This window comes from Apis laboriosa, unplaced genomic scaffold (genome assembly GCF_014066325.1).
Source record: "Apis laboriosa isolate Shangri-la unplaced genomic scaffold, ASM1406632v1 scaffold42_cov153, whole genome shotgun sequence".
In the NCBI taxonomy this organism is placed as follows: domain Eukaryota; kingdom Metazoa; phylum Arthropoda; class Insecta; order Hymenoptera; family Apidae; genus Apis; species Apis laboriosa.
In genome coordinates, this window is record NW_025223257.1 from 1,158,202 (window position 1) to 1,296,163 (window position 137,962).

The window sequence follows — 137,962 nt, forward strand, 5'->3', positions numbered from 1 at the left end:
TTTTTTTTTTTTTTTTTTTTTTTTTTTTTTAACTACATTCCTTATCGAAGTTACTCCGAGCTGAAGCGATACGCAAATTACTCAAGCGTTTGCACACCGTTCGACGCAATTTCTCGCTGCAACGATGGAAACGAGTTTGTTGTTTGCACGAGTAGCACGGCGAACGGTTACCAAACAGCATCGACGATTTAAAAAAGAGCAGGGGAAAGAGAATAGAAGAAGAAAAAAAAAAATAGGAGAGAAAGAGAGCAGAGGCAGCCCCGAAGGGTGGAAAAAAGAAAGGTTGATCGATGGTACTCAACCTAAAAATTCCGGGCGGGATACCATCGTTCGAAAATTCGAGCCGATGATTTATCATCGTCAATGGCAACGCGACCGCAAGAAGTATCACTTAATCTCGCAAATGTCAAATTCTCCTCTCCGCAACATTTTCAGATTCAATCTCTCAAGCTTACTGTCTGAATTCGCGCGGTGAAGAGGAGAGGAGAGGGAAGAGAAGGGGAGGGGAGGGGAAGAGAAAAAAAGAAAGATATATACAAAAGAGGAAGAGGACACCCGGATAATACGCTTACGACAAAGCACCATTACGTCATATTTCCCCAGATACCGGAGTAATCAATTTTCACCCGTCGCCGAAAAACAATCGACCGGTCCCCCGAAGTGTCTCTCGGCGTTGTTTCGGGGCGTTGAACATTCGACGCGCAGGTCTCAGGTACTCCAGGATTCGATACAATCACGATCCTGTCGAACCCCCGTCCCCGAATCGTCGAAGAAGAGAAAGAAAAAAAAAAAAGAAAAGGGAGGAGGGATGGTGGTGTTTGCGGGCTCGTGCCTCATCCCCCCTCCCAACTTCCCTTTCTTCGTTTCACCTTTTCCACGGTCCCTCGACGTTTTTCCACCCCCCGTAATCCCAGTCCCAGGAATTATCTTTTTTTTTTTTTTTCTACACCCTTTCAGCTACCCGTCTCTCACTTTCACCTTCTTTTGTTATAGATTACGGGCCGTTCGAGACTCGTTGTAGACTTACAGGAGGAAGGAAGAAATCGGCGACGATACGGATAAGTTGATCTTATTAATTATTAATAATAATAATAATAATGATAATAATAATAATTACGCGTGAAAAGGAGAATCCCGTTCTCCAGATTTTTATTTACAATTGTTGGAAAGCATTATCCGATTCGATCGTTAATTCTCGACGGACGAAAGTTGAAAACGATTCGTGTCCAGCTCGGAAGTCTCTGGTACCGGTGTTCGTTATCCATTGGTCCGACACGCGATGGAAGTCGGGACACGAGGTAATTTCCACGCGTGGAAACTCTCGACATTCGGGGATGGGTGAGGCGTGCACGCGCCAACTAAACAGGAGGATCGGACATCCGACGAAAAAAAAAAAAAAGGGAAAAAAAGAGAGAAAAAAAAGAAAAAAAGGAAGAGGAGAGGAAACGAGAAAAAAAAACGAAGAGAGAAATCGTTGAACACCGCGTGGAAGGATCAATTTTACACGGTGCGGTCAGAGAGAAACGTAGCTGAAATCGTACTTGTCGTCTTTCGATAGATCCACCACGATCACAACCTTTCGAACGATCGTTTCACCGATTTCGCATCCGTTTAATCTCCCTTGATTACGTTCGACGCAACGCATCCCTGTCCAATTTCATCCATTGAAAACCGTTCTCTCCTCGTCGAAAAAAAAAGAACAAGACGATTGCGTTGCGTACGTGGAACGATTTCGATTTCGATTTCGAATCGCATCTCTAGCGATCGATTTCTTCGAGAAGAGAAAGATCGGACACGTTAGAACCGATCGATATCTCGTTAAATATTTCGTAATAATCTAGTGGGGAAAGTTTTAAACGAAAGATGCGAACGACTGTGAATTACGAGTGATAAAATATCAGCCGCCCATCGAGCTCTGTTTGTCGATATTTTACCAGTTTAATTGTTTTTCGATAGTCGAGAGCAATTCCGGCTTTTCGCCGCGCGATTGGAGGACACAAGGGATGGCAGAGGTGCAAGCGTTTCGAATCTGGCTATTCGTTACACGGTAAAACGGAATCGCGAGTTAACGATCCAAGATGGCCTTATATACCCCTTTTATTGGCCAAATAATCTCTCGTTTTCTTCTCGAGGAATCGACGATGATTACAAATCGTTAAATTCTGTTACCGATTTAAAAAAGAAAAAAAGAGAGAGGGGGGGGGAGAATTTTGGAGTTTTAAAAATTTAAAATTGCGCTTGAAATTTATCATTGTTCTTTGAATAATAACCGACAAATTGTCTGGTTGACACGAATTTCAAGACAGACAATATTCCTGTCGATTTTTGATGGAAATATCGATACACGTACCACGGCAGATTACTTCGGTAAATTGAATTTTTATCGAAATCGCGTCACTTAACCAAATTTGGGAGTGCACCGCCAGTGGGGTTTAAATCGGCCCAGTTTTTCCTACCTATTCACGCGGATCCATCGAATTTCGGAAGAGTGGGAGAGAGATGGGAAAGAGAGCATTCGTTTGTCGCTGTTTATTCGTTACGGCGAAATTGAATCGTGCGTCAACACAGCAAGATTACAAACATTTTTTATAGGAAACACAATCCTCTCCCTCGTTCGTTTATCAGGTAACAAGGCAAATGACGGTGAAAATTAACTGTCATTTCTCCCTCCCGATTCACGCGAATTACACACATCGAAAATTTGCCCGCCCGTACGAAACGGAGAGAAAGAGAGAAAATTAATTACACGCGTTCCTTGTAATATTCTCATCCGCCGAACAATAACCTCAATTCGTCGAATATTTTATCCCCGTTTTATCGTTTATTTCGCGAAAAATTTCGAAAACATTGTCCGATCCAATTTTTTTTTTTTATATATATATATATATGAAAAAAGAAAAACGTACAGACCAACATCCCGTTGTTATTGCTGTATTTGCTTTGATCGGGATGATCTTTAATTTGAGCAAGAGTGAAAGACGGGAATGCGAAAGATACGCGAAATTTATCGCCGGTGGACGATGCCGCTAACGAATGTGTCCCGCAGGAGTGGAACGGCCGGACAATGCAGTTTTCCAATTTTCACCCAGCCACCCTCGCCGCTCTTCGAATCGCGCCGAGCCTTCGTTCCACCCTCTATGGTCTACCTACCACCTCCGCTCTCTCTCCCTTTATCATCCGCAAACCCGAACAATCATAAAGCATGTTGATTCACGACCCCCGCCGTAAATTTAACGTTATTTCATCCTTACCCTCGCGTCGTTTTAAAACGGATACTCTTCGAGTACTAATCGAGTAATTAAGAAAGAAAAATAATATTTTCGAAGAAATTCAACTTTCGTTCCCCGGACAATCATGATAACTCTCTACATAATTATCGAGTGGATTTCGTTTTTTTATCGGATGAAAGGCGACGCGAAACGAATTAATTCGAACGATTAAATCCCTAATATCGACGATCGGGTTCAATGCGTGAAAGATTAAACGGGACAGGTGATTATTATAGACCATTTATTTAACCTCTCTCGAAAGTTAAATCTCTCGAAAGAGATCTCGCTTCCCCTCGTTTGATTCATTCGAAAGAGCTCACCCCCGCCCCTTCTCTTCCATCTGTGCCCCCTCCCTGTGCCCGAAGCAATTTTACGTGAGATCCCGACTTGAAGTTTTCGGAATTTATAAATGAAAATTCGCCGGAAGCTGGGATCCACCCTTTCCGCCTCGAAATTGGCTGGTTCTCCGAGAAATTTTATATTCAGGACATTACTGCGTGCTGAATTATTTTTCAAGTTCTTCGGACAGCGTCGATGGTGGGTGTAGTTGAAGTAGTAGCCCACCACGCCGCTTGTGGCGGTGGTGGTGGTGGTGGTGGTGGTGGTAACTGTTTCCGGTCGTGAGCCTTGTCATCCAGGTTCTTCAACCCCAACTCTGTACCACCCCCGAATACCCCATTTCACCCTTCCCAGTGTCACTGGCCTGTGCAAGACGACCGAGCAAACTTTTTGCCTGACTTCAACAAATTCGGTTCCCTAACATCCCCCCAAGCAAACCGGTTTTATTGTTACTTCGTGCCGACTAAACTGGGATAGAGGAAGTTTGCGGTCGGTTGGAAGATACCTGTTCAAGAAAATTCTCGAAAAATACTCGAATACCCTAATTCAACGAAACTCGATAGAAAAATTTTCGTAAGATGATCAATGAATGAATGAAAAAACGGATGTGAAGAAAAATATCCGGCAATTTTTTCGTTATAACAATCGATAAAGAAGAAGAAGAGCATAAAGTGAATCGAATTTTTTCGATTCGCCGTCATTTTTGATATTTATGGAAATACGTAACGACATAATCTCGTCCTCCCGATCATCGCTACGCTTTACGAAGTTAAATTAACAATTTGTTCCTAAAATTACAACACTCGAAGAAAGAAATCTTCGTGATTAATGGAACAACTTTTTTTACAAATTAACATAAGAAGACACTTTCGTGACCAACTGTATTCGTACGTTTTTCAACTCCCCCTCCTCCAACGTTTCGTTTCATCGCCGTAAAATTTCACCGCAGAATATCCAAAAAGAAATTCCACGTGTTTTATACGCCCACTCGTTCGACTAATTAAACGCGATTTATTACCGTCCAAGTCGTTTATTCCAGGCATTCAGCTTTGACACGAGCGATCCATAATACTCGAGACGGCGCCACCGTTTTATTAGTATTCAGGGGCCGGCTCGCGTGTTGAAGAATGCGTGTTGAAACGTCACGGGGACATTGTTAAGTAGCAAGGGTGTCGTGAAAAGGACGAGGGGTGTAGCGAGGGAGTGTAAAACCAGGCACCGGACAGGGTTACACAACGTAGTCGACACGCGCGTATTTGACCGAGGGTAAAAAAAAAACGGACCGAGGGTGGTGGCGCGTTTCCCCCATCCCCCTCATCCCTTCGCCACTCCCGTTCGCAATTCACCCCGGACGATCAAATATTTAATCTGTTCGTCACCCCGCCGTTTGCGCGAACCACCCAGGTCCCAGGGTTATTTGTAATTCATAACGCATCAAAGTATTCGGGAACGGTGAAAATCCGTGAACCGTGAAACGATTTTTCAAGCTTTGAGCGGCGAGGATTCGAACGTCGAGATGTTGGTTCGTTTCGAATCGTTGGGGAGGAGAAGGGGGAGAACTTACTCACCTCTCGAATTTTTGCATCAAAGTTAATCTCTGCCTTCTCTTCGTCGGATTTATTTGGGTTCAAGGGAGGGGTGGGTTCGTTTAGGGATATGGTAATAAATAAAGAGCAGAATTGTGCGATTCGAAAAGATTTTATTTTTTTTAGAAATATCTCGTGCAAAGCTTGTTTAATAACGTTCCAAAGGTATAAATATTTTTTTTCTTTCTTTCTTTCTTTCTTTCTTTCTTTCTTTCTTTCTTGTCGTGGAAAATCATGAAAAAGCTTAGATAGACATATCCGATAAAGACGGATAGATTCATGACGATGATGACGATTGAACTTCTACTTAGGGTGTATCGTATTAACAATAAATAGTATCTTAATCGTGGCGCTAATTGTGCGTATTTAAGACCGTTTAATAGCATCGTTAAAGGTACGCTGATAAATTAATCTTAAGGAAGATTAAGGAAGGTAACGAGGTAGCGATCAACTTTCATCCAGATAAATCTATTTTCCGAAGGGATGAGCAAAAGTCGCGCACCCTCTATGGATTTCCGTAAAAAGAAAATTGAAGTTAATCGGTTTGACTGGCGAGTAGTAGATCCAATTATCCATGGCAAAGTATCGCGAACGGTTATTTTTGTCGTCGTGGAGAATCGAGTTACGAATGGAGGAAAAATTTTTCATTAACGCCGTTCCCTAGAAATGCCAGGGAGAGGGGAGGGCATCGACGAAGTCAAGATATATAGAATATCGAATTACTTGCACATCCTTTGACGTTACTCGGCCACTTTAATCCCATTGACTTGGAGAGAGAGACTCTCAAAGAAGCGTCATGAATTGTAAGAGCATGCGAAGAAGGCGTACCGTTTCGGGATCAAGCGCTCCATTGCGGCTGCTCGCTTTCTGAATTATTTACGTAAAAAATAAATTTACCAGTTCTTCCTCCATCTCGATACATCTCGTTTCTACTACCATTTTTCCGATGAATTATCCCCGGATTACTTTCTCGGATCCGTTTAATAATTCTCTTGAAGGGAAAGGTGCACAGAGATCTTGTGCAACATTTAAAAGAAGGTAGAAAAAGATTGGAAGATAGTTTCGAAAATATTATTATCCCTATTAAATCGTCCATCTTCGTTTCGCAAATTCAAATATTCGAATTTTATTTTTTGGATTAGAAATAAAGAAATATACGCGATTCATCGTAGTTTTAAAAAATATATATATACACACACACACAGAGTTCTGCTACTTCTGTGATATTTCAATAATTCTCTCGTTTCTATCGTTGAACTAGCGTAATCGATTCCATTCGGATATCTGCAAAACCACCGCTTCTATTCCATATACGCGATCTTGTCCCGGTTATTTGCTTGAACGCTTGAACAATGCGATGGAATAAGTATCGCGATAAAATATAAAATTTCTTTATCGATCTTTCCTTCGATATTTCCGCAAAGCACTTTGCGTGTATATATATGAAACATTCGCTCTGAAATTCAAATGAAAACTTCCGGTGTACCGGCATTCAGTTACGTGGGATGGCGCCTCGTTACCCTCTCCTATCGATAATTCCTATTAATATCTAACTTACGTATCTAATGGTCGTTGGTCGAATTTCTAGGTACTTTCTCCATCCGCCGTCGCTTTGGTGGAATATAGAGGGAGAATTTAGAAGAGATAGGGAGAAAGAGAGAGAGAGAGAGGAACACGCGTGAAATACTGTGTCGGAGTGTGCACTATTGCAGGAAAGTTTGGCTGTTTCGTGCGAGTATTAGAAACCACGAGAACGGAAGTAGGAGCCCGGCGGCCCAGTGGCTCACGTCACATCCGGAAGAGACGTATCCGGCGTCACGTTGCATGGCTTCCGTACGTTCCCCTGCAACAGAAATAAAACGTTCTTTCTCAGTTTAAATCCTTGGTCGGTTTTTTGCGCATATCACAGATAGATTTTTAGATTATGCTCTCTTCTTTCTTTCTCTAGGAAGGAGGAGAAGAGGAAAAAGAGAAAAAGGTACATAGACGGTATTAGCCGGCACGAAAGAGTAATGAAACTGGCCACTCGTAAATCAACGTCTCGCGGAGAGACTATCGGATTATTGGTTTTTTCTACGTCACCGAACCCCGTGGAATGAAGCTAACGTCTTCATTAATTACCGCGCTCTTTAGCCATCGGTTCGATTGCTTCTTTACCCTCGAATACGCGATGGAAATAACACGCGTTATATAATTATTCGTCGAGGTTGCTCGACCGTGTACGCTTTGCTCTCGAGGTAAAAAAAAAAAAAAAGGAAAATCTTTTTTATTTTTTTCGCGCGTACATTCGATCGAAGAAATCTCTCTCGAGTGTTGGAGCGGGGAAATTCGAAGATCTGTGACAGGCAATAAAGATGTTACGTACGTACGTACGTACGTATTCCGTAACGCAAATTCAAGGAACGTGCCGCGAGCAGATGGCGCGATGGTACGCGTGCTCAGCTGTGCTTACAAGAACGTAGCTTGACGTTGCCAAAATGTATTTCATAAGACGTCGAGTTCCATGTGCGATGAGGATTCCCGAGGTTTAACGTCGCGATATTAAATTATCACGAGAGGATATCTCGCCACCGCGAAACGATTTAGAAGGAAAATTGTCCTATTTGAATGTAAACGAACGAAGCGTGGGAGTTTCGGGAGTCGAAAGGAATAGGAGGAAAGGATGATTAAACGGGAAATTTTGCAACTCGACGAGAGAATCTTCGTTATTGGTATTTAGACGATCTGTTTAGACGAGGTTCGACTAAAGAAAGTTGGTTGGTTTCAACGACGTAGAAGAATTCGATTATGGCTGTTGGCTTGTTGGAGTTAAGGCAATGGTGGCCGTCTCTTAACAACGGCTCTTTACGATCGCGGGACAAGATGTTGATACTTTTTTCACTCGGGAACAGGGTACTCTTTTTTAATGGTTCTCTTACGATTATACGGATCCGATGTTGCAATGGTGGAAATAGAAGCATTTCGTGATGCTTGGAACGAGGTTACGTACATTGGAAACTAATAAATTTCGGTGTTCTTCCTCTCTTTTTCTCTTGAGTTCTTCAGTTTCGTGAACGAGATTCTCCGAAGTTCATTCGGATGTTGGAAATTTCTTGGATTCGATTTTCTTAGATGTTCTTAGTTCTTTTATGATGTTATTTTCGATATTTTTACGTCCTCCGTTGAATTATTTAACGGGACAGTTACAGAAGGAGTGTCTCCAGTCGATGAGGCGACTTTCGATCTTCCAATTATATTAGATTATCGTCAGAGGACAGCAATTCCTTTCCAAGATCGACCATGATTAATCGCGTATCGATCGCATAGTATCGGTGCTAATTCCTAAAGTCGTATTACATACCTCGTACACATAGCATCCGGCCATTCACTATTATAGATATCCGCATGAAATTCATATCGCTGGAGGGATGATTAATTCGGTCAATAGGGAGCCGGCTTTTGATATCGAATCGCTAAAATCTTCAAACCGATGTCCCATATTTCAATTTATATCGTCCAATCCGACGATTAAATTGTCTCTCTGAAGAGAAAGCATCGTAGGATAAAATAAAAATCGACAATTTTAGCAATCTTACCGTAAACCATTCGAGGATCGACACCCACGAATTATTGTGCACGCTCGAGTAACGAGTACAGCACAACTGAAAGAAATTCCTTCGTTGATCCAAAGATGGAAGAAGATTCAAGGGGGATAAGGAGGAAATACGATACAAATCTTTGTCAACGCGATTCGGTTCACGGTTCGATGGAAACGTCCCGAGTACAAGAGCCTATGGCTCGTGGTTTACGCAATTTCCTCGATATTCGAGCAGTCTGTTCTACTTGGCACCCCATGCCCAGAAGATCAGAACGGATTCCGGACATCAGCGTCCGATCCGCTCCTCGTCCTTTGTCGAGGATAGGTATCAAGGATGGTTAATTGGTTGGCCGGATAGGGTACAGGGCCAATTGACCGTTTAATTAGAGTAGCGCAGGGTATCGATGGGATTTTCGGTTGCTCGGCCATTAATCGATGATCTCCGTTCATTCGACACTGGCTCTCGTCGAATCTTGATCGTTGAGAATTTCTATTCGGGTCGAAGGAGAGAGAAAACTTGCATCTCTCTCTCTCTCTTTTTCGTGCATTCGCTCGAACACGAACAATTTCATTTCGAGCTAAATTCTCCCTTTTCCCCTTTTTCTTTCTCCTCGCAGTAAACGTAAACGTCTTTGCTCGTCTTTGTCAAAGTTGGCGTGCGATTTACAAAAGTAGTAAAGACAGTAGTAGTAATAAGTTTCAGTCGTTATTTTCTATCCCCCCTCCCCGTAGAGATCCCGATGCACCGATATGTGTCGTCTCGACATGAAGATTCATGGGCGACTTCGAGATTTTTTTAAATATATATATATATATAGCGCGCTTGGTGCAACATGGCGCTAAAGTTAGCAGGGAGTTTAATACCTAACGACTCCCCAAGCTACCGTTTATACGGCTCCAAATTTCATCTCTTCCTCTTTCTTTTCCTCTTTCCCTTATCCCCTCCTGTTCCTCACCTTTAACCTCGTCTTCCTACGATATTATTAAATTTCCTCGGTGAATTGAAGCAGGAAAATTCATTTTCTGTCCTTGTGTTATTAAAAAAAAAGGAAAAAAGTGGAGGAAAGGGAGGAAAAGCGCGTGCCAAGCCTATCTCTCGCGACAAGGAGGATCGGATTAAAAAAATCCAATCGAACGTATATTCGGGATTTCATTAATTGAGGTTGAAAGAAGTTTGAAATCGTTAATAAACGAAATGAATTATTTATATTCCCCGGAAATTTCTAGAGGCGGCAATTATCTTCTGGCTTCGAAATTTTCTCATTGGAGGAGAGGAAATGTAAATGTTGCGAAGCTGAAACAACCCTCCCCCTTCCCCATTTTGCGCGCTCTCGCAATCGCGAAAGTGTTCGCCTCCCAAGTTTGAATATCGATCGGTTTAATCACTTCTAAAACATTTCGAAAGTACGAAGGCGAGTATCGCTCGAAGAAGGGAGGGGATCGACTTCTGGAACGCGTAGGATACGGGACAATTTCCAAGAGTTTCTCCGACCTGTACCAGTCGGAGTGGCACTTGCTCAACTTTTCGCGCTTGTAGATCATTTGTGATTCTGTAGTCGTAACGCGAACTCCGCTGCTGACAATAGACAGCAGACTTTCGCATTAACAAATCGATTTTGCCGAGTTGAGGGAAAAGTTGAATCGGTTTGATCGGTTCTCTCTCTCTGAGAACACCGACTCTTTGAATCGACTCCGAGAAATCGATGGACGATTGAAAGAAGAAGAAGAAGAAAAGAGGTAGAAAAAAATTGGGAATATCGTTGAAGAGAAATTAACAGGGGATCGATGATATTTATTTCCACGCGGAAAACGATGAGTAAAATCGATGGACGAATTAGCGGTGTAATGGTCGCACGATAATTGGAAGCGATAAACCTTCCCCTTGTTCCCCGCGGAGGATCGTTGGAACAACTAGCACAGATTTGCTGCCCTTAATAATTTTCTTTAATCACTGCATTCTATATTTAATTCGTGGCGTCTGATAGCAGCGGCAGCGTGATCTACAGTTCTTTGGTAAGCTCGGTAGGCTAGCTTAGCGGACCACTTATGGCTGATTTATACGATCCATTACCACCAGCGACCCAATAAGCTCGTCCGCGCCAGCCTCTGGCGAACCGGATCGTCGACGCTCTTAAAGGCTCGCAAGGCCCTACGTCGTTGGCCTTAAACCGTCCTCGTGCGCGGATCTTATTAAGGTCAATGACGGTACTCCATCCCGTGACGTCAGGATCAATTATTAGAAATTATCGACGCGAGCGTTATCGAGCCTTGATTCCATCCGTGATTTTCCACGAGTAAAGTATCGAATGAACCTTGGACGCAACGCGAGTGTCTTATTGTCACTCGCTATATATGTCACGATCAACTATTTTAGTTCAGTACATTTTTTCTTCGTGTTAGACAGGGAGAAAAAGTATTCTCCTCGAATATATATAGCTTTCGATTACGATTTTTCAAGTGCAATTCGTTTTCATCGGAAACGAAACTGTTCGTAACCGTTAATAACGCGACAACGGTAAAAGCGCATCGGCTTGGCGAGTCGCGAGTATTTTAAAATCCCTTCTCGCGAGACAAGTTGAAAGCGGCGAAGAGATTCCGGAAGATTAGCCGAGAAAACGGGGGAAATTCGGTGGTTCCCCAAGATCGAAAATCAACAATCAAGATCGAACAAAGAGGGTCGGAAGGGGGTGGATAGTTCTCTTGGAGGATGGTACTCGAGGGCAGAAATGGAAGTCGTCGTGTCGCAAGAATGAAGTCGAAAAGCGGAAACGGGACGAGGGGAAAAAATGAGCGGAGGAACGACGAGTGGAAGAACGATGAAAAGTTTAGGGCGGACCTGGTTCGAGTGCCCTTCGAGCTAGATTACGTTACGAAGATATCGAGAATAGAGCTCGAGACGAAGGGGTGGACTCTGGATGATGTGCAATTAGGAAAATTGAATTCCGGCGTAATTAACTTTCTTAATTAATAGAATCGTGGAATTGTATCTTTAATCTGGCCGCTGGAAGTGGTTCTGGCAGCTTCTGTCATCGAACGAGAGAAAGAGAGAGGAGAGAGTGTGGCTTGGCTCCGACTTGGGATGAAACCAAGAACTGACGAGGAAGGAATGGAAGGAGATACACAAAGAGAGAGAGAGAGAGAGAGAGAGAGAAGGAAGATTGACGAATGAGAACGAAACGGTGGGAAGAGGAAGAAGCAAGATATAAGATAGGATTGTTGCAGAAGTGGCGACGATTGCGAGATACTCTGGGATGGGAAGTCGCTGTAAGTTTTGATATATGCGCGACGTTATTTACGATCGCATAAGAATTAGCCCAGACAGCAAGCCGGTCTTCCAGCAAAAACCGACTTTATGTCACTGACTGCCACTGCGATTTTTGCTCTCCTTTTTTCCCTTCCGGAAAAGTCGTTAAATCTCGCGTCCCGACGCATTCGACGAAATCAAATCAGCCAAATCAACTTTTTTCTTCTGTGTCCGAAATTGTATCGATGGGAATTCGACCAAAGCTAATCTCTTCTCCCCTGAATTATTCCGTCTTCCGATGGAAATATCCGTCTCTCGCACTTTTCCAACGAAGGAAACCGCGATAAAACGCTGTATTTCCCGTAAACATTCGTCTCGGTTCAGAGATTCGATTTGGAGATTGGACGGCGGCCGTGACTGGATTGTCAACGAATCGTTGCGATCGCGTGAAAAATTAACGGGGGATCGTTTCGGGGGGAACGTGGCGGGGCGGCTACGTTCGTTAGAAGGCCGATGGAAAGTCATTTTTCTCCCTCCATCCTTTACCGGAAACGGCAGATTAATTAATCACGTCAGCGCCGATTTCGCTCGACCACCGGATCGATTAATAAAACCGTGGCAACCGTTCGTTATTTAAGTTAACTTTGGCGGGCGGCGGTTAATTACGGCGGATCGTCGAATTCCGCATATTTTCAACGTCCACAGGAATATGGCGTGAATGCGCCCACCCGCAAGTTTGCACGCGCGGCGCAACGTTAAAATTCGTTTCGATGGCCGCCTTTAATCCCGATCGCCGATGGAGGATGGTCGGTCTGAATTCGCGATGAGACGCGTAAATTCATAATCTGTAAAATGATACAGCGATTCGGCCAACTTCTGATTTATGATCCCGACCCAGAATGCATTTTACCCTCCCACCGGAGGGGGAGGGTAATGATGATGCACCGTCGTCGATTCTGACAGTTGGAAAATATTATCGAAGATGTATCGCCCGTTCTCTGTTTATCGATCGAAAGGAAAACAATCAATTCTCGCCGTTCGTTTCCCGTTAACCTCTCGCGTTTAACCTCTCGTAGAATTATAAATAAAGCGTACGAGCGAAAGTCGTGTACCGTGTAATCAGTGTGTCGTGGAACGTCGAAGCGAGCGGAAAGTGGGAAAGTAAACACAGCGAGGAATGACGCTGCGTAGTAATATTCATAGAATTTTTTGGAATTTCGCAGCGAACGATAACAAATCCATCGTATTTTCGTATTGTTTTCGCATCGGTAAGTCCGTTTGCACGATTTTATAAATTAATCAAACGCTTTTGCGAATCGCGTAATAATTGTTTTCTTGCGAGTCGAGTGTTTACGTGTCTCGTTATCCGACCTCGAGCCGGAGAATTTTATTCGAGAATCGACGCAACGCGTCTCAAAACGCGCCGCGTTTCCGATTATTATTTATATCGGATGATATTTGCCTCGATGAGAGCTCGTAAAAATCATCTCGAAACACCGTGACCGTTTAATTCCACTCGGGCGGTAATTCTTTTCGAAAGCAGCTACCACTCGACCCATCGTATACCCATAAACCGTGTGAACTCTGGTTATTTGAAAAATATCGTGCATCGTGAATCGTCGAAATGCTGCTGATTTATCAACGCGTGATCGATAACGTGTGTGCAATTTGTACAAGAGGCGGGGAATATTGGCCGGTGTAATATGAACGGCGCGGAGATCTCGTTCGTTTTTCATTTAGTAACGAAACGAGTTATTATCTCCATATTTTGTACGGCAATTGACCGATTTGTTCCGCGCTTTTTTTTCTTTTTTTTCTTCCACCGAGTTTGAAAAGTAAACACGTTTCAACGAAAACTCTTAAACCCGTTCGACGCACGTCCATCCAGACGGTAAAAAACAGAGGGGACGAGGGGACGATGGAGAGGAAGAAGCCGGTGGAAACCTATAAACCGCGCAATAATATAAATTCGCAATCTGTGAAACTACGAAACGAGGCGGGCTAAAGTTGTGATTTACGACGCGTTCCGTCTCGTCCCCGGGAACACCGGGGACAAAGGGAAAGCAGCAGTAGCTCGGATTGTTACGTGTGTACGTGGCGTGGGAGCGTCGTGAGTGGTGGGCGTCGTCGGGGTCGGTCAGGAAAAATGCGACGTCGCGCGGGCCGCCGCTTCCTTGCAATAACTTCCGAAGGAAAATTCACGATAATAGAGACTACTGCCGCCTGTGTGAATTTCGCATGCAAGTGTGCTTACGCCACTCCTCCTCGACCGCCCTTCTTCTCGCCAAAACCCTCTTCTCCTCCACCCTTTATTCTTTTCCCTCCTCGTTTCTTTTTTCCTCTGCCAACGAGATCTCTCCTCCTTCTCTCCTCTCGTGCCAACCCCTCGTTTCCTTCTCCGTTTCTCACGGAGCCCCGTCTTCCTCCTGGATTTTCCCCTCTTCCTCTCCCTTCTCGCCCTCGTCGTAGACCCAAACGACGTCCGCGGCGGACCAAGAGAGGCTGAGCTAGACAAATAGTCGCACCGTGAAATACCGCCGCCTCCTTAAAACTTTAAAGTGTTTCGAGTAATCCTGAGGCGCGACTTTAGATCATGGGGGGATACTCCCATTCTCCCTCCTTTTCCTCCACGACCTTCTTCTTCCTTGCTGCCTTTTTCTTCTCTCTCCTCTCTTCTTCTCTTTACTTCTTTCTCTCCATGGCGTTATACATGGCGTGCACGAAGACGTTACCGCGAATATCGAATACAAATGGCCGCGTCCGTAATGCTCTCTCTCTCTCTCTCTCTCTCTCTCTCTCTCTCTCTCTCTCTCTCTCTCTCTCTCCCCCTCTTTCTCGATTCTCGATCCCTCTTTCTCAATGAGGAGGAGATCCGTTTAGGGAGGGGAAGGCTCTTGTTCCGCGGTTTGATCGCGGTTGGAACGACGATTTAGGGTTAGGTTTTATAGCTGCAATTTGCACTGAACGTTACCCATTACGTTTGTACGACTATATACACTTGGATCGTATTTTTCCGCCGCTCGTTTTTCCCGCACTCGGATGAGTCCTTCGTCGTCGTCGAGTCCGTTGAAAACGTATCATTCTCGCGTTGAAATCGCGGTGAAATCGAAGATTCGCGGTGGCGAAAATTAAAAATTTATACGCGAAGTTGTAATTGTAATTAGAATGGAGAGGGGAGAGGGAGAGGAATGGGTGAATATAAAAAGAGATGGAAGAGGGAGGAGGGGAGAAGGATGAAAAGGTTGGAAACGCTAGAAATATAAAAATTTTGGATTGGTTTTTTTTTTCTCTTTTTTTCTTTTTTTTTAAGAGTAAATTCAACGCTAACCTGGCTCGACGATCAACATCACTGTGTCCGTTCGCCCCTCGGTCGGTCTGCACGAATATTTCCCGACATCGTGCGGCGTGACCGCTGCCAGAGTCAATTCCGACACTGTTCGAGCCGCGCCTCTTTCGGTCTCCACGTTTATTCCCCCTCGTGCAGCCTGGAAACAGTGCAAACAGGGCAAATGCGACGTGAAATTCGGCGCATAAACGCAAAGAGAAACATTGGACGAAACGAATCTTTCTCTTTCCATTTTTTTTCCCTCCTCTCCTCTTTCTCCTTTTCCTCTCTCTCTCTCTCTCTCTCTCTCTCCCTATAGTAACACCTGGCGAAATAACCGGTTACCTGGTTACACCAACATTCGTGAATATATCCCCACATATGCCCGTATTTACGATTAATACCGTTTTATCTGTAAAAACACACATTATACAGCAAACACGGTATCCACTGGTTGTTGACCGTGCGAATATTATTACGATCGAAAAATACGGCGAATGCGGAAAATTAAATAAATCTCCTCCCACCGTTCGCTCGAACCCGGATTGTAATTTCGTATAATAAATCTGGCAAGATGAATCTGGCTCATGGCTTCTACGTATAAATTTTCAACAGTTCGTCTATCATTTCGTTCGCGATGCGATACCGCCCCCTCTTCAATTTTTCATCCCACGATCGATTTAAACGATCGATGGATCGCTTCCATCCGTAATTACATCCGTAAAAAAAAGATCTCGAATTTCATCGTAAACGAGAAACTCGCGTTCGCTGTTCTTCTATGCGATATTTTCCACGGTGAAAGGATTCGATTCTTTTTTCTTTTTTTTTTTTTTATTTTTATTCAAATAACGATTTTTTTCTCTTTCTTTTTTTTGATACCTCGATTTCATTAATACCTCTCCACAGGGCAGAAAGTGAAATTCGATACGCGCAAAGAAAAATCTTGGAAAGTATCTTGGGGAAGGGGGTTGAATACGACGAACGGTTGTCATCCCGGCATCGACACGATGATTTATGATCGTGTTTCTTTCGTTGGAGAGATTCTCGAGAGTTGGCGGTGGACGGGCGGAAGAGGGAGGAGGGCTCGGTGTAAAAAATTTCATTAGAGTCTGTCTCGCGAGAAGACGCCGAGCTGTGCATTACCTGGAATGTTAGGAGTTTGTTATCCCGGAGCCATTGCACGCCCCTGATGGGCCGAGTCTGATACGGGGACAATATGACGCACCTCAAGGTGATGGTCGACCCCGATGCCACACTCTGCTCCCGTGGACCCATTATCGCAGCCACTGGTGCCGTGCTCTCGTAACCTGAAATCCATGCACGAACGAAATATCGAATGTACTTGGGTAAGAATTCAATTGTCTTTAAAATGATAGGATGTGCGTATGTGGTTTCGAGATATGCAAGATTCGTTGAATTTATCACGCTATCTTCGAATACTCTTTATAGTTTATTTTTTCGTGAAAAAGAATTTCACGAAAAGAGTAAAAAAAAGATGGTGTAATAAAAAAATTGAAACGGTATAGAAGGCGGAATAATTCTTTCCCATCTGTCGTTAATTGTCTCTTAAAACTTAATAGAGATTACGTAGCGTGATATTTCAACGAATATTTTGTGGAATATAATTTTTAATCAGAGTCGTTAATCCTTCGAAGAATTTTTCTTATCAAAGTTAACCCGTTTCGCATATAGACCGATTAATGCGTTCTATATATATTTAAAAGTGCGCTTCTTGCGCGCGTTCGTTTGAATAAAGATACCGCACGTTTAAAACAATGTTAAACAGCTTATGGCCCCGGAGATCCGAGAAGAAAGTAATTACGCGAAGGGTCGGAACTTGTGGTAAAAAGGACGGAACGTGTTTTATGCCTGCCCGGCCTGCCTGGAAAAGTAGATTCATTAAAAACCGTGCGGTACGACGAAGCCAAGATTTACGGAAGTATGTGACCGACTATAAACCGAAAACTTTACCTAACAACCATTAATGACTCTCCCCAAGCCAAGCCTTTTTTTTATTTATCGATTAACGATCGTTCATCGAAAATAAATAAATACCGAAGATAATATTGCGAAATCATCGCGATATTCTTCGATAACTTTTTCGAATCGAATTAATCTCGTTTGTGCATCGATCCGTAATTCGTTCTTCGTTTCTCCATTGGGATTAAATCCAGCGCGTCAAAAAAAAGAATTCCTTGTCATTCCTCCTCTTTAATACGCGCCATTAAAGATTCGAGACGAATCTGTAGAACGATGATTTTAATTAATGCGAATAATGTTTTTTTTTCTTTTTCCTTTTTTTTTTTTTTTTTGTCTCTCGCATCTTGCATACGCGCCGCTTTACAAAGTAAAACTGCGCACGGTGAAAAAGAAAGGCGTAACACGCTTTTCCGTCCCGGACGCATGTACTGTCAAGTTTGTACATTTTAGAGAGTCGGCACAAGTGGCCGTTTAATATGCGTGCCACCGTGAAACGACGTGTTTTTCTCGCGCCATGCGAGCCTGTTCGCCCCAATTCCCGCTTAAAATCGAACCACGCGACCGACCCCGCCGCGAAAAATCGATTCGAAAAATAAACCGTGTATACGCGCCCTCTTCAAAACCGGTTTCGATTTAAAAATACAATTTTCAGAAGCTCCGTTCAATCTTTCTCTTTCGAGAATTCTCTTTCGAGAATTGTAGACTCAACATTATTATATTTCATTTCGAGTAATCTGCAAAAATTCTTCTTGTATTCGAGATTTAATTCCATATCAAAATCACTCTATCCCCTAGTATATTATAAAGTATATATATAAAAAGTATCTTTGGAGGATCGATTTTAAGAGGCCAAGAAACAAAAAATAAAGATACAGGTCGAAGGTTTATTTATTGCGAATAATTTAAATTAAACGATGCTATATTTTCCCTACCAACTTTCCTTCGTATTTATTTTCCCCTCCAGAATCGATGTTCCGAATGGGTATATCCCAACAAAGGGATATCCACCAACACGATTCGTAATAAGGTTTGAAGAATAAGGTAACGAGGTGTGGGGAAGAGGGGAAGATGGCGAAGAGGAGAGAGAGCGTTCGTTCTCGCCTTCGGGTAGCTGAATATCCTCAGTCCGGAAATTGGAGTTTGAAGTGTGAAGAAACAAGGGAGAGCCCGTCTAGTGCGCGGTACAACAGAGCCGGCCTAATAATTCATTACACGGGCGAAAGGGAAAAACAATGGGAGGCTCGTAAGGGGTTTGCCACCCATGGTGTGCACGATAATGTCCGGGACAAGCATACATTATTCAACGAAAGAGAAAGAGAGAGGGGTGGGGGGGAGAGAATCGCGATAGTTGAGACTCATTTAAACGCCACGTTCCCTTGCTGAGGAGTCCATGGAAGCGCGGTTATGGCCGCGCCAGGTGACGAGGAAAAAGACCCAGAGGAGAGGCAGAGGAGGTTTTCCACGACTACCAGGATTAAGGATAATCCTATTAGACTTGAATTAATCCCCTGGGAACTGCATTTCTCCTCGACGAAATATTAGGTTATGCAGTTATTACTGTACACGGCCGTGGCCAAAAGCCTGTTTTTCCTTGCCGCTTTCTCGTGCTTTCTTTGCGCCCCCATTCTTCGCCAAGGGGAATTACTTCGATTATAATTGTCACTGATCCTCGCGATCTTTATTTATCATTGGGCGGCTCGGTCGATGGACGCTCGAGAAAGATTTAAAGGGTTAAAGTTGTTGCTTAAACGTTGGATTTTGTTCTTTATGTAGAATTTGTAAGGGAAGTTTTCGATTCTTCGTTCCGAAGTGTGTCTTGGTTCGCGCAATTTTCAAAGAGGATTAATTGATTTTTCGAGGGAGGGAAGGGGATGTTGAAATCGATCCTCGTTTCCGACGCTTGTTTCTTTCGCTGCTCTTACACATTTGACCTCGAAGTCGATAGCAATTTCGCGATCCGAGAACGGATCGACGAGGATGAATTTCAGGCCGAGAGCAATAAAGAAAAAGATGCCAGAAATCTCGCGTCCCGGAGGATGAAATGATGGAACTTGGAAAGAATTATGAAGCGTCTAGGAGGATGGCGCAAGAAGAATCGACGACAGATCCCGGGCGTCAAAGCCAGCGAAGAAGCGCACTTATCTTTAAGTGATTGATGTCGACTGGATCCGTTCGAGGAATAAAAAGCGCCTGTCGGATGATTTTTTAACGGGCCAACGGGTGTATAAAGGTGTCACGACATTCCTCCTCGCGAGAAGAAGAATATATCAAGTTCATCGGCGCATTTAAGGGAGGAAAATGGACCGGTATTCGGAAAATTTATCAACTCTTATTCTAATTTATTAACTTTTATCTTGTGATAAAAAAAGAAATCTCGATTCGTCCATCTCCGTATCGATGTTAATCGATATAATAATGACGATGAAAATTGAGATTGAAGCATCGTATAAATGTAATTTTCAATGGGTGAAATGCGAAAATTATAGCGACAAAGTTTCATGCGATATATATTGGCGAGATTTTCGTGCGGATTATCGTGGAAACGGGCGAAATATCTACTAATTTTCTCGTTTAAAAGTTTGCAATCGCATAACTGTACGAGCGTACGTACATTCCTCTATTGCTCTCGAATACCTTCGTACAATTTGTACCTGAAAAATTCGCAAGCTTATTATGGGGATAGAGGACGGGGAACGCGATTTAAATATAAAGGGAATGAAAAGTCGAGTCTATTACCTCACGGGTGAAAGGGACACAATGAAGAGTAATTGTATCTGTAAGAAATTGAAAATCCTCTTTGGAAAGTTTCCGCTTGGTGAAAATTGTATTTTCTCAAATCCGAAGAGAGAGTGGGTGGATCGATCGAGGTAAAATTTACGAATTTCTATCGGAAAAATCTTTGCGTCGTCCAAAGACGAACGAGAATTTTTCCAACGGAATTTTATCCCGTTCTAATTCGACCGTTCGTGCTATTGATTCGAATTAAAAAAAAAAAAAAAATAAAATAAAAAAAAAAGAAAACGAGAGAACGCGGAGATTAATTTCGCACAAATGGATTGACACGGGGAAAACTTCCAATGAAGTTTTCATTGCATCGTCGACATATGTACATCTGTCATACCGAATCGGAGAAATATGCAATAAAAGCGCGCGCGCGACCCATGGCCGACGATTTATCGCCGGGATTTTGATTAAAAATATTTTTTAATCATCCCTGACGTTGATATAAAAACATGGAGTATTTATTCGCCCCTCGCCCGTGACATTGCTTTCCGGCTTCATTTAAATTTAATTTGACAAATGCCGATGTGAAATTAGACTGGCCGGCGGTCTTTAAATTTATCCACGTGTATTCTATTCGAATCCCTCGACACAATGCAGGGAGACGACACATCCCTGAGATGGAAACCCGTGGAACTAATGGTACGTGCACAAGCGTTGTAACTATCCGACCGAAAATAAACCTTCGTTTTCACGATGCTTCGCTTACTTATTCGCGTCTGCTGAGAATGCGGCTCGTCGTAGCCCTCCGGTTTGTCAGGATCTGGAAAAAGAAACAATGGATATATATATAAGTAGTATTTTGTCACACACACACACACACGGTCGAATTTCGTAACCGGATAAATAACGTCGAAAGCCGAGGATTTTATGCAATGCGTGCTCGTTCCTTTTTTCCCCCCCGTACTCTCGTTACATTCGTATTTCCAAGCATTACCATATAATTAAAAATCGCAGTCGGAGGGAGGGGAAGGAGGAGGAGGAGGAGGAGAAGGAGGATCGAGCACGGGAAAATATTCAACGAGGTTAGCGGTCGGTCAAGCTATTAAACGAAGCTCCGGTTTAAGGACAATTCAATTTAGCGGGTGGATTTAAATAAAGAAGAGAGAGAGAGAGAGAGAGAGAGAGAGAGAGAGAGAGAGAGAGAGAGAGAGAAAGAGAATGGGAGGAACTGCAATTACCTCGCACGGACAGCTGAACAGCATACATCATTTTGGGCTCGGTGTTCACCTGGCATTCGTACTTGCCCGAATCCGTCTTCCTCGCGTTGTCCAGCCTGAGCGTCCACGCGTCGCTACCCGGTGTGTGCAGAGGTCCGAATCTCGCGTCCGAGCTGAACAGGGTGTTTCCTGACGTGAGAATGTGAAGGTCCCTGCTTCTCATCCAGGACACCTGAAACAAGGCCAGCCAGCACGTTGAAATTACATCCTGATGGAATTACCGTCGCATTAAACGACGGAATTGCCTCGAGGATGATTCTTAATTACTTTGCGCCGGGAACATTTAAAAGGATTTATAAAATGATTTAAAATCAACTTCGAGCTGGTTTCGAAAATTATTATAAATTCATTTCTCTTTCTCTCTCTCTCTCTCTCGGCTTTTTCTTTCAAAGTCAAAGAGTTCATTTTCAAAAATACTTTTTTAATTGTTTTCGTTCGTAAGTACAATTTCAATGGAAACGCGACAAATTACGCGAGAATTTGTCAACGCGTCATTTGGGGTGGTTCGACGGGGTAAGCGGGTACGAGCGCGGTCTCTAAGCCCTTTTAAAACGGTAGCCCGAAGGAATGCACACTCGCGCTCGCGTAAATCAGCGCTCTCTTACGACTTATTTCCTTGCCGCCTAGCTACTTCACACCCGTGTTACGAGCGACGTAATACATAACATAGTAACGTGTTACGACGTCGTTACCTTATGGCCGAGATAAAGGATAGAGACTGTTAAAAGAAAGTTGGGAACGAAAGGGGGTGCGATATAAGGAGGAATTTAATGGAGCGACGCGTGAAAATTTCTTTCGTTTTGAAGGGGAGAAAGGAATTGGAATACATCCTCGTAACAAATTGTATCCTTGTATCAAAGAGGATTGCCCCGATTATCAAGTTTATGCGCGTATAATTTTATTAACCTCGTCCTGTTTTTAACTATTTTTATCGTGGCCAGCGACAATAACTCGGGAGGTAATTCAAACGCCAGTCCAACTTAATATACGATACGATTACTCTTTTCTTGCCGGTGGGAATAAAATGGCGATTTTCTTGTCGCTGGAAAAGTACCATTAATAAAACGCAGCAATGAACCGGTTCTCTGTTCCACGGCCATCTTTGACATATCTTATTGCTCCGGGCTAAATAATTAATCCTCGACCCCTTTCCACTCCACACACACACACACACATACACGATTCTGGTTGGGGAGGAAGGGGACGAGTAATGGGAGTTTACTGATTACTCAAATTCACGAGTTTCCTCGACTCGCGAACTATTTCCTACGCTTTCCATGGTTCATCAATTCTTATGATGAGTTTTCTTTCTACCATCGAATGCATGCAGGACGAACAATTTCATCCAAACGAGGATCTCGTTCTTCGTTTCCTTCCCCTTCTTTTCCAAAAATTGAAAGACTTCGATTTAATCCTCGAATCGTTAAAAAAAAAAAGAAAAGAACTAGACTAATTGACAAACAACAAACAATTCCTTAATAACAATGTATCCCATTGAAGCAAGACAACGACGTTTCGAAAAAAAAAGAAAAAGAAATAGAAGGAAGATAGAAGAGCAGAGGTATATGTAATTCCTTCTGATTATCCATTCTCTTTCGAAAGTCTGTCTCGTTCGTCTTGTTATGAGCAAAAGTTTGCAAAAGCGACCCTCTTGCTCGAGTGGCGGGCGTAACACCGGGAGGATGCTCGAGAAAGGGATGCGCCGCGCTTTTCCCCGTCGCGATTAATATTTTCTCGCGATCTTGAAGAGATGGAAGAACCATTTTGAAGAACGAACCGATGGGGAGCGAAGGACAACGACGACGTTGACGTCGAATATGGTCACTGAACACCGCCCTTATCCGATGCTCGTATTTTTCAACGTTCGACCCGTTCGCAAACGGGTGGGATATTAGATATCCGGTTATCGGGTTGCAGTCATTTCCGATCTGCATCCAGAGTTACCATTTTACCTATCGATCGGTACACGAGAGAGAGAGAGAGAGAGAAAGAGAGAGACACGAGTGGCAAAAAAACAAGGACGGGATGAACGATCGAATCGAATGATTTGTTTGGGACAAAAAGGGGGGGCGGCGGAGAAGAAGAATGAAATCGAAATGGCGGAAAAGACGAAGAATCTAAATTGCGATCGATTCCGCCCCCTCTCTCCCCCACCCCTTCCCGATTTTTAATAATGTCGTAGAATCGAGGGAGGGGGGAGGAAGCGAGATCGGGAAGTCGCTCGACGATGTTTTCGTTGCGAAACCGGAAAGGGGAGAGGGGGGATGCAATAATCCGGCAGTGACAAAAAGAGATACCAATCCCCTGCCTCGGATACCGATTCACCCATCCGTAGATTTATCGTTGTTATTAAAACAACCGTGGCGATACCGGCCATGCTCGCCGGACGGGAGTAGATATTATTCAGGGTGTGGAACAAAAGAAGCTTGGATTAATCGGTAATTAAATCGATGCCGGGCAAACCACCGATACACACGCTACCAATTTTTTTTTTTCCGCACTTTCTCCTCCCCTCCAGGATAATCCTATCCTGGATGATGGAATCGTTTTTCGTACATATTAAAATATATATACTTCTCCGCTATATATACTCCTCCGCTTTTGTTTCATCAATTTCAAGATCATGTTCGCACCTCCTCCGTTTAATTTCAATCTTGGCATAGAACGACCTCCCTCCAATCCCTTTTCGAGGAAAACAATCTTCGAAAAAATGAAAGTCGCGGGGAAGGAGGCAAGAAGAAATTTTGCTCGGCTCGGCTCGGCTCGGCTCGGCTCGAAGAGGAATCGATTGGAGGTGCGGCGAGGGGGGAGGGGGTCTGTGTGGAAATCGGGTTTGGACGTAACGAGAAGAAAATTCAGCGCCGTGTGCGGCTGATTTATACAATAATAACGTAAGCGGCACACGGGGGAGGTCGTAATGGTCCACACGGGTGGGATGCAGTTTAGCGGAGGGGGTGGGTCATAACGTTAGGGAGGGGTGGGAAGAATGTACGGCGTGGCAGGGGCCCCGGTGTATCACGGCATTTGGTCGTATGCCAGTTTACTCGAGTATACGATTCGCCGTGCGAGGATGGGGGCAGAAATAGAGAAGCGGGTTTGAGGTGGAAGGCGAGCGAAGAGGAGAGCAAAAGATGGAAAAACGGTGCGCAAGGGGGATGTGTTTGCCCGCGCGGGGAGACAAAAGGACGGGAGCAATATACGGGAGCCGACATAACCGCTTTCATCTGCTACGTCGACACCGGAACCGGATAAAAATGCAACCTCCTACCAAGTCGTTTCACCGCAACCTTACGAGCCTCGCTGCTCGTTCTACGCGCTCCTCTCTTCGAGGAGGAACTACCTTATGGCCGCCATTCGCCTCGCAACCCCCGTTTGGCCGGGGGATCGACCGTACGTACGCCACCGACACACCGATTCTTCCCTCCGCTCGAGCGTTTCTTAAATTAGACCACGTTTCCGCGTCGCCGCGAGGAAATTTCCCTCCTGCTCCCGGATCCCTTGTAAACGCCCCTTCTCTTCTCCGCGCGAAATGAATCTTTTTGAAACGAATCCGGGAGGAGGGGAAAATTCTTCTCTTCCAATTCCGGGAAGGAAGAAGAAGAAGAGGTCGAAGGAGGTTGACGCGGAAGAGAATGCGGAGATGGAGTGTTGGAGATTAACGGATTAAAGGATTGCCGGTTTTTGGGAGGAATAGTTGTGAAAAGTATCCATCGTTGTGAAATCCATCGAAAGAAGAGAAGGGTTTGGAGAGGAATGAAATCGGAAAGCGCGAGAGATTTTGCCTGTACAGGGTATATATTTGTAACAGGTGGTAGAGGAGGTAGATTCGGCCTCTGAATAGAATTTGTTGGCGGAAGACTGCTACCACGTTTTCAAGAAAGTTCGGTTTAGAGAGTTCGCCGAGTGTGAATGTAGTTAATAACCGAGTCTCTGACTTCGTCGAGAGATTGTTGACTTTGAAGTAATAATAATCTCGGAGTTCAATTCTGGCTGGCGAGACGCGAATCTGGGACAAAACGAATTTCTGCGCGCCCGATTCCGATTTATTTTCTTCGATTAAATTTCGCTCAGTCGTGTTTCGCTCTTCTCGAAACGGAAGAGGAGGGATGAGAGAAATTGAAAAAGTAACGAGGTGTTGTTAAACGCGATTCGTTTCGATGCTTTTCCACATTCTAACGCGTTCATCCCCCGATCCCTCTCCGTTGGAAACGGGCGTTGGAGGAAGGAAGTTCACGATGAATAATGTGTAACTTCCTTTTCACCCCTTGCCTAAGTGGGGAGAAACTGAAGTTGCGGATGGGGGAGGGGAAAAAAGTTGATGGGTTTCAACGATGAACCATCGAATCGTACAATCGAATCACTGTTCTTTGGCTAAATTATTTACTCTCTTTCCAACGGTGGTGAGAAGGATAAGAATTGCGCTTCCTTCCGGACCACGATACCATTATCCTCGCTTTTGAATCGAATCCGCTCGATTCCGTCACGGATTTTCGCTCTCGCCGGAACTTTTCGATGAATGGAGCTTGTCGGATGATTCTTCGAGCCGCGACTTTCCTCCGTCCGAAAACACGAACTCCGATTTTTCGTTCGTTAATTGTTCGCGATTGTCGAATAATTTTATGGAATTATTCCTCGCTTTTTACCCCTTGCCTGGATATCTCAACTTACTTTCAATCCTTTCATTCTCTCATCGAGGAATTTTATATTTCAGAACGAATTAGAATAACGATATATTTAATAATAACTTTCGAAACTCACGTACGCATAGTAATATAGCACATAGTAATATAACTGGGACACCATTTCCTCGCGTTTCCACTTTTTTTATATTTTTTTTTTATATGATCTTCTTTAAGATAAAATCAATGAGATTTATCGCGAAGCAAGACACTATTAATGTTCGAAGTACAGAGGGAGCGTAGAGAGGGAAGTCGATAATTTTTTGCGTCAACCGATACGAAAATGCTCGCCGTCCGTTTTTTAATCCGATTTCGTTTATCGAGAAAAGTCGAATATCGTTCGTGAAAAAAATTGCGTCGCCGACGCGAGAAACGACATACACAGGCCGTCTATCCGTCAAAGCGGATTACGCGGGCCGACCAGTGCTGCTCGTTCGTGATTTTTTTCCAGCTTTCGACAACCACGACGCTTTCGAAATCGTCGAAGATCGAATAATTAACTCGGCGTGTATCGATTCTATTCCCTCCGTGTTCATTCAAGTGTTGCAACAGTATACGCGTTCACGCCACTGCGTGAAAAAAAATCAATCGAGACTCTTTTTTGTTCTTTTATCCCCTCGATACGAAATTTTGTTTCCTCGCTTCATTTTTCAGAAATGAAGGGGGAAAAAAAGAAGAGGAAGGGAAAAAACGAATTGTTTATTTCGAAAACGAGCGGTATAAAAGTACATTGAAGACAGACACGATTCGATCCAAAGCTCGTTGTTATTCGATTATCGCCAATTTTTTTTAACGAGCATATCGACGCCGTCGATGATGAAATGTGGGCGCGGTCGCATAAACCTGACCCCGACTAACCTAAACTAATCGGTGACCAACAACGGTCCCGGGTCACTGAGCTTTTATCGATTACCTTTCTTGCGCTACACGTTGCTTTAGCCTAGACGGTAATACCGTTCGATTAACCATACCCTTCTAATGTCTTGCTTCGTGAATTCGAAAGGGTTTAAAAATAAAAAATAAAAAATCTCGAAAACGATCCAATCTCGCCACGATCCATGCCACGATATATTTAAACCGAATCTGCGAATTTGCATTGGAAAATTTAAACGTAATTCGAAGGAAGAATTCAAAGGAGGAAATTCAAAGCCAAGGCGAAGATTTCGACAAAGATTCGAAATCTCTTCTCTCTGCTTGTACAAGGATAAGATCCCGAGGAGTGGCTTTAAGTCAGTCGTAAAATCGAAGGTAGAAAGACGAACACCGTGTTCCTCGTTCCGTTCCATTGGAGAGAATTCGAAGACACAAGGGTCATAGAAATGGCGTTCTGGCTGTTTGCATGCACGCAACCAGAAACGATTGCCATTTTATTCCCCTTTGGATTTCAAGGCGATTTCCATCCAGTGATCGCGATCCCTCCGATTATTCTTTGCCCAAGTTACTTCATTTCGAATTTTTTCGCCTACTTTTTTTTTCTCTCCCTCTTATTTCACCATTTCAATCGTACGAAACTCACGGTCACAAGTTTCGTCGCGTACAACAATAGTGTCGATTCAATTAATTCTCTCTCTCTAAAAAAAAATCACATTTAAGACACATTAAGAGAATCAAATACGAATACTAAAAATTGTTCGAGGAATCTTCGCGACGAAGAGAAAAGAAAGAGGAGGAGGGAGATAACCGAAATCTTTCACTTGGGATCTCTCGGTTTCTCGTTCTTTTCACATCCTCCTTCGTTAATATTTTTCTCGAATATAAACGCGTAATATATCCTCCTTTTTCGCGCGATCGATTGAATTTCTCGTGTGGGTTTAACCGTGAGAAGGAGCGAGCGCGTATCGTGAAATTTACATTTCAAATTCGTGAAAAATAACCGAGGATTTCTCTTCTCCTCGGGAGTGGTATTCTCGGAGGTCGGAGGGGGACGTGGTTGTTCGCGATAAGTAACGTTCTCAGGGGGAGGAGAAGTCGCGCGAGAAGTTTGGAATCGGGTCGAATTATCGTCATCGTCATCGCTGACATTTCGTACGGAATCCGGCCACGGAAAGAGGGGAGCAGCGAGAATTATCCCGAGTTACGCTTCCATCTAGGCCATGAATTTATTATCATCATCGCGGCTCCACAATCTCGCAGCTCCTCCTCAAGGCGCGTATTAATTTTTCAAACGGCTTGTTGTGTGCACGCTCTTTTAAAAGATTTCAATAGTCTAAATAGAGAGGAAACTAATGCTACAAACGAGGAGGAGTTATATAAATGTTACGCAATTATATAATACCGATGGATGATCTTCCCCTCCCTTTCATCCTTCCATTTCGTTTTTCCATCATCTTTGCCTCGTAACAGCGCTTGAGAATGCGAGTAGATACGTAAGGCGAGACAGATAAAAAAAAAAGAGACCTCGCATCCATCGCCACGATTCGATCGCGAAAGAAGAAGCTAGAGACTCTCTCGTGAATGAGAATTAAAAAGAGTGATCTTTCTTCTCGCTTGGTGGATGATGCAGCTTTGATAAACGTGCAAGGAAAGCGAGAGGAGAAAGGGAGAAGGGGGGGAGGGAAGGAATCAAACTGTCGACGCAGTTTCTTAGCGAGGTAACTTCGTTAGGACATCAAAGATCTTGCGCGTCGCGAGGATTGTAGTATTATAAAGGGAGGGCAGCGAAGAGAAGAAAGGGCTGAAAGAAAAAGAAAGAGGAGGAGTATATCGTCCCCTTGATTCGCCTGAAGCGGATAGCGATGGAAAGTGAATAGAAGTGGATCGTAGTAGTGAGCCGAGCTGTGGCGATTACGTCACAGAGAAAGTGCGTGAAGTGAATTCTGCCGGGTAAATGTATTTTCTTTTTCCCTCTTTTTGCCCCCTTTCCTTTCTTCGCTCTGAGAAGACGCGAAATGTCGGACGGACGTGGTTTTTTTTTTTTTTTTTTTTATACTTTATATATCTATATAAGAGAGAAAAAGAGTGTGAACAGTGAATGAATGATAAAGATCGTTATAACAATCGTTAAACGCTTTCGTTTAGCGCAACTAGTACGTGAAAAAGGCGTGAAACATAAGGGAGGGATAAAGGTGATGGCAAGGGTGATGGCAAGGTTCTGAAAGGGTTAGGTGGTTGAATCCAGCATGGCTGCCTGTCGGATATAAATGGGGAGGGAGGGGGTGGGGAGGAGGAAGGCACAAGGGGCTACGCGTGCACCCCTCACGAGTCTTGCATTTTGCATACTGATGAGACCGCTTTCGAGCCACTTCACCTTCCATTTCCTTTCTTCAACTTCTTCAGTCTTCAACGTCTTAATAATTGGCGCGAGGAAGGAAATTCTTCTTCTTCTCGAAAAGTCATCGAGAATTTGATCGTCGCGTTCCATTCTGTTTTTTTTTCTTTCTTTTTTTTTTTTTCTCTCTCTCTCTACTCCCCTTCGGCTGTTTCAACCGTTCCTTTTCGAACAAACGAGATTGAATCTGTGTGAAGTGATGCGCATGAAATGCTTCGAATTCAATTACATAGGAGAATTTTACATTTGTTTTTTTGTTTTCGTGAGCGACTCTCGTGACCGAATTCTTTTATATGAGCGACATTTTGCGGTTTGAGTTTTCAAACCTGCGGGATCGAGAGATCGTTACGCGGTGCATTACGCGCGAATAACGCGATTATTCAAAAGCCCTGTATAGGGAAGATTTAGCGTCTCTCTCGCTATTCTCATTCTGTTATTATATAAATTATTTCGTCGATGGTATTTCGCGAGAAAATACCGATATAATAATTAGACGATCCGCGGCGAGATCGACAATCGGCATAACGTGACGGTAAGCTGTAGAAGGAATTGTTGTCCTTGGGCTTGTCTTTTACGCTTTATTGATAAAATATTTCTTGAGATTCGTCTTATTCGCGACGTTTTTAAATGATGATTTTAATTTAACCGATGATAATCAGCGGTAGAAAAAAATACTTTTACTTGTGTATTGTAAAAATACGCTTTATAGATTATAATGAGATTTTATGCATCCACGACGTCTCTGAATGGATAATGAATATTCATCTGTACAATTCGACACTAACAATAAGCGATTAACGTTAATAACTCGAGTAATTTCACCTCTATTTAATTCGAAATTACTCACGCCAAAATTATATTATTTTGTCATGCGAAAGTACCAACGATTGAAAATATTAATATGATTTCCAATAGAAATCGTATTAATAAATATCGGTCGTTGATTTTTTTTTTTCTTCGTTCAATTAGGACGATGAAAATACCCGATGAAAAACAGTAGTGTTCTCCTTCGAGTTTCTTATTCTTATTAATTATTTCCACCACGATAATTTTCCTTCGATGGATAACAAACGTCAGACAAACAAGAAATTCGCGATCGATTGGAAACTATCCAGGGAAACACGTGTGCAACGTGTCCCTACGCGTCCCTACGCGTCGTTTATTTTCCACAATTGTGCATCCCTTTATCGTAATTACTTACCGTAAACTTATCAACTTAATCTCGATTCGAAATGACGAATTTTCTTCGTTCCTTCGAGTAAAGTAAAGTAATTTTTTTCTAGCATATATAATAAAAGTTGTTGAAATTTTCAATTTCAATTTCCCAAGTGTTCAATAATGGTAAAGAAAGGAACGAGTAAAATTGTGTGTAAAAACAATTTTCGCGTTTTTATAATATCTCTCGTGTCCTGTACAAAATGCAGCTTTTCCCTCGAGGATCTTTGAACGGTGTTCAAAAGTGGAAAAAATAAGAAGGAAACGAAAAATACGCGAAACGAAAAATAGACAAAGGAAGGATGAAAAAGGGTTTACGAGGTGGAATGTCATTGGAGCGTTGTGTAACGTGTCCGGGCTTATTTTTCCGCGTTCCAAATTGCACGGTCTCGGGCAAAGAATGACGGTTGTCGCCTGATTGCTCGGTTGAACGAATGAAATCCACGAGGTGCGTGGGTGTCGAGTTTCGTCCAGCGTTGACCAACAGCTGGATGCACGCAATTGTCGTAAATTTGAAAAGTCATTTCTTTTTTTTTTTATTTTTTTTATTTTTCTTTCGTTTCGTTTTTGTTTTGCGTTAAAAATCCGCGAACAAAATAGAAAGAGAGAGAGAGAGAGAGGAGTTAGGATCGCCTGTTATCCCGGTTTTTCGGTAACAAGGGGATAAAATTGAGGCGAAACCGGGAAAAGGGAAATTTGTCTTGATAGAGAGAGATTCGTGTCATTAATCGAGTAAACGAAGCGGTTGAACGTTTGATACGGCTGATATTTTTGAGTAATGAGGACGACATTTATCGTTTCGTCCCGCGGGCAAGGCAGCCACGTTTTCCAGGACGGAACGCGGCATCGACACACGGATGGAGGACGAAAATTGCGTGTCAGAGCGGAGAGATAGAATATCCGCCGGCCCGCCTATGAATTTTTATTTTATACGCTTTCAACGTTTTCAAGCTGGGAATAGGCTACAATTTTTCTGTCCCGTCCGGTAAGTGGCTGTCCGGTCTACCGATGGCGTTTTCCACAATACTGAATATCTGATGGTTCCATCCATGGTGACATTGAAAAAGTCGAATAATCTGGACTCGAAATAACAGCCTCGATTTTCGCCTCTCTTCGCGCTTCTTTCTTTCTTTCTTTCTTTTTTTTTTTTTCACGCATCTCTCATATTCCCAACAATAATAACGAATAACTTCCATTTAATGAATTTCGCTCAATTAAAAATTGTTATCGCGTATCGGCGTCAATTACGACCAATCATCGATTCGTATGGTATATATATACGAAGAATGTTGTTGTAAACAGCGCATCGTTTTTCCGCTCTGTAACTTGTTGATTATTAATTTCGACGGCGTGCCGCCACAAACGAAATGAAATAAATATTTCGATATCGATGATTCCGTCGGAATCAATTCCATCTCAATTTCCGATAACTGTTCTCCGTAAAAATAACTAGTAATTAATAAAAAAAAAAAAAAGAGAGAGAGAGAGAGAGAGAAAGAGAGAAATAAAACGCTGTCGAAGAAGATTGCACAATTTCGAAAATATCGATTTACCGATAGAATCAAGCTCGAACAATTGGAGATGGAGATAAGAAAGCAGTGGAAGACGTTTGTCATTTTGGATCCACTTACAGATACATCTCCCCTTCTAAGATCCGCCGTTAATTATCGTCGACGAAATTCCTTGGCTAAGTCCAGTAAACCTGACTTAAGGCAAACTCTGTTCCACTTTCGTTTAAAATTTAAGCAGAGCTTCGAACTCGGCTTAGGGGCATCTTCTGTTTCGGCTACGTGTAATTCACCACCACCGATTCTCCGCCGTTACTTTAACGCCATCGTATCGAGAATTCTATCGAGATTAGACGATCGAGAGTGCACGATTACGTTGGTCTATCGTTATTATTTGTCCCACTTTCTGTACGAGCGCTCTACGATCAACTTTCGAACACGTTCGATCCTTCTTTCCTATTATTCGCAAAACTTTATCATTTTCTTTTTTTTCCTTCGGATGGAAGCTCGAAGATGAAACTTTTGGATCCGCAATTCTCTCGATTAGAAAATATTCTTTTAGGAAGAGGAGGAATAAACGAGGAATAAAGAAAAGGATTTATTATTTTTCGTAATTTCTCTTTCGAAGGTTAAACTGTTTGGTGGTGGGGAATTTTTTTCGATGATCGATACACGCGTTACGTTTCCCAGTCGGCTAACTCGACTGGAAAGTTGAGAAACCGTCTCCCGTTAAGTAGGATAAAGAACACCGTCGGAAGATTATGAAATATATCTGCCTCCCATCGTTTGTACTGTATTATTACGATGAAAGAGGATTACCCAATAATTTTCCGGAGACTGAATACCAGGATCATCTGCAAGAATCCGTTGACTCAGGTTATTTCTCGTCTATCCCTCGTCCTTCCCCTCGTAATTCTTCCTCCTCGTTCAACGTTGCCCCCTTAACAATCACGGCTAACAACAATTCCATTAAAGTCTCTCGAGTGCTCTTTCAATTTGCAAAGCTGCGCCTAAATTTTCAATTATGAATAAACTACTGCGCCGAGAAAACATTGAGAAACTGGAAAGGTTTTTCGGAGGAGAACAAAGTTTCTCCTCCGGCGAAAGGGGAAGGAAGAAGAATCTCGTAAAATTTTCGAACTAACCCGAGTCCCGAATCAAAAGAGGGGTGGGGAGGAAGGGCGAGGAAAAATGAATACGAAACTATTTCGCGGCAAGAGGCAACTTTTCTGCCATCCTTCCCCTATCCATCAGCGTTTCACCCTTTCCCCTCATCAAGCGCGAAAATCGCGAGCGAAGTTTCAATTTTGCATTCGACCAGCTCCACCAACGAGTTTTCCACCTTCGAACGCGTGGCCCCCGGATAACGCGCCGGTCGATGCGCTTTCACGCTGCCAGCGGAGCGGGAGTTAAATTTCAAAGGAAACTCATTCGAAACTTCGATGCCGGCCAAACGCGGCCGTGCCTTGGAAAAACTACTTTTGTGCCGAATACCCGCCTCGGCATACCTCTCTGCCCTCTGCCCACCTTCGGCAAACTCCTCATCCTTTCCTCGGCATCCGCGAGGAAGGATTGAAAGGAGAGGAGGATCCCGCTACTGCGTTGGATATTTCAAAACCAGATGCTTTCGAGGGGGGGAAGGAGGGGGCGAAGAAAGGATCCGAGGAAGAGGCAACAAAGGCGAAAGGGCTTGGAACGCGCCTCCGCGGTATGCCGTCCTGATACAACCCGCGAGAAAGATCGATGAACCACCCGACTTCCTTTCCAACCACCGGCGCAGCGACACCTGCTCCCCAATTGCACAACTTTTCCCGCCAACTTCACCCCGCTCTTTGTTCGTGGTCGCTCTGGACACTCGTGCACCCCGTGCTCCCCGTTCAGGATTGTACGCTGTGAATTTCTTTTTTGGGAAGCGCGATTTTTATTGGGAGAAATTTTTCACGATTCTTTTTTTTTTTTTTTTTTTTTTTTTTTTGTTTTAGTAAGCAAAAATTTGCGGAAGGGAAGAAAATCGGATTTAAATGAGATCAGTTGATATCAAGTTGTTCGAAACTTTGGGGAGAAATTCCATTTTCTCGAATCGACGTGAGGAAACCGCAGCATCCCCGAAACCCCCGCGATCCCGACGATGGCAAAGGGTAAACGAGAATCGATCGGCGTCGATAAGGGCGTTTCGATGGAAATTCGCATCGTTACCCGGAAAGAATTTCCCGAATTCTAAGCCCCTCCCTCGTTCGTTTAACCAGGCATTTCGGCCGAATGGAAGAAGAATCCAATCGCGACACGGAACGAGGTGAAGAAATAAAGAAAGGGTTTGGAGGGAGGATTATCAAATCTCGTTTCCCTTTAACAAATTTCCTTCTTAGCTTTCCTTTCGCTCGGAGCGGGAGCATCAACGGCATCCCCCGGCTCGGTCGAAAATCCATGGAACGAAGTTGAAACGGTCAAAGCACTTTCAACCTCTCTGCCTTCCTGATAACCAACCACCGAAAAAGATCGATCATCATCCGCGGCTACGATCCGCATTGAAATTCTCGTTCTCACGGGATTTTCCTTCCCCTCCTTCCACCTCCTTTCCCCTCTTCCACCTTGGCAGTTGATCTTTCTCGTTTTTCCTTTTCCCCCGTGTGATTCTCTCTTGATCTCGTCCAAAACGTATAAAACTGATCCGGCGGCAAAGCATCGTTCCTCTAGAAAACAGGAAGGAAACGAGAGAAGAATGGGCGAAGAAATGAGAGAAACAAGAAGAAGTAGTAGGGGAGAAGAAAGAAGGGCTGCCACGAAAAATTCATTTCACTTTCCCATGGAACGATCCCTCCTCCTTTTTTTATTCACCCCTGCAAATCCAGGATCATTTGAAATCAACCCACGGCCATGTCCACCCTCCCTTACACCAAAAGTCCTCATCTGTTCGAAAGCTACGATATCCACGCTGGCTGACTATAAATATATATATATATGTATACGTACGAGTGTATAGGAGAAGGGGGTGAGGGTGGAAGAAATCGCTGGACACTCTTCGTCCATCGAACGACGTTCCCCAGCCGTCCCTCTGTCCCCCATCCCCTCGGTAACACGGCAAACCCAAGACGCTGATCGAGTTTTCATCCCGGGTTTCCGCCGCGGGGGTCTCGTAACCACCTTCAACCCCTGATTTTTATTCGAGCCACACCGGCTTCATTTATAACTTGGTTCTCTTCGTCGAACCGTCTACTCGATACCTAAATTTTCTTCCCGACTGCCTCCACGAGATGTCTACGAGATTTTTTTCTCAGTCTCTATTTTTTTTTTTTGTTTTTTTCCTCCCTTTAACCTTTTAATTAGCCAATTAAAAGTTGTATCCTATCTCTCGTTACTACCTATCTGACTGTTGACGCGTTATTCGACAATTCGTTTCGGATTTTTCTTATGCTCGAGGAACTCGAGGTTGTTTATTAAAAATCTTGCAAACAATTCAAATTTCCGACGGATGAAACACAGGAACGTGCTCAAACAATAAATCGGTCTCGCGGATCGAATCGAGACTCGCAACTAGACCTCCTTTCCGTCGTTACCGACCAATTTTCCAGACGAGTTGCACCTTTTCGAGCCCGCGTAACGATCCCTATTATTATTATCCGGAAGTACTCGAGACGTTGTTATTCTCGCAAAGAAAAAAAAAAAAAGCCATCCTCCCCTCGAAGACTCAAACCTCGAAGAAAAGATCGAGACGTCGGAGAGAGGAGAAGTCGGACCCCTCTCGCATTGTGCCTCGCCCCTTTTGCAAAATTCGACCCTGTTCCCTCCTCCTTCGATGGAGGATCGCGGTATTAGCATAACGACATGCATGTATGTAGGAGAATCGTCGAAATCACGGCGAGAGATCCTCTCCCCCTTGCGAATTGCGAATTTCGACTGACCTTGGTATATATATATATACCTCCTCCAAACTCGAGAAAGGATTCCGCTTTTATAAATCATGCAAATCGTCCTCCATTTGAAAAGAAAGGAGACGAAGTTTCCCCGGGTAAACTATCCGCTAATTCTCGTTACCCTTGCCGCGCAAAAATTCTTCTCTCCCATCGTCGTAAAGCCATTTTTAATTTACATATCGCTCGTGGCGAGGGATTAATATATATGGGGAAGAAAAAGTTGGCTCCACGGTATTCGCAGAGTACAAGCTCGTTTCCGTTCGTGGTCGTGTAAAAAGTCAACGCGTATATAAGATGCGCCAAGTTGCACAAGTAAGTGTAACTTGCGTGTAATGCGCATTTTAGTGCCGCGTTTTACCACGTTGTTGAAAGGGGATTTGAAAATTTCTTTTTACCGCGTTGTCGAGGAACGCTTTCACAAACTCTTCGCGTACCCTGCTCGAGGGATTCGTGCTTTTTTTCCGTGTGTTCTCGACTTTTTTTTTCTTTTTTTAAATACGATGTTGCGAAAATACGCACGTTCGTCATCAACGATAGTTTATTATAGCCGCGATGTTCACGTGATAATTTACAATCACACGTTCGATAAGTCCAAACTTTGCTTCGAATGAAAAAATATATATATATAAAACGTTTTATCCGATCATCATCATCGATCCAGTATTCCAATGCGCGAAGGAGATACCGTCTCGTTCGACGTGAAAAGATGTCGTCTTGCCGATGGAACGAATTAATTCGAGAAACGTTCGTACAACGTTCGAATTCGAATCGGTTTCCAGACCGCGAGGAATTCTCCAAGGGTGGGATTACCACGTGCATACATATATGGAACAGCGGTCTGTATCCCCATGGATCCCTTTGCCGATTCTCATCGGGAATTTCTCGCGACCTTCGACCAGGGGGAGGGGGAGGGTGCGCGTCGGGATTACATCGGTATGGATTGCGCGTAATACCCTGTAAACCGCGCCAAGCTTTCTTTCTTCGTTTTTCTGCGCCGGCTTTCATCCCGCTGGAAAAGCGAGAACGATCCCTGTTAGTAGGGAATCATCAAAGCGTATCGTTTCTATCACGCCGCGTCACGTGATCGGGGAAACAACAGATCGAAACTACGATCTTTACGAGGCGGTCGGATCTCGTCACGCTCACGTGAAGCACGTGATTGGCAGGGCCGATCGTATCGCGGATTACACCGCGGATTTTCCGAATTTTCCGCCGAATTTTTCAATATCGCGTTATCCGGTGGAGGGGGAAGGAAGAGCGGGGTTCATTATTGTTTTATGGGTTTCGCGAGCAGGCTTAATTACGCGGATGATGCGGGGGGGAGAGGAGAAATCGCGCGGCGAGGGAATCGCAAACAATTCTCCGGCTAATTAGCCCGAATCCGGACGTAAATTGCCGATGAAATGGCTTTTAAAATCCATCGTGCTGGAGCGGTGGAAAAAAAAAGAAAAGAAAAGGAAAGGAAAGAAAAAAAAAAGAAACGAGGAGACAGAGCGGAGACGAGAAAGAACGTGGTAAAAAGGGGACGAAGAAAGCGTGGGAGGGTGGAGGAAAGGGTTGGAGATAAAACGTCCTTGAGGTCATTACTGTACCGCGGTTGGATCGTGGCAGCCTCGAAAGTTTCTTGGTCGGTTGCCAGAGATTGGCGCGAGCGAGCGCGTTCAAAAAATAGCGTTGAAAGAGGCGAGATACCCGATCGTCTCGTGGAATGAAAAAAAGGGAGCATAAGTCCAATGAGGGAGCGAGATTTCACGGGCCACTTAAAAACGATACTCGCGACGATTTCTTTTTCACCGAATTCTCTCGGTTCTTCTCGTGAGTTATGAAATATATATATATATATATATATATATATATGCTCGATCGGGCGTAGCTTTCATATTTCCTTCGTTGCCGCGGCGGTGCTTCGCTCCCTCGTTGTTTTCGCCGTGGAAACGTCCACGGTGATGTACTTTCCCGTCGGAAATACGAGTCCAATCGTTCATAAAGCTTCTCGGGTATTGCCTGGATGGCGCTTCACGATAGGTTCACCTACGCCCGACAATTTCTCCTTTTTCATCGCGTTCCACCGACATCCCCCTCCGCCACCCCTTGTCTTCCTCCGTTGCAAGGCCTTGCACCGCCAGAAACGTGATTCTCCATCATACGGATCGCCTCTGATGAAAATGGTGTTTGGAAATCTGATAAAGGGAACTACCATCGTAAATCGACCATTTCGACAAGCGTCCTCTTTATCTCGTGGAACCAGGATTACGATACTATATATATATATATATATATATATATATACGATACTATATATATATATATATATACAGCTAGATACGACGACATGAGTGATGTATAGATGAACCGACGCTCTTTCTTTCAGCGAAAAGAAAGGGCGATTCTCTTTTTTATACGTGGTCGAATTGGATCGACACACGTGAAACAGATATCGAGAGGGGCACGGAACAGATTCGTTCGAACGTCTTCTCTTGGCCGATTTGAAATTCAAAGGTCGGAATAAATTCCATCGCCGTTCTTTTGTCAGTTATATTAGATCTCCCCGAGGATTCCACGCGGCTTAAGTATAATTCCAGGGCACAATAACGTCTGGTAAAGTGCCATTCGGTAGCGCCACCCTGCAGATTATGGGCATTCCAGATGAACGCTAAACATTGTCGCTCATCCTCCTCGCGCGATCCGTGATAGTTGGGCGGGGAATCGAGCAAATGATATAAAACTGGAAACCTCGAATCTCCCTCGGGGTTCCCCGCTCTCGTAAAAATCTTCAATCGCGTATCTTTCCATACCGGCGATAAAAATTTTTATTCCTCGATCGCGAAGAGTAGGACCGCGAAACTTTTCTCTTTCTTTTTCTTTTTCTTTTTCTTTTTCTTTTTCCAAAAAAAATCGTCGAATTCGCGGATGTCACGGTCCGACGATGTTCCAGGGACAAGGGATTGACGTTGTATTTAAGTCGGGATCGACTGCTAGTTGGAATAATCTGTGCACGTCAACGAGAACGGTGTCATCAGTTTGACCCTGTTTTCACTTCGGTTCGATATTGCGATCCACGCCCCCGCGTCTAGATATTCGCTGATCGTGGTATCCACAGTAGCAATAACCGGTACACAGTCGATAGACCCTCTTACGGCCCGATTTTATCCTCCCTTTCTCCTCCTTTTCTTTCGCCTTCTCTCTTATTTTATACGAGAATATCCTCCCTCTCCCCACAGTTTTACCGCGCGTTCGCATGCGAGTATCGATATATCGTCGGCCAACGTAAGTCGAATTTCTTTTCCTTTCCACCGAGTGTATAATATTAATCGTACACTCACGAACGTAGCCTACGTAGCCCACGATAACGAGAATAAAAAATACTAGTGGCGGGAAATGGCGGAAGGAACAAAGCGTTTTTTAACGATAAAATTCGAGTCACGAAAAAGACAGCGGGGTGGGAGAGGGTATAGGATGCCTTACAGTTGCACGTTTTCCGAATCGGGGCTTTGGATCGAGAGGGGGGAATCTTCGTGGGAAAGCTCGCAACCGGCACGATTTTTTCGCCCCCGTGGAAATTCGTAAAGGACGAACCCCGGTCCTTCGATTATTCTCTACGCTCTTTCTCTCTTTCTTTCTTTCTACATTTTTCGTAAAGGATATATATATATATGTACGAGCTTTGCGAGTTGAAAATATCCGGATTTCGAAATATTCCACGTCCAAAATGTATAAACGAGTTCCATGAAAATTTCCCTCTTCCCTTCCGAATTTCTCCGTAATTTCTCGGATCTAGAGCGCGAGATAGAGGAGGAGGATGGGTTGAAATCAATGGGCGACAGATTCGAAATATGGCGGGCAGGTATCCCGGAAGTTGGAGCTAGTTTCCCAGCTACGATTCTCCGGGAACGACTGATCAGCGGAGTTTCCACAGTGTTTATTAACCGCAAGACAAGGAGAATCGCGAATCGTTCTCGAATGCAACGCCCGGGGCCATTCGACGAACTGTCTAGAATTATACCCACGAAGATTAGGAACGGGGAGAGAGAGAGAGAGAGAGAGATTGGCCAACCCAGCATGGACAGCTTTGGTATAGAATCCAGGAGTCCAAGATCACGACGTCTACTTGGAACGGTAACTCTGCATTGTCATGGTGATCGCGGCTGATAATGGACGATGGATTTGCGGGAATATCGACGGATAACCGTGCAGTTGCTTTGAAACGTTTCCAGTATTTGATGGAACGGTCTGGGAACGGATGGTGAGTATTTTTCCATCGATAATTCTATATATAAAATTTTTGATCTCTCTCGATGTTTGCGCTTCCATAATTGTAATTTAATATTTTTTTTCTTTCTTTTTTTTTTTTTTTTTGTATTATTTTCGCGAGTTATCGAATACCGTCAGTATTATATATATACATGCATACGGTATGCGTGATAGGACGGTATACGATGAAAAGAAAAAAAATAATAAAGGGGAAGAGTTAAAAAAAATAGTAGGATGGATATGAACATCATGACGATGGCCTCGATTTTTTTTACGAGCATTGTTATGCTGATAGAGTTCGAGAATGGAAAAAAAAGGGGGAGAAGGGGAATAAAAAGAGGGGTGAAACGCGGGAATGAATGGCAATACGCTTGTACAAACGCATTTGTTAACAATCGAGTTTTGATATCGTTTAATTTGTTTCGATTTTGGCCAAATTCGTCATGAATCAACAGAGAAAAACCTTCGATTTCCATTTAACCCATTCAAACTCGTTTTCGCGTGTTTCTTTAACCATCCGAAATGAGAAATATCGCGTTGTCCCGGTTTGTTCAATATTTAACCGCCTATTTTTTTTCTTTTTTTTTATTTCCTTTTTTTTCACAATTTTGTTTTTATTCGGGCCAATCGGATGTTAAAAATAGCGATTGGAAACGATAATCGAGGGGGAAACAAGCGCAGTTTCCATCCTGGATCTCGAAAACAATAAATCTTAAATCTCCGATAGAAATTTTTAATTTAAAATATATATTTCTACGTTCGTAATTTCTCCGCCGGAATTAAATGGGAGAGGGGATACGAATACGCTTCGAACGCCGGCATTCGTCTTTCGGCGTTCGAAGCGTTAATATCAACAAAGCGTCGTGTCGTGCTCGCTATTTACGTTTCGTCGCAATTTTACGTCGCAAAAAGGATTTTTTCCAATTTTTGATGAAATCTGCATACGAAGTTACGAAGAGGACCACTCCACGAAAACTGCATCGGGTATGTACGTTTATATTTTTATTTATACGCTTGCATGCTTTCGTAAACGTTTCTTTATCGACGATTATTGCAATAATTTTAATAATAGCATTAAATATATTACTATTATCGATTATTGCAATAAGTTTAATGCAGTGGTCCTATGTTTTAATACCATACTGTTTAATTCTTTTTTTTCTTTTGTAGTATTTTAATTTTTATACGCATATTATATATATGATAAGTTTATAACTTATAATTTTAATATACGATATACTTATAACGTTATTGTTTAAATAATATTATTATAAAAATATGTGGTATATAATATTATTTTCGATAACATATAATTTATAACTTTAATATATTATATACATTTGACTTTATTCTATAGATGTTATTGAAAATAATTTGAATTTTTTAATATTTAAAAAATTATTATTATCAATGATAATATTTAAACGATAAAATTATAAATATATCATATATTAAAGTTATAAGGTATTACTTATTGAAAATAACATTACATATTATGCAAGAAAAGAAATTTATCGTTTATTAATGTTATATTATTATTGAGAATAATATTTGTATAATAATATTCTAAATATTATTATTAAAATATTATTATTTTTAATAATTTATAACTTATAACTTTAATATGTAATATGTTTCCAACCTTATCATCTAAATATTATTATTAAAAATTTATTTTCAATATATTTATAACTTTATTGTCTAAATAAAATATAAAATAGTAATTTTCAGAATTAATATTTCGAAAATTATTATTTTTAATAATATTTAAATAAAGATAAAGTTGTAAGTATGTTATATATTAATGTTATAAGATATAAATTATTGAAAATAGAATCATTATAATAATTTTCTAAATATTATTATTGAAAATATCATACTAATATAACGTTAATGTATAATATATTTATAACTTTCGTTTAAATATTATTATTGGAAATCATTTTCAAAAATAATATTTAAACGATAATGTTATAATATATATATATTTTCAATAATAATATTGTATATTATTACAAAAAACAATTCATAAAATCGGTAATTGAATATTTTAATTCGATATCGTTAATATTTTTCTTATGATTACATAGTTTACAAAAATTTCTGTTAATTCTATTGTATTTTATCGTTCGAACGTTATATATTTACGTTTTTAAAAAGAGAGGAATAAGAGAGGGGGAGAGGGGAGAAAAGAGAAACTCATAAACTCCTAACAACGGCGATCACGTTACACTTTGAACGCACGTCTCGAAGCTTTTGTTGTTCACAAACAAACTCTCTGTTTCCTCTTCCCTAGTTCGCTTTAATCCGAAGTCAACCGTTGTTTTCACCGAGTAAACGTTGTTTTTCCCGAAAAACGAAACGTAACAGGATAATAGAATTCGAAATATAAAATAAAAGGGGAAAAAGTTAGCAATATTTATTAGAGATTTATTAGAATTACTCTTGAAAAAAAAAGGATCGTTAAAGGGTTAATATTTAATATTATATCTTCGAATGTTTTTTTTTTTTTACGCGAAATGCGCGCATCTACGCGAAGAGGAGAATGAAAAAAATATATATATACGTAACAAATAGAATTATTCTCCACATAGCGAAGTGTTACGCCCGTTGGATTTCGAGCTGTAAATACCATGGTATAAAAGTGAGACGAATAATGAAAATGGTTTTGGCCACTAGTGCGCCGCGTGTTTGGTGTTTTGAATTTGCCAGTGGGCGTGCATCGGGATTATGAAAAATCCGTGTTCACCGTTAGAGAAATTTAATGAAAATTTTTAATCCATTTCGTCCATTTTTTTTTTTTTTTTTTTTTTGCCCGGATTTTTAATCATTTCCCCAATGATCAAAGGCGAAACGCGTTCATCCCACGGTCGGGGCAAACGGTTAGTCGAGATTAAATCGATTGAAACGATGTGCTGCCGATTGATTAAATAATATTCTTCGCGTTCAAATTTAGACATTGTCCCGTTTAATCAAGGTATCATATACCACGTTCGTGAAAATATCGGACGAAGCACGAACGATAGAACGAAACGACGAAGGGGAGGTATATGTGATACGTACGAATAGCAAATATATCGTACGCGAAGAGAAGAATTGAGATACAATTTTGTACGATGGATATATATGTATATATACGGATAACCGATCAACGTAGATTACGTTTTACCCCTTCCCCCCCCCCCCATAAATACCGAAAGTATCGAAAGTGTAACGAGATAACTGTCGGTGGTTGATTTGTAGTCGGATCGAATATGCGGAATTTGATGTTATCGGCGTGTTTGCTTAAAAGGTACCTCGCGAATCCGCGAAACCACTTTGGCCAAACGCGTGGAATATCGTCGTCCTCGCCACCCTGTGGAAAAGTGGATCAAACTTTTCACCCGTGTTTTCTATGAAAATATCAATTCATACATTCGACATCGTGACGAATATTTGATATTCGCTCGATCGTATAATTGACTTTCCATTTCCGTGAATTTTTTTCTTTTCGACCTCTTTTCGAAACAAAATTACCAAATCGGAATACAATTCTTCTTTTCACTTCGAAACAACATTTCCCTACAAACTTTCTCTCCGATAATTTTCGTATCATCCTCCTCCTCCTCCTCCTCCTCCTCCTCAAGATAGATAAATGGATTCAAATAGATTTTGAGATGAATTTGAAACGCGCCTCGGTCAAATCGACGTCGTTTTCCCCCTTCTCCCCTCCCCGGTTATTTCGATCATATCGAGACAAGACGTCCGAATGTGAACAACGAGGGGAAGAGAGGGAGGGAGGGGGCGAGTTGCAATTTCAAGAACTCGTAACGTTGCTCCGGGAGCGAACGGGAATCCGATAATGTTGGAAAGGCCGGAAGTCAATTAAGACGATCATGCAATAAACATATCGAGCGTATCGCGAATAACCAAGCTTCCATCCGCTCGATCGAACACACTCCGCCCGATCGGGGATAGAGCTTTTGCAATTATCGGCTACATCGATTCCGCCCATGTGTTTCGCCCCCGAAGCGGAATGCTTCAAGTTGGAGGATCAGCTTTCAAGCGTATTCTCTTTACGGGGCAAGTTGCCGAGGGTCGTCTCGTTGCTCGTCCATGTTACGGCGGGTTGTTACGTAGCCGCGAAACACGGTTTCGGTGGAATAGCTATAGAGCATATATATATATATATATATATATATATATATATGTATATATATGTACCCCGTTCGACATCATGAATATTAACCGTATCGGGGAAACAATTCGTACTTTCCTTGCCAGAGTTCGAAAATTTAAAATTAAAATTACACGCTCGATTTTGGGAAGAGTGAAACGACGATAGTGGATACGGAAAATGCGGATATAATATTCATTCGACGGGAACGAGCAAAGTTTTCTATTTTAAAACTAACTATTTCAAAATCGTCACCTATATATATATATATATATATATATATATATATATATATAGAGGAACAATAATCCTCTCCATGTGAGCACGCGTAATCGAGTTCGGCAATTATTTATTTCATCGTCTCGTTATCCCGGTTATTTCGTTCATGTCAGAAAACAATAACGAAGTTCTCGACGCCCCCATCCCCGTTTATTACCCCGATCGCGAGTTTCGAACTGGTTTCCACCGTATATCGGATCCGTACAAAGCAGCGTAATTACCGGTTTGATAACCGGTATTACGGGCCAAGGAAAAAATTCCTCGGGGAAGGGAGGGTGGTGGAGCGTTTGAAATCGTCGACGAGCAGCGGGAGCTCGTTTTCAACGCATCATTTTCAATTTCCTGGGGTTATTCAGCGCGATGAATCAACGCCCATCGATCGTTGCCATCCGCGAACCAATCAGTTTTTGCACCATCTCGGTAAGGAATCTTCGTGACGTTCAAAAGATTGTAACTCTCTTTCCGCGCGTCGAGAAAAAGAGAGAGAGAGAGAGAGAGAGAGAGAGAGAGAGAGAGAGAGAGGGAGGGAGGGAGGGAGGGAGGGAGGGAGGGAGAGAGGAGAAGAAGAAAGCTGGGATAGGAAACGGCAGCGACGAAGGGAAAGCATCGTTTTTTGCGACGACACTCAGCTATGGCTTATCGTCGAGAGGATAAACGAACGTCATACAGTCGGATCATCCGGATTTGGATGGTTCGCGAATCGATCCTTCAATCGAACCGATACCAGTTCCTTCCTCTTTATTTCATTCCTTTCCTTTTTCTGTTCTCCGAAGCAAGGGAAATTCGGACGATTTTTCGATAATGGACAAAATTTTAAATGATTTTTTTTCACTTTTCGAAACGTTCGTATAAGATAATTCCGATATTTTCACCCAAATATCGAAATTATCTTTTGAAATTCGAGAAAGTAATTAATTAGAGGGTTGTAAAATCTGTAGAAACGTTGTAAAGCGTTATCCATTTTTGAAACGCGTGATATCCTGTCAATCGTAGCGTTGTTAGTTCGTATCTCGATTCGATCGTATCTCTATAATTCGTTCCAAAAAATCCATCGATTAAATAGTATTTTTCCAATCTTGAATCATTCTATTCATCCTCCCTGAGTCGGTACGATGGTATTCGTCGAACATCCCTACAACCCATTACCGTTTAGACGGATTCGTTCGAATGTAAAACGAAGAAATATCCCCGAAATTCCCCTTCGTCGAGAATTTTTCCTGGCCTCCTCCCTATTTGAGAACAACAGGGAAGCTGCCAACGTGCACAGGTCCATTTCAGGAGGAAGCTACTACCAGTTTCCTTTCCTATAAACCCCCTACAGTAAACCGACGATAATAACGCGAGGTTAAAGATTTTCGAATCGATGTCATATCGCCGCCACGTTTCGTCAATTACCGAAAAATTGGAGTGCCTTACCCCAATCCAGCGTAGGGAGAAACTCGATATAACTTTTGTCCCCGATTTGCTTTCCACGATCTCGCCGGAAATAGCGTAGGAAAGATCGTGCGAGGAGGATTTTCGAATGGAGGGAATCGAGAAAAAGGGCCGAGCGGGGGGAGGGGGGATATTCGAACAACGGAACAATACGGGTACTAAGGGTTTGAACAGAGGGATCAGTTTTCTCCGTTCGACGAACCGGATTCTCTGTTTGACATTCGATTCGTGCATCCATCCGAATCGAGTGCGTGCCGCGAAAAGAACGCGGACACGTTGTCGCCCAGTCCTTTCAATATGTATCCCCTTTCTGTACGATTTTTATTTGGGGAGGGAAATCGCAGAACCCTTTAATTTAATTACAACCGTGTATCCGTGACGATGCAACGGGAATCCTGATGCTTGGACGAGCCAGCGATTCGATCGTGTTCGTTTGCCAGGTTTTCGTTCGTGAAATTTGATAGGTGCGAAGTAATGGAATTTCTGTGGAATACGACGGGGTGTCTTTCGGAAACAAACAAGTCAGCTTCGTGGATTTTGATCCATTTGATCCGTTTTTTCTTGATTTTCCATTCTTAAGAATAGTTTAGCGATAGTTTATTCGTTTCTTCCATCCTCTTTCGAATCCTTTTTTTTTAATCAGAAATATAAGCTTTATTTTTAAAATAGCGTTAAGAAAAAGGGAAGTGAACGATACTCTTAATTATTTGAATTAGTTTCCGCGAAAATAATAGAACGGGATGCGCTTTATAACTTGCTTTCGAATAAATTTCGAGACGCTCGATACGCGGAGCGTTTGCATTTCAAAACTCGTGGCCGCGATCAAAATTCTATGGCTCATCGCGGCAATACGTGAAATAAACGAAGCTTGTTTGCCTGTGACCCACTTTCCATTCTCGATTCGTACACACTCGGGAATCAAACGGAAGGGATCAGGATCGGAGAGAAAGAAGAAGATATTCGAGGGAAACGTATATATCGATATCGTCGAGATCGTACTTCCTTTTGCCGGATTTCCACGGAGCGCAGAGCGTAGCGAATCAAAACTAAATTCCGTCAAATCTCGTCATTTCCGATTGTACCATCTATACGCGTACCTCCTGGGGGAGGGGAGAAGAAATCGATAGCCGATCGAGAAGATGTTGGGAGAAAATTGTCGTGCGCGGAAAAATTACAAGTTCGATTCGAAGAGATGGTGTATAATTCGAGAAAGAGAGAGTTAAATTTAATCGCGTAATAATGATACGACGTGAAAATAAAAAAAAAAAAGAAGGATTGCGATTAATGTATCGGAATAAAGTGTATTACGGGTTAGAAGTCGGTTTGACAAAATGGTAATCGCATTTTACCCGCAGAAGTACTTTAATAATGGAAATAAAGGAAATGCATTCGCATTCATCTTCCTTGCCGGACGACGTTTAAATTAAGATGCATCGCACGAGTGTTCACGGTATAAATGTAACGAAACCGACTGGAATAATATTTAAATTATCGTGGAATATTTTCCATCCCTTAAAGAAATATACGATAGGATATTTTCCTACTGCTTTCATTTATTCTACAACTGTACTCTCGAAAAAAGAAAAAAAAAAAGAAAGGAAACAATTAATATCTCGTCTCGCTCGAGGAAGACGAAACGAATTTAATTCAACTTTTCCTACTCATTTTCATCTTGTCTCTTGGCAACCTCGCCTCAAATTGATCCCTTTCTTTCAAAAATCTCTTTCAAATCTCTTCAACTCAAGGCATAAACGATACGGAATGCGCGCAACGAAAGAGAAAAAAGCTATCTCTCGAGAAAGAATTTTAATCTCGCGGCCGTTTATTCTAACTATGATCGAGCTCTCGTTTCCTACATAATTACGCTCGATCGAGATTGCCCCCGAAATCCTCCGGATATCGTGGCAACTTGAGAAGTTTCACGTCGTTTCAGCCTCGATCCCCCTCGTTAAGGCTCGTGTCGAGATCTCGTTGGCTCGTTCCCCGGCCAGTTGCTGCAGATGTTGGAAAACTCGAAACGATCGCGGGGCTGACGGGCCGGGGATGGTTTCTCATCGAAGTTCCTCGATCATCGTAATTACAACCCGCCTATGAAACGGGCTTTCTATATCGATGAATTACCACCACATGTGGCCCGTTCCGGCCAACTTCCTCCCCGATGAGAGTTAATCCGTGAAATCAATGGCCACGGAAATGATCCTCTTATCGGTCTCGAAATTTTAGAATTACTTTGTCTCGTGCATTGCGATCGAGTTTGAGGGAAAAGTTCGGAGGAGAACTCTATTCCTGATCTTGTAGCGCGACTTCGAGTGCGATTTTTAATCAAATTTATGCATTATTTTCGCACGATTGGCGCATCCAGGAGGAATTCCATTGCGTGCGCAAGGCGAAACGATTTTTGGTTGAGATTTGAACAAGCCCTTTTTCGCGATAATTATAGACTTAGCGTTTCTTTTCGAAACGATGCTAAGATTCGTTCGATCGTCGATATTCGTTTATATTCTACGTTTATATTCGACGAAAATTCACCGAAATTTCAATGCTTGGATGCTTGGACCGTAAAATTATGGAAGATCCTTCTCGAGTGGAACGAGATCGATGGATAAAATTCTACCCGATCGTTTCACCGCGTAATTGCGGCCGTTAAAGCTTGAATTTATGCCGCGACGATGTCGTAGCGTCGACCGGACATAATTCCACGTCTCAGCGGGCGAAACTGCTTGTTTTATAGCCGTGTATACTCGACTGATTCCCCCGTTATTTTTACAATACTTTTCCACCCTCTTCCTCCTCCTCCTCCTCCTCCTCCTCTTCATTCGCGCGAAATTACCCAGAAGAGAAGATGCTCGTCGAGAAAAAAAATTCGACGTATTAATTCGAGTATAGCATTAAGGTAGCATTGCAACGTTCGAAAAAATTGAAAGAGACTCGACGAACGAAAAGAAAGTGGAGAAAAATGGAACGCGTTTAAAGAAGGATTTCAAGGGTGCGTGGATTTCTCGATGGCGAGAAAATAAAAATAATTTCTTTACGTTCGAACACTCGTCCAGTTTCGTTACGATCGCGTTTCGTCTCGAGTTTTTTGAAAGCTCGAGGATGATCGACCCGAGAAAAAATGACGATGGGAGGATGGCGTTTTCCACGGTTGGATTAAGGGTTGAAATCTTGCACGGAATGGAGGAATGGCGCTATTTAACTCGTTAAAACTCCGGTTCTGCGGTTTCGCGATGCGTCGCGTGGGAATTCTCGTTGTCGAAGGGTGGAAAAAGGGGCGAGGGGGGAAGGAAAAGGGCCGTGTTCGAGGATAACGACGTTCGCCACGCGAAGAAATTTTACTTCCACCGTGGGTAAAATGAGATGACAGGCCCTTGTGCGCTGCAACGACAAGTGAATCTGACACGGGAAGGTAGTCGCGACACACTGGATAGAGGAGATACGCGGAGAAATCGATGGCCGAGGAGGGAGAGAGGAAGAAAAGCCCGGAACGAAAATTATAAAAGGGAAAAGAGAAAGGAAAAGGGGGAAGGACGTTGTAGTAAATTGAGTCAGAGATAAGAAAACGGGGGAGGAAAGAAATTTGGGAGGAAAAAGAAAAATATTTGTACGAATTCGATCGGACGGAAGAATGATCGGATTGAAAGGGTTATTGCTATAATTTTAAATTAATTTGTAGGTAATTGGAATTGGATGGTAGATACTTTGGGATTGATGTAACAATATTAATTAGTTTAATGAGAAGTTTATGAACCAAATATGTATTAACATATTATTTCGAAGTATGAAATATAAATGAAATGTAATATATGAAATCTGTGCGTGTGTGTGTGTGTATGAAGAGTTGGAATGTATTTTCAAGTATAATAATTAATTGACATATGGATTGACGAACATCGATTAATAATAATTATGAATATCTTTTTCGACGTGCACGTTATGGACTGTATCGAATACATATAATTTACGAGGTTGAAGGGACGAGTGAAGAAGAAAAGTGAATAAGGGTGGGAAGCGAAGGAAGGAAAGAAGAGATTTATTCGTGACGTTTTCTCGTAAGAAAAGACGGTGAAAGATGACTTGATTCGTGGCAATTGATCCTTTGAATTCTGCGTCGCGAATTAAGACAGTTCGTGAAACACGGTATCAAATCTCTAATCAAAATGTTTCGAGGAAGGGGGAAAAAGAAAGTTTTTCAAAGAGGGATGATGAGAAGAGAGGCGAAACGAAAAAAAAAAAAAAAAAAAAGAAAGAAATGGAATATATCATAAACGAAATATTCCAAGACTTATTCAAATTAAATAGCAAATGAATATCTTCTTCTTTCGAAACTTTTTAATATTCCCCGTGGATATTAAAAACGAAAGAAAATAAATATCGGATAAGGAACGTTTATTTGAATTCACCGGGAGAAATTTATAGAAATCGTTTTAACGGGGCAAACATGGCACGATACCCGAGGAAATTTCCATAAAATTTGTATGCCAGAGCGTTCGACATTTACCCGAGGAATCTCTCTTCAAACTAATAAATATTCCCTTACGGACAGTTTTAAAGTCGATCGAACAGGAAGCTTCCGATATCGGAAGCAGCGAAAAATCCTTCCGCGAGAAATTATTTTCCCTTCGGTTGAAACGCTCTCGCCTTCCCGCAGATAATTAGATTTATTAAGTCGGCCCTGTTTACACGCCGTTGGAGAACGTGATTTATCGAAGAGGGCCCTTCACGTGTTAGACCGACGGTGAAGGGGGAGTGAAAAGGGACCAAGATTCCGTTCCCTCCTCCTTTCGTTTATCCTTGCCCTCCTCGTCGCAACTCCCTCGTCCTTTGTACATTTCATCCCGAGTACTCTTTTAATCAACCTCGATAAGCATATTTCTTTAAACGAATTAATTAGCTTCGAGAGTAGTGACAAGAGAGGAGAGGGGGGTGGACTGTTGTGAAATCTTCTCGATCTCTTGCACCGGTTCAAAAGGAGGATTGGTACCTCGACCCTCGATGCCATTGTCAAAGCATTGGTAACCAATTGGAGCGGATAACAAATTCGTTCGATGGACGTTCGCAAGAGTGATGGAATATCCTGTTTACGATGAATCGGATTAAAACGGGAAGTAGAGAAGTTGGAAATCGACTCGAGAGAAGATTCGGGATATGGTTAGAAAATGGAAAGAATTTTTTTTTCTTTTTCTTTTTTTTTTTTTTTTTTCGATTCAACGAACGTCAGCGTGAAAAATAAACGATCGCGCGTGGTTCAACTCGAAATATCAATTACCGAAATATTCGAAAACGTAGCTGGCTACCCGGCCTCGGTTCAAGCGGACACGGTTCATTTTCATCCCCCTGGCACTTTCGTCGACGAGTGGCGAGAGGTTGTTGAAAAAAAAAAAAACGCGCAGAGTAAAAGAGAGAGAGAGAGAGAGAATAGCGAAAACGGAAAGACAGACAGAGAGAGAATCGTTATTTCTCGCGGCACGTGTAGCGCTTTCATTACGCACACGTTAGTCCTGGAACGGTGACCGATGCCGTTCGATGAAATTTTTATGCATTCGACGGGTTGGGAGGCCGAGGCGGTGGTGGCGTTAAAGTTAATCGGGGATGAGAATTGTTGGATAGGGAAGTCGCGTATAGGCGTTTTTAGCCCGGATCCGGAACACCGGCCGGCCCACATTCGGCCATTGATACGCTTAAATGAAACCTATCCTCTCTCGCTTCGGCCACCCACCCCCTCCTTCGACGATCAGCCCTTCTAAAAAAACTAGCCTCGTTTTGTGCCACGCTCTGTACGATTCGATATACGCGTACCAGAAAAAGAGAGAAGGGGAGGGAAAAAAAAAAAGGAAAATCGATACCGTTTCATTGTCTAAAATGCTATCGGGGTGTCGATGAATAAATTAAAGCCTCCGTCCCTTTTCATCTTTTTTATCCGCGCTGCCGTCAATCCGTCTGCGTCTGTTTTCCGTCTCTTTGTTACGCGTATTTTTATCCTCTCTCCTCTTCTATTCTTTTCTTTCGTTACGCCGTATGATTCTTCCTTTTACGCCTTCTACCTTTGTCGTCACGTCACGTTTCGAAACGGATCCCTTCGGTAACGAGTTTACGGGCGCCGAGTTCGAAGAGTATTTATTACGATGTAATTAACAAGCTGCATACCCGAGTGGAACGTTTGATTCGTCGCGTTTGATCGGAAACGAGTGTCTTCTCGTTCGCGTCGAAAACGACCGAGGATCTTTTCGAATCGAATTATCTATCTAAAGATTATCGTAATATTATACGTTTCAAATTTCGAGTAATTTAAAAAAAAAAAAAAAAACTTNAAAAAAAAGACTTTCGAACGCTCTTCTCCTCTCATTAAATTATTCTAAAAGGAAAGATATCGAAAATCCTTCCCTAAATCTTTCCACTTACCTCTCGATTCGTACCACCTCTTGGTTCGTGGTATGTAAATTATGCCGGGGCGGGGGAAAAAAAGTACAATCGTTCGAATAGATAGAAACCATTGTGTCAGGTTCATTGAAAAATCTCCGGCTTAATGGAACCATATATATTCGACGTTATCACTGGCACAGGTCGCATAAAGCAGAGATGGCCGCGATTAAAAGCTCAACATTGAGCACGAGTTATGACGCTCGTCAGATTTAGAAACTCGCGTCATCAGATATATCCTATCTCTCTCTCTCTCTCTCTCTCTCTCTACACATATATATGTGTGTAGAAAATTATCGAGCGTTTATGGTCGCGATTTTCCTTGAATTTCCATATTCCCCTCTCTTGATGGTTCTTGGTGAGAAAAATAGGAAAGGGAAGGCCGTCGCTCGTAAACAGTGCAGGTTGAACCCGAAATGGCCCGTTACACTTGATCCCGAAATCACTTGATTCCAAAGGGGAGGGTGCGGGGATCACGAACGAATAGGATGGAGGGAGGGAGGGAGGGTTAAAATTGTGCGGCGAAAAAGGGTTGGTAGGCGGTTGGTGCGGAGAAAGAGGGTATGGCGACCGATTAAGCGACGAGCGCTAGCCAAGTTATCTGCCCGGCCAAGCTCGAAATCTCCCTCATAAAAGTGGTAACAACCCCTGTTTGGGAAACAATGGTGGCGATGCCAGACTCGAGAGGGTTCGTAAAAGTTTGGGACGCTTTGTGGAAAGGGTGAAAGGTGGAGGCGTAACGAGGGAGAACCGGGGGAGAAAGTGTCGGGGGGAGTGGGTGGATGGGCGAAGGCGGAACACAGCGCACGGATTTCGACTTTAACTCCTCTAAAGCTGTCCAATAAATATCGGGCGCGTTGGTTATTAGCGTTTTAATTCGGCCGGCCGACGGTAATTTAATCCGTGGCTGCTCGCAATCGAAAAAGCGTCCAGCTTGACGATAAAAGTAGATTCATAAATAATGAAATAATGTCCCGGTTTTCCAGCGGTGTGGAATATAAAGGGGAAAGGAAAATCGATCGATTATTGACCGATTAAAAGGAAGGATATTTTCCCTTAACGATCGTAATCTCTTTATAAAAGATGGTTCGCAAGGATGCGAAGAGTTACAATTAATTTCTTTTTTTTTTTTTTTTTGCTCTGTTTTTTCTTGAGAGCTTTTGAGAGTTTTTTCTTTTTTTTTTTTTTTTTTTTTAATATCGTAAGGAGGTTAGAATTGCACAGTTTCTATTAAAAGCGCGTATAAATTTCTTTCTTACTACCGTCATATTAGAAACGCATTAAGGAAGAACGAAGAAGAATATTTCTCTCTCGTTTCTTTCTTTTTCCTCTTTTTGTTAACTCGAATTCTCGCCATGAGAGAGTTGGTACGGCGCGCCTCTACCGAGGCCAAGCTTGAAATTTTTAATTCTAATTCTACCGTCCTAATTGTTCAATTTCTGTCCCGTCCCATTTTCAAAAATATTCTAATTGCGAGCGCTTCTCTTGGAAACTACGTCGCGTCTTTTCGAAATGGAGAAGCGATTTCGATGACTACAAAAAGAAAAAAAAAAAAACAGTAACTTACTAAAATAAAATACCAAGAAGAAAGGGACAAAAGGTGGAGAAATAAAAATTATATAGCCTAGTTTTTCGCTCAAGGAAAGGACTTTTCCGCAGAAATAATCGAATGACTGATAGGGAGAGACATCGTTTGTCACGACATCGGGACACTCTTTCTGAAAGTTGTTGAAGAAAACAATTAGATGACCCGTCGTATGATTTTATCGACATCCTTCAAGGGAAGAAAAAAGACTTGCAGACGGAGGTAAAAAAGTATGAAACCAGATGGCATCGACGTTTCGCCGAGTTCTAAAATTTAATTGGCACGGCTCACGATTTCTCTTCATCTCTCGTTGGTAATTCTTCACCAATCAGAAAGTCTCCTCTTCCTCGATAAATTTTTATCTATCCCTTAGTTCGACTGTCGCGAAATTCTCTCGAAAGCTTCGAAAATTTTCTGGCCGACGAAATCTTCGAGCGAAATCTGTTACGAATTCGACATTCGAATTATCTCAACGAGATAATCTCTTTCGTAAAATAAAAGAATTATCGTTGTACGATTCGACCATTTCTCCGCGTAAAAAAAAAAAAAAAAAAAAAAAAAAAGAAAAAAGAAAGTAAAGAGATTTGTGCGCTTCGTCAAAACGAGCAGCAACGAGAATTGAAAATCAGGAGGAACATGGAGGAAATTGGGAAGCACCGTTGGGAAGCTGAAAAGGGTCATTTTGTCGGGTGGGAAAATTTTGGTTCGCTAATAAACGCGGCAAACCAAATAACTGAGCTTCATCTCTGGGAATCGAAAGGTTAACTTGCTTTGCATATTTACATTACGGTATAATTTGAAATTTCGCGTAATTTGCCGTCCCGAGTTACCTATCAACAACTTTTTAATATAATACACGCGTGTTTGATATCCGATGAGAGCAAAAATAGAAGGAAATTATTAATGCGCGCGATTAATTGGTCGGATAATCGTCGAAAAACGGGATTCGTCCCCGTTTCGAAGGATAATTTGTAATTTGTAAATCGATGCCCGAAAATATCATGTCCGCGTTTCGCGAAAGAAGAAACCTCGGCGAAGCGAAATTGCTTAATTAAATCGAGAAAATGTTGTCTCTCATATCGGATCGACTTATGGATCACGGGTTGTAATTAAAATGGTATTCACCGCGATAATATACGACTACTAGCTCGGCTTCCAATAATACTATCCCCCTCCTCCCTCTCAATTCGTTCCTTCCTCCAACCTACCTCATCGAATGCAATGCCGCCATTTTTCCATTTTACTATCTTTTTACATTCTATCAGCGTACATCCACCTTTTCCGATGTGGTTCTGTCCACTCTATTGGTTTCGATCTTATTTTCTTTTCCATCCTTTTTCTCCTCGTTTCACATCCTCTCTCGGATCACGTTATAACATCAGCCTCTATTCTCTCTCTCTCTCTCTCTCTGGTACGGCTTCAAACATTGGAACCCGTTCCCCCGTGCAACTATCCGCGTACATCCATAATTTTTCGATAAAAGAAAGAAAAAGAAAAAAAAAATAATCTCTGATTGTCAAATGATGAAAAAGATAACCGAGGAATTTATCTGACTGCGGGCAAGTAAAATAGATCTCGCGCGAAACATATTCGATTCGATATTTTTGTTATCTAGTTCTGTTTCTCTTTCTTTTTGTTTTTTCACTACGTCCCACCTCCTCCTCCCCCCATTTTTTCCCCTCCCCGCGATTCCTTCCACCACGGGATATAACCATCGGTCCTGACAATTGACTAAGGCTTTGTTTTATAGCTTGCTCATCGTTGTTCACTCGCCTGACCGCGTTTATCTTTCATTCGTTTTTCGTCTATCGAATAGAATTTTACGGTCGCTTCGATCTACACGCTGCAATAACTCGATACCATTGCTATTCCGCCATTTTCTTTAGTTTTTACAACGATCTATTAACCATTTTTTCTTTTTCTTTTTTTCTTTTTTTTTTTTTTTTTCGTGAAACGTTTTTGGTTGTTTCCAGGTTTAAATTGAAATATAAAAGAACGAACCTTTTAAGTGAATTAAACGATGAAATTTTTATCTGTCGTTTCCGTTTTCTTATATTTTTTTATTTCTTTGTTTTCTCCTTCTTTTGGATACAAATGTTTTTTTCTTTTTTTTTTTTACAACTACAACGATTCACGATTAAATTCATTTCGTTAAAGAAAGAAGAGCGACTTTGCTTCTTCGGCTGCTCTAATTCGTATCGTTTGTTTTACATCCTTTCGATGCGAGTTGATTATTAAAAAAAGACTGTTATTAAGACGTTAAAAAATTTCGGAATACCTAGCTTCGACGTTTAAAGAGAACGTCGAAACAAAGGCAATTTAACTACGCTTCTTCGTTCCAACCATTGTCCACGTTATTTTCAACAAGCTTCCCATTCAACCCCATTTTTCCGTATCCATATTCCGTGGTTAAAGGAGCGAGAAAACAATATCCTCCCCCAATTACAACGTTTAAAACGTTCAAATTTAAATTAGAAAATTTTTAAATTGAAAATTTCACGATTTCACCTCGCATATCAAATTTTTATGACTTGAATAATACGTGAGACGATATGGACCGTAATAAAATCGAGAAGGATTTCTGCCGGCGGTTTAATCGAGATCCAAAGTCAATTCCTGTCGCCGGACTCTCTTATCTCGAAACCATTTCGATATCTCGTTCCTTCAGGCCCGACCTGACGAGCAATCGAATCGATTCATACTTTCGGCCTCTCCTGTTCCCCGCAAATTTATCCTCAAATGTATTTCCTCTCAACTTCTCTTTACCCTTTGGAAGATTTTTCTTGGCAACCGGACAACGAAACAATCGTTCGATTCGAAACGATTCCGACGTTACGTTTACGCAAGGGAAAGTAATCTTTCGTAAAAAAAAAAAAAAAAAAGAAAGAAAGGAAAAAGATAGAATTTCTTCGAGTAGAAGAAACACTCGAAGTAAGAAAGAAAGTCGAAATCTTAGTTTCAAAGCCTTGAAATCTCATCTTCCAATGGTTGCGAGCAACGTAAAACAGTCTCTCTCTCTCTCTCTTTCTTTTCGATGCTTTTCAGCTTTTCCAACCAGTCGAGTTTATCTCCTCCACCTGCGACATGTTGGAGAAAAGAGCTTGTAGGGACTAACTTGTTTCTCGAAGAAATGCCACGTCTTCGCGAACATCATCCGCATGATGGAATTCGTTGAAAATATCTCTTCTCGCCTCTCGCGTTAAACTTCGATCTCGAATTATTCCATATCATCCGGCATCAGTAGATTCAGAATCATAATCATTCCTCTTCTCTTTTTACATTCCATTACATTACATTATTATTCGAGAGATAATACAAGTTGGCAGCAATAAGATAAATTCAGCCATAAATTTTCCGATATAAACGATTTCGCGCTAAACAATTTCAACTTATAACCGGCTCTATTTTTCCCCCTGGTTTCCCAACCGAGTGCGACCCGTTTCAGAATGTTAATTACCGAATTATATGGGCCGGTGCTAATTTAATTACGCAATTTCGCGGTCAAACGGTCCACACCGGCGGCACACCGGCTCGTAAATTTTGCGGAGGGATAAAGTGTTGAATCGTCCCTGGTTTCGGAGCAACCGAAACTGTTTCCCCGCCTTATTTTCCTTTTTCTCGTCTCTCTCTCTCTCTCTCTTTTCCCCCCTCTCTTTCTGTCTCTTTACCTTAACCCGGATGGCTGTTCTTCCTTCTTCGGAGCATACCTCGCACATTTACTAAGCTGTGAAAGTAAAGCAGTTCCTTCTAAGCGCAAAGTGGTCTCTCATCTTTGAAATACCAAGCTACTTTCCATTTATTTTCTTTTTTTTCTTCTTCTTTTTCTTCTCTTCTCCTTTACGCGTACATTCTCTCCGCTTCTTTCTCTTTTTTTTTTTTCGAAGCTGCCTTCCTTCCTTTCTTTTCTCCTTCATTTTTTTTTTTATCCCTCCTTCTTCTCTCGCCTCGGTGTATCGTGTTCCGTTCGCTACTCTACCTATGTGTTCACGTCTCTTACTCGCGTCTTGACGGTGTAACAGGAAAACGAACATTTTGTTTAGAGAGCAACGTGCATACATGGTCGAGTGTAATCTTGTAATGAAAAAAAAAAAAAGGAAAAGGTTTTCTCCTTCGAGTCTTTTTCTCTCGAAACTTGCGCTACCTCACGTAATTAAAATTCTTGTAAAATCTCTCTCTCTCTCTCTCTCTCTCTGTGTCTTTTTTCTTGCTTCTTCTCTTTCTATATTTGCTCTTCGTAGTTTCCTGTTTCCTCGGCTATTGTTTGGAATTAAAACTCTCATCGACCGCTCTCTCGTCTCTTTTCGAAAATTTTTCAAAGAAACGAATGGCGCGCTGATAAAAATTATCATTAAATATTTAATTTTCAATTACAACTCGGTTTTTTCTTTAAATCCTTCTTGGCCTCGCACGCAAGTTTTCGAGAACGCGACAATGAAATTATCCGAAAGATCGCGCGAGGGGGGGAAAAAAGAAGGAAATTTTGTATACATATTCATGAAATTTCGTATTCACAAAAGATAAGCTTTCCACGGTGTTCCGCCAAAATTATTCGAAAATTTGCCAGACCAGAAATAGCGAGGATTCCACGAGGATCGCGTTACGAACACGTTCGTCTACGTGTTCCTCAAGAAAGCCCACTCACAAGCTCCGGAAGCTTTTCGAGTAATTTTCGAGTTTGAAACGTGACAAATGATTCACGGCCTCTGTGCAGCTGCAAGAATTCCCAGCCCTCGCGTATACGTACGTTCGAACCGACGTTCGAAAACGAAAACGATTTCTTGATTTCACGAATTCGTTCGTTTCAACGTTCGCGAATCGTTCGATATATTTTTCGTTCGCTTCTTTTTTTTTCCCCCCCTGTTAATTTAATTCTTTTTATCGTTTATTTCCCTCCCCCCAAAGTATTTTCGTTAGCGCGCTATGGAATGGAGAAGAGAGAGGGGGGGAGGCAATTGAACGAGATTCGGTAACTTTTTCGATACGCGGTGGAAAATTTTGAAAATTGCGCTCGATTGGCCGCTTCAAAGCCGTTTAAGCCCGGGTGACGTCAACCTGTGGCCGTATTACCCCACCTCGGAACGAAATTGCGGAAATAACGCACGGGAAACGGTCGACCCTCGAATATCTTGCTAACCAATCGCGCAGCTATGCTTCTGTTATCACTCTACCGTGAAATGGAATTGTATCAATCGAGATTTTCACGTCGATCGTCATTCTACGTTTCTCTTTCTTCCTTTTTTTTTCTTTTTTTTTTTTTTTTTTTCATATCGTAAGATTCGAAAATTGAAACTTTTCTAGAAAGAATACAATTTTGGAAAAGTTCATGTACGTATGATCGTATATATATATGGGATATGATTCATGGAAAGTCTTTACGAAGTTAATACGATAAATCGAAAAGGGAATTATTTATTGAACATTCCTTCGAACATATTTTTTGGCGTTTAATTCGTGGCGGTGACAGTGAATAAACGATAGAAGCCAGGTGACTCCATTGATGAAAAATTCAAAGATATTCGTTTCCAATGGGATTGGCATTTTATTCCAATCGTATAAATATATGTATATGTATTGGCGGTTTGTCCAGAGGGAAAATAGTGGACACGGAGGACGTCGAAAATATAGGCAATTTTCAAGTTTTCAATTCCGTCCAGTTTCGGAGTGAAACTTTCCCATGTCCAATTTCATTTGGAAAACTGGAAATTCGAACTGGTCCAATAGTAGTCTCCTCTAGTCGAGTCGTTGGACGTTTTAACGAAACGTGCTTGTATCAAAAACCGGTTAATTTGAGAAAACAACGTATGAACGAAAATGAACGGGGAAAAAAAGGAAGGAGGGAGGGAGGGAGGAGAAAAAAAGCAGAAAAATCTGCAACGATATTACAAAAATTCCCACAAAAATTCTAAAAACTTTCTTTCTCTCTTTCTCTTTCTCTCTTTCTCTTTCTCTTTCTCTTTCTCTCTCTCTCTCTCTCTCTCTCTCTCTCTCTCTCCCTCTCTCTCTCTCTCTCCCTCTCTCTCTCTCTCTCTCTTTCCACTTCCACTGTCCACGATCGTTGAAATTTTTTCCCACGTTAAATTATCCGAAAACAAAATTAAAAACACACAACGTAATTACATCGGGTGCCGCGTTGAATTCGTTCGTTCGTTCGCTCGTTCGTTCGTTGGAGAGAAGAAAATGGGATAAAATTCGAGGGGAATGGAGGAGAAGCCGTCGATAACGGCCGTTCGTGACGAGCATTCAATTGCGTCCAACATATTTCGCGCAGAAACGAGGTGTATATCCGTTAGCTGATTATCTCCCGTGGTGCAGCTGGTTTTTCGAACGAGGAACGAAAATTAATCATATTTACGAGTGTACTCTCCCCTCTTTCTCTCTCTCTCTCTTCATAAATAACCGCGGAACCGGCAGGAATTCGCGCGGTTGTTCAATTTATGCGGCGGAAAGCGAAGCGGAAAAAGGGAATGAGAGAGAGGAACAGGTAGAGCAGATCCTTGTGCTAGGCGTAATCGATCTGACCGACCGATAAGGCTCCCTTTTTCACGCCGATCCATCATGACACCGTTGTTTGGCCTGTCTGCCAGGTCAACAAATCACAAGTCAAGTTTCGGCTCGAGGTAGGCGCGTGTTCGACCGTGTCGGATTCGTTTCTCCTCTCCTCTTCTTCTTCTTCTTCTTCTTCCTCCTCCTATTCTTTCTTTCTCGTTTCGAGTACATTAGCGTGGCTCCAAGGGGGATTTAGGGTTCGAGAAGGGGGATGAAGACAGTGACAGATCAGGGATAAGGAACGATATATAGCGGTTTGTCCGTGGAACTGAATCGATCGTGCAGCTTTAATCCTTGGAACGGAGAAGGAATTTACGATAGATCGATATCGGTGCAAAGAGGTGACAAAAATGGGATTCATCGAAAAGATAGGCACAAACTTTATCGTATCATCTTATTCCGTTCCGCCACGAATTGAAATTGTTTTTTAATTCCCCGCGCGTAGGGAATGGATTTCTAAAATTGCAAAGAGTATCCCCCCAAGTTATTCGCGAATATATATAAAACGCGTCCGACTATCGATCGATCAACTCGCGCCTGTCTCCTTCGATTGTTGACTCCCCCGTTCCGTCCTCCGGAATGGAAATGAACACGTAAAGTCGAAAACACGCGGATCGTGAAATAAGTTGGCGGAAATATACGGACGGTATCGTGATTTTCTAGCGTGGAAGCTACTAGAGTGTTTGCTCGCATTCGCATTCGATATTTCGAATATAGGACGAGTCGAGGTTCGATCACGACCTGGTTAAAACCTGATACTGTCTTTTTGAATTCCAGGCGAACGCGTTCTCGCCAAGGGGAGAAGGGAGGATGCGATAGGGCGGCTCTCGAGGCAGGAAACTCGTTGGCGGGTTTTTGGCAATAAACAGGGGAACAAGGGCCGATTTCCTCCTGGTCATCCATCCAGGAACGCAAGATCAACAAATCGAGGGAACCATTTCGAGGGAGCTTCTTTACCTTTGAAATTTCGCGACCGAACATGGGTAAATATTGATCGAGAATAACTCGAAGAAGGGTGGAAGGGGGATGCAGTAATGAAAGTAACTACTTGCAGCGATCGTGAACACTCGTCCCGCGGTTCAAGTGAGTTTTTGCCAGCCTCAATTTTCGAACGACTCTCGACTTTTTATCCGACTTGCCATCGGGGTAATTCAATTTGACGTTCGATTAAAAATAAATCAATGGGAAAGAGATGGTAGATATGTCAACGAGAGTGAACAAAAAAAAAAAACAGAGTGAATAGGGACCGTGAATCCGATTAACTTTGGAAAGCGCAAATTATCCCAAAAGCGTGTCTAAAAATGCTTTCAATCTCCGTTTAAACGAGAGAGAGAGAGAGAGAGAGAGAGAGAGAGAGAGAGAGAGAGAGAAAGATAGAGGAGGGAAAAAACGTAGCCGCGATATTCGAATTGGTGAAAAATTCATGGTCGAGCACAGGTGCGATAGGATAGCGTTTTAGAGGGGGAAAAAAAAAAGGAAAAAGCGTTCGAAATAGACGACCAACTACGACTTTATTGAAGCATCGATATAATACCAATCAAGATTGGGATTTCATCAAACATCGACGCTTTCGTAACTTAGAATGACCACTCGTTCCGTTCCTCTTCCACCTACATACTTTATTTCCCGATACTTTATTTAAAAAAAAACATTGCGACTTGCATTCGATATCAGATGTCGATTTTCATCCGCGAAATGGGTATCTGAACCGAGGTTTTCGACGAGGGAAAAAACAACTCCTTGATTAACTTTCCCATCCTTTCGTGCTAATCTAGAAACAGTTGGATATCGACTGTGACTTTTCCATTATACACTTTTGCCCGATCTTTGATCAAACAGTCTATCACCCTCTTTAAAAAAAAAAAAAAAGAAAAAAAAAGAAAGAAAAAGAGAGAGAGAGATGAAAAAGAAAACGAGGGAACATGTGGTAGGGAAAAAAAATCAAAGCGCTTGGATGAACGAAAAACGCTGGTCGAAAAACCGATGGCTGTGAAGAGGTTCCGTACCGAGGCTTTGATACCGGTTTCCAAAGAGAAGGTTTCGAAATAACGGATCGGTATTCGAATGAAGCGGAATGATATCGACGACGAGCGCGAGGGGCGCCAAACGACCCTTAATCCTAACGATTGTCTACGGGCGAAACGAATCAAGATGGAATTATAGCCGTCGAGCGACCATCTCCCGATGAAATGATCATCGGTTGCCATAAATTTCCTGCTTCCTTTCTATACTCGATTCCTCTCCTCTCCTCGGCTCGCTCGCGATCATCCCTCGCTGCACGTTGTCACCTAACCGCACACACTTCGTATCGATCTTGCAAACTTCTACAACCACCTCCGTCGCCCCGATTCCCCGTTTCGGGACGAAGAAGATTTTTATCTTCTCTGGCGAAACTGCTGACCATCGTGGAATCGTTGATTACCGCTTTCAGCAGTTTCGCGACTTACCGCGCGGCTAATCGACCGATCAAATTGAAGAAAAATTGGCGCGGAATTATGGGCGAAATAGGAGGGAAGGAAAATTCTGTGTTGGTGGATACGGAAATCGTCGCTTCGTTGTAATTAATCGTTGGGAAGGGGGAAGAGCGAGACGAGTTGCACGAGCGAAATGGAAAATTGAGATAACAACCGGCTTCCCGTCCAGACGAGAATCCAGGTGGCACGAACGATCCAACCGGCGACGTGTACGGATACGAAATCGCGTAGATATTAGCCACGAAGGAAACACACCGTCCGTGTCTTTGTGACCCCTCTCTCCCTCCGTCTCCCATTTTGATCGATTGTCACGAGCACGCCAATGTAATACACGGGGGTCCGCCACCACGGCGTCTACGTCTACGTTTTCGTGCTTGCCAGCTCTCCTAATCGCGACCGCTATATTTATCGGTTGGCCGTTATTGCGGAAACGACTATTTGTCATGGTCTGGTGTATTAATTACGCCACACCGGTTAAGGGAGAGGGAGGAGGGGGAGAAAAGAGGGGGAGCAGGTCTTTGCTCGCGTAAATCGTCGCGGCAAAGGGGCCGCCGGTTGGACAACCTGTTTGAATCGAAATTGGCCTACGAAATCGAGCGACTTTCGAAAATTGATCGTTACAGCTCCGTCGTGTTGCGCGCGTGCCTTCTTCCACGTGGAGCACGTGGTCGACGAGGACCTGATCGAAATTTATATTGGGTTCCCTTAACTGTTGAATTGCACGATTCCCTTTTGCACGGGATTGTTTCATAATTCAACGGAGAAAGGGAAGGTTGGATCTGCTCGGTTGTTTCTCATCGTTTATCCATGTGTTTTTTCGCCGGGATCGGTTGAGGTTAGTAGTTTCGGCTTCGTGGCGAAGACGAGAATTGAAGAAGAGAATTGGGGTTGGATAAAATTTCTTTGTGGCACGAAACAGAGGCAGGATACTGTTGGATTATACGATGTTGTTATCGCGAATATTCTCGGTATTGCAAATAAGAAAAATCGTATATTAGTTGAGATTATTCAAGAAAAAGTTTAGAGAACGTTTGGAGATATTGACGAGTGGAAAATTTACGACGAGAGATAAAAGATTGGTAGTTTAGAATTTCGAAAAGTGGCGAGAATCTTTACTGTTGGTTAACGGAACCAACTGGCAGAGATAGTTTCAGTCTCGATATTTTTATCCGCCATCTTTACGATGCAAGTTTTCATATCGGTCATAAAACTAGCTTTGGTAGTTTTACAAAATACAAGCTTTCAGAATTTTCCTTCCCTTCCTCTCTCTCTCGCTCTCTGTCTTTCTCTATCTCCCTATTTTTTCTTTTTTTTTTTCTTCGTAAAAGAACGACAAAGCTAGTTATTTTCTCGCCCTGTCTTTTCGAAGAACAGGTTCGAAGAGATAACTTCAGTTTCGTTCGGGAAGAAAATTACTGCGGCTTACCACTTTATCTCCCAAATTTCGCACACGGCATGGCAGGTACACGGTTTGTCCGACGAATGCGCTGACGTTCGCCGCTGTCGGTTCAAAAACGGGTAAATCCCCTTCGGCTGAGTCATTATTGGCGTCGTTTGGTCGCCTCTCCGGGCCCTCCTTCGATATTTCGCGAAGTTGTACAGGCGCTGAAAGCAAAACAAATTGGTTCCGTTGAATCGAAAACGTTTCCTCGAAAATATTCTCCCGTATTTCTAATGGTCTGCTAAAAACTTGGTTGATCGATGCATAATATCTTTCTTGGAAAATGAAAAAAAAAAAAAAAGAAGAAGAAGAAGGAGAAGAAAGAAAAAGAAAGAAGGAAAAAAACACACTATTGACCGAGGATTAAGCAGAATTTTTACCAAGATCCATTATTCTCGTAGTTTTTACCAACTCGCTCGGTTTTCTTCCTTTTTCCGCGTACGAAGGAATTTTCTAAAAGAAAACTCGTCTTCTTTGAAACCTTCCCCTTCCAACAAGACGGAAAGGAAATTTCTCGCGAAATTTCTAGCAGAGTCGTTCGGAATTTCTCCCCGATATTCGAACGAAAGATAAAAGAAAAATCACGTCGATCTTGTTTGCTCATTAAACGTTTCCGCGGATTAATCTTCCCCGAGTTAACATCTCTGGAACGGGAAGGCGGTACTTGCCTCCCTTATTGTTCTCATACGCGAATTTCTTTCCTCATTTCTCGAGATTTATTTTCTTCCGAGATGGACGTGTCTGGACACGTGTTACCTTCGTAATCCTTCGGAATTTCATCGAACGAAATTCGAGCGTTGGTATAGCCCCGGGGGGGGGTCTATTGGGGGATGGTATCCTCGTTAGTATACCTAGTAACAGTCTCTCCGTCATCATCAATCATCATCAAAACTGCGCGGAACGATATCTATTCACGATCGACGTGGATTAATCCCGGAGGAAAGTTGGGAATAAAAGCTCGGTTAGTCACGACTTTGCACGACTATATCGAGCCAGGAAAGAGAAAACAACGTCCTTTTATTTCTAAGGTCTTTTGAATTGGGGGAAAGATGGAATTGGAGAGATGGTACTGAGAAAATATCTTTCCCGACTTCTCTCGAAATATTCGAAAATTCGTTTGTACAGATATTCCAAGAATTTCCTGCGAAACAATGGAAGAAGAGATTTTGAATCGAGGCGTGTCCATTTATTATTTCACCAAATAAAAAACGGAAATCTCATCATAGTTTTAATCATCTTTCGCGTATAAGTGAAACTTCGTATTCGAAGTGAGCGAATCGTCGGAAATTTTGGAAATTGACAAAAGAAAGAAAAAAAAAAAAGAGAGAAAGAAGTAACTAGATGATAGGAAAAAAACGAGGACACTTCATTCTCTTCGCTCTCTCTCTCTCTCTTTCTCTCTCTTCCCCTGCGTCCTCCTCCCTCTTTTACAATCTCTGAATCGCGGCCACGTTTTTTCCCCCCTCGAAAACACGCCCGAATAAATTTAATTGGACGGGAGCCGAGCTCTCGTAGCTTGATACGAGAAGAAAAGAGAGGGGGAGGCGTCACGGTGCTCGAGGTGCAAAAGTGCAATCGAATTATCAAACGAAGCCAACCAGAACGAGCCGCTGACATCGTAACTCGGTGTGCTGACCGTTTCGCATAAACAACGCTTCCTGGCCAAACATGGAGCGATATCCTCTCTCTCTCTTCCCTCTTCCCTCTCCCTCCTCTCTCTCTTTCTCCGTCACTCCATCGTTTTGAGGTCTCACGTTAACGTGTCACGGGTCGTTCTTCCCCAGAGAGGTGAAGCTCGGAGTACAGATAACGCCCGTATACACAGCAGCACGCTGGCGTCATACAAATGACCAACTTCCCCTCGACTGGGTTGCAACGTCGCTCGTATCCATCCCATCCGACCCACTGATAACTGCAGATTAATTGACAAAAAGCAGAGACCGCGAATACGGATGATGTACACGGGCCCGAAAATCGTGGTCGTGCACCGGCGGGATTTAGTTACACGTCGACCTTTACCTCTTTATTTCACGTTGCCCCTGGTAAATGGGGTTGGGATCGAAGCGTGTGACGAATTTATAGGCATAGGGGTGGGGAGGGTGAGGGGTAGGGGAAGAGTTGAGAGCCGACTGTTGACAGACCGGAGTCAAAGGGGTGGATGGAAAAAAAAAAAAAAAAAAAAANAAAAAAAAAAAAAAAAAGTTTAACGCTCCCGCGTTGGTGTGAGAATTTATGCCTTTGCATAACCGACACCTGCTACCTAAAGAATTAATGAATTTAAAGGAGAGATAACTTTATACTTTTATGGTGGAGATTATATGTATTTAAAAAGAAAAAAAAGAAAAAAAGAAGAAAAAAAAGGCGAATATGTTTTTTCTCGCAATGAACAAATTTCACAACGAACAGTATGTACAACGCATGCATCAAAAGAAGTTTTTGCGAGTACGATATTTTTTTCCTTGGTGCGTATAAAGTCGTTCGTATTATCTGACGCGTCTATTGTTGCATTTTATATTCTTCCATCGCACATCATCCGAACACTTTTATGGGGGTACCGGGGTATAATACGCATTTCGCGTATTTTTTTTTTTTTTATTTTTTTATTTTTAACGTAATTTCCAGATAATATTTTATTCGAGAATTCCAGTTCTTATTTACTTTTTCGTGTCTGTCCGAGTTAAACCATATATAAAATAACACGATTTATTCGTACACTTCTCCCTGAAAAATTTACACACTGTTTAAACAGTTGAAGCGACTCCATCAAACTTCTGTCTGAAATCTAAATATTTAACGAAGATATTGAAACAAGGAATAAAATAATTCAGTACCTCGGATTTTATTTCCACCCATTAATGGAATATGGGGAGGGGGGAGAGAAACGCGTCAATCCTAGAGGCTGAAATCCGATTAAATATCCCGGCATACGGCGCTTGTCTTAATATCTTAATAATAATAATCTCAATCAACGACCGTGAAAAAATCTTTCTGGAACGCGGACGGATGTGCCACATTGCTTTTTATCCCGGCCTGCATTAACGCGGTCGTTCACCGTCTGACCAAGCGTCGTGCGTTTCTACTTCATCGCGCGTTCGACGAGGAGAAAAGTATTCGATTCATTCGCTCGCCACTTTCCTTCTTTTCGCATTCATTTCGTTTCCCTTTCCTCCATCGACATCGCTTTATAATATTATAAACCGCGTGCAGAAAAGATTGTCGAAAGGCCGAGAAATGTTCCCTTTCTGTCTTTTGCTCTTGGCCCTCCAGCTATTTTTCTTTGGACGATCGTCGGGATATTTTATGGTTGGCATCGAGCGACCATCTTTTTTCCATCTTCTTTTCTTTTCTTTTCTTTCTTTTTCTTTTTTGTCTCTTCTCTCCGCGCTCTTCTCATTTAAAGAAGTTATACCGCGAGCGAAGAATAATTCTCTCGGACGTACGTCAATTCCGATTTCCATCGACGCCAAAGCTCGACCAGACAAATTATATCGCGTACGACTCGATCGTTCGCTTCACCCTTATTTAGTCGATAATTGAAAAATAATTGACGCCACGTTCGAAATCGAGATGAAAGTTTTATATATATATATATATCTTGAGAATATTTCATCGTAGGCGTACTAACATTAGATGGGATGGGAACTTGCAAGGAATTAGGATGATAGATTATTTGGTTTATTAATTAAGCGTCAAGAGCAGGATGCAGAAGCGACGACTTAATTTATCCTGCAACTTTTTCACGAAGACTTCGATCTCTTGTCAATGCTCTTAGTAGAATGATACAAACTTAAAGCTTGTTTCGAACATTTATTATAGAAAGCTGATAGATTTCCCTCCAAGAATGAAAAGAAAAATTTCCACTTTTCTTTCATTCGATTTTATATTCTCAAATTCTTAGTTTGTATATTGCGCTTAAAGAAAAGTGAAATAAAAAGGGGGAAAGAAGGGAATAACGTACAGACGACAAAGGTTGTCTCTGCGAAAAAAAGAAAAAAGAAAAAAAAGAGAAAGAAGGGATTCTGCTCGCAACGTAAGGAAACCGATAAAAGGAGGCGGCTGGTGAATTTCCTTTCCGGTATGTTCTTCGATAAGCAGAGCTGCGACGTGGAATACAAATATCGAGTGGAGCAGCAAGGACGCAGTATGTACGCCGGCATTAAAGCGAATTACTATGTGCTAAATCTCGCAGCGTTACGCTATCTTTCCTAGGCACTCGACTCACCTCCATTACGACCGTGGCTTTTTTCACCGGCAAACGACACTTTTATTTCCCCAAAAGCATTATCCCGTTTTTCCCTCTTTGTACCCGAGGATTCTCTACGTATTCCTCGTCCCTCGCGATTACGTTTTCCTCCTCCTCCCCCTCCTCCTCCTCGCTCCTAGGCCTTCGAGAACGCGTGTCGTTTGCGTAAAACGATGACGAACGGCTTCTAAATCCTCGCTGGGAGGGAAACGAAGGAGGATTATAAGGATCGTTTACCGCGGTGGTAAGGAACATTTTTATCGCGTAGACGCGGCAAGAGATTGGAATATTTCTCGATTAGCCCCCTTCCATCGCTAATATTAATTCTGACTGAATCTAAATGGAAATGTTTTTCTCTAAATACTGAAAATCATTCTGAAAATAACCTTCGATTATGACCAAGATTGGAAGACCAGGGTTAAACCAACGTCCCTTCCAAAGGGAACTTCGTACACTTTTATCGCCTCGAAGATCGTTCTCGAAGATCGTGCATCGCGATTATTCGAGATCCTTTCCCGCCTCGTTTAATCCCATCTGCGTGGGATCAACTTTCCCGGCTCTTTCTCGTGAATCTCGAAGAAGTAGTAGTGGTCGAAAAAGCGCGCAGATATCGGTAGAAGGACGGAAGAACGGCGAAGAGGAGAGGCGGCAGTTGGCGGCTATAAAACTACAAAGCAAACCAGCCGTTAATCTTACGACTGGCTGGAATCGTGCGGCGGTCTACCGCTCTTAAACCAAACCAACCCTTCTCCCTTCTTCCCTCCCTCTCCCCCTCCTCCTTCCCCCCGGTCTGTTCCGCCGCTCGAAACAATGAGGACGAAACTTTACGGTCGCGCTAGGCCACCGGGAGAATCATATATTTTCGCCGCAATGCTCGTAAAGTGTGGTCGCTCTTGCCAGTCGGCACATCGCCCAGTTGCGTGCGCCCGTTCTAACACGCGACAGCGCCGTGTCAGCGTGTCACTGCCCACTGCCCTCCGTGTAATTTCCACGGAAGTGGACATTTCCTCTTTCGCCGCCATCCCACCCCGTACGTGTACACTTTATTCTTTCCACTTTTTCGCGTGCCCTCACGTTACGGACGGAAGAAAGACGAGAATGGGATGGAATACGTTCGCCACTTTTGCTTTATTGGTTCTTCGGTTTGAACCAAGGAGGAGAAGACGATACATTGTTTGTTCTCAAGCATTGGGGATATTTTCCCTTCTTCTCCCTGCTTGCGGTTCGATTAAAAAAATTAAAATTATAAAAGGCGAATGTAAGGAGATTTTCCACGCGCGAGTTCTCGCCCCTTTTGCGACAAAGAAGAAGTTTTCTTCTTCTTCTTAGAACGGTAAAATTGCTCTCCTCGCATTTAGTTTTAATCCAGTTTCGCGATTACTCTTTGCGCGTGGAGTAAATGGATGTAAAGAGAAGTTGGTTGTTCTTGCGAAAGGATAAACGAAGTTGGGGATACAAAGTGGGAATGGTTTTAGATTGTTTTACATATTGAGTGGAATCTTTATTATAGTGGAATCTTATTCTCTAACGAGGAAGGAAGTTCGTTTCATCGGTTTGGATTGCTCAAATGATCCTTGAACGAGGTTTACTTTTTCGATGCTTCAAGAAATGAAAGTTTACCGTTTTCCCGTTTCATTCATTCTAATTAGATACGTTGCAACGTTGGAACGATGTACGTTGGAACGTAATAATTTTGGAATATTTTATTATCGACTCAATGTCGCGATCATTTGTTCATTCTAAAATTTAATCTTTAAATTGAAATCTTCCTGCGTATCTTGTTATGTAATTTCACGTGTAGTAAGTTAATTTTATTCATCTTTCGTGAATTATACACTTGCGTTGCTATTCTAATTGTTGCCAGAGAAAGCTGGAACAGTAGTTGTTCCATTGTTTAACAAACTGGGGCACCGCCGTAACGGTAGATGTCTGGATATCCTATTACCATGTCAAATAATTCCAAGACAGCATGCGTTCTATGATGTAATAATGGTTTCTAATAACAATGGATGTGACATTTCGATCGTCAGACATTCACTCGAGCGAATAGTTGGACGGAAATCGAATCACGAGTGCGAAATTATTGTAAAATACGAGCAACTCGAGCAATTCGAGAACGTTTATGGCGTATATGGGAAGGGTAATAGGGCTGGTTGCAATCGTCTTCATCTTCGAAATTTCTATCGTCGCTCTTGCACAAACTTACTCGTCCACGACCTCGTCCCTGGTTTATTTGCATATGATACATCCACACGAATTACATTTCCACGTGTTCGTGTGACACGGATACCTGCAGTTAGACGGTCGAAACGACGCACAGGGGTAATAGATGCACTCCGCGATGCAATCGCTGTCGTTACTATTTCGGGGTAATTGTAACGTAATAAACGTAAGGACACTTGGAGGAAATTATTACTACGAATGAAATTAGGAAGCAAAAATATCTTACGAAAGATGTCTACGTGGAAAAAAAGCGTGCAAATATACTTTGCTTCTCGCTACTATGTTTCCAAATATGGATGCTATATCGTCAAGAATTAATTTACCCGGTGTAACACTACACTAACCAGTTGTTTCATCGCGACAACCGCTGAAAACCTATTAAAATTATCAAAACTTTGCATCGCTGTAACTTCGAAGATAATAACGTTTTACCAACGAAACAAAACTCGTTAGAAGCGGGGTTCTTTCCCCTTTAAAACCCTTTTTGTTTCATCTCGATACGATTCCCCGTTCCCGAGATATCGTCGTGTAAAGAGAAAGGCAATTTTTAATAATTTACTCCCCCCGTCCTTGTCGCACACTCGGATCTCTCCCTCGCTCGCCCTCGCTGACCTATCCCACACTCGCGCCACGTGCGCCGGTCAGTGGACAGACACTGAGTCAGCGGTTTTTTTTCACTATTACTATCGGGGCGCACGCGTTTCCAGGAAAAAAATGTAGGTCACGCTGCATTCAAGAATTCGAACATCTCTGCGTTTTTAACGCTCAACTTTGATCGCTCGTATCTCAGGAACCACTTGAGATATCGGGATGAAACAAAAAGCGTATTAAAGGTTACGTTTCTCTTCGATTACGCATCTATATATTAATACGCGTTTTGTTATTCTTCCGATTGAATTTATCTTTTCAATTTAACGCTACATTATCCGCGTTTCATCGACTTTAATTAATTAAATTACCGATCTAACGTAATTATTAATAGCGGAATTGCATTGAGCGACAAATTAATTTCTTGGCATTATGATGTAACATTGTTGTAATTACATTATTCGCCCGATTAAATTAGTTAATCGGAAAACGAAAGGAAAAAAAAAAAAAAACTCATAGTTTGTTTATAATTCATGGCGCAATAACCAACGTATTGAATATAATTTTCCCTTGATATGGGGAAACGCGAACATGGAAAATTAAAATTAATGATTCAACCCCTCCCTTACCGGTTACCGGGCCACGTTTCAATCGGGGCCAAAACAATTACGCCGCATCGCCGATTCCCCCTCCCCTCCCCTCGCCACTTTTTGACAATTATTTCGCACGGTATTCGCGTCGCGCCGCAAAATATCGTTCTCAGATGAATTGTCCGTTGCGGTCGCGATAATTACGGTTGCATTTAATTCACGCTCGATCAACGGAACCATTTTCACGCGTATTACACGTACGTGCTCGGTAATGGAAACGCGGGGATTACCGGGGATCGCTTTATCGAAAGTGAAATTTCCCTTCGGAGACTGGGATGCAAAAATCATCGTGATCCCTTTCGCCGCGATGAAGAGGCCACCACGTGCTCGACACGTGTGCTTGGTGTACGTACGCGTCGCGGGCTTCATCCCATTGCACGAGCTCGTGTTACGGATTATAAACGTCGAGTAATTCGCGCGGAAACGGAGGGTTGAAGTGAAATTTGCCAGTCACGGCACATTATGTCGCGTAAATACGACGTAAGTGGTGGAGGGAGGGAAGGTGGGAAGGGGAGGAGAATTTTGCTCTTTTTCAACCCTGTGTATAACTCGTGTATAATTTTCATGCGCATTTTTCCACTCCGCTCTTTCTGGCTGCTAGGTATTATCTTTATGGTTAGATTCGTCGGGTTTCTTCGTGCGCCACTTACGTAAAAATACGTAACTACTACGTAGAATTTCGCTCTTCACTTTTTCACGAGTTATCGTCATTTTTCAACGGTTGGGGAGGGAAGAGAGAGAGAGAGAGACAGAGTGGAGAATTCTCTTCTTTTGCTTTTTCGTCGAAACAAAGTAAGACAACTGTTCGTATTGTTTTTCAATTAATTAATCGTCGGTAGGATTAAAGAGGGAATCGAATGAGTGGAGGAAGGTTTGGGATGCAGGGAAAAAGGAAGTAAATTGACGCAACGTTGGAAAAGTCCGGGGAATGAAGACGAATTAAAGAGACGAGGGGCCGGGACAAAGAAAGGGGGTGTGCTGCTAATAAAACTAAACTAAACCGGACTTCTTCAACTTTGCAGGGACGGCGAAAGGGTAAACGAGGTAGAGGGGAGGAGAGGTGGTGAAACAAAAGGAGGAAAAGGGGAGAAAAATGTAAGAACTCGTTTCCAGTGACTGGGACAAATACTTTCGTGTATCTTATTTCTTCGCGGACTCGGATAACTGTGTCATGCGTCGTCACTGTTGGCAAGTGCCTGTCTTTAGAATTATACGCGACATTTTTCTCCAAGGAAAGACCGCCCTTCCAATTTGTTAGTAAGTTAATAAACGTTAAACAAACTCGGAGAAGAAACGCAGGAGGAAAAATAAAAGATAATTATCGTTACTTTTCATCCCTCTCGGTTCACTTTAAAATATAAATGAAGTATTCGAGGAGAAAACGATTCAAACTGTTCTGTTCGTTATTCACTTTTCCGTTGTGAAACAGAACAAACTTCTTCCCGATGCGGTGCTGTGGGAACAACCACCACCGCCACAGTATTTCGTATAATAAAATTAAACGACTCGAATACTTGTGTGTGTGTGTGTGCGCGCGTGTACCTAGGTTGCCTGGAAATTATGATAACGTTTGTCTCGTTGTGGAAAAAAATCAGGGTGGAAGAAAAAAGAGGAGAAATAAAGAGAATAAATTGCGAAAAGGGAAGAAGAACGCAAGGATGTAGATATAAAGGAGAAAGGAAAAGGAAGAAAGGTCGAGGAAAAAGGGTGAGAAAAGCATGGAACAAGAGTGGTGAGAAACTTGAAAAATGCGAGGAAGGTGAGAAAGCTTTCGTGGGTGGAAAATAGGTGGCAGGTATCCGCACTTCTAAAGAGAAGAAAACACTCGACCGAATCCGATCTTTTATTTATTTATTTCTTTCTTTTTTTTGTTTTTCTTTTCTTTCTGTTTTCCTCTCCCCCTCTCTTTCTCTCTCTCTCTCCCTCTTATTTGTCTAACGACCCGTTGAACGGCCCATTTCTGTCCATCAGAATGACGGAACACGATATCTCAACGTCGAAGCGGAAGCAGACCGCTTTCCGGTGAATTTTTTCGAGCGACGAAATTAATGCGCGACGATCAATCCTCTCCGGCGATGTGCATTTCGCGAGGCGTTTATCGGCGTAACGACTGCTCGAATTAAAAGGTTAAAGGATGTATCGAGGGAAACATCTCTTCTGACAAATTGTTGAAAATTATGATTTTATCGGTCAAGCTTTTATCCGCTTCCATCGAATTTATCGACGTTGATAATTAAATGGAATACTTATTGTGCGATCAATCTCTCGCACAATTTTTCTCCGTCAAACTTCGAGATTTAAATCTCGAAATTTTGAAATTTTCTTCCTTTTTTCACGATATCTACGTAATCGTGTATCAATTTAGATGTGTAGAAAAAAAAAAAGAAAGAAAGAGAGAAGGAATGACCTACTTTCAACCAATCTGAAATTAAGTTCTGGAAGTAACCATCTACCTGTTTGAGTACGAATAAGCTTTTAAAATCGCGAGGCAGCCGGACCTGTTGGCGAACTTTCGTAATTGGCCGAACAACTTTGGACAACTTAATTTTTCCCCCGGGGTCAGGTTAGTTCAGCCAATGGAACGCAAATAAAATCTCAGACGTCGATCGATCGGCAAAGTTCGATTCCGTGGAAGGAATTTATGAAAAAACGTCTATCGCGTATCCGATAATAAAGTAATTCGATTTGATTGGAAATTACGATAGAATCGTACAACGATACCATACGCCATGGACGGATTGAACGACAGTTTCGAAGAAGTTCTTCCCTTTTTTTTTTATTCCCCTCTCTCCCTCCCTCTCTCTCTATTTCCTCTAACTTGTCTTGTCCACTCTTCCGTAGACGGAGGCAATCTTCTCTCCTCTCGCGTTTCCACGATTTATTGAAAAAGCTGAACAGAAGAGGAGAGAGAGCATCAAAGTTCGCAATTTGCACCAAGTGCGAGGCTGTCTCGTTGGAGCGGTACAGAGATCGGGTCGAAAGTTCAATCTCGTCTCCTCTCGCATTTCGACTGATATTTTGTTCCGCGAATGCTTCTCTCTCTCTCTCTCTCTCTCTATATATATATATATATATATATATATATATATATATATCTGTCCTATTCCGTCTCTCATCCCTTCGCGACCCACCGCTTCGCGGATTGATTTCTACGACCCAACTTTTATATTGCCGGCGGGCGCGACGAGGCTTCGTTCGATTTCAATAAAATTAATTACAAACTACCGACTGAGACGTCCAGATCGCCGGACGGGCGCCACTTTTAATTAGTGTTCCGCAGGAAACGAATAAATGACGCTCGAGATCTGGCTGGTTCGTCATCGATTTTGATATAATTTCGATAATTAAACGTCTCCTCGAAGAATATTTTTCCAACCGGATATATAATTGCCGGCTCCCTTCGAGGCGCGATGATTATTCGAAAAGATAAGGATAAAGAATATAGAAAATGTTTATCGTTATTTTTATAGTTAATATTTTTTTATTTGCTCGTGGAAGAGGATTTTAGCGGTATCGGGCTTTAATCGGACTGATTTTTATGCAAATTTAAAAAGGGAAGCAGAGAGAAACAGAAGCGAGAGAAAGAAGGGAGCGTTGGATGTGGTAGTCGATAGTGAGTTTAATCGGAATTTAGTAGCAGTGCCTGTACGCGTACGAAATAAAAGATTTCCCTTTGGCTTTTCTCGTGAAACGTTTTCAAGGAAAAAAAAAAAAAAAAAAGAAAACAGACGGCCGAGACGATTATCGGTTTCATTTAAAGCTAAATTAAGATGGATGCACGTAATAGGGAGTAAATTGAGGATAAATTACAAAGGGGGTTACGAAGAAGCACTCTTGTTTCTCTTTCGTTCTCGAGGATTACTCTTGCTCTCGCTATGTAGGGGAGCCATTAACGACAATTGACCCCACCGTGTCTAATGTAGATTTCAAGGCCGTAGAACACGATCGACAAGTGACATTGCAGACGTTGCTGCACAGTGATACGGGCACGCCGACCCGTAGAAATCTATTCGATGGAGCCAACAACGTTTTACTACACGTAGAACGAACACGGAATACATTCAAACGGGTGCAGGGAAGAAAAAATAAAATTGCCTCGAGGAGATTCCGTTTGGAAAAGTTCGAGCGTGATTCGATCCTACTTCCAATTGAACATCAAATTTATTTTATCGTGAATAACGAAGGGAAAGTGGTCAAAGAGGGCCTGGTGTATTGCGATATGTAAAATTAGTCACGAGGCGCGCACACGAGGGCTTACGAGAAAAAGAGCAAGCCCCCGGAATGGGCTCGTTTATTTGTAAACCTTTGTGAGATTAGTTTCTGAAGCTCGGAAAGCGGAAGCAGGAAAAAAAGAAGATGGAGAAAAAAAATAGAGAGGGAGGGAGGGAGGGGGAGAGGAGAGGAGGTAAAAGAGGGTCGCATGCACGGCGCCAAATGTAAGTTGCTCGTGAAAGCCATATGACGTAGACGCATACCGAATAATTTATTTCTGGTCGCGGGTGTGTAAGTGTGCACGCGAGTGTTCCAAAAGGAAACGGTTCGCGCAAGGATAATACCATCCTGGCCAAAGTGCGAAGCTCGTCCCTCCAATTAGTTGCACAATGCAATTACCGCGGGTATTATTCCATTACGATGCCTGTTGTTCGAGTAATTTAATCATTGTGCAGCTCTGCCTGGCGATGTATTATTCTGAAAACCGTAGAGGGCAGGGCAGAAAAAGAAGATCGGCTTCCTCTATTTTTTATTTTATTTCATTCGAGGGAAGGGTTTACGCGCGGAGGGATAATTATGAAAAATATAATTCCTGTGGATGTGAAAAAAAATGCGCGTTTTCTTGTTGCTATTATTATCCTTTGGGAAGATCAATTTACGCAAACCGAAGTGTAATTAATCATCGACGAGATTATATTTTTATTCCAATTATCGAGGGGATGATGCACGAGGGCGTTATAATAACAATGTCTTAAATTCTAATTACAATCGTCGACAATGTACAATCATTTGTGACATTTCTTCCGCTAAAGAATATTTATTATCCTAAAGAATAATATAACGATGCGAAGACAATGTGAAATCCTGTAACGAGTTCGTCTAAACTTTTAAACGAATAAATTCTCGACGCGCTCTCAGATTTCATCGGTAGTAACCGATCGAACTTTTTCGAAGTGCATTCGAGAAACGTCGAAGTAGCTTGTCGACTTTAAACGAGCGGGAAAATATATATCCGGGGGGGGAAGCCGTAACGGTGGCGGCAGGAAGAAGCTGTCCCACCATCGAACGGTATTAGAAACAGGGATCGGTCGAGCGTATAAAAATATCGGTGAGAGCGGGCAACAGGAATTCCAACGGATCTCGTGGACGTGACGACACGAGCAAAACAGGGAGGATAGTGAAACCGAAAATGTCTGTCGGCCGGCCATTTTTCACTTTTATATCGTGGTTAGGATGGCCTGGGGTGGCGGCGAAAATGCATAAAAGTGAAAGAACAAAAAGGGCCCAGGTTTCGATGTTAAAACGTGTGCACGCCCCGGCATATCCTGTGCCGGAGTCGGATGGTGAACAAGATGGAAGAAGAAACCAAATGCTTTCCGGAAACCCATTGGCCCGTCAGCATATAGCGTATCGAGGCGAAATTGTGAAAGAACCGAAAATAAAAATGGAAAGGAACGGAAGGAGGACGGAAGGAGAAGAGGAGGAGAGAAAGAAGTACGGTGGATAGATGGTGCGTGGAACAAAGGGATGAGGGGAGGGGAGAAGAGTAAGAAGGAGGATTTGGAACGATGGAAGAGAAGGGCAAGGGGCGAAAGAAAGGGATGGAAGGAGGAAGAGCGAAGAAGGAAATGGAATAGGGACGGGTCATTGAAGGAGGTGAGGGGGGAAGAACGATGGATCGGTGGCAAAAAGGAGGGAAGGAGGAGATAAATAAGGAAGTTGGGAATGAAAAAATCTGCGTGGCCGGAATCACGCCCTCGTTTCTTTGCCAGCAGATGCAATTCTCTAAGGACGTATCGGGGGCTAATTTTAGATGATAGCAGTTTGTACATTCTTCCGACTCAAACGGTTCGGAGAAACGTTGAAAATAGCATGTACAGCGATGCTGTTCCACGCGCCATTGCGTTGGTTGCATTTCGGAAACTGCAATGAATCAGATTCCACGGGGTAAATCGATCCACGAAGGAGGAAGAAGAAGCAATCGAGCGTGTTTCGTCGTCGATGAAACGGGACGGTATTCGTGTTGGATCCGATTCGTTTGTCGTCGGTAACGGAGGTAAAAACTGATGGAAGGGTGAGGGAGAGGGGGGAAAAAGAGAGAGAGAAAAAAACGTGGAATTCGATGACGACACCGGTTCATCGGGACCAATCCGACCGCCAACAGTATAAACAGGAAAACATTCGTTTGTTCGCGGCATCCCAGAATACATAAGGCGCAGCCACGCATGTCTCTATACGTTGGAATATCCACCCACGCGAGCACACAACACGCACATTGTGTGTACACGCGTGACAACTCTAAATCACGCCGTCAGAGGCGAATTAACAGTCGACAGGGCTGGATTTACCTCTCGTGACATTTGCAAATCCCCGACCCCTTCGTGGACACGGTGAACATCTCCTACCCCTTTCAAACTACCTCCATTCGATCTAATCGATTTAATCTTTTTTCCACGATAATTATTCACGAATATTGGGGAATCTCTCGCGATCGTTTTATATATATAAATTAATACGTAATCGAAATTCCGTATAAAATCAATTTGTCGAAAATCTCGTCGAAATTATATCCTCCTCGAATTTTACATCGAAATTAATTTCATTCTTCCGTGGATCGCTTTGTTAACGGTGTAATTGGTAAAATTCCCGTGGTTTTAGCGGACGATATTACACAGAATTATATAAGTGTGATTTTGACGGTAAAATCGACACGCGTTTGCGGGCATCGGATCATCGGACAGGGACGTTAGATCGACACCTACGTATCCGGCATACCACCTGACCCGAATTCGATTTGCTCGGATGTTGCGGGATGCTGCTGGATTACCGGATGTGTCGAATATCGTGCCATAATTTCGTCGCGCCTGTTTGTCGGATGATTCCATAGTGCTGGCGCGGTGTTTGAAGACCGGAATAAACGTATCCCCCGACTGAAAGGGGGATGTTACGGGGGATTAAACGGTCATCCCGTGAAATGTGCCTTGCCTCCCCACCCCCCTCCATTCGGTATATAAACCGAACGAAATTAAACCGGCTGAATTAATTAAAAAAAAAAAAAAAAAAAAAAGAAAAAAGAAAAAAGAAAAAAAAGGAGGCGGGATATTTGATATTTCATTTTGTTTCGCCGATAACATTTACCACGAGTTTATGCGAGATTGAATATCCCATGGAATCATCGAAATAATCACGTTTCATATTCCAATAGGAAATACATTTTATCAAATTGGACAAACGTATTGGATTTTCCGCGATAGGATTGTGCGAGATTGATAATGTATTATGGATGAGGGCGAAAATCAGGCGAAAAATGTTGAAGTTAAAATTTATCTATTGAAAAAAGGATGCCATTCAAAAAAAGATTAAAAGTTTGAACGTTATCGAAAATTTCGGGTCGTCGTAATGGCCGAGGACCGTTTACGATTATCGATTCATCTTCGGCAAGGGGGAGGGGAGGTATCAATTTTCAAACGTCGATAGCATAGATTAAAGGAAATCAAATTTCTCCAACGGTTGGACACGTTCCCGATCCTTCGTTAACGTTCGCCAGATTCGGCGAAGATAAGTACGATTCCCTTCCTCCCCTACCTATGTATAATAATAACCCCTATGCTCAGTGGTTCCATCCGTGTGCAATTTTCGGTGGGCACTTTGTGCGGGGGACACGTGGAATTCCGCGTATCGGCGGAACGCCACCGATCGTTATTACAGCCGCGAGAATTCGTTTTAATTGCGCGAACGATCGTGAAAGTCGATAACTCCGGTAGATAGGCGTACGTGTTCCGTTTTACGCCGTGATAATCCGTGGTCGGGACACGTGTAGAAAGAATCGATCGAATCCGAAAAATGAAGGCAAACTATGGGGGTTCGTCTCCTGGATGGAAAATGTTTTTCTCTCTTTCCATCTTTTCAAAAAAGGCAAGAACTCTTTCCTTTTTCTTTTTTTCTTTCTTTTTTTTTTTTTTTTCCTCTGTTCATCTTAATCATCACACGCGTCGACACGCGTCGATCGCAAAACGTGGTACGGTTCCGCGTAACATTTTCCGCGCGTGGAAAAGTTCGGTTTGATAATTTTTATCCACTGCGAATAAATAAATTAACATGCAAAATCCGGACTGAATAACTCTTTGTCATCGCGATTTGCGGCGGTGTTTGCATTACTCGGTGAAAATGCAATCTAAAATATTGCACATTATCGACCAAGCGACTGAACAAACAAAGCTGGTCCGTGTTAAAACAAAGTTATTACGGGGCGATGTAAAAAGCATCGTGTATAGACGGGGAGGGGAGGGGGAGGGGAGGATGGCTCGCGCGCCGCTAACTTGTTCGCTTGTAATCTTTCTTTCGCGTTATATAATATTTCACTGGCGCGGTACATGGATATTGTAAATTCATTCCTTCGCGCGCGAAATACGTTGTAAATAATGTCATTTATTAGCTATTTTTTTTTTTAACTTGTTTCGCTTTTAACGGTTCATTAATTATGCGCTACGTTAATAAGAACTCCCTCTTCCACCCTCCCTTCCATCCCTCCCCTCCATTTCTCTCTCCCCCCGTTTTAATTTTAATTACACCGCCGTTATAAGATGCTCGTTAAGTGAAATTTTTCGCGAGATATATTAAACTAATGATTAACGCGAGGTTTTCTCCCATCGATTTTTCCTCCCCTCCGCCCCGTATCATTTTAATTCTCAAAGAGATCGAGCCGAGCGAACACTTTCTCAAAGTTATCTCGAAAGTTTTTACTAACATTTTCCTAAGACGATAATTTATATAACGACTCGAATTTAACGGATGTACATAAACGTACATACCACCGTTTTCTCTCTCTCTCTCTCTCTCTCTCTCTCTCTCTCTCTCTCTCTCTCTCTCTCTCTCTCTCTCTCTCTCTCTTTCCCCTCGCACTCGAACCGCACGAGAAAAAGAAACATTTATCTCGAGGGTCGTTAACGTGAGAAAAATTCCGAGCGAGAATCGGCCTCGACGAAGAATCGGCCCCGTCTTTGGAACGCTCGTAAGAAAAAAAAAAAAAAAAATCAAGAGATCGATGTGGTGGATGGGATATCTTCGGTTCGGTAAGCTCTGACCGAAATTGGCTGGGAATCGACGTTTACGGGTTGTGTAAATCCGCGAAACCGTAACGGGAACTCCGTTCAAGTTTCGTTGGCACTTGAAACTCCGTCGAACGGTTTCTAACTACCCGAACGAGAAATCCTGGTTGTACATTTGCCTCGAAGGAGAAAAGATAGACAGAGAGAGAGAGAGAGAGAGAGAGAGAAAGAAACAATAATTGCCTCTTTTCTAAAATTATCTCTCAAAAATTCCACTTCTTTAAACGCTCTTAAACAACGAAAAACTTTGTGTTGTGAAATCGCGAGAACTTGACTCGATAAAATAATAATAATAATAATAATAATAATGATAAAAAAGAGGGGGATGGTGAAAAAGGAAAGAGGAAGGAATAAATGTTTACGAATGAATTTTTCATGGAAAAATCTAAATAGCTTAAGAACGAGTTGCCTGTTAATAATACGGCAACATCGTTGAATATCGATTCACGAGAGGGAGATGGGAGTAGAAAAGTTGCGACAAGAGGTGGACCAAGTTCAAAGAGAAGATTTGTGTTCTCAAACGGACCACGAAAAAATGATTAACGATTCAAGAATTTAATACGAATGCATCACGGCCAAGTGATTTTAATATCGCCGCGTATAGCGGGTTCTGGATAGTGTCCCCTTCGTTTCGTAGTTACATGTGTACCGATGCGAATGGAACGCGGATGCATGACTTCGTTAATGAAACTCCGTTAGAGAAATTCGTGGGCTGTGCGTCTGGCTGCCTTTTGGCCAGATTGAACCAATCCGTGGACAGATTGCGCCGAGATAAAATAACAATGGGCAGGGATGAAGTTTCGTACAGGATGGCTTAATTCCACATGTAAATCCCGGATACGCGAGAAACGTAAACTTCATTTTCCTCCTCCTGTTTTCTTTGAATTCCCTCCCTGTTACAAAATTCGTCGACGAAACGATTCGTGGATGTCATGTCGAAAAATTTTTTTTCCAATTTTTCGGAATACTTCGAAAAGTTCCATGGTTTTGCATTCCTTTGTGAAGGAAATTGCGATTTTCCGTATTTTCGATTTCTAACAGTAAATCGAAAATAAAATATACCCTACCATTTTTCATCGATCCTTGAAAATCGTTAGATTTTTATTATTTTTAGCTGAAATTATTTAAAAAAGAAAAAAAAGAAAAGAGAAAGAAAATTTCATCGAAAATGTTTTCGTCCCTTGTTTATCTCGATATGGCTACGCTGCAATATTCTACTATTGACAGTAACCCTGATTTTTATGCAAATACGTGGGGCGGGCTCTCGCATGTTATTTGAACATTACGTACAAAAAGGGAGTCGCGATTCGAAAAAGGTTGGAAAACACTGCCTTAAGCGGTGTCATATGTCAGAGTTATTACAGAGCAGAGTATGATGATGGATACATTTGCGTTATGAAAATTCTTGCGCGTCCCAACGAATATTCCCAACGGGATAATGTAATACCATAATATAATAATATTAATGTGATATAATAACAATAATGGAAAATTCGCGCAACTGCGGAACGCGTTTTCAATAATAAACCGTGACGCATAAAAACTTTAAAAACAAGAGAATTTCATTTTCACAATAGAGGAGGGAGGAGGGAGAAGGGAGAAAAAATAATCCATTGTAATTTCTCTTTGATATATCCGTCTATTATATATTTCGAGCTTCGAATTCCCAAACTTTAACTTTAATGAAGCACAAGTGGATTAATTTCATAATATCGATAATCCAGAACACGCGAATCTCTGAAATTCGAGAAAACGGAAAGAGAGAGAGAGAGAGAGAGAGAGAGAGAGAGAGAGAGAGAGAATGCACGTTTCTAAATTACTCCAGATGGATGGATAACGCGTTGAAACGCGGCGGAAATTAACACGCATCGAAACGAGCAACAAGTAAACCCTCCCCTTTCTGCAACGACCATTCTCTCTCTCTCTCTCTCTCTCTCTCTCTCTCTCTCACCTTTCCCCTTTCTTTATCCCGGGCGTATTTTATTCCGAGACAATCGAGCCGAGTCATTTAAACACTCCTGCCGCGGAGAAGATTGCGAAATGGGGCGCGGCCGGTCATCCGGATTCTCGAGTGCAATCTAAAACGTTCCGGACGACTTCTAATTAGAGCGGCTCGCCTATCTGTCTCTGGAGATCGCGCGCGCGCGCCGAAAATTTTCGTTTCGTCGTCGTCGACGTGGTCGTTCTCGTCTACTCGTGCCGTCTACGGATGGCCAACAGGGAGGGCGATCTCGAGATAGGGATAGTAGTGCGGGCATAGAGAAAGGGACAGAGGGAAGGAGACGGAGAGAGGGGAGAGAAAGAGCTGTGAATCATTCCACGAGCATAAATTAGCGGACCGTCGCAACGACGGTTAATTAATTAAGGTAAATTGTCCTAAGCGTAAGTAACTGGCGGCGCCTGCGTCACTCCTCCTCCGGGTCGTCTCTCCTCTCTTCCTGGATAACCAGGACTCTCTTTCCTCGAGCTGTCTCCTACTCGCGGGATGAGTTTCCGGGAGACCGCTCCTCTCCTTCGCCCGCGGTTTCTTCCTCGTCGTTTGATACCGCCCTTTTTGGGTCATTGTCTTTCTCTCTCTCTCCCTCCCTCTTCTTCTTCAGAGGATGAAAATGTATCTTTTGAGGGAAGAGGCGATGTTCCAACCCTTAGAGATTTATAGCCTCGACTCGTCTTTGCGAGCGTTTTATTTTAACGCGTTTATTTTTCAGTTGATGGAGGGAGCAACTAACGCGATGAATTATCTCTTTGTTTGAAAATATGAAATAGCGTGTAAATTAGAGATCATTCATCGATCATTCGGTTGGAACAGTTGAAGTGAAATTTATGTAACTATAATATAACTTCAACCTCGATTTACGTGGAAATTGGAACAACCGGTAATATTAACTTTTGACAGTTTCGAATATTCGATATCTGTTTTTCATGCATCCTCTTAATAGTAGTATTATTTTCCTATTAACCGCGATTAAAACTTGAAATTCTCCTATAAACCGGAGTAGCTCGAATCGATGATTCGATGAAATCGTGGCGTCGATTTAACGCCGCTACGAGTAAAATTATCCGATCCCTCGTACAAAGCGGACGAGCAACGGATTCGAAATTATCCTTTAACGTTCATCCGGTGAACACTCGTGTCGCGACAAAGGGTAAACATTGCAATTAAGTCACGTCGAATTATTTGTTTGCCCCGTTAATTTGTATCTCGATTACGAGCTCGTTGTGTCGCGAAGAGGAAAAATAAAAAAAAGAGCAGAGATAAAGACAGAGAAAGAGTACGTATGATTAAGAGGAGAGACAGATTAGGGGTTCGAAGTCAGTCCAGTCAGCAGCAACGTTAATTGCTTTCCTTGCCCGCAGGAAACTCGATATTCCTAGCATTGCACGTAAGATGAAATGATGAAAAGATGATTTTTGAACGAGCGGATGAAAATTCTTGTCTCTTCCTTGTGTGTTTATTATAAAAGAAACGCGAGCAAAGACGAAAATTAAAAGCGCGAAATACCACCGACACAACGCGATACTCGATGAAACTCTCCTTGTTAAAATTCTCGCGTATGGGTTTTCGAGGGCACAACTACCCCCTGTTGCGTATTAAATTTACCCTCGCATGAGAGGGGAGGAGAGGGGGAGAGGGTGGAGTTTTCGCAAACAACCGTGGAAAAATTAAATATGTAACGGAGGGGGAAGTTTTCGCCAAAACTAATTTCCCTAAACTGACACGGATAAGAGGTGGCTAACGTTTCGACGCTCCCTGTTACATTATTTACGTATAAATAGTTGTGCCGCTGTTACAGTAGGGACGTAGTCACTCGGTTTTTCTGAATTTCAAGCAACCCTCTCCTCCCCCACGACCGCGCATCGGGACACCAAACTTGCGGGAATTATTTAACTTTTAAATTTATTAATTTACATTTTTCCCGGACGCTTATGTCTACGCCTCTTCCCGTTTTTAAACGGGATTATTGTTTCGAATTAAAGGTAGCCTTCTCTCTCTCTCTCTCTCTCCTTCGTTCCTTCCCTCTCATCTTTAAATTATCGATAATCTTTGGAGATAAAATTTTCATCTCGAATTTTCGACGATGGAAGAAAATGGCAAAAGACCCCCAAAAGATCGCGTGATTATTTGTGCAGCTATCTCCGAGCGCTGCTTTAGCTCAGTGTTCTCGTTTAAGAACGACGAAACCAGGCCTCAGATGCAACTGTTTACACCGGCGAAACCAGATGTTTGGTTCGCACTGGGCGTCGGTTCGAATACTACTCCGCTACTCCGTTCGAGAACTAATATCACACCGTTACGTTACTTGCGGGTAAATACTACTTACTATCCGCTGGGGATGCCGTCGACTAACGAGAAGCAACATTTCGTGTATAACGAAACTCTTCTTCTTCTTCTTCTTCTTCTTCTTCTTTTTCTTCTTCTTCTTCTTCTTCTTTTTCTTCTTCTTCTTCTTCTTCTTTTTCTTCTTTTTCGCTTAATCTCGCTAACTTTCCTTAAATTTATCCATGACCATGATTTTGATTCGTTCACCAAAATCGTTAATATCTCTCGCTGAATTTTATCTCGTTTCGAAATAGGCGATACCATTGCATTGCATCGAACGAGGGGATGGGAGGGGAGAAGAGCGGATAAAAGAGAACTTTCGGCGATCCCAACGTTTCCGATTTAATTAAAAAGCTAGAGGCGTGATTACGTGACCGTTTAAAAAAACGGGACGTAAAAACGGGACTTTAATTCGATTTTATCTTTTAATTGTGCCCGGCGATACAAAGAAACGTGCAAGTTGGATCGGATGGAAAGGATGGGATGGGGAGGGAAAGAAATTGTCGGGCGTTTTGTTTTCTCTGACACAGATTTAACGGAAGTACTTATGCAGCCCGGCACATTCGGAATTGCCGCGTGTAACCTCGCCCCTTGCTGCGGGGGGCGGACGTTTATGGTAACACGTGCGTGTCATAAACCGGGTGTTTCCGCGAAAAAAACGTGGACACGAAGCCGGTCTTATTTCGAAAATAAATTCATCCCTGATACGTGTCGTGATTCTGCCTCGGTTTTTTTTTTTTTTCTCGTGAAGAAAGAGAAAGAATTATTCTTCGACTTTAAAATTTGACTTTTCGACGCAAGAGGAGTAAAGTATTTATTCGATTTATTTGATAAACGAATTTACGCATTTAAAGCGATAGGATAAAATTATACGTAAAAATAAAATGGTGGTACGTAATTAAATTTTTATCTCAATAAAATACGATATTAATTTTGCCAAAAATTATCAAACAAAATATGAAATCCGTCATTTTGACGGGTTTGGTTGTTTTAGTATTAAATGGGATTAAACCGAGCTTTCATTATTCTTTAAAATTAAAACTCATTGTCGGTTTAATTTATTATTTCGTTATCAGGAAATTAATTGAACTCTACGATGGGATGATGTTTATTTAAATTTATTTGATATAGGATACAATATTTTTATAAACCCGGGTATGATTTTCCCGACGTGCGTGGAGGTACGAACTGTTCTGTTTCATCGCTTTAAAAAATTGTTCGAAAAATGTTTCTCTTGCAAAAAAAAGTTGGAGCTCTATCGTTAACTCGACGGATATTTTTATATTTATTCTCTAAACGTGCCGTAAAAATTTGTTACTACATACAAAATTCGGTTTATTAAAAAATGGTAATTTATAATTAAAAATCGAATACCATCACGAGAAAATTCTTCGAATAGAAACGTTCATTCAAACGGTCCAGAAACATCTTCTCATCCGCAATTTCTTTCTCGAAAGGAACAATGATCGTTCTTAAAAAAACGTCAAAAAATTGCGAGCAAACCGACGAAACCGGGGTGGACAATTTCTTATGGGATAAAACCCGTATGTGTGTATGTCTGCCTGTATGTTTTTAAGCAAACATTCAATTTCACGGTCGGCCGCATGACTAAATTGTCAAAATTTAGTAACAATGCGGTGGAGAAACACAATGGCGAAGAATCGTGGGACGGTCGAGGCGGAATAACATCCACGTAATGGAATATAGCGGGAGAAATTTAATTTTGCCTTACAAATCCTTGGCGTCTACACGGTCGATGTAGACAATTACAAGGTAATCGTTGATACGACTTGCAATTTGGCAGTCTCGGTTCAAACTCTCGTTGTCTTCGATCGTTGATCTTCGCTTCCGTGAAACACTCGAAGGATCGATCGGAAACTTTTCGAACGAAATTTATCGGGGGATAAAATGTTCGAAGGGGGGGGAGATCTTTGGGATATATTTTAAAACTCGATTCTTTCTCCCTCGTTTGAAACAAAGCGAAATTATAGCTTTGTCGCGAAACTTGTCACGATTCCATCGTCGCAGTTCCAATTAATTTCCGTATATATTCGCGCGAAACCAATAATTCGACGCGGGCGAATCGAGGGCGGGATTTCTATTTTTGAAAGAAGGATCAGCTGCATTGTTCCGCAGTTGGAAAACGGATTCACGAAGCAGGATGAAAGTTTTCGATTGGCTCAACAAACGGTTTTCGGGAAAAGGGGGTTGACGAGTTTCGGGCGGTCGGTGTGTAGAGCTCGTTAATGCGTCCAATCGAATTGGGCGCAATGTCGATTAAAATTCTCTACATTAATTATCGGACGTTAGATTGGAACGCGAAATGCAGTTAATTGGCAGAGAATGAAATTTCGATGATTGCGACGTGGATTGCCGCCTCTCGACTAACAAAAATCGATCCCCTCCTCCCCCGACGAGAAAAAAAAAATGTGGAAACTGGACGTTCCATCCAGTCATTTGAATATCACCGACTCTAAATTTACTCAGTCACGAGATCACTCGCGATCCGTGGTTAGCCTCTTGACCACTCCAGAGTTTCGATTTTTAGAATTTTAGTTTAAAATTTCTCGCCTTTTGATATTTTCTTTTAGGAAATGAATAATTCGGGATGAATCATACAAAATCTACGTATACATTTTCTAATATAATACAGAATTTGAGATATCGCAATACGCATGGAGAAAAAAATGGGGAAAAAATACGACTGTTAAGTAAAATATTTACTTAACAGAATCAGAATCGAAGAAACGTTCTAAACGCATGCTTTAAATTCGTGTGTACAAATATCTCGATATAAAAAAAGGGATAGAGGTTTAAATAGAGAAGAGTTGAACGATTCTCAAAACACAATTATCCTTCGAATATTTGTTCCCTTTGTTATTGTTACGTAAAGAGATACTGTCATCGTGTAAGATAGGATAGAAAAAACATTTTTATCGTTCTAAAAATTGACTCGTCACGGGAGACGGCGAGAGTTGGAAGAATTCTTAAAAAGATGGAGATGGCGACGCCTAGGCGGCCATTCCCCCAACGAGATTTGTGGGGAAAGTTTGGCAAAATTGAGTCGACGCGAGGCTTGATGAGCGTATCGTGATTTATGCGGTTCATTTCTCAGGTAGAAATCTTTCTCATATCGTGGTATTCGGGATGCGGGAAAAACTTTCCATTATTTCCATGCCGGCGATTCGTCGTCCCTGTTTCTATTTTTTTTTCCCGCCCATTTTCTAAAATAAAACGCAACATTTCTAAAATAAAACGGTTTTAGCTTTCGAGTATAATACGTTCGCTTTTCGCAATACGGATCGTATTAATTTTTAACGTGCCCGTTAAAAGGTGGATGGAATAAAATCAAAAAAAAAAAAAAAAAAAAAAAAAAAAAAAAAAAAAGAAAGAAAGAAAGAAAACAATACGAAAATTATATTAAATTTCATTTCGATAGAAATGGAAAGAATATCGATACCGATAAAGCCAATGAAGCTAATAAACGCGTGTATCAAATTTCGTGCACACGTTGTGAAATATCAAAAATGATCAAGCTGAAACTGGATCCCCCGCGTTAGCTGGCCAATTATTTCAAATCATTTTAAGAGATTTTTTTTTTTTTTATCGATCTTCACCCCTCCGCCTCGCGACTATCGGAATACCGGAGTGAAATTTCAACCGGCGAACGAATCGGTACACCGCTAACGCGAATTTCAAAATTCTAGAATTCCCTTCTTCCGTGTTTTTCCTCTCTTCTTCCACTCTCGCGTCGCATGGCGGAGGGGAGGGAAGAGAAGGGACAAGAGGCGCAAAAATGTAGGAGAAAGAGAAAGCGCAGGAAGCGCAAAAAGAAAGAAAGAAAGAAAGAAAGAAAGAAAGATAAAAAAGAAGAGAGTAAGGTGACGATCGAATATACCAACCGGAGAGAATCGTGACAGGCAGCAAGGCGCAGATGCCCAAATACACCAGCAACACTGTCCAAGTGTGACGCGGCTGCTGGCACAGGTCCAGCTTTTTCCCGCTCGGTAGGCCACCACCGATTCTTGGCCCCATCATCGTGCCTCGTGCCGCATAGTTTTCGCCTCGGCCACGTAAACTCGAGCAACGCAACCGGATTAGGATCCGGCCGCTTTAATAATCCCTCCTCCACGCCCCACGCCTTCCTTCTTCCTTCCTTTCTTCCTTCCCGTCTTCTTCCTTCCCTGTTGTTGTCCCTGCGTGACAAAGGGTTTCGCAACCAACTCGAAACGAACCGACTTTCCGCCACTAACATTCCACCATGCACACGGGGCCACCACACGACGCGTACACACAGATGAAGAGAGGGGGAGAGGTTTTTTAGAAATGGCTCGTTTCACTTGGTTCGCATCGTATGGACACTTTGAACGAACACTGCACCAACACTGTTACTATATGGTTATGTACACTCGAGCCTCTTCTTCTTCTTCTTCTTTTTATTATTCTTCTTCTTCTTCTTTTTCTTCTTCGTTCTTTTTATTCACGATAACCGCGGATAACTGGTTAAAGAACTCGAAGCAAGCCCGATGGATTTGGCGTGCTCGTGTGTGTGGGTGTGTATAGTTAGGCGCGCGCGAAAGGACGGTGTGTACACTTGGCGCTTTTTGCGAAGCTCGAGATAAGAGCTCATTTACCTAAGGATGTGCTCCCGGGCAAAAGTTGCAGGATGCAGTTTACAGGGGAATCTAGCGGAATCTTCCTCCAACGTTGCTCCTTTACAAGAACGACGCGTGGCTTCTCCCGGTGTAATAGTTTTTAACTGCATTTTTATCTCTTAATAAAACGTGCCAGCGTCGTTGTCGTCCTCGTCGTCGTCGCGCCTTTCCAGTTACCCGCGGGTGTATCGCGCGGGTAACTTGGATAGAATCGAGGTTCGATACGAGGAGTTCCGGATTAGATTGCCGCTTCTGAAAAATGAAAATCGTTCGGGGAATCGGTGGGATATTATTTTTCGTCATTAAATTTCGTTCCATCCTTTTTTTTTTTTTTTTTTTTATTTCTTTTCCTCCCTCCCCGATGGCCCTCTCTCGAAAGCGACACGCAGCGGCAGGATGTTTGAATATAAAATACCAGGTGTTTGAGTTTAATACGCGGCTCGCTATCGCAAGGTTAATTGAATCTAAACGTCTGTCGTGAAAATTGAACGATAATACCGTAAAAACGAACCGGTGGACGTTGAGCTTGATGGAATTGTGTCGCGATGATTTGCTGACACGAATCACTCGGATCAAATTTCCTGGATACAAAAGGAAATCAGAATTTTCTCCTCCTTTTATATTATATATATATAAAAAGAAAAAAAAAGAAAAATATACGAAATTGATTAAAAATCCATCGATATATCGAACATCGTTTCTGTTCAACGGAACAGAATTTAATTTGACGTGCAGTTTTTGTGAAATGAAAAACGGAAATCGTTTCAAAGATTTATATATTTTGTAGAGAAAATAGGTTAACTCGTTTCCCCCTTATTGAATTAATCCTCATCAGTGTCAAAATCCTTATGCATTTATTGGCGCTAAGTGGGAAGGCGCGGTGTGAAAACACAGTTTACCGGCACGGATCAACTTGGCTAGATTCGAATTAAAACGGATCCAAGTAGGTAATTACATCGTCTTAATTAATTCTTCAGACTGTCGGCGGATTGTAACCGTGTCTCTTCCCATCGTGTCGGTGGCACGAACATCCCCGACGACGACGACGACGACGACGACGACTTGTCACGTCGAGGCGAAGTTATTCCGTTCTCGAGAATGGAAACGTTTTCTTCGGGGCGAGGAACGTTAAATTGCACGTGCAGCACAATTGCACGACGCGACACACGCGACGATTTTATGCGTGACTACTAAGAGGGATGAAAGGGACGAAAGGGTAAAGAGAACCCGGTGTCGTGAATCTTAACGATCGAACGATTTTACTTTTATTTTCTTTCTTTTTCCACGCGACTCCTTTGAAATATTTTCGAAAATTATCCCCCTCTGATTTATTCCATACTAATTTTGAACTAATTTCTTTCTTTTTCCAGAAAATTTCCGGATCAATCATCGCACGGTGAGAAACGGGGACGCGAGAAGATCGCATTTGGAGCGCGGGATAATAGTAAAAATTGCGAAAAGGTTGGAAACTCGAAAGGAAGGGAAGTGGAAAGCTCTGTAGCAGAAGTGTCGCCTCGATGTCGCGCAATTTTTCGATCAACTTTCTATAAATACAGTCATTTGTCACTCATCGAGAGTACGGAGAGTCGAGAGAGAGAGAGAGCTCTGGGATGCTCGATAAATCATCATTGATTTAAAACGTCCCCTTGAAAAAAGTGCGATGTACCACCGATAAAATTTGATTTACCGTATCGAGGGCGTAGCGTACTCTCTACGGTGGCTCATACGTGTCTTATATTTATTTTAGAACGTCGTCAGAAAAATTACGGTCTGCCGGTTGGAGCTCGACGCCGTCTGGGGACATCGGTGGATCAATTTTTAAAGCCGCGCCATGAAAACCGGCGTGAAGGGTCGCCGGCGAGAACAATGACGATGCTGATGCCAGACAGTCGGTCGCAAATTATCCCTGCGAGGTATTATTAATTAAATAGGCTTGTTAACTCGCGTCTCCCGACGCGAAGAAATTCTACCCTTAGTTATAAATTGTTGACGTGTGCCGAGATATCTAATTTCTGAAAGAAAAAGAGAAAAAAAAAAGAAAGAAAGAAAAAAAGAAAGGGAAAAAATTGCATTCGATTTCGAGTGAAATTGTGTGGCGTTAACCTCCCAAAGGGTGTGAATTTGCATGAAAAAGTAAGTCGAATACGTGGAGTAATATTTTTCATACGAGACTTTTTTTTTTCTTCTCCGAATAAATCGATGAAAGTTCGCCGAGCTCGCGTACATTTACATGTAATACCATTTACGTCTACGGCTAACGGATAATTGAAAATTGCATCAAATTTGATATATTTTAATCTTCTCTATTATATCGCATTATATTATATTGCGCACGATGAATAGATTGCTGATGTTTATACAAATTCATTGTTTCGTTAATACATAACCGAATATGATTTATTTTGCGTACTAAATATTTTAATGAGAACTCCACTTTAGATATTTCATACATGTATATGCATTATAAACGCTCTTGTACACGTTCGCCCATTCGAATCTCCATAAGTGAATAAACAATCGTTATCTATTAATGAACAATTAAATAAAATTCCATGTATGGAACTGCGCGTTGTTATTCCGTAAAAAAACGCGGAATATGAATCGAACACTTATTATTACAAGTAATATCCGTATATACTAAAATGTAATAAAAATTAATCCAAAACGTAAACGCCAAACTTACGAATTTTCAATCTGAATATAAAACGTTTTCACAATTTATTCGACTTATTTTTTTCACGTAGCTTAACTTTTAACCCTTCTCCATCTCGCGGCGAGCAAACATTCTAAGAAAATACGAGTCGTTATGCGAAACCAAGGCGATCGCGTTGAAATTTCTAACGTGGAATAGAGGAGATAATTTCTCTAAGACGGCACGTTAATGCAATTCGAAAAGGAGAATTCCCATAGTTCGGTGGGGCGGTGGGCGTGTTTAAAACGTACGACATCCCACCGGTTGAAGATATCCGGAGAGGAGGGTGAAAATTACACGATGCACAGGTGTGGAGCGTAAAAGCTGGAGAACGGAAAGCTGGGCCCCGTATTCTCTCGTAATAAACGTATGACGCGCGAGCTATATGGCCACGAGGAGAGAGGGGGCGTAATTTCAAGAGTAAATTAAAATCAAAGGATTGTACATCGCGATACACCGCGTGTATCCTCGCCCTATCAGAAGAACAGAAAAATTCGAACGAGAGGTTAATGTCCCGACCATAAATTCGTATCGTTGAATTTTAATCCCCTTTCCTGGGGATCGTGCGCGCCTCGTTTCGTCCCCTTCGAAAATTGTTTCGTCGTGAAAAATTAACGAACGCGGGCTGTGCAGATTCGCGGGGGAGGGAAAAAAAATTGTACATCGTCGAAAGATAGATCCCAATTTTTTTTTCCGCGAAGAGATACACGGATCGATAGAGCAGGAGGCAGGCGGCGGTTGAGCAGATCCCTTTTGAAATCGGAATAAACGCGGTTCCTCCATGGAAAAAAAAAAAAAAAAAAAGAAGAGCGTCGAGGGACCGAGCGGAACCCTCGTTTTCGCGGAACGGGCATATCCATTGGAACGAGCGCTCGTCAAGAGCTGTCAAATCTCACGAGATCTCCTTTCGCGCGCTATTTATAGAGAATTCTCTGGTTCGACGGTGGCGAAGCTCGGTTGCGCGGCAGCTCGCGCGTGCATCGTTCTGCATTAGCCCTCTCGTTTCCTCCATCTTCTCCATCTTCTCTTTGCTCCTTCCGCGCGCGCCGCGCGTCGCCTTTCGAGTGGAGCGAGTGCAAAACCCTTCTGTCCGGGCGTACACATAATTACCAAAGTTAATTAGGGCTTTGGGAGATGAAAGAGAGTGAGGAAGAAGGGGAGGGTGGCGCGACCGGGTTTAGAGATGTATTAGCGGAGCGGAAAGAGGGCAAGGTTAAAATGCGTTGCGAAACGACCGAAATTGGGCGAGGAAGAAATCAAAAGGGGGGTTTCCCTCTGATTTGCGGGTCGTATAATTTTAAGGAAGAGGAAGTGATACACGCTTAAAGAAGGGCAAAGAAGATAGAAAGTTTCTTCGCAAAATTTCTCGAGCGAAAAGAATCCTCTTCCTTTTTCTACCACATTGTTCTTCCACGTCGTTTCGATTTTTCTTTCCGTCGGAATGCCGGAAAACGCGGACGAAATTTTGTACGAATGGAAATAGCCGAAGTTGTTGCAATTCTCGTTCCCCAGACGGGAAAAAATGGAAAGATAAGACCAAACGGGGAGGCCGAGCGGCCGCCCGACCGTGTAAATTTCACTTTTGCCCGCGAATTTTATTTCGACCCTGCTGTTTTCCCAACGACTGCGCTTCGACGCGAGCCGTGTTTGCACAAAGAAGTAGCCGCGTTGCACCCTTTCCATACCGCCAATTTTCCCCCGGATCTCTCCCCTATTTCGCAGTCACCGCGCATCCCGGCTCATCACCTCGCCACTCGACCGCTCGTGCAATTGGTTTTTCGTGTTCCACTCCACTCCGGTGTCCTCGAAATCCTAATTTCGCGTTTTTCACATTCGACCTGGCCAAGTCGAATGTCCCGTGAAAAGCATCAGCCTCGTCATCCGACAGAAACGAAACCTTCTATCCCTTCGTTATCCCGCCGCTAACGCGAATTCTCTTTTATCTTTCTTTCCTTTTTTTTTTTTTTTGCGGTCGAAAAGCGAGCGGAGAGAGAAGAGGAGAAACGAATAATCGTAATCGATATATCGTTTCTTCGAAACGAGGATGGAGAAACGAAGCAATGAAAAGAAGAGGGAAGAAGACAGAGCTGGTTTACCTCGATGTCTGTTTATACTCGCGAATTCCACTCGAATTTCCGGCATTACGGGGAAACTTGCCTGTCACCCGGATAACATTCCTCGAATCACTTGCACCCCTTTCCGATGACAAAAGAAGAAGAAGAAGAAAAAGAAGCACAGCCGTCAACAACGCCGACGAAAATTCCCCGCGAATTTTTCGCGAATCGCGGCACGTGAATCGATCGATCGGGAATCGAGGAATAATCGCGTTACACGCTCGACAGAGGTCCGCACGTCTTCTGCACTGCCGCGAGCGGGATTCGCTTCGTGGATCGATCGGCGAGGAGGATCGATCGGTGAAGGGAGAGAAGCGCGTGCATATGGGCGCGTGGTACCGGTATGGGCGTGTAAGAAGCACTAAATCCTGATGCCCCGTCCGCGGCTAGCCGGCCCCTCTAACAATAAACTTAGGTGAGAGACGAGGGAGACGGGCACCGTACGCAGACACCGTAGAGGAAACGGCACGCGTGACAAAGCGGCGCTCGTAGTACGCGCGGCGTGCGTGCGTGAGCCACACTAGCTCCGCTCGTGGATCACAACCACTCGAGAGAGCTGTGAAGAGAGAGAGAGAGAGAGAGAAAGAGAGAGAGAGAGAGAGCTCGTGTCTATGGTGTGGGAGAATGTCTGCGGGGGCTACGAGCGTGGAAGAAGCCGTATGCCGATCATCTGCTCGAGTTTATTGGGCATTAACGCGTGTCGTTCGTGAAACCGATCCGCTTTTCGACGCGTTTTCGACGCGCTCTCTCTCTTCTTCCTCTCGCTCTTTCCCTTCCTGTTGCTCCTCCCCGCGTTTTTTTGGAGGAAGTTGGCGAAAGTTCTCTTGAGAGAGAAGGGGGGAAAGAGGGAGATTAAATGGTAGAAGAAGAAAAAAATATCGATACGGAAAGATTAATAGTAGGAGCAGTATAGGGTAACGTTCATTTCCATGGTTCCAAACATTAAATTAAGCTCCGGATTGACATAGAACCCATTTATAGAACGCCCACGCAGCTGCCAGTCCCGCGCGGAGTGCACAAAATCGCCCGAAATACAGCCGCGAGCCAAAGCAGTGTTTGTTCCTCTGTGGCGTCCAGCGATGGGATCGAGTTTATCGCGAGCAAGTTTCACAAACTAACACTCTAATTACTTTATTTTGAGAAAAAGAGAAAAATCGAAATCTCGTGGTTTAATTTATCACTCGAATTATATTATTATTGTTCGAATTCGTATCGGATTTATACCCATCGCTGACGGTACGCGTTGAAACGAATTATTTTTCATTTTGGCCATCGGGCATTGGTACGGAGAACGGGTTGGTGGGCACGAAGGTTGGATACTAGACGAGTCGCACGATGGCTTGAATGGGTGAGGAAAGAATGGTGAGAGGGAGATTGGGACACGTGTACCGGCGTACGTGTGAACGTGCGGGGGTGGTGCGCGACGAGATATTATGCGGATAAAATATTCATGGTTATCGGGGCTCGCGATCGGGCACGCCTTTATTTTTCGAGATGAATAGAAATGGTGCCATCCCCGGGTCGGACACAAATTCTTTGCCCCGTGGACGACAATGAGGATGGAAAGGGAGGGCGAGAAGAAGGAAAGAGGAAGAAGGAATCGATGGAGAGCTATCGTGGAGAGCATGTGGTTTGAAAGTAATATCGATAACGCGTATTTATCATCTATCGGAGGAAAAATGAGATTTATCGAACATGGTGTTCTTTAACGAATATTTTTATCCGATGATATAAAAGTGTAATATTTTGGGGCATTCTGTCATCGATCGTAACGTTGACTTTTTTTTTTTTTTTTTTATTAAATATAAAAGGGGAAAAAGTTATGGTTATTCGATTGTTATAAAAAATCGAAAAATACTATTTGTATTAGATACGTAATTAATTCGATGCCATTTTATTCATCGGTTCAATCGATCGAAAGAATACAAACATTATTTCCATAATCATTTTTGCGAATCGATGTTATTACTTTGAAGATTTCAATTTGGGGATATAAACAAATCATATATTATGATTTCATCGTTCGAGTTGTAAATATTAGAGACCGAATTAATCCTACTGTTGCCATTTCAAAATATTTAGATTTCACGAATCGTTTCTATTATTCTGAGTGTTCCACGCGTATCCATCGACGAAGACAATTTAGTCTCGAAATGGAAGTCTGTAACAATCGTTCGTTCGAATATTTCCGCAATCAATTTGGAAACAGATCCCGCGGAATAAAAAACCAAGCTCGTCAAGAATCCGATTCAAAAATTGGCATCGTTAAATCGTAACCTGATACATTTCCCTCTTCAATTTTCGAATTTGTTCGATTTTTTTGTACGTCGTTATTAACCAGCATGTGTTTTTCAATCGAGTTTATACTCTGATGGGTTCCGATTCGTCCGTCGAATGTCGATTTTTTGGAATCGCTCGATACCAATCCAAAGAATTATCTCGTATCATTTCTCGATTATTATCCGTTCACGAACGATTAATTCGATTATTCGGCGTCACTGGTGATCGTTATTTAGTATCAAACTTCGCCAAAAAAAAAAAAAAAAAAGAAAAATTCCAATTAAACTTTCGACTCTCTTTTTATTCGCGCAAAGGAACAAAATCGATAAAGGATGATCGGACAACGAGGTAAGCGTAACTTTCGGCGCGGAAGAACGGTGATTCCGTTCAGTTGTGTTGGCAGGAAGTTTCGTTGGTTACGACGATGTTAACGAGCGACAAAGATTACCCCTGGCACCGCATGGCACGCATTATCGAAGGCGAAAACGCTCGACGATCTCTCCATTTCTCCGTATTTCTCCTCATTCGAGATATCGAATATCGAGATATTCGAGATTGGAGGAAACTGTTAACGTTTCCTAAACGAAACGATGAACGTGATCGCGATTGATCCTCCTCAAAGGGTTTAAAAGTTTAACCGTGCCCACTTCGAGGGATTGGAAACGTGGTGGTGATCAAAACGTAGAAATTTGAAATTGAAGAATATTTAGACGGAACTACGTTAACTGAATAAATTGAAATCGAAGTGGATTGAAGTTTATAATCGTAAAAGTCCGAAAGTTTAAATTGTAAAATTCGTAAGATGAAGTGGGGTAATTGGAGAAGCAAACGAGTGGTCGTAAAAGAATGTTTGAAACTGTGAGCTCTCCCCCCTCCCCCCGTGGGAGATGATTAGCCAGGGGGAGGAGGAGGAGGAGGAGGAGGAGAGGTGTAACGATATTCCGTTGAATTTAATTGGCATTTTTGTTACGTTAGACCGGCTTCAGGTCGGAATGATCCCCCAAGATTTGATTAAAATCCTAATTTGCGTGGCCGGAAATTAACTCGGTCGTGGAATATAAGTTTGCCGAATTAATTATCAACGGCTTGGAACTCATTATGGAACTATTGAAATTTTCATCAGAGTACAACTTCTATATTTTCCGGGCGCAATAATCCTTCGCGCTTGAAACTGAATTAAGTGCGCTTCCACGAAAAGCCGGTGAATTCCGGACGAAAAACGACGTAGAATCGAGCTCGTCGAACTGTAAAAGTCTACACCAAACGTGTGTCGATAGTGAATTTTGCTCGAGTAATCTTTGGAATGGAATTGGCAACTTTCGAATTTTTCTTTTCTTTTTTTTTTTTTTTTCCTTTTTTCTTTTCTCCACAAAGGGAAAAAAAATTGCATTCCTTGGCGAAAGTTGGCGGGAACAAAAAGGGGAACAGAAAGGGAGCAGAAGCCGGATAAAAATTCAATCAGTTTCGATGTTGTCCGCCCACCGTCAAATTAAATTCAATCCCATCCAAGTTAGTTACGATCTAAAAATTCCACGATCACAAATCCCGTAATTAAGTCGACTGGTGCCCGGAAATAATTGGCTGTATAATTGACCATCGGTCAGGGTGTGTAAATAATTACCTGAAAGGGAGGGAGGCAGTTTGGTCAAGCAGAAAATAAATAATTCTCGGCACGGTGTTCCCTAACGAGCTCAAAGAACCATCCGAACCACGAGCACGATGCACGTTCGAGTTTTTGCGCTTGATAGTCCCCTTTCCCCCCTCCCCCTCCCTCCCTCCCTCCCATTCGTAACTCGATAAACGTTCGAGCTATTTCGTCCTTCCAATAACTCGACTAATCGATTCTTTGTTAATCGAATAATGGAAAATATGATCGAGTATCGAGAAAATTTTACTATAATCACAAAAATAGCCATGACAATGTCGAAATTAGAGATATTGCATGGGATATTCTATCAAATGAAACTTAGAATTCGCGTACAATAATAATAAATAAAGGGAATGTGTTGGAAAATAATTAATAAAAAAAATACACTTGTCCATGAGAATTTTCCAAGTTTATTAATACAATGCTAAATGGAAATGCGTTATAAGAGTTATTTTTGCACTCTGTTTTCATTTCATTCGTTTGGATTATAATATACCGTGTTATACGTAAGAGGATTAACTGTAGGTAGGGAATAGACGTTTGGCTGGTTCGATTTAGCCGGAGATAATAAGAAGGAAAAACGAGAAACGGAACAAGAGGGACTATTATGCCCGCAGAGGTTGTCTTGGCAAATTCTATTCGGAGCCTTAAACGCAGATAATATCACGTATGCCAGTATGTGCGTTAATCACGTAATGGTGGGAGAAAGCTTCTACAATTTGCAGGTCGACGGCATATAATAATAGGGAAGAGATGTTGTAGAAACGCTAGAGGAATTTCAGCTGCTCTCCCTGCGGTTCCTCCCTCTCTTTCCTCTTTCTCTCTCTCTTTCTTTACACTCTCGCTGTGTCTCCACTACTTCTATTTATAATCCTATTCTCTTTATAAGCGCACAAGTGCGGAACGGTCTCGCGTGGATCCAAATTAGCCTCGTTATCACGATATAATTAGTACGAGTGCACGAGACCGGTACGAAATTCGGTGGACCTCGATACAATAATATTTCAACGACACTCCCGCCGTTATATTTTTCATTCTTGTTATAGAGAAACTCCCTCTCTCTCTCTCTCTCTCTCTCTCTCTTTCCATAACAATTTTTATCATTCGGAAACTCAATTAATAACGACTAATAATTCTCTAACAATTAGAATTTAAAAAAAACCCCTTCCCTCCCTACAATTATCTCCCTCTAATACGTTTTCCTGATCACTGGTACGCATATATATAACAATACAACAAGGTGAAGAAAGTCCATTCGGCCAGAGAAATGCAGGAAGAGTAACTAGGGCGAAAACCGGTCGGTTAAGGGGGTTGAAAGTGTTCGAACAAGGAGAGCGGTGGACGATGGTGATTACAGCCCACTCCGCGCGGGGTGGTCGAGTTAAACAGAGGCTGACTCGGAGGCAGAGCCGGTGCCGGGTACCCGCCAGTGTAATCCTTTGATTACAGCGTGTTTCGAGACTCGGCTGAATCACGAGGAAGCGCGTAAGGTGATATTCCTGAATGGTACGGGCGGAAGCCGAAACCGGGCCGCATAAAGGAGGATATACACAACGGAGGGGCGGTGGCTAGAGGTGGTGGCAGCTCGCAAGCGTGTCCGACCGCGCGGCCGGGTATCTATGTGGACGAGTACAGGGCCGGCAGACTGATGCAGGATACACGGGAACGAACCGTTGCATAGCGCATCCGGTGTACTCTGGTAATGAAATACAGTAACATTATATCCGCGATATTCATCCGCGACTCGGTGTGCGGTTTGCCGTTACACAAGCCTAAGTGAACGCGCGTTTGTGAGCGCACGCACCCGGAGGAATACGTGTCCAAGGGTATCGCGTGGCACCCGGATTAATCAGGGTTCGGGGAAACCTTGGACGGCGGATGATGCTTCCACGCGCATCGTTCGAACAGGAAATTAAGGGAGCCAGGTGATGCTTTCGCGGGACCACCCACGAACCTCCCGCGAATTTAAGGTTTTGTTGGACAGGAAATTCGTGTATTGATTCGTTGAATCGAAGGATTAGATTTGGAGTTCGATTCTTTTGAATCGAATATAAATTCTCTGAGAGATAGAATTTCGTTAGGTAGGTCTTTTGGACGTATCGTATAGGGAGAGAAGAGAATTTCTTTGTGCCAAATAATTATTTAGAGGTTTAGAGTTTAGATTAAAGAGTTTTCGTTTTTCAATTGACGGTTGGAAAGGGAGAATAATGGATAGATTCGAACGCATCGTGGTACAAGTTTCAAACAATATCTATTTGCACGCGAGTGGCGGGCCATACGGAAGCGCCATAAAGCTAATGATCCCTAAGTGATCCGTACCACGACGACATGATGACTGTTGTGTTAGGGAGGATGGGATTACAAGCGAATAGAATGGAACGAGATGGAACATCCCATCATTATCCAATGATCTACGTCTCTTTAGCGACGTGTATGCCACACCTCTTCGCCTGTTGCGATCAGAAACTCGACTCTGCTCGATTTATCTTCGATCGATTGTTTAATATTAATCGGTAAACGGGTTAATCTGCTTCTCGAGTAATACTTTTTTCTGCGTCGAAACTTTTCATCGATTTTTTCGAAACGTTTGGAGTATGGCGTGTCGTATATTTTTTCTTTTTTCTTTTTTTTTTTTTTTTTTTTCCCAAACGTTAGGGAACAGTTTGGGATCACAGTTGTTGCGATTTAACCGCAATATCCAATATCCACCACCCGCGTTTCATCACACGGTTTAACGTTATCGGGTATACACCCACTTATCTCGAGGGAATTTCCCCGCATCCTTGCCCGGATATAACGATCCGAAGACGAATTCAGCTTGCTCTCTCTCTCCCAAACGCGTCCATAGTGTTAACGTATCGGTATGTTTGGCGTCTGAACTACTGTACACCGCAAGATCGTGCCGGGTTATCCATCAGCCTCTATATCCGGTATATAGGCAGGCCACCTGTATCTCGCCAACAAACAAGATTCACCACCCCTTTATAGATCATCGAACGCGTATTCCAGCGATCCATCCACGCGTGTGTGCTCCACGAAAAAGAAAAAAAACAATCATCAAAACGAGAATCTAGATACGATCAGGAAAAAAGGAGTAACGAGAAAGATACGTTTAACCAGGAATAATTCGTGACTCAAATTTTCCGCCTCGTACAAGTTAACACTTTACTATCGGTTCATAAACGTTAAAAGACACGCGGTGAAACGAGAGAGTTATAAAGGATGGAAAGGAAATGACGATTTAAATGGTCGTATTTACGAAGTGTTGAAATTTTCGCAACGGAAGCGGCAGTATCCGGTTGTTATTTATACGCGTTTCCGAACGGAAATGCAATATTATCGATACGTAGGTAACGTAATAAATTATTACGCGCATTTTGTTGGCTCGTTGAGCATCTATATATATATATATATAAATTTTGAACACGGCCGCAATCGGCGGATGCTCTTTACCGTAGCGAATCGTCAAATTACATAAATTGAATTGTTATCGAGCATCGAGCAAACATCATTCGCGCCGATCGTTGGCGACGTTTTAAGCGTAATATCGGGTTTACGAGGCCGCGTTAATCCCGGCGAGAATCGTTCGATTGGAAAAAGCCGCCTCGAAACGCCTATTATTTCCTCTCCCCTCGCCTCCCCTTGTTCATCGAATCACCGGATAAGAACATAATGATCCTCCCACTCTTAGAGCTTACACAATTCAAACACCGTCTCTCACCGTCGGAAGGGACAAGGAGAAACTCGTCTTCCCTTTTCTCTCTTATCCTCCCGCGTAACAATGAAACACGGCTCTCAATCGTCCTCGAAGACGAACAAAGAATTGCTCATTACGTAACGTAAATATCGATCCTGATCTCAGGGGATCTCCTCCGCTTCGAGGCACGTTCGATCGTAGATCTCGACCGTTGTTCGGCCGATGTCAAAAGTATAAAATAATATCGAATGAAACGCCGGCGTAGATGGGATGGATTGGAGGACGACTTGGAGGTGGATATCACAAAGCGATACGCCGATCACCAACGTGTTGCAACGTCACTGCACAGTCATAATTCATAAGCAAAGGCGTCGCCTGGAGTCGTCGTGGCCGCTTCGCGAGAAGAATCGCTCGACCCCCACGGGATAATTTATGGGGTGCAAAATCCGCTCGATGATTGGCTTGTTCAATTTTTAAACGACCGCGTCGCGCTCCCGGGAGCATTATATCCCGGCAACCAATCGGCCTAGATTTTTCAGCTGACGCGAAACATCGCGGACAGGGGGTTTGAGGGTTTTGCGAGGGGTAAGTAAGCGAGAGGGTATCCTATCTCGAAGGACCGTGAATCGAAGACATCACTTTTGGAGACGGTTTCATTCAGATAAGAGGTGGGAAATACAATGGACTTTAATAGAATTTCCATAATTGAACCCGTTGGAGGAGAGTGTTATAATTCCTATATATATTTCCGAGACGATGAAAGCGCGATGATTCGTTCTATTTCTAACTCCTTCTTTTGGAATTATTCTAAAATTGATGGACTGGTAAACCGATAAATGGAGCGACGCAAGGGAAGAGAGGAAACGGAGGAATTGGCATTAATAACGAAAGATGGACGATTGAATTATTATCTCGGCCGACAAATGTACAGCAAAGAACTCGGGGATAGATCCCTGTAAGAGGATCTTTGGGTATCTAAAATATATTGCTCAAGTTTTCGAAGGGAAATTTAAAGGAGGGGAACGGTTTAATATATACCGTGTCGTTCGTCGTGCTCAAAATGGAAATTTATTCTCATTCTAACGATGCCGCGTGGCAGGAAATATTGTTCATCGTTTCGAAGCATTATGTACCGTTAAAGGTGAACGTCTATTTTTCATGCCGGGCTGAATCTACGCGCTCCCCCTCCGTGACAGGGACAAAGCAAGATGGATGAAAATGAAGTTCTTCTATATTTACATCCTCAACACGGCGTTGGCGGCGTTACGCGTTGGTCATCGCGTGTCTTTCCATCTTAAAACTGTGAGCGAAGATACCGATCGCCTTTAACGTATTTTTCTTTTTCTTCTTTCTCGAAAGCCATCGACATCAGCTCAACACAATCCCTCCGTCACACGTTTGTCTTAGTAGGAGTGATGTCTTTGGATAATTTATTTCGTTAATAGCTCGTCAAAATTTGATCGCGAGCGGTGTCGTTAAGTATACGAGAAGGAAATCCAAATAAGGATGATTCTCCCGTGTATCAATATTTCATTGGAATTAAGTCGTTTTGACCACGCAGAGATGAGCATTGGAGCGTTCGCATAAATCAACTTTCTTTCCTGAATGAATGTTGCGCTAACAACGGTTTGTTCTCTTAAATTGAGATATAGTTGGAGGGAAAGAAACGAGTATACTCCGCGTCGAACGAAATCGAGCGGGATAATATCGTTGTTACGAAATCAAAAAATGATTTATGGGCCGACCTCGTGTCGTCCCTCGAAAACATCGAGCTCGTGGTTTCCGGAGATCTAAAATAGAAATCGAGGATAACTTTCGAAGCGTTTTCGAGATGTAGCGAGATGAGATTAGAATCGATTTCGTTAAGTATCGTTTGTTTATTAGAAATGAATGATTTAAAATTGGAAGGACGAAATCGAATGGGGAAACATTTCAAATTTCGATTAAATCTGTTCGAGCATTATTCGTAGCCATCGCTAATGGCCTTTACCAAACGCTTTCCAACCTAACTATAGTATCAGCCTATAAAACGCTACCTTATATCTTTATTACCTCGTCTAAGGAACCCCTGCTATGCGGTGGCTCACGTTCGACAGCTTCTATGGATATTTCGGCAATTTATGTAGAAACCTGGGGAAGTCTGGAAGAAGGGAAGTCCGCGTCGAGATCACGAACGATTCGTTCGTGACTACACTAATATCTTTATTTATAGTTATTGCTAAAAAAAAAAAAAAATAGAACGAGTCAGCTTGCCACCCTCTTTCAAAAATATTCCATTATATTGGACAAGGGAGGATTACCCTATCGAGGGTAATATTTTAAAGATTGATAGAAATAAAAAAGATTTTCGAATCTTCGGTTTATTTATTCATTCATACTCTAAGTACAAATTAGAAAGTAACAAAACGATATTGAACAATGTATCGATAAAATTAAGTGTACGATATTGTACGATAAACGACTCGGTCGATTCGATAAAAAGAACTCGTTATAAGAATTGAGAGACGAGAATTCCGGAACGATGGTGAACACCTTGTACATGAAATGTTCCATTACATCGAAACCACCCCCTCCCCGCAATTGCCAGTTCGCCAATTCGGACAGTCAGTATCGATAAAAAGCGCTCCTCCGCGCCGGAAGGAAAATCGGCCGTGAACGCTTTCATTGGACGAAATCGTGGTCATTGTCGTGGGCATTAACCCGATTTCCACGGTTGGACGAGGTAGTCGTTCTCTCGAACGAGAGAAAGAAACAGGAACGGAAGGACAATGACGAGGTTCGTCGATGCGATCTTTCGGCTAATAAAAAAAAAAAAAAAAAAAAAAAAAAAAAGAAAGAAAAAAAAAGGGAGAACTATCCTTTCCGACTTCGTCGATCAAACTGGTAGTTAGATCAACGCAATCGATATTGATTCGACGTGTGAAACTCGTGTATCACCTAAAGTAAAAGGTGTGGAAGAGGACGAAGGATGGAGGTGAGAGAATGATATATAGTGGCGGTGAGGAGGAGAGGAAGGAAGAAAAGAAAAAGAGGATGAAGAGAAAAACGGGGTGGTAGCCTTTTATGTGCGAAGGAATTCAACGAATTGGAGCTATTGAACAGGGTGTAATGGACGAATGTAATGCACAGCCAGCTCGTACACCTTTCAGTGAGAAGAACACCGTCACACCCGAAAGAGACCCGTTCAGGAATATCCAATCCTTTATTCGTTATTGCACATCCACCAATATAGAGTGATTATAGCGCCGCGCTGAAGGAACTTGTGGATGGTTGAGTTAGCCGCGTGTTTCCTGCTCGTTCGTCATTTTTAGTGGTCGGACCTCGCTCGCTCAGGTATTAAATTATATTTCACCCGGTGATTAACGGCCCCTAGGATGTATTATTAAACCATAGGACCTCGTACGACGTGGAATCCTTGGCGGACAAGATCGTTCGAGCCCCGTTTACCCTCCCTTCGCCGCCCTCTTCTTCTCGAATGTTCTCGCTCTTACGCGATTACGCTTTCTTGCTTCTCGTACTTCTCCTCTCCTACTTTTTATTTTCCCTATAATGCGTGCCACCGTGAAATTACACGGGAGAAAGTTATTCAATGAATCGAAAAATCAAATTATAATGATTAAACGCTTGGGCGGCAATGGACGGGGGTTAAAATTTAATAATTAATACATTTTATATCCCCCTTTGTGATATGTAAATTTAGTTAATCGGACGGTTTTGAACATTAAGCCTCGTTATTCAAACATATTTCAAAGTAATCCTCGGCGAAGATTATACATCATTTACTGATTTAACGAAAAGCGTGTTGCTATGAAACGTGAAGCTCTCGGATATATTCAACGAAATTTTCCTGATTAAAGATCAAGCTTCACGGGGAACGTAGTCTCTTTGAATTATTCCCGGCGACGCAAAACGTGCCGCGCACCGTTTATTTCCAAAGTTATACACGCGATTATGAATTTACATGTTCCGGCAGGTTCGAATTTAAGAGGTTTCTGAATAATTAGCAGCTCATTCCGTGCACGTTCATTGCGCTTAAATACTAAAACGTACTCTTGTTAAACGAGCGACAGAATTTCCGCAAAGTGCGCGTGATACTCGCAGCTTCGCTTTAATTACTACATACGCCATAAAATGAAAAATATTGCGTGACAGCATAAATGATGACAGTGGTGTAAACCGCGTTCTTCCCTCACTTTTAATTAATCACGAATCGTCTATTTTTTCCATCTGCGATCACGTCATTTTCGTCATTTTGTATCTTTCGCTTTCCTTATTTTTTTTTGTGTTGTTGCGGGGAAAAAAAAAATCAAATCGATACGATCGTTTCGAGTGAGATGTTTTTTTGCCGCGACCAACACCATACACAATTTGTAGTAATTTCACTTGGAAACCTTCTATGGCTCGCCTGCCAGTGACAACTTACATAGAATCGCAGGAAATGCGCCGCACATACACGATCCTGACGTCGACAATTTACACTTGTCCGAGCTATTGACAAGAGAAATTTTTGCGTCTCGCGACGTTTTCACGCCGAGAAAAATTCCGTACTCTATAACTGAAGGCCGGACAAGGAAAAAAAAAAAAAAAAAATATTGAACTTAAATTCAATGTTAAATAACGAACGCGCAAAAATTTTTCTCGAAAGACAAGTTATTTCCATCCACTTTGCATCCTCCTCTCGAAAATCTCGCGATATTTCGAAAACGTTAACAGGGATTAAGATTCGGTAACAGTGAATCAAAAAGATTCATGGCAATGGTGTACGCGTTTCTCAAGGCGAATACAAGTTGTTAGGGGGTTGGTTCGAAGGTTTCGCGGGAGTTATTCTATTTCGAGACGAGGCAAGTTTTGATCGTGCACCGGGCAATTACACGTAGAAACGCGCGGGAACGTATATATGTATTCGCCACGCATACGACCACGCTAATTACATCGATTCGTACACCCCCGGCTACTGCGAATCCAACGAGTAATTTATAACTTAGGAAGAGGTCGTAAAGGGAATCGTTACTAATGATATCGTAATACCGATACCAGGCGTCGTGTGTTTAACCTGCGTGCTCCACCGTTTGAAATATGAACGAACGATCCCCACATTTCAGATAAAACAGCTCGTGCTCGGGGAATGGAACTTCTGTGATTAAAATTATTTGAAATTCTATTCCGTTCCAATAGAATTCGTATCTAGATTTTGGAATGATTAGAATGATTAGAAATTGGAGGAAAGAAACGACACGGCATGTATGCGTGTATTATTTTATTATCGAAGGAGGAGAGGACGTTTTTTCGCTTTCGTGGAGGCACGCTTTATTTAGAGGCACTTCTGTTTTAAACGCGCGATTAATGGAATCGCGTCGAGGATTTTTTTCGATGAAAAGTAGACACCGAAAAGGTTTTCACTGTTGCGGGACAAGTTTTACCGCAGGGTTCCGTGCGAAACCACGAGAACAGAATTACGAGATGGATAGGAAGACGCGAAAATCGATTAATGGATGAACTGTCAATGCGGTTTCACGACAAGTAATCGATATGGCTCTTTTATTAAATCGACGCTAACGGTAAAGGAATTCATTGAACGTTAAATTTCAGTCGTTTGGATCACAACTACATCAGCGTTACGTAATTTCCCGTTAAATATTCCCTCGGAGGACAATTTAAATTTTATATATATATTTTATAGAATAATGGATATTGCTTCTATCTCCTGGCATGTTAAGATGAAATGATAACGAAAAAAATTTTTTTATAAAGATTTATTTTCTTACATTATTTTATACATATTTTTACATATTTTTTTATTCATTTAATTTTATTTAACATAAACTTTATTCATAATATAAATATATTACGTTGTAAGGTCCCTCAGTGACTCCATTTTGATGTTTTATCACTGGAAAAAATATAATTGATTAAATAAAATATAATTAGTATTATTTCTCTTGATATAAATTAATAAATAATTGCAAATGTGATACGATAATTATGATTATCATGGTCGAACAGCAGCCATTAAAAATTAAATGAACACATGTGCTGAGTGGGGAGCACGTGACTTTGACAGTTTCGGCGGGAAGTCAGTAGCACGTGCGACAGCGTGAATAGTGGATGTGTCTATAACCTCAATTCTTGCGCTCCGCAAATAAACACTTAAAATGTTGAAAGAGTATCTATTGAAAAATCACCAAATAGAATTGAAGGAAGTTTTGGATAATATTGATATCAATTGTTATTATTCGATTTATGTTAAGTGAGTATTTTGCATTTACATTTTTTTCGTATAATACGAGATATTGTACGAAGGATTTTTTTTTTACAGTTTTGTATCATTGTTCGAGGATGATGCCGACGTTGCACAAAAAATTTTGCAATATCCTAGATATTACTTACCATTGTGCGACGAAGCAGCGATAAAAGCTCAGGAAGAAATAGCAAAACCGAAACAAATTGTTAAAAAGAAGGTGATGCCAAGATCTCGTTTAGTTATTAAAATTTATAGTATTTTTATAATTGCGTTTCTAAAATATATTTGAGATAGGTACGTATTAGAATTACTGCTGTGCCAGTTACATTAGATCAAGGGCAAATTGGACAGCTTGTTTCAACGAGTGGCATTATCGTTAGGATCTCCCAACCAAAAGTGTTAAAATCTGTTCAAAGATATTATTGTAGAAAGTGCAAACATATTACTTTGGCTAAAGTTAGTTGAACATGTTATAAACATTTTGTAATTTATATTAGCAGATAATTTATATGATATCTATTTTTAGTATGAATGGGAGAGACAAACTTTTGCAGATATTACAGATTGTGAAGAATGTCATGCTACAAAACTTAAAGTTTTAACTGATTTTGATTTGGAAGATTCTTCAGATTGTCAGGAAATAGGAGTACAAGTATATTATCAATTTAATTCGATATTTATGTTTCACTTGTTAACACTTTATTAATTTTTCAATATTTTTTTTTTTTTTTTTTTTTTTTAGGAAAAGTGTAAAATAGATACAAACAAATCCTTGACTGAGGAACTTAGGATTATTCTATTGGATGATTTAGTTGATAAATGTAGACCAGGAGATCATGTTGAGATTAGGTATTAATAATTATTAACCTTTGTATGTGTACAAATTATCTTTTCTAATTATAATCTTATGTTATACATCTTTAGTGGTGTTGTGATAAGAATTTGGGGTCCCTTAGAAGTTGGTGAACGTTTAGAAGCGACAACCATGATGTTAGGTAATAGCATTACAGTACGGCGTAAAATATCCGACACATCTTCTTCTCAAGAAATGAGAGATGTTTTTAGAAATTATTGGGAAAAATATAGTGATAATCCTTTACTTGGTAGAGACAATATTCTTGCATCTCTTTGCCCAAAGGTATAGATTTATTGTACATAATTATAAAAGAAAATACCAACATAAATTAATAATAAAAAATGCAATAATATTACATACAAATTATTTTAAGCTTTATGGAATGTACACTGCAAAATTAGCACTGGCTGTCGTTTTAGCCGGTGGCGTACCAAAATGTAACGAAAGCGGTAATTATTCTTTATTATCATTCTTTTTATTCTTTATATAAAATACAATGTGTCATTATAAATAAAAAAAAAAGGAACACGTGTGCGTGGAGAACCTCATCTTCTTTTGGTCGGCGATCCTGGAACTGGTAAATCCCAATTGCTTCGTGCAGCATCTCGTTTGGCTATAAGATCGGTTCTTACGACCGGTGTGGGATCGACTGCAGCTGGACTCACTGCAACCGCTGTTAGAGTAAGTAGACGCATACTATCTTCTGTCCTTAATAATTAATATCTGTATAATTTTCTTTATATACATGCACGTTAGGATTCAGAAGGATGGCATCTAGAAGCTGGGGCCCTTGTATTAGCAGATGGAGGCGTCTGTTGCGTGGATGAGTTCACAACCATGAGCTCACAGGATAGAACATCCGTTCACGAAGCTATGGAACAACAAACAATATCAATCGCCAAAGCTGGATTAGTTAGCACGTTAAACTCAAGGTGTTCAGTGGTTGCAGCTATTAATCCATCCGGTGGCCAATTCACCGATGATGAAGAATGGGAAACGAATTTAGGGGATCCTCTTTTATCTCGTTTCGATTTAATCCTGCTTTTGAAGGACAATAGGAATTCAGAATGGGATAGGCTGACTTCGGAACATATTTTAAAGGCTGCTTACGAGACTAAAGAGAACAATGCTCAGACGTAATCAAAATCAACTATCAGTTATTGATAATTCGTAACATTTTAAATGCTCAATTGAAATAATTTTTAATTTTACAGAGACTCGAAAAATCATATGGAACTTTTAAAAAACGAAAGTTTATGGAAAGAGGATACTTTGCGAGAATATTTAGCATATGTACATTCCCTGCAACCAAAATTAACGAAGGAAGCGGAAATGATACTTCGAGCGACATATCTTTATCACAGGTGTCATCCAAATAGGAGAGAAGAGAGAACAACAGTTCGACTTTTGGACAGCCTTATTCGGTAAAGAAATACAAGATATATAAAGATGTTTTTAAAACATTTAGCATAGAAATTTTCTTTAGATTAGCCGAAGGACACGCTAGATTGATGTACAGATCGGATATAGAAATCATGGATGTTATATTCGTGGCAAAATTAGTTGGAACTGGATCTACATCCGAGATTAATCTTGGTTGTTCATTTCCAATAGATCCAATTGCAACATATAAATCTGAAGGTACGTTTTATATTATTTTGTCGTATTATTTTTTCGGCAATTAAATAAAATTTTATCAAAGTTAAAGATAATAATATTTAATCTCGGATCAAGATCAATCGGATAACAATTTTGAAATTTTAGGTAAAATACTATTGAGGACTATTGGTTTAGAGAAATTGGAAAATTTGTTATAAATATTTTAAATATTTCTTGAAGAAGTTTTCTTATTCTAATTATTGGAGTGAAAGATCTTTTTTTTTTTTTTTTTTTTTTTTTTTTTTTTTTTTTTTTTTTTTTTTTTTTTTTGAGTAAATTAAATTTTTATTTGTCACTTTTATCTTTGCTGCTTACATAAGTACAAATGTATCAGCGAATATTTATAAAATTTAAACAACATTTCTGTCTTATTTTTCATTTTTTATACAAAACGAAGTAATCTATTATTCATTGCTATATAATAAAGATTGTGTAATAATCATTGCAATCAATTTAAACATCGTCATATATGTAAAAATATATTTATAGGGCAGAATCTGTTTTATTGAAGTCTCAATAAATAACAAAGATCCTTCGACCTCTCTTTTTCCTATATTCCCGAACATTTTACTTGATATAAAGTTTCCAGTTCATTGAGACATTCAGATACACCCAATAAAGTAACAGCAACGATATAACCCAATTTTCGTACTCTATAAATAATTTATCGATAATTAATAAATAATTAAACATACGTAAAGTATCTGTTTTGTTTTCTTTGCAAAATATTCCTTATGTATATATATATATATATATATATATATATACATATATATATATAATATATATTTATATGTATATATAGTTTAAACTTTACAAAGTGATAGAATATTTTAAGGACCTAAGTAACAAGTATTTAATAAAGAAAGGCCATATATTACACGTTGTAAGGAATGTATAGGACGTTATTAAGACAGGCAAAAAGATGCCCGATTTCCATACAATTAATAATTAAATTAACATTTTATAAAACAATAAAAAATTAAACTCGTGGACACAATATTTCTACGTGTTATTAAGTTATTTTGATTTTTAACAAAACCGAATATTTTCCGTTTATATAAAGCCATACATGATTACAACATCATGATTAAGAATGCCACTAAAATAAAAGCTAGCAAATATATTGATGTATAATATAGAAGCAATAATATAAGAATTAGTGATATGATTATTGATAGTTTGTTTTTCTATTATGTGGTAAATTATTTTGTGATTCATTTTTAATTAATACAAACGAAAAATGATATACACGCTGTGTGTTAGATAATACAAAGACATACGTACACAATACTGTGTGTGTTAATCAGATTTAAAATACTGTTAGAAAAAGAAATAGATAACAATAAATCATCTGTTAAAATTAAATTCGTGAATAATAAATTTGCTGAAAAATGATAATAATTTTTTCTCATAAAAATCATGCACAAATACAACTTTAAATGCACCAAGAGAAAAAATCATTTCTACGCCTGAGTAAAATACTATAATTTTTTTCAATGCAAGAATAGAATTTTCTATGGAACATTATAATTTCGAGTTCCATTATGCACATTAGATGCACTGAAACTAACATGATCTATCAGCGATTTACTGAGCGGTAAAACGTCAGAATACCTGAAGAATAAATCCTGGATTGTGACGAAATCACTTTAATAGCGTGGTTGATTAGCAGCGTTAGCCATTTGGGCGCGTACAGCATTGGCAGCAACACTACTTGCTGCATTTTGTACATGTTCATTGCGTAAGAAAGTCGTCGCGAATTCTTGTTGTGCTTTCGAAACGCTTGCATCTGACGAGCGATATATGCGATGAATCTGAAAAATATGTGTATATATATATATATATATTTTTTTTTTGATTGCTTATTATTTATAAAAAAGTTATTTTTAAAAATTACAAAAATTTTACATTATACCTTGGTTAATAATAACAGATCACCGAACGCAGCGAGAACAAAACAAAGGGCAATAAGGAGTAGTAAAAACCCAACAAATATTCCTTTAGCTGTGTTATCAAACATCGTGAAAGCAACTATAATGCCGCTATAATCATAGAAAAGTAGAAAAATTAAAATATGATTGAAAAAAGCATAAATTTGTGTTTCAAAAAATAAAATATTACCAAGTTCCTGAGCCAGGAATGCCTATAGCTTGAATTGCTGTGACGATTAATTGAAAGAAGAAGACAAAGAAAAATACCATGAAGTTAAAAGAGCTATCATTTCTGAAAGGAAAAAAATTATTTAATAATTATACAAATTTTGAAATATTGATGTTTAGTCAGTACATACTTGAAAGCTTTGTATGCTGGTCTAAACCAGCATAAAAATGAGAATGGTGTAAATAATATCAGATATAATATTCCAAGACCAAATGTTGAAAATCCTCCATTACATAAAAGTAAGATGAATCCACCGATAATATTAAGTATTAAAACACAACCATGAACTGCAATTTAAAATGATTATGGGAAACTTAGTGTGGGAAAATTATATATTATATTATATAGTTACAATAAAACTATATTTTAAGCATTAAAATTAATTAAAATACATTCAACTTACACATCCATAAACGATATAGCTGTCTGACTACCTTCTGAAAGTCTGTATGAATTTCTACATCAATATCTTGATAGAAGCAAGGTTGAAAGCAGCATTTATCAGGTAAAGGAGGCCAGTTGTTTCTTTTTGCTATAACAATTAACCATTTTTAATTGTTATTTAATAATGAAAGTAATATCATATATATATTCTTTATTTATTGTGCTTACGATAATATGGTGTGTTCCTCATATCTTCCTCTGTTCTTGTTTTCCATTCTGACTCTGATCTTTGCTAAAATACAATAATTGTTCAAAAAGAATATAATATAGCATTAAAATCCAACATAAAATATTATGAAATATGTTACATATAAATATTTACATCTGAAGTTGGGGATATTGTGCTGCCAAGTGCTGTATTCACTGTTTGTTGTGGAGTACGGGCATAATTAGTTGCTGGAGGTTCTTGGTTCGAAGGCTGAAGTGTAGCTGGTTGCTGTGTTACTCCAAGACCTCCATAGATTGGAGGATTTGAAGCACCTCTAACTTGTGCTGTTCCTTGTGAACCTTGTTCTGCAAAAGGATTGTAATCTTCTAATCCTCTGTTAGCTGGAGTAGAAGATACAGCCCTTCTTATTGCAGGATCCTAATTAAAAAAAAATCATTTCTATTATATTACAATCAATCTCACAAAGAAAATTAGGTATGCTATATTTAAAGAATATATATTTATAGAAGACATCTATATATAGAATTAATATTCAAGAAATTCATTTATTGACATATCTCTTTCAATGTAAAATCGATGCAACATTGTTCTATTTACAAAATTAATAAAAGAAATTTTTTACATTCAAAAAATATTAAAAATCATCCTTAACATAAATAAAAACACATATATGAAAAAAACTTACACAAAATTTACAAATATTAAGGAATTAATATATTAATTTCAAGGTATAATGAAAATCTTTACTTATAATCATCGGAAAAAATAATAATAATGATTAAATTATACACGTCTATTTCCATTTGCAATTTTAGATGCAATATTGAACAAGATGCAATGTATTCTTTGGATCTAGCCGCTATATAATTTGTACTTACCGAAAATGGATCATTGATATTCGGTTCCCCAAAAGGATTTTCATCAAAGCCAGACATGTTAGCAGCCGTTCACTGAACCACACTCCAACGTATTGTTGAAAATAATTAAGACTTTAACGTACTCAAAATAATCTTATCTAAACTTGTCTATACTTCATGATCCATTGCGCTGCAGTTACCTACGGTATTGCCGGTATCTGAGTCATATAGCTTCTTACACATAAACTAGCTGCTGCCACGTCTAATCCGAACATATTATGTATAGTTCACATGTTCAAACTTAAGTTTATATCAAGTTCCAAGTCAAAAATAAAATCCAATAAAAATTATGAATTTTAGACAAATATTTATTCAAATATTTTCTTTAATATTTTATTGCATACATATTTTGACATTTTTTTTTTATATAACAAAAATAATCAGGAAATATAATTCACATTCTCATTACAAGATAAGATTCGAAATAGAAAATTTTTGCGATTTCAGCAAAAAATATTACATTAGTCATATATATTATAGAATTAATAAATAATATATTGTTGCGAGACAACAGCATGTTTCAAGTCTTGGAACTTTAACGAAACGTGAGGATTGATTTATAACATGAACATATAAAGCTATTTTGAAACGAAAGTTTTTAATTTTTAATGATGCCCCAAGATTTCTCGTTTTTTACAGATGATTATAAATCGGGAATTCTAAAGTATAATTCAAAAATAATTTGTAATAATTCTTTTGATTGCAGTTCTTATCTAGAGGATCTCAGACGATCTCAGGATCTCGCGGGTTTCATTCCATAGATCACCTCATCTATTCCAGTAAGAATATTCGGCATTGCGAAGGGGATATAACCATTAACGAAACGTGAGGATTGATTTATAATATGAACATATAAAACTATTTTGAAACGAAAGTTTTTAATTTTTAATGATGGCCCAAGATTTCTCGTTTTCTACAAATGATTATAAATCGGGAATTCTAAAGTATAATTCAAAAATAATTTGTAATAATTTTTTTGATTGCAGTTCTTATCTCGAAGACGACTCAGGATTTCGCGGGTTTCATTCCATAGATCACCCCATCTATTCCAGTAAGAATATTCGGCATTGCGAAGGGGATATAACTATCAATATATTTCTTGATTCATTTCCCAAAAAGACAAAAATTAACAATTAAAGATGCTGCTACGATACAATTGAACAGAATAAGCAACAAGAGAATAAATTCAATCATTGGGAGAATGAGATCGACCGGCAACATTATCTTCAACAAACAAAATTCATTCATCAACAGCATTTATTGAAGGAAGCCCCCACGACAACGTGTAATGCGAAATTCTTTTAATATATATATATAATGTAATGTAATATATATTGTAAAATTATATAATGTAATGTTAATATAAATACAATATAATTGTATAATATGTAATATTATAGTTTTATAAATATGTAATTAAAATTATATGTAAATTATATATATTTTAATAAATATATATTGTACATATATTTTCTATCTTTTTTTCATTTCTTCCTTTATTTCCTTCTTCCTAATAAAATAACCATTAGTTTAAAAAAGATCTTAGTTTAAAAGGTAAATATAATATAGTTAAATATGTCAAATTTTATAATTACTATTAAGTAAAATGATAAAAAAACTGTTATTTTCGGAAATGTAATATTTAAAAAGGTAAGTATAAAAAAGGTAAATATAAAAAGTAAGTACATATCTCGAAAAAAATAAAATTTCAGAAATTCTTGGAAATAACATCAAATTCTTGGAATTATCGAAAAACATCAGCGAACGAAAATTTTTGCTAAAAATTCGATTTTGTATTAGGAGAACATAAGTTGATAGGAGGTCGTTCGAGGAATTTTTCCAAGAATTTTAGCAGTTCCTGGAAATGACGTCAAATTCTTGGAATTATCGAAAATCTTCAGCGGACAAAAATTTTTGTCAAAAATTCGATTTTGTATTAGGAGAACATAAGTTCATAAGAGGTTGTTCGACAAATTTTTGTGGGAAATTCAAATTCTTGAAATTATTGAAACTTTTGAATTTTTCAAACAGTATTACATAAATTTAATATTATTGAACATTTTAGACACCTGGAAGTTAAAATTTCGGTTTGTATACAAACATTGGAGTGTTTATTTACATTTTCAATGTTTATTTACATTCTCGGTTTGTTTATTTACATTTTGCAATGTTTATTTACAAAAATTTTCGAAAATTTGATGAATTCTGGGCCTGAGAGTTGAATTTTCGGTTTGTTTACAAACATTGGAGTGTTTATTTACATTTTCAATGTTTATTTACATTCTCGGTTTGTTTATTTACATTTTTCAATGTTTATTTACAAAAATTTTCGAAAATTTGATGAATTCTGGGTCTGAGAGTTGAATTTTCGGTTTGTTTACAAACATTGGTCTGTTTATTTACATTTTCAATGTTTATTTACATTCTCGGTTTGTTTATTTACATTTTTCAATGTTTATTTACAAAAATTTTCGAAAATTTGATGAATTCTGGGCCTGAGAGTTGAATTTTCGGTTTGTTTACAAACATTGGAGTGTTTATTTACATTTTCAATGTTTATTTACATTCTCGGTTTGTTTATTTACATTTTTCAATGTTTATTTACAAAAATTTTCGAAAATTTGATGAATTCTGGGCCTGAGAGTTGAATTTTCGGTTTGTTTACAAACATTGGAGTGTTTATTTACATTTTCAATGTTTATTTACATTCTCGGTTTGTTTATTTACATTTTTCAATGTTTATTTACATTTTGCAATGTTTATTTACAAAAATTTTCAAAAATTTGATGAATTCTGAGCCTGGGAGTTGAATTTTCGGTTTGTTTATAAACATTGGAATGTTTATTTACATTTTCAATGTTTATTTACATTCTCGGTTTGTTTATTTACATTTTGCAATGTTTATTTACAAAATTTTCGAAAATTTTGAAAACTGTTTACGAAATACTTATGTATACTTACCTTTATTTATTTTCTATATACTTACCTTTTTACAGCTACTATTTTTTTGTTAATATATTTTTTCAACATTTTTCTTAATTCTAAAAATACTTACCACTTCTTATCTTTTACATACTTATTATGATTACTTATAATTTTTGCCAAAAATTCGATTTTGTATTAGGAGAACATAAGTTGATAGGAGGTCGTTCGAGGAATTTTTCCAAGAATTTTAGCAATTCCTGGAAATGACGTCAAATTCTTGGAATTATCGAAAATTTTCAGCGGACGAAAATTTTTGCCAAAAATTCGATTTTGTATTAGGAGAACATAAGTTGATAGGAGGTCGTTCGATGAATTTTTCCAAGAATTTTAGCAGTTCCTAGAAATGACGTCAAATTCTTGGAATTATCGAAAATTTTCAGCGAACGAAAATTTTTGCCAAAAATTCGATTTTGTATTAGGAGAACATAAGTTGATAGGAGGTCGCTCGAGAAATTTTTCCAAGAATTTTAGCAATTCTTGGAAATGACGTCATATTCCTGGAATGTCTAAAATTCCTGGAGAAACAAAAATTTCAGCCAATTTTTCGACTTTATATTAGGAGAACATAAGTTGATAAGAGGTTGCTTGAGAAATTTTGCCAAGAATTTTAGTAATTCCTGGAAATGACGTCATATTCCTGATATTTCTGAAATTCGAAAATTTTATAAATTTTAGGAGTGGGGAAATAAATAGAAACTTCGGTTTGTTTATAAAAACTAATGTATTTATTTATTTTTTTAATTTTACATTTATATTTTTGATTTGTATACAATTTTTAAAATTATCGAAACTCTTGAGTGAACGAAAAATTTTGTCAATTTTTCGACTTTGTATTAGGAGAATATAAATTGACAGGAGCTCGCTCTAGATATTTTTCCAATTTCCGCAATTCTTGGAAGTGACATCAAAGTCTTGAAATATCTGAAATTTAAAAAATTTACTTATATATTTATAAATAATCACCTTTACTTATTATTTTATTTACTTACTTTTTTACCGCTATTTTTTGAGACATTAAATATTTTTCAGCAGTTATGCACCATACTTGATTTTTTTTTTTTACTACAATTCAAAGTAAAAAGTAAATCAGCTAATAATAATAATAATATAAATCATTCTTTGTAAAAGAATATTAAATCATATAAATTAAGAAATCAATACTTTAAAAAATAATTAAATATTTCCTAAATTATAAAAAATACAATAAAAGAAATACACAAATACAAACAAAAGATATGGTATGATATGTACAAATTAAAAACTTGTATGTAAAAATTTACAAAAAATATATGTACCATAATATTAAATATAATATGTACATATATAAAAGAAAACTATCATATATATGTATAAATATAAAAACCTAAATATATATATAATATAAACTTAAAATTAATTAATTTAGTAAATATTAGATAGATTATATGTATTTAAAAATTTTTAATCAATCAGTTAGACAGATAAGATAAAGATAATCAAAAAATCTGCGATGTTTCTTGGATCTATGATTGTTATCAAGTAAATACAGGAAAGAAGATAGTTAAAAAATAGAATAGAATAGTGCTATCAATAATACTATGTCAATAATGTAAGTAATAAATAAGGACAGCTAATAGTGAGAAAAGAATAAAAATAGAATAAGAATTGACTGTCAGCGTCATCTTTTGAATATCAAAAAAATATTAATCTTTATGAATTAAAATAAGATAAAATAAAATAAAAATTAAATTCAATATCATTTCTTAAATATTTTTTGAAATATATTTTTGATACTCAAAAGATATTCTCGACAATCAATTATTATTCTATTTCTATTCTTTTTCATTATTTGCTATTCTTGCCTATTAATTTTATTAGAGATACTTTAGAGATATGTGATTTTAGAATTTTTATTCTATATCTATCCCTCTCGCGTTATTTTCTCATCTGTATTTGCTCGACGAGCAAAATATAATTCATGGATTTAATAGATAGCACAAATATATATTTTATACATAAATTTGTTTTCTTATATATTTTCTATTTGTTAACTTATCTATTTTTAAATCTTAAATACACGCAACGGATAACTTTGTAATCTTAATTTCTATTTTATGGAAAATAAAATTAAAATAAAGCGGATTATTAAAAAAATGTAATAGTTAAAAGGGATGAAATAATAGTAGTTTTATATAATAATGACGCACGCGCAAACTGTTTGATAGAACAATAGATAAAGTTGCGTTATGGTAGCGAAGCTACCAGTCGCTATGCGCTTACCTTTATACGTGAAGTGTCTTTTTCAATTAATTATTACTCCGTGCCGTGCATTTTTACATAGGGAAAATTGTTGGAAGAAAATTCTATTCGAATTGTCAAATGTATCTGAAAATAGATAGAGAGAAACTTAGAATATAACTTTAATTTCTTTCACGGCAATGAAATGGACGGAAGGGACGTGATTGTTTTAAAATATGTAGGTGCATTTTCCATTCGTTGAAAAATAGAAAAATTTTGACAGAGAGTGATTAAATAAATTGTAATAATATAAAAAAATTATCTCTATTATTAAAAATATATAAAATTTAATTACAATGCTCGTAGTTATAACACTTTAAAGTTGATATTTAAATCAAAAGTTTTAAAAATATATGTATAAATTGTCAAGCTAAAGATTAAAAATTTACTTACAGAATGGATGTAAGTTCACTGGTACCAGCTGGTTTTCAAGGAAACCAAGTGGATCTGTGCGAGATCCAGGCTGGTTATAATAAATTTTCGGAGAACTTGCGAAAATTCACTCCACAAGCCATACAGTGCGCGATCTTTTGCGGTGGTTCTAGGTGCAAATATGAAAACTCGAAAGCTTGGCCTCCTGTGCACATGGCAATACAGAACATCTTTTCGCATTGGTAAGATCGTAATAAAAGTTTATGAAAAGCTACAAATTTTATTTTTTTTATAATCTCTCTCACATCCTTCTCGAATAATAATAATAATAAAAAAGCGAATATAATAATAGACGTACTTTCATTTATTTTCTATATCTAATATTCAAATAAGATTTTGCAATTTTAATACGGTTCTATATTTATTCGTAAAAGAGATTGAATCGATTATTATCATGGCGTGATAGACTTCCTACTGTGAACGAAATTAAACTCAATGTCACGTAACATGATATGTGGGTCGTAAAATAAATGGGAATGGTAATAATAAATTTGGTAGCATTGATTTTCTTCAAAATTGTTTGTAACGCCAAAATTAATAATCTGGTCAAGCAAAGTGATTAAGAATTCGATGATGTTGATGTTCTTTTTTTTTTTTTTTTTAATATATACATATGATGAATTAAAATAATTGAGAAAAGATGTAAGGATCGATAATTCTTCAGGGTGACAGACGAGGTTCTCGCGATGGCACGACCGAACACTGCACAGATAATAAAAAAAAACATAATTGCACAATTTCAAGGGTGGAGTATAAAAACTATAATAAACTTACAAACTCCGGGCGAGCATGCAAGCTGTGGTGGCCCTCTCGAAGAAAGTGGTTTTACTTACGATCCGAATGTCTTCATGAAACATGGCAGTAGGTATTAAAAATAGTACGATTTAAGCGATATAATACGAAAAAGGAGAAAAATATTTCATCATATAAATATATATATATATATATATACATTGAAAAATTATCACAATATGACTATTATAAAATAAATAAATTAAATTAATTACTTACAATCTCCTGATTCTAATTATACACAAAATATTATAAAGAAATCTCGAAATAAAATTGATTAATCGAATGTGTAATATGAAAGTACAATACCTGTTTAATCACGAAATTAAGTTGCACGATGAAATGAAAGCTAAGATTGTTCTTGTCTAGCGAGTAAACTGTATTCGTAGGAATTAGTTTCGATTCTGGTGAGCCAGATCGAAGAAGAACATGCAATGCAGCAAAATCGTGTAACTATGCGGAATTTTGACACTCGAATATAACGATCGTTTTCCGACATCTCTTTTTTTTCCGATTAAAAAAAAAAAGAGAGAGAGAGAGAATAAAAATTAATCGCGATCTAATAATTTGTTCCAGTTTATTATTACAATTTCGCGTTGAAAGATTATGGGGACGCGACCATGAGCAAACTTCTGGATATGGTCAAGGTCGTGGCCTTCGCAGTGCAAGAGGGAAGAGTGGCAATTCACTGTCACGCTGGTAAATCGATTCGTTTTGATAAATGCACCGACTAAATTTTTATTTTCGCACAGTTATTTTTAATCAATAGATTTACTATAATCTTTTAACTATAATCTGAAAAAATACGAATAAATAAAAATAAAATATAAAAAAAGAAGATAATAGAATCAAATAGATCAATCTCAAAGATATTTTTTTTTTTCGTATTGTATAAGATAAAATAATTGCTCTATGGATTGAAGATTTTATCAGAGCAACGAGCAGATACGTACGGTTCCTCTTATCGCAATCGTCTAAGCGAGTCTTTTAATTCGGGAAAGTATCTATCAAAGTTTTAAACATTTCTTCGCCTTTCGCACATCTTTTATCAGTGATTTCCAATCTTTGAGTGTATCGATCCAAAGACCATGTGTCTAAAAACACGTCTAGCCAGCGTGGTGGTTGTTTGTTGTATTACGTGCAGTAACACGGTACATCTAAATTTTTGCATTCATTACAATATTCCAATATTCCTTGAACTTTTGTCCGACAACCACGAAATATTGCATCCTTCGTGAATTGAATGAGAAACAAGCAATAATTTGCAAACTATTTGATATCGTATTAAAATGATATCATAAAAAAAAGATGTACTTCGAATTCTCAAAAGAATTTGTCGCAGTTATTTATTTAAATTTATTTTTATGGATAATGTTATGTTGATGATAAAAATATAATTTTTATCATCAAACTTATACTTGTTTATTTCACTATGACTACAATAGCCTAAACACTGTTACATATGCAAATACGAAGGGTGAACTGGCAGGTTATTCGGCTATTATAAAAGAGGGTCACGTTTTTAACGTGAAAGTTGCACGAGAAACTTTCCTGTTGATAGAAAAAAAAAAAAGAAAAGATAAAATATTCGAACTATTTTTTGAAATAAACAGAAGATATCCAACAATATACTTAACACTCTCTTTTCCTCGTGATTCCATGACTAATTGGATGGAAGCGTGTTTCTCTACCATAAACGTTCTTCAGTTTCAATTCTTTAACAAAATTTACGGGCACGAATAATGGATAGGCGGTGATAAGAAATTGGGGCGTAACATCGGGGTTTCTAACATTTACCAATCCTATTTCAAGATATGTATATATATATTTATATATCTTTCAACCCTGAAAGTTTCTCTAAAAATATTCTTCGAGAATACGAGGGACAAAATCGTATCGTCGAACGATTGTTTTAAAAGATTCGAAAATCTCGACGCAACTTAAGCTCGATCGATTCGTTTATTCCATAATAAAGAGCCTGCAAGCAATGAATATTTAATGATCATAAAAGTTACATTTTCTTCATATTCTTCATATTTTCCTCGCATCTGACAATCGATCTACGAATACTTGCGAGACCTGTTATTATGCGCACGAAGTTACTTTGTTTCTGAATAATATACTCTCCCGTTCATAAATATTAAGACATTCGAAAATTACGATAAAATTACGATATCCATACAATTATTGAAAAATAAATAGAAATATTAACAGGAACAGTTAAATATAGAAAATTAATTAAATAACTTTGAATAATTAATTTTCCGATTATAAATTTAAGATTAATTAGATAAAGGATTTAATGAAATACAGGTAATCTATTTTCAATGTATAGAATTATTTTTAAAACGCGTGACAGCGAATAACAGATAGAGAGATAACAATACAAACATCAATATTGATTAAGATAGGAATCGAAAGATGGAAGAGATGTAAAGGGAGGAAAAACATCATTTAAAATGTATAATTAATCGATTTCTATTGTATTATTACGTTAATTTATAACCTTCCTAAATAATAAATTCTTTAATTTCATTTCTTTCTAAAAATTCTAATACCTGTGAACGGGAATATAACAAAGAAACACGAATATAATCAGGCAAATACAATTTTCCAATTGGAATGATTTTACTTTCGCGATTTCTTTTGTGCGTCGAACGTTTATCGCGATCAAATTCTTTGACCAACCAATTCCCCGATAGCGTTATCAAGCGACAATTTAATTGAATAGCCAAAATTCCGCGCGTACCTCGCGTGTGCATGACTCACCGACTTAATTACGCATCGTGGATACGCAGATTGGCCAGAAATGGACGTTCACCAACGAAACGAAACGGCTTATGGTTATTATCGAGTGATTATTCGTCGGATACGTCATAACTCTTGTTAACCCCGGAAACACAGTTGGCTACGATTACAAGTTCCGCTTCCGATTCACGGTTAGAGCACGAGCAGAATAATTTATTTCTCGAATTAGGCACGATCGATAGACACCCGAGACCTTATCTATCCTTTAAACAATTAAATATTTCAATTCTCAAATGTGTGCGGGACTCGAGATGTTGCATCATGAATACAATAAGTAGTTCGAGGTAAATTTAAATTTTTCAACGAAATGTAACGCGTTAAAAAAAGAAGAAAAAAGAAACGGATGTAGAAAAATAACAAAAATATATTAAATGGATTGTATTTCTAAAAACTGGAATATTTTCTATATCGTAGATTTGTTTCCAAATTGGGGTAAAAATTGACGATTAAATAATGATAGCGGTTCAAATAATAATAGCGTGGATCAAGTGAGACAACCGCTACGCTACGTGGAAATTTGTCGACTAAGCAATTAATCGTACAAAGTTCAGACAAATTTATAGGACACGTATCTTTTTCAGGGTTGGGCAGAACCGGGGTTCTGATCGCGTGCTACCTTATTTACAGTCTTCGTGTGCGAGCGAACGATGCGATACGGTTCGTTCGCATGAAACGGCCATCCGCGATCCAGACGCGTGGACAGATACTATGCATCCAAGATTTCGAGCACTTTGTGCTTCCACAGATGATAGTTTTCCCTTTGAACAGCACGATAGGGGATCGCAAGCCTTGCAGCCTGCAATCGTGTCTCAAAAAGCAGCACAACGTTCTGCACGGATACGAGCAACGCACATTCAAACATATTCCAAAGGTTTCTTTTTATCTTTCTTAATTATAAGATGTAAAACGTGTCCAATGGAGGGACGAGGCGAGATTCTCTGTCGTTAAATTTACGAAATTAATTAATCCCTTAGATCGTGTTCGTGATTTGCGAACGGATTCTTCAACTGTGCGATTGTCAAGAAGATAATTCTCCCTGTGAGATCAAGTATACGATCTCCAGTACGCCTTTCACGCAAAAATTTATATCTCACATTTTGGAAAAGCTGAGGGACAGTAAAGGGAATATTAGACACTCTTATTCCTGGACCGAGTCTCTAGCTGACTCTTACGATTATTCCAGTAAGAAATCGAAAGAGAAACAAAATTTTTAATACGATTAATACGAGATCACGGAGGGTTTGAAAATTTTCCATTTATTCTTGATTTCGTCTAGGTTCTATAAAAGCGTGTGCAAGTGGCAGCCAAGCATCTTCGAGAGGCACCTCGAATGATATTGGTAGATTGAGTGATGTGTTCTGCACCTCTCCTGACACTCCATCTTGCGATTCGGTGTTCCCAGGTAGTCCAACCTGAAATAAAGTTATTTAATCAGTAAAAGATTTAAACTGAGAGACTGAGATTCAAAGTATTATAAGGAATATATATATATTTTTTTTTTATAGTATTAGATGATAGTTGTATGGATGATGTTCTTGGTGATGGAATTCACGGGCAAGATCTCGTAGACAATGATTGTTACAAGGAAATTCAGTCTCATATGAATTTAAAAGTTGCTGCTCAAAATATAACTCTTCAAACTGTGACCACTGACGAAGCCATCAGAGTTTTGATCAGAGATAATGCCATTTTATCTGAAAAAACGAAGAAACGTATCCAAGATTATCAGGTAGAAAAATAAATTTAATTTCTAAAAACTTAATATAATATCGAAGAAAAGATTGAATTATCACGTGGATTTTTAGATGGATCTAAATCATAGATCTACAGCTTGGCAGAGACTTCAGATGGAAACTGACTTGGATGTCCTCTCAGGATTATTATTCGAATGGCTGGAGACATTAAAACATCCCTTATTGGACGTGGACAGTCTGAGTTACATCGTCGTCTGGAGTTCCAAGCCTGAGAGATGCTTAGAAAAATTGCCTAGTTGCAATAGATATTTATTGGAATATATTCTACGATTTATTATCCGTTTAAGACCGATGACGGTAGAAAATCAAAGTTCCATCACGAAAAGGTTTATAGCCACGCTAACGCAACAAACGATCTGGATCAAGAATGCCTTTTATCCTTCCAGTAAATATTATAAAGAAACATTTTCAACGTGTATTTTTCATCAAACAAGTGAAAGCGTATATATATTAACTTGTTATATATATTAACTTGTTCGTCTATATCTGTTTAACTTTGAATTCTATGCTATTTACGAACGAATATAGGAGTTTGACAATATAGCAGATATTTATATTTATACTCGACTGATATGGTAAACTGAATAAGCAATCTCTATCGGTGATTGTTTCATATTTCATGAAGGCGTGACCATTTCTGCGCACGTTTGATATAAGTATCCTTTCTTCACCAGTATAACAACACGACTGATCGGCAGAAATATTGATTATGTCTGGCATGTCACACAATTCTATTTATATTATTAATAATTGCTGATGTACATGTGATGGAATAAAATACGAGAAACCTAGATATAATTTTATCTGACCCCTGCTTTCGTTTCGCTTTTACAAGATTTTTCATCATTGTTAATGTAATTCGTATTAATTTCGTTGTGTTACAGATAGAAATTTCCAAAAGTTACGACGAGGAACAGAGGCTAAATTGAACGAATTTTTCATTAGACTGATGAATTTGATAGAGGAGGTGAATACACAAGAAATGGAGAAACCATCGTGGTCTTCGAAATGGGATTTGGTTTCCACTCAATTGAAAGAAATGGAAACAGAAGTGGAACACGAAATATCTAATTAGATTGTTTAAGATGATCGTAGAATAGCATTATAATATTTATTTTTACAATGTTCAATGATTAATTGTACAAATTATTCGAATAAAGAAAAATATTTTAGTAGTAACAAGTGTTTATTTCTTTATTAAAAATAAAAAAACACCTGAGTAATATTCTAAAAATTATAAAAATAAAGATAAAAATATAAATTCCTATTGTATTACAAATGAACAAAAAAATATATTCGATATTTTATCTTACTATGATATGATATCGGTTGGAGATAAAAAAAATTTCCTCTTTTCCGACGGATAATAAAATAAACCAACAGATGATAACAAATTTAATAAAAAATAAAAATTTTATATAAATAAAATATAATTTATATCATAATAATAAGTTAACTATGATTATAATAACTTCTAACATTTAATGAAACTAATTGAAAAGATCAATATCTATTTGATCGAAAAAAATTTAACTAACGATTACTAATTTTGTTTGCAATTCTTTTATTTAAATATGACAAACAAGGAATTCGGAAACAAACAGTTTAGACAGCTTTGGATCCTCATGTTCACGAATTGCTGTTTTATTAAGTATGTATATTCTTTTCAAGACGATTCTATTAGATAAAGACTTATTCTAAAGCTTAATTCGAGCTAGAAAATGCGATTTCTTAAGTGTTCTATTTACAGTATGATATAAGTCCTTCTGTGATCTAAACACATATAATCGTAGACACATTAATTTACGTGTATAAATCTTGACGTACCTAACAAGATCATATCTTTTTTTTTTTTTTTTAAGCATATACAAACGATGTCAGTCTTATACAAAGAAAGTACAGTGAAAATGATAACTCTCGTTACTTACAATTACAACTACTTATAAATCGATAAATTGCTATCTCGCTACCTTTTTTTTTTTATAGAAAAAAAAAGGTCGATGAAACAGTTCAGAGATTGAATTTCTTTTAGTAACACATTTAATTTCTCGGTAAAATCGGTACATTTTTACAAGGCAACTTATCATACAATACTTAATAAAATAATTCAGACAATAAGGATTCCTAAGAATTTTTCAATGACCTAAAGAGCTCGGATTTTCAGATTTAAGAACTTCCTCGTTTTCATACGGCACAGGATAATACTGAACAATTCGAAATCGTTCGAGGAGCAAGAAAAGTTCAAGACTCGAACGCATTTTCTGTATACATACATTGTTTCCTTTTCCACTTTTTCACTCTTCTATTCAAAAATAGATTTTTTTTTTCCCCCACGTTCCAATAATCCAAGTAATTTCATACTTGTTCCCCGAAAATTTTGAGTGAACACATGCAATGCAAAGAAATAATTTTAAACAAGTTATTTCGATTCGCGAATTTATCCTCAATAAAAATAGAAATTTTCTATCATATTCTACCTATGATAATAATTTATTGCGTTCAAATCTACAAGAAAGGAACACCACAACGAACGAAAATATCGATTCAGCACTGTTCACTCGATACCTCTAATTTGATATGATCGCGCTGGTTCGCTATTACTTCGTAATATAACGAACGCGTCGCAAAGTTTTATTCATTGACATAACAGAAAAGAAAAAAGAAAAGAAAAGAAAAAAAAAAAGAAAGAAAAAAAAGAAAGAAAGAAAGAAAGAAAGAAAGAAAGAAAGAAATCGCTTCACGAAGTATTATCTGAGCCGATAAAATGTGAAGATTCGATGAACCAGTGAATTAATAACGCTAAATCCCGTCTTTCGTACGCTTTTCGTACGAAAAATTCAAATATTCGTTAATTAATTTTTTTTACAGACCTATACGAAAATATACAACAAACATAACAGGGAACGTTTAAACATGTACAATATAGAATATTCGTAAAATAACAGCAATTACTATACAAAAAGAAAAAAAAAAAAAAAAAAGAAAAAATTCGTGAAACGAAAAAAAATAACCACGATCTTCGTGCTACGTGAATCGACTTTGAAGAACTTCGTGTCCACTCGAAATCGATCGATCAAACCTTGTCTTTGTTCTTTATTTATTTTTTTTTTTTCTTTTTCACCTTTATTTTTCTTCTCGTCATTCATCTTTTATTCGCGACACGACCAATCGCGATACGATAAAACGAGAAAGTTTCTTCGTTCGAGCTGCCGGCTCGTGAGAATCGACGGTCGTCGCTTTTTCTTTATTTTCTTTTCGTTATTTTTCTTGGAAAAATTTGAGATTTCAAAAGTAAAAATTAAATGCAGCCGGGATACGCGCAATGTATTGTATGTACGTGTTATGTATGTGTATGTGTGTATATATATGTGTGTGTGCATGTTGTTCGTGTATGTATTTATATAATTATATTTATATTTATATATATATATATATAGATTTTTATATACCACACTATCGATAAACTCATTCATTCGCAAAATGACACAATATTCGCAAATCCCTAATGCCTCGACAAAGTTCTTTTTTTTTTTTTCAACTATGTACAGAAGAATCTTTCTATGTTATATCGAGTCCTTAAACCATTATACACAATACATGTAGACTTAGATTAGTAATAGTAGCATTACGTGAAAGCGAGCCCAAAACGGTTCCGGCCATTCGCCATTTTTCACTTTATCATCCTTGAACACTTATCTTTACTTTCCACTGCTATTTTTCCCTGCTATTTATTTTCTTTCTATTTACTCCTATTCATTTTCTTTTTTTCCTTCTATTTTTATAACATCCAATGTTCGATGACGCACGCGACAATTGTACACACTCGCACTACGCGTTTTCCTCGTTTGATCCCTTTCTCTCTCTCTTATTGAAAAAATTTTTTTCAATCACTCGCCAACAACGAGTTATGGATGTCGAAAGATGATGGATCGTGAACAAAATGGAGAATCGATGGATAAAAGGGAAATCAATGTGGACGATAACTTAACCATCCTAAAAGCTAACCACTATTTTATTTCGCGGAATGGACACAGACATGTCTAACACGCAGGAATGAACGAATTGTTAAAAAAAAAAAAAAAAAAAAAAAAGAGAAGAAAAAAGAATATTAAAAAAAAANNNNAAAAAAAAAAAAAAAGAACGATCGCGGCCACGTCGTTTCCAGATAATCGAGCGACACGATCGAAAAGTTTGAAATAAATTGAACCGATCAAGCGCTAATAATAAAAGATTGACACGATGCTTCTCGTCATGCTAATATTACTAATTGGAGTCGAGCTAATATAATCGTAATCGGAATTAATATCTTTCTAACGAGAATAAAACGCAAAGGTGTCACAGACGACGTCGATCGACGTTTCTTACGACCGGCGATTAAACGATTATTGTCGCCCGTTAAATGCTTAAAGAACGATCGATCTCTTCGCGGTTCCACGTGTATAATAAACGAATACACGAAAACGATGCACCACCCCACAGCGACGGAAGAGTATGGTTCGTCGAGCAATTAATACCCTGACAATGTAACGGAGCTCACCGATCTCTAAATCTATCTACAACACGTTCCCGGGAACGAATATAATTTACAAAAATATTACAAACAAACGTGTATATATACCATATATATACCATGTATACATATTATATGGCTACGGGTTTCGAACGGAATAATATCACACACGATCGTCTCCCGGTCGCTGCAGCGCGATTAAAAACGGCACGCACGATTTTTTTTACATACATTTTAAATGGCGTCAACGACCATTGAAATAATAAATTACGATTCGATACCAAGCGACCAACGAGCGATATAGAACTCCGATAATTCTCTATCGTACCGACCTGAGCACGCTTTCGTTTAACTCGTGTGTTCATGTTTGTGTATTTGTATGTTTATGTATGTATGTACGTATGAAAATGTGTTCGAACGCGTGTACGTAAAAGGGGGGGGGGGGGGTCGAAGATCCGACGAGTAACGGCCCCTCAAAATGTTTATCTTCTCGTTCCTTTTCGATTTTTGGACGCAGTCCCAATTTTTCTAAAAATTCGGAACCGAGCTTGAACTTACGCGGGACTAGGGAGAAAAAGATCGAACAGGGGGGGGAGGATTTCTCTTAAGGATCTGTTGGATGGAGAACGAAGAACAGGGCCATCGACATCTAATTTCCTTATAATTTCCGAGATACGTATACGTAATTAATATATGTATATGTATATGCGTACAGAGTAATTTTAATTTATTTATAAGTGCGTTCACGGCATCCGCTTTCTTCTTCTTCTTCTTCTTCTTCTTTTTTTTTCTTTTTCTTTTTCTTTTACCTTTTAATCCCATCATTTTTCGTCACTCCTTCTCGACCGACTGTCCTCGATCTCGTTTTCGTTACTCACAAATTCGTTCAAAAATTTCACGACGCGAACGAATATTTTCGTTTGGTAAAACTATGAATATATTTGTAGCACCGGCGTGTACGTTTTATCTCGACGCACACGAATCTCATCGACGTCTATGATCGTCGATCGTTTACGACACTACTTACATTTAATTTGCCCTAAACTATACAGTGATTAGCAAGAGGGCAGCAAACGGGTACGCCGGGATCGGGATCCGTGTTTCATACGCGGACATACGTATGTTTTCCTTAAGTTTAAGTTTCACCTTTGATATAAGGAAATTAATTTTCCTTTCCTCCTTTTTTCTTTTTTTTTCTTTCTTTCTTNTTTTTTTTTTTTTTTTTTTTTAATAGACATTTTTGATACTCGCAAAATTCTTAATTTACCACGAACGATATATTAAAGACTAAAGCGTCAGTCAGTTCCCGCGCGTACCCAGAACACTGCCCACACCACAGCTTCTTTATTTACTCCTTAATTCCAACCTTCCCTACCTGTTCGCCCCCTCTTATTATTATCATTATCTTCGAGACATTCTGCGTGCCCCCTCGAACGCGTCTTCCTTCTTTTTCTTCTTTTAACAGGAAGAATCATGCAAGAAATTTAGAAAAAGTGAATAGTCTATTCTGTAAAAAATGATATCGATCGTAATTACCTTTCATCTAAATAAAATATTCCTTTCCTTTTCTTTTTTTCCTTTTTTTTTTTTTTTTAAACATCTATCCAAATTGGTCCAAAAATGATAGACGCGATTAGCACACGCAGAAACGCAACCGTACACGCGAGTGCTGACACGATATCGAAAGCGGAAAACGAGTCAGGAGCGGGAAAAACACTTCTCTTTTCCCCTGTACATTCGTGAAAGGATCATCGGTTAACATTTATTCGCCGAAACGCTACGAATAATCGCGGATGCTATTCGTTTTCATCTCAACGATTCACTCGTTAATGTACACGAAAGAGAAAGTGAGAGATAGAGAGAGAAAGATATATATATATATATTTTTTTACCTATATATATATATATATATATATTTATATAGAGATATTAACCGCGGTTCCGAAAAACGAAACGGAATTGGAGAACATAAAATACATCGTTGTTCGTAATTGCTTGAGTAAGGATATGGATCGAAGGATCGCGCCGCCTATATCACGATATTCGCCGATATTTCTCTCGAGTTCGACGTTTCGTCGCGATCGATCACGCACAGTGTACGTTTTTCTTCTTTCGCCTTTACCTTTTAAAAGCCGCCTCGATAAAACGTATCACGGCCTTGGATATGATAAATGGGGATTCTCTTACGAAGGAGGAGTGGAGGGCTGGGTGGTCCTGGCTGGGCCTTCGTTCATCGTCTTCTTCTCCTATTCTTCTTCCATTCTTCTTTTTCTTCCTCTATTTCTTTCTTTTCCTCTACACCTTTTTCCCCCCTCTCTTCATTCATTTCATACATTCGCGCGCCTCTGGTTCTTCCCTGATCTTGGCTCTCTATCGAGGAGGAAGAGAAGCTGCTTCTTATTCTTCTTCTTCTTCTTCTTCTTCTTCTTCTTCCATCACGATCTGTACTTCGACGCGACAGCTCGAATCTATTCGCTCCTCGAGGTGCGATACTACGCCTCGATCTGATCCTCCGGGGTCATTATGTCGGGCGCCATCGACAAGTCTTCGGCCATGTCCTCGTCCTGTCCGGAATCGTGCCCGTGACTCTCTGGATACTCCCTCTCGTCCACCTGATCGTCATCACCCTCTTGGTCCGCGGGCGCGTCAACCAGCTCTCGTTTTATTAATCTCGTCAGTTTTCCACCCTCCGGGCTTTGGCCCTCCTGCTTTATGTGCACGGCTGGTTCATCCAACGGTGACCTGTCGATTTTGCGGAGGAACTGCTCGGTTTAATGTGTTCCAATCATCGTCCACGGGAGGCTCGAGGTATTTTTTAATTGGCGAGATGGTAGCGATCGAGAGAGACAAATTGGACGTAGCAACTTTTTACGGTGGAAAGTTTAAGTTTCTTTTTTTTTTTTCTTTTTCTTTTTTTTTCTGTTTAATTTATTCGCGCATGATTCATTCGGCCGTGTTCGTAACTCGGATTACAATTACAAAATAAAAAATCACGTTTCAATCATTAACGCGTGATGCATCTTTTACGATATATCTTAATCCGAGATAATGATGTTTTAAATCAACTAAGGATAGGCGTAAAACAAGCAAACTGCAAAAGATGAGCACGTCTCAAGTTCTGTTATAAACCTGTCGCAATAAACATTTTGTTTAAGACTAACAAGTGTCTGGTGATTTATGATCGGGAGTAGCGTGTACTTAAAGATTTGCGTAGGTATATAACATTGCCAAGTATTTTGGGAAACATGTAACATGGATTAAATATATGGCACGCTACAGAGTGTTTTACTCACATTAAATCGTTATGGGCTAACACGTGCTCCTTGTCGGGGCTCGTTGTCGTCGACGTGCACATCGAGTTGTTTAGAAATCCCATATTAGAGTCCCCGAGTGCCGCCTGGAAATACTCAAATTGCATTAGATGGTTAGTCACTTAATATTCCGTTCCTGTACCTAATCGTTCGAAACTACGAAAGATACACGTATTAAATTTAAAAGAAATAATAATTCCAATAATTGTTTCTTTTTTTTTTTTTTTTTTTTTTTTTTTTAAACAGTTACCTGGAGATTGGCGTTTAATGCATCACCGTACATGGTCGGGCTATGCGTCAGGGTTGGACTTTTCGACGGGACACCCCTACATATCGAGAGAGAAAATTACTATTAATAATCGTCGAGATTCGACTATCGACAGTTTCCTGAAAAGAAACGCGTGTATATTTATAAGCTCTTTTCTTGATTTTTTTTTTTTTTAAATTTGTGTCAATGTATACATGGGTGGAGTAAATTTTTTTTTTTTTTCGAGTAGGGTTTCAGGTCACAAGGGTTGGGTGGCGGAGGGGGCGGGTAAAGATAGAGCTTGTGTGTACAATGTGTGCACGTGTGATCGAGTTTCAATATGTAAAGGTATAATAGATAGAGAAAGAGAGATAGATAGATAGACAGATAGATAGATAGATAGATAGATAGATAGATAGATAGAGAAAATGGAAAGTGAGAAAGAGAAAAAGAGACAGAGAAAGAGAGAAGTATATAATATGAAAAAATGTATACACGTATATAAATATATTAAAAAAGTGATTAAAAAAGAATGGAAAAAAAAAGAGTTCGAAAACTCTTACCTATTTACCAGTTTCGCTCCTCGCCTCCTCATCCAACGATCGGCTTGGTTGAGATTGAGCGAGGTTAGGTTAAAAAATTTAGAGAAAAAATGTAAAAAAAAAAAGCGCTCCCGTTTCGTCTTCGTTTCTTCAATCAGACTTTATTATATATTTCAATAATTTTCGTCATACGAAACGACGTCGTAACTTATAAACGGCTTTGAGGCTTACCTGTGCTTACCCTTTTATAGTTTCCAAAAATCCTCAAAATCCTCTAAGAACGTTTCAAGGCATCGAATGCCGACCGAGCGAATATACAATACTTCTTCCAAACGACAAACAGTCGAGTGAAAAAAGATACATTTTCTCTTGCAAACGATAAAGTTAAAGGGAATGCATTCGAAATGTATTCGAAGGACGAATATTATTCAATAATTGAAACACGATGAACGTGTAACGATTGCAAGAGACGATTACTTGCATGCGAAGAGAAAAATATAAGAATAAAAACAATGCCTAGAGCCGTTTATTAAGTGACTAAGAGCGCTTAGTAAAGAGAAAAAGAGAAAAAAGATAGAGGAAAGAGTGTGAAAGATAGAGAAAGAGATATATAGATAAGAGAGAAAGAGAGAGAGAGAGAGAAAGAGAAAAAGGATAGAGATAGATAGTAGTAGAGAGAAAAGTGAAAGGGTGTGAGAGAATAGTATATAAAAAGAGAGAAATAGAGAAAATTTTAAAAAACGTTTAAAAAGATGATTATTAAAAAAGTAGAGAAAAATTACCGGAAGTTGCAAAGTTAGTACGTTAACGGTGAAGTACCTTGAGTTAGAAGAGAATGGTCGTAGCGATGAATGGAGAATTCCGTATCATCCGAGATATTTTATTTTGCAGTTTGTGACGCTTAATTTACACAATTTACACATGCGCGAGTAGCCCTGACACACATTATCAGTCACACCGAAAACCATTCTCACGTTGAAAAAGCGTACTAAAAGGCGAACAGAAATATATAGAAAACGTTCAACGCTGTAACAGAGAGAAAGAGAGAGGGGGAAGGGGCAGTAAAAAATAAATTAAACACATACTTCAACAACGCCTTCTCTCGTTAAACGCTAACTAAAAGAAAAAAAAAAAAAGAAAAAAAAAAAAGAAAGAAAATTACGCAAAAACTTCACCTTCCTTTTACGAAATATCGTCAACTTATTTGCTCTTTCTATTATACTACGCTACGTAGCCTCTGCTTCTTTCAAAATAGCGAAACTGAAACTGAAAATGAAAAAGAAAGAAAAGAAAACGACGCGACAAACGCTTCGTTCACGCATCTGTGATTGTTGCGATTGAACGAAACAGAAGAAGAAAAAAAAAAAAAAAAAAAAAAGGAAAAAGGAAAATTGTAGCGATGCCGCATTAAAAAAAAACCAGCTTGTACAGCAAAACAGAGAAGAAAAATCCGAAAATGAAGGGTAACGAAACGTTTGTCCACGCAAACACTTTCACATTCTCCCAAGACACTGCAAACGCCACTACATAAGCACCATACAATTATAAGCGCAGTGTTTTCTTTTTTCAGTGGTAAGGATAGTCTTACGGGGAATTTTTTTTTCAGTATTTTTTCTCACATTTTTTTCTTTTTGTTCTTTTTTTTTTTTTTTTTTTTTTTTTAATTCTTATGGGAACGAATATTATAGGATCCTTGATTATCCATGCGAGCAACCACTAAACACATCAGAGATCCTGCAGCACGGACCAATCGTCCTGTGGCTGGGCTCCTGCAGGATCGTCCAGGATTTAAGCTCTCTCGGGTGTGCTAGAGCCTCGGGCTACGGTACTAGTGAGACGTATACGGGGATGTACTATATGAGGGCTGTTTTGGACGTCACAAGCAGAGGTGCGCAGATTTAACCGTTAACAAGCTGGAGCTGCAAATTTTAATTGGACGAAATTCCCTGTTCCCTTACGCTTACATTGGATTCTACCGACATTCCCTTCTCTTTTTCATCCAGGCTAAATTAACCAAGATATTATCGTTGTTATAGAAAAACGTACATTCTTCTATGATATATCGCGCACCTCTGATGAAGATCAAGGAAGGTTGAACAGGTACTACTTATCCGGTTTATGAAGGAGACGGATTCTAAGAGGTATTCGAGGCAGGCATGATGCGGAATTCGTTTCCTGGAGGATTGGATAAACTGCTTTAGAGCCACTCCCTGCTGCCTTGGAAGTCATTTCCTTAATAATCGTAACTCGAAATTCCATCGCGAAGGATTCCAAACGAAGCGCTCTAATAATCAACAAATAGTACGAGACTTGACTTTGATATCGAGCACACTACGTAATAACACACATTCGCGCTTTCTTTGATTTTTATCGAATGTCTTCCACGAGTCGAGCAAGTTTTAACGCACAAGTATAGAATAATAATGATCATTTTCGTACGGTGAATGTAGAAAGACTAGAAGGCGAATCGAACTCGGCGATCTGAACGACAAAGGCAGCAGGTTCGAGAGGGGCGTTTAGTGGTTCGTTTATTTAGGCAACGACCAAGCGAAAACGTCCCGGTCGCCGCGTTACAAGAGAATACCGCGGTAAGGTCAGAACGTCGCGCCAGCCAGCCAGCAGAATTCTAAAAAGTGGTAGTGCTTACTGTGCGGAGAGGTGGGGTGGAGTGGGTGATGGGGTTGGGTCATATTTCCTGGGGCGGCCGCGGGACAGATGCCGCCGCTTTACGAACTCGGCGTCGTCCACCATCCAGAATGACCCGAAGTCGTCCTCATAGCGCACAAAACACTTGTGCAATGATAGATTGGTGCGGATCGCGTTCTGTATACACAGACAAGACCACCAAGAAATAGAGAAAAAGAGAGTAAAAAAGATAAAGGTTTGTTTCTGCTTGTTGTTGTTGAAACTTATTTCGTTTGGTTTTTTTTTTTTTTTTT

At 40.2% G+C, this 137,962-nt stretch overlaps 5 protein-coding genes across 30 annotated transcripts in view; 2 read left to right on the forward strand and 3 right to left on the reverse strand.

Moving 5' to 3' along the window:
- Positions 1–6,656: 6,656 nt before the first annotated feature.
- On the reverse strand, positions 6,657–95,670 carry LOC122716071. The gene is made up of 8 exons (XM_043938782.1): positions 95,274–95,670; positions 89,733–90,737; positions 64,471–64,649; positions 21,283–21,493; positions 20,811–20,864; positions 16,484–16,647; positions 15,344–15,500; positions 6,657–7,037 (listed from the first exon to the last, which is right to left on the reverse strand). The coding sequence occupies exons 2-8, from the start codon at positions 89,866–89,868 to the stop codon at positions 6,898–6,900; spliced, it is 1,041 nt and encodes a 346-aa protein (XP_043794717.1). The 5' UTR covers positions 89,869–90,737; positions 95,274–95,670; the 3' UTR covers positions 6,657–6,897.
- An 11,646-nt stretch (positions 95,671–107,316) lies between these two features.
- LOC122716096 (DNA helicase MCM9-like) lies at positions 107,317–116,421 on the forward strand. 2 transcript variants are annotated; one of them, XR_006346942.1, is made up of 13 exons: positions 107,317–109,163; positions 109,233–109,374; positions 109,452–109,613; positions 109,684–109,809; positions 109,900–110,006; positions 110,082–110,295; positions 110,387–110,462; positions 110,537–110,694; positions 110,770–111,149; positions 111,228–111,437; positions 111,500–111,654; positions 116,072–116,190; positions 116,352–116,421. XR_006346942.1 is itself a non-coding variant. In XM_043938848.1 (12 exons), the coding sequence occupies exons 1-12, from the start codon at positions 109,069–109,071 to the stop codon at positions 111,828–111,830; spliced, it is 1,878 nt and encodes a 625-aa protein (XP_043794783.1). In that variant the 5' UTR covers positions 107,317–109,068; the 3' UTR covers positions 111,831–111,916. The 2 variants fall into 2 exon arrangements, 1 of the variants encoding a protein (XP_043794783.1); XM_043938848.1 differs by lacking the exons at positions 116,072–116,190; positions 116,352–116,421 and adding an exon at positions 111,778–111,916.
- LOC122716097 (secretory carrier-associated membrane protein 5B) lies at positions 110,473–115,485 on the reverse strand. Of its 3 annotated transcripts, XR_006346943.1 has the most exons (10): positions 115,327–115,485; positions 114,602–114,865; positions 114,448–114,511; positions 114,239–114,367; positions 113,966–114,122; positions 113,797–113,898; positions 113,591–113,717; positions 113,290–113,489; positions 110,759–110,884; positions 110,473–110,686 (listed from the first exon to the last, which is right to left on the reverse strand). XR_006346943.1 is itself a non-coding variant. In XM_043938849.1 (9 exons), the coding sequence occupies exons 1-8, from the start codon at positions 115,381–115,383 to the stop codon at positions 113,325–113,327; spliced, it is 1,065 nt and encodes a 354-aa protein (XP_043794784.1). In that variant the 5' UTR covers positions 115,384–115,485; the 3' UTR covers positions 110,473–110,686; positions 113,290–113,324. The 3 variants fall into 3 exon arrangements, 2 of the variants coding, with proteins under 2 accessions (XP_043794784.1, XP_043794785.1); XM_043938849.1 differs by lacking the exon at positions 110,759–110,884; XM_043938850.1 differs by lacking the exons at positions 110,473–110,686; positions 110,759–110,884 and adding an exon at positions 111,716–112,325.
- Positions 116,422–120,619: 4,198 nt separating the features above from the next.
- LOC122716061 (protein tyrosine phosphatase domain-containing protein 1-like) lies at positions 120,620–127,583 on the forward strand. 2 transcript variants are annotated; one of them, XM_043938769.1, is made up of 10 exons: positions 120,621–120,805; positions 121,023–121,241; positions 121,724–121,920; positions 122,428–122,550; positions 125,241–125,530; positions 125,634–125,841; positions 125,936–126,061; positions 126,165–126,388; positions 126,465–126,798; positions 127,298–127,583. In XM_043938769.1, the coding sequence occupies exons 2-10, from the start codon at positions 121,024–121,026 to the stop codon at positions 127,486–127,488; spliced, it is 1,911 nt and encodes a 636-aa protein (XP_043794704.1). In that variant the 5' UTR covers positions 120,621–120,805; position 121,023; the 3' UTR covers positions 127,489–127,583. The 2 variants fall into 2 exon arrangements, with proteins under 2 accessions (XP_043794705.1, XP_043794704.1); XM_043938770.1 differs by lacking the exon at positions 122,428–122,550 and having other exon boundaries at positions 120,620–120,805.
- A 4,548-nt stretch (positions 127,584–132,131) lies between these two features.
- The window catches only part of LOC122716153 (forkhead box protein P1-like), a 196,545-nt gene continuing 190,714 nt past the window's right edge, over positions 132,132–137,962 (reverse strand). For 16 of the 22 annotated variants that reach the window (XM_043938959.1, XM_043938960.1, XM_043938957.1 and 13 more), the window contains 4 exons: positions 137,671–137,846; positions 134,485–134,560; positions 134,217–134,329; positions 132,132–133,665 (listed from right to left, as the gene is read on the reverse strand). In XM_043938959.1, coding sequence (XP_043794894.1) covers positions 133,416–133,665; positions 134,217–134,329; positions 134,485–134,560; positions 137,671–137,846 — 615 coding nt within the window. In that variant the 3' untranslated portion in view covers positions 132,132–133,415. The remainder of the gene's footprint in view (positions 133,666–134,216; positions 134,330–134,484; positions 134,561–137,670; positions 137,847–137,962) is intronic. The other 6 variants (XM_043938964.1, XM_043938962.1, XM_043938956.1 and 3 more) reach the window with 3 other exon arrangements.

Bases quoted from the DNA above. Each gene is read 5' to 3' on its own strand.
- LOC122716097 (XM_043938849.1), bottom strand. From the start codon at position 115,383: ATGTCTGGCTTTGATGAAAATCCTTTTGGGGAACCGAATATCAATGAT. The intron at 113,718-113,796 runs GTAATATTTTAT...CTATGATTATAG, and splicing joins ATTCCTGGCTCAGGAACTTG to CGGCATTATAGTTGCTTTCA. The intron at 113,490-113,590 runs GTATAATGTAAA...CATATTTTTCAG, and splicing joins ATCTGTTATTATTAACCAAG to ATTCATCGCATATATCGCTC.
- LOC122716071 (XM_043938782.1), bottom strand. From the start codon at position 89,868: ATGATGGGGCCAAGAATCGGTGGTGGCCTACCGAGCGGGAAAAAGCTG. The intron at 20,865-21,282 runs GTAATTGCAGTT...TTCTTTTTCCAG, and splicing joins TGTTCAGCTGTCCGTGCGAG to ATCCTGACAAACCGGAGGGC. The intron at 15,501-16,483 runs GTAATGCACAGC...CACTGTTTCCAG, and splicing joins ACAAACTCCTAACATTCCAG to GCTGCACGAGGGGGAATAAA.
- LOC122716096 (XM_043938848.1), top strand. From the start codon at position 109,069: ATGTTGAAAGAGTATCTATTGAAAAATCACCAAATAGAATTGAAGGAA. The intron at 111,438-111,499 runs GTAAAGAAATAC...AATTTTCTTTAG, and splicing joins CTTTTGGACAGCCTTATTCG to ATTAGCCGAAGGACACGCTA. The intron at 111,655-111,777 runs GTACGTTTTATA...TTGAAATTTTAG, and splicing joins TGCAACATATAAATCTGAAG to GTAAAATACTATTGAGGACT.
- LOC122716061 (XM_043938769.1), top strand. From the start codon at position 121,024: ATGGATGTAAGTTCACTGGTACCAGCTGGTTTTCAAGGAAACCAAGTG. The intron at 126,062-126,164 runs GTAGTCCAACCT...TTTTTTTTATAG, and splicing joins TTGCGATTCGGTGTTCCCAG to TATTAGATGATAGTTGTATG. The intron at 126,389-126,464 runs GTAGAAAAATAA...GTGGATTTTTAG, and splicing joins AACGTATCCAAGATTATCAG to ATGGATCTAAATCATAGATC.